The sequence below is a fragment of the Gymnoscopelus microlampas genome (assembly GCF_963454915.1).
Source record: "Gymnoscopelus microlampas genome assembly, chromosome: 22".
Taxonomy (NCBI): domain Eukaryota; kingdom Metazoa; phylum Chordata; class Actinopteri; order Myctophiformes; family Myctophidae; genus Gymnoscopelus; species Gymnoscopelus microlampas.
The window spans coordinates 6,776,374-6,920,552 of NC_139959.1; the positions used below are offsets into that span (position 1 = coordinate 6,776,374).

Sequence of the window (144,179 nt, forward strand, 5' to 3'; positions counted from 1 at the left end):
TCATTGCTTTTTTTTCTGGTCAGCTGACCTGTTGGACAACTGCAGATGTGTTGAGGTGTGTTCATTCACGTTCTCTTCATTGAGCGCAACCTGATTAGAACTACTGTATATATGAGGTAACCACTTACATGCACTGAAGATAGTCTCTGTGTGTACTAGATAGTCCATGTGTGGATTGAAACATTTGCCTCTGTCAGTACAGCCCTGGATCTCTCTAATGAAGTCTTATATTTGCAATCCAGACTCATAGACTCTTTTCATCTCTGTGTGTGAGTCCTTCCTTGCTCTCTTCTTACTTTGCTAATGCCATTCAGATCATGGTAAAGAAGAATATTTCAAAATAAGAAACTAGACAGTTACAGTTCCTGGAGGAACAGTGTTGGCTCTATCTATTGAGAATAACATAAATAGATGGAGCCTAATAATCATTGCCTCTGAAGCTACAAGAAAAATATCTTCCAGAAGTAATGGCAGGATTATCAGGGATGACAGAAAGCAAGGGAATCCCAACACTAACCAGTCACCAGTGACCTTTGACCTTGGTGCAAGGAGTAATTAGGGGAGAGTGACTTACGCAAAGGAATGATGCTCTGTCTGAATGCTGTTTGAATGTTGATGGTGGAGATAGATCTACTGCATCACTTCAGAACGTTGTGATAAGTGTGTCCTTACATGCAATCTGCCTGTTTGTTTGTGCAAACTCTCGCATACAAAGTTGACCTTCTGTCCTGAGGGTTGCGCTAGACTCAGAAGATCATCTGAGTCATGGCATTCCACCCATTTGCGATATCTTGGGTGCAAGTGGATATGTCTGCGGAGAGAGTGCACTTGTTCTCCTGATAATACCAGGGGTGAAAGTGGGCCACTAAAAGGTTAAAGGGGTATTTCACTTTAAAACACTTCTGGTGTCATTTTAACATCTACTCAAACTCTCTAGATTCATTGAAAACACAGGTGACAGCTGGCGATATTGTCCTTCTAATGAGGGATCTGCATATATATATGTAGTTTCTTTTTTAAACATGTCCTCCTCACACATTAGAAGGACAATACCAGACACTAAAACCAGGGATGTGTTTTCAATGAGTCTAACATGGTTAAGTCTTAACTCCATGTACTCAATAGTTATACACCAATAGATATTTGTTTTACAACAATAGATATTTGTTTTACACCAATAGATATTTGTATTTTTTTCTGTTATTTAAAGTGTCAACATATCATGTGGTGCGGCCGTCTGGTGATGACTGATGTTTTGAAAACAATTTACTCTGGAAATCATGCCAAAAGGGCAATACATTTGAATATATTCAAAGTATTTTGTAGTCCTGTACAAAACTGCAAAGCATTCATATTCATAGTCCCACCATAATATACAAACAAACTTTGTCCGATGATATGCTCTTTATGAAATATCTCGATTCGACCATCAAGACATTACCACTTTGGAACTTCTAATTTGAATGGCCCATCATATTCCAGTTTAGAAGACACTTACCAAGATATGCCATCCCACACCTCACCACTAGGTGGTGATTAAAGTACTCAACCCCAGACAGTAGCCTACTTGAGTCAAAGTATAGTATACTCCTGGTCAAATATCACAACATTTTTTAAACACCTCATCTGTTGTCATAATTTAGAAAATGCTTACTGTAGAACATCTCGTGGATACCCTCTTGTCAGAAACTGACCAGAGTTTGTGAGCTACTTTTTGGAAAATCAGCATCCCCGGTGCATTTTTGTCTATAGCTTTAAAGATCTGACTATAAGGCAGAGCTTTTTTTAAGTGAATAGAATGATAGCTTGAGTGGTGTAAAATACTGTTTATGTCTGTGGGTTTAATAAAGAGTGTGGTTTAGATATCATTCCCATTGTTAACCCATGTGTCTAGAAAGCTTACCTGGTGACTATCACATTCCATGTTGAACTCAGAGTCAATATAACTGATGAGATTTTTTTAGCCGCCAGCTGAAAGCGCGGCTCTGTATTCACTCTGACTCTGACCCGACAGATTTCCGACATGTATTCGACACTTTTTTTGCTATTGGCTGTCCTGGCTGTCCTTCACTACTTCACAGCCAATGGGGGGACACTACTTTAAAGCCAATGGACGGCCGTCCTAGCCAATGGACGGCCGTCGTTTGCAGCACCCGCCTCCCCTCGCAGCACCGCGGCGCAGGCACGCCGGGCAGTTGTCCTCCCACCCCCCCTTACCTCTGACTGCAAAGGTCTAATAGCGGCCAAACAACGGATGCACGCTTATACAGTACTTGAGTAAATGTACTTAGTTACTTAGAACATTTATTTTTCGACGACTTCACATCGCCCGTCCCCGCAGGGAAGGGGGTTCCCTGGCTCAAAACAGATGGGGGGGGGGGCTGTTGACAAATACATATTAATCTGGGGGTCCATGAACATGTTTGAGCACGCGAGTTTTCCTTTCGCCTCCGAGGCACCCAAACCAGTAGAGAGTAGAGACGCGAAAGGAGTTGGGGAAAGCCTGGCTGTGTTGTTGACTGACAACGGGTGCATTTCTCCTTTCCGACATGTCGCCTTTCCGACGTTGACTAACCCTATACCTAACCCTAACCCTAACCGCACGCGGAAGCCACTAGTCGGAGTGGTGAGATGTCGGAATGGAAGGAGCACCCCACTGGCAACAGATGCACGCTTTTATGCGAAACAACAACAATACAACCTGGCGCAACAGTTGCGTGCATTAGCGCAAGATGAGCACAAAGGAAACGTGTGTTTCAATCACCGTCTCACAGAGTACTCACACACGCGCATACTGTCTGAAATACTCTGAAAACAGCCGATCTACAAGCTCACAATCATTGTACTTTACTGGAGTAAATGTACTTAGTTACTTTACACCTCTTAACAGACGAACATACGTGTTGAGGCTACGAAAAACTCAACGAGCCACAACTCACTATCTCTCGCCCCTAAACACGGTCGCCCCTGATCGCAACGGTCTGGGGTGAGCGACCAGTGCCGTTCTGCCTCGCCCCTAAACACGGTCGCCCCGGATCGCAAAGAACGGTCTGGAGTCAGTGATCTGCTCTGCCCTTCAGTGCATATTTGCATGCACATAATGATATTGTTGTTGTGGTTAAGTTGAAATAAGTTGCACAAGTTGTAACAATAGTGCTGTATCCTTACTTTGTTGCAGTAATCAATTCATTACAATATACGTACAATGACTGACAGAATATATATATATATATATATATATATATATATATATATATATATATATATATATATATATATATATATATATATATATATATATATATATATATATATATACATATCTATACATATATATATATATATATATATATATATATATGTATATATATATATATATATATTCCAAATATTCTTTAACTTTTTCTTTTCAAGATCTTTTTGAAAATAGCCGATCTACAAGCTCAAAAAGCGTTGTGAATGCAACACTTTGCGCACATGTAGATATGCTATTTTCAAATAGCCAATGTACTAGTCTGTGCTACTGCTCATGTAGCCTAGTCGCTTCTTTTGGCTTTGTTTTCATAGAACTGACTGCTTATTTCACTCATGCAAGAGAGCCTAGTCAGCCTACGTGACACATAACATCACACTTTTGCGGATTCCCCTGTATTGCACGTTTAGATGGAGAAGCGAGGCTGCGCCATTTTCACCCTGAAAGGTGGTTTCACTTAGGATTAGGGTTGCACTTAACTTTCATAGCCTAAGCATAAGTAGGCTAGGCTAACTATTTTTGTTGCTGATACAAATTTAATTTACTTCTACTCAACTACATCTCAGAGGCAAATATTGTGCATTACATTATAAAACATACATTTAACACTTTAGCCCTATTTCACACCTACAAGTATAATACCTACTTGTAGATCTGCTATTTTCAAACATTTTAGTACTTTCACTTTTGGAACTTTACGTACATTTTGATACCAATACTATTGTACTTTCACACAAGTACATTGCGACACACACGCACACACACACACACACACACACACACACACACACACACACACACACACACACACACACACACACACACACACACACACACACACACACACATCCTTTATATTGGTAGCCAACCGATGAACCTCTCTGTTGAGTTATTTTGGTTGCATTGGAATGGCTGAGATTTCATTTTAAAGACCACTTTTACATTTTGTGCTGCAGATTGGGGCAAAAAAAGCCTGCCGCTGGCGGCTATATTATGACTTTAGTCATTTCTTGTTGTTTTTTTTAAAGCAAGGAGATCACATTGTGATAATGTCTTCAATACAGCTTTTCCAAACCAGCATAGATTGTGAAAATGGATCATTCTTGAGTAGGCCTACATACTGATGTTCAGACCAACCCATACAATGATTTGCATGGTCGATTTGTATAGTCGGGGCAAAGATTGGACCCCCCCCTTCCCCCCCTGATCAGTCCAGCAGCCCATCTCCTTATTTCTTCATATTGAGAGACAGATATTGTACACAGACAGAGACAGACAAACAGACAGACAGATAGAGATCCTGGAATTTCTAGATAGATATCCAGATGTTTCTTAACTACCTTTTAACCTGGTCTAGTTGGTCAGCTGCTCTTAAGACATTTTAACCTCCTTATCTTCTCTCCTGACCTCTGCATCGCCTAGGCCAAATTTTCACAGATGCACAGGCTTTGTAACCCTTCTGTCTGAGAAGCTCATACTGGCATTATTAGCGTAATTAATTAAAGTGGGTGAATGTGATATCTGAAAATACATTTTTAAAGACATTCTTTAGAGAGTGTCTTGGCCCTTTTTTTTTACTGATGTCAATATTGTCTGTTTCCATTCAGATCTGATGTAACCTTTTAATTTCAAATGTCTGACATGTGCAGATATATGGCATCTGTGGACATTTATAGTTTTACTGTTTGTTAAGCACCTTGAGTACAGAATGGTGTTTAATTAAAATTACATCGCTATTATGTAACATTTGATAACATGCTTATTTCTCTTCTTACATAAATATATATTTTATTATTCTGCACAGCCTTTTGGACACAAGTCTTCCCATTCCCAAGTTCCCAGGTCCAGCCCATTCTCCCATTGACTGAGGGCGGACCAAAAGCTTAGGCAAGGTTTGGGGGGGGTTTGACGGGGTGGTCTCTCCTCTTATAAATACGGAGGGAGAGATTCAGGTGTTACAGTCTCTCTCTGCTCCACAGGAGAGCTGCCACTACTGCTGCTACTGCTGCTGCTGCTGCTAATACTGCTGCTACTGCTGCACATCAATGAGCTGACTGGAGCTGACTTCTGTCCCTGGCATCAACTTCACCATTTTTATCTGCTCTCACGAAGTTGCCACATTCCCAAAGAATTTTGAACTGTAAGTCATTACAATCTCATATGCTTCTCTTACTCTACTTGCAAAATATGGTACATTTAAAACCAATATGGTAAATTGATTATCAAAACAGTGCATAATGCATTATACAATTATTATAATGTATTTCAACTATAATAATTATAATACAATATGATCCTGGGAGTGACCAGCGATAATGAATGATGATACTTGACCTTAAAGGTCATCATAAAATGCTTTAAACTGTGTTACGAATGACAGTTATAAACCATTAGGACTATTTATCAGTTCATATAACTATACTTATACAGTGTTATTAACAGATTATAACGCATTCCAAGTATGTTTATAAAATAACACCATTATAGACTTGGGCTTAACAAAAACTATTACCACAAAGACTATAGAATTATTTATATTTTAAAACTGTATTATCTATACCAATCAAGTATAGACAGGGAAAAAAATAAGGTGTTTTTGATTGATATTTGATTTTCTTGTCAACAGCCGGGACAATGGTGTCCCCCACCATGAAGCTGGTGCTGTTCCTCACAGCGCTGACCAGCATCAATGCCAAGCGTCCATGCCCAGGCAAGATAATAATGAATGATAACTAACAATAATATAATTTAATATAATATAATATAATATGTTTCTGGTTATTGCATGTTTCTTGTTGTAGCACCTGATAAGCAAATACATTGTCATTACTGGTGCTAAATGTTCATGATGTTTTGAGGAAGATATCAAACTACAGTACCAAAAAGGTATATGTATGTGCATTTTGCACAGTAAAATCAAGGTTAATTTAACTCTGTCTTAACAAATGGACCCAAATGGACCTGAACACTTTCAGAGTCAGATTAACACTGAGGATTTGATTGTGTATGTATAGTGTTATATTAAGTGTATGTGTATTGTGTGTATCTTCAATCAAATAAGGTGTAAATGTCCTAATGTATGCCTGTACAAAGTTGACTTTAGTATGTAACCATCCAACATGATTTACTGTGATATATATGATGCTACATGGATGAGACAAAGATAACGATAACCAGAGACAGTTTCTGGGGTTTGCATATCAGCCCAGACCAAAATCAAAAGACATTGACTAAAAAGCTCACCTTTGTCAATATTATTGATGATAAAATAATGTCTAACCGTGCTCTATGTGTGCACACAGAAAACAAGGCGTGTCACCTGGACCTCTCCTTCGTGTTGGACAGCTCTGAGTGTGTTCAGTTGGACAACTTTAACCTGGAGAAGAAGGTTTCTATGGGAGTGGTGGACAGTCTCCGTACACTCAAAGTTCACGGTCAGAGTTCAGACCTGAGTTGGAGGCTGGCTCTGCTGCAGTACAGCAGCCATGTGGAAACAAAGCTTACGTTCAGCAAGGCACTGGACAACTGGGAAGTCAAGAGGAGAATCCTGAATCTCAACTACATACGCTCAGGCACCCGAATCATCCCTGCCATCGACGCCATGACCGACATTTACAAGGAGGAGTCCTTCGATTGCGGCATTAAAGTAGCCTTGCTGTTTGTAGACGAAAAAGGCCTCAAAGAAGCTCAATTGAGCTCAGTTGTCACCGCAGCCAAGGAAAATCACAACATCAACATCATCACCGTGGGAATAAAAAAACAACGTGAATCAGAAAACAACGTGCCTTGCCAGCTTGCCAGAGATGCCAGCCCTAGCTGGCACTCCCGCTACTGTAATTTGCAGGATGAGAACCTTATTGAGACAATCCTCGATCAAATTGTAAGTAGCCTTCCATTTGCTTTTAAGAAAGAAAAAAAAAGACCCCCCCTTCCCCCCATTGCCTCATTTGATTTGCTGTCAATTATGCTCTTTAATATACCAGTGTATTTTGTTTACTTTCTGAATTCTTAACTCCCCCTGGCTCCCATCCCCATCTTCAAACATGTTTTTGTTTGTTATTCATCACTCCCCTCCCTCTCTCTCTCTCTTTTTAAATACAGGTGGAACTGGCTGAAAATGAGGTAGGTAGTATTATTTTGATTGTATTTTATTGTATCTTTAGCACTATGTTTGGAATTGCTCATGTGAATTGTGTTACGCATAAATGCACCCAGTGGTGGAAGAAGTTCTCTGATTTTGTACTTAAGTAAAAGTAGCAATATCATAACGTTAGAAATACTGTTACAAGTAAAAGGCCTGTATTTACTTACAGTATCAAAGAAAAGATACTCAAACACTTCCAAATTGATCAAACTTTTTTCAGCACTAGCTGATCTACAAGCTCACAACGCATCACAATGTGATACCTTGTGAGCTTGTGATCTGCTATTTCCGAATAGTCTAATTAGAAATTAGGCCACTTGGTTGATGTAATAACGTTGGTTGATGTGACGTTTAGTAATAATATCTACACTCATATCTACAAAGTAACTTGTAACTAAAGTTTTCAAATAATTGTAGTGCAGTAAAATGTACAATATTTTATGTAGGGGAGTAGAATTATAAAGTATTGACAAATGGACTATACTCAATTAAAGTAAAAGTACCTCCAAATTGTACTTAAGTACAGTTCTTGAGTAAATACTTACTTAGTTACTTTCCAGTGCTGCATGCATGCAGTCAACAAAAGATACATGACTAACTGTGTATAATTCCATCGCAACAATGACATAACATGTTATTCCTTTTTTAAGTGCCTAGCTGGGCCTGGACCACCAGTCGCAATTACGGACTGTAGTAAATGTACGAAAGGCGAGAAGGGAATGCTGGGACCAAAGGTTAGTACTTACAATAACCTCCCATTGAAAATGTTCATGAGAAAAATATCCATTTGACATGAGGATACAGATGTCAGCATTTGAAACGTTAGTTTTTGTAAAGATGGTTTACGAATTCTCTGCTTGCAGAACAATTGTCTTGTATCATTGGCCTATGAGAGAGAACACAGAAGAAAAAAACATTCCCAAATGTTTTCTTTTCTTTTCTACATAGAGAAATGGACACTGCTGAGACCCGAGATTGTGTGTTTAGTGCTGACATTTAATAATTTTGTATTCGCAACTGTATTTGTTTGTATGTTTTGGGACCACAGGAAGACTAGCTGGTTGCTATGGCACCAGCTAATGAGGATACTTAATAAAATGTAAATCGAGAGTGAAGACATTTCTTATTTTGTAGCTAATACGATGCTAGTCTTTTTCATTGGCAGATGTTCCATTGCATATAGGTCTAGTACTGCACAGTACAACAATAAGTGGCTGTAATGCTTGATCTATATTGTACTTCGTCCTACAATTAAGCTCACACAATGCCTTGCATGTGAGCTTGTACAGTAGGTCTGTTATTTTTGTGACACGTGACACCGCCGTTCAATGGAGCATAAATTAGGCATTACAAGTATCCATGTCCTGACAAACAGCTGTGTGAGCGCTAGCCAGGTGCCTTCTACCCATCGAGATTCTTGACATTTAAGTCAAGAATCCTTCTTCTGTCTTTTAAAATGAATTCCCCTGTTCTAAAGACAAGCGCCACCCTCTCGTTCTGTTTGCTTTGGTATCTCCCCATGCAGTGACATATGTTACAAACAGGAAGAGGAAATGAAATTAAATGAAATAAAGTGTCTACATAGTGAATCCCAACATGCTTTTTGTTTCTTTCCGAAGGGACTCCCTGGAGATGACGGAGATGACGGACGCCCTGGAACCCCCGGCTATGAGGTCTTTGTCTCTTTTATTCATTCAGATTTTCTTCTTAAAGAACGCAACTGTGTCATTTTCAGATTTCTTTGGCTTAAAAAAAAATACCAGATCTACAAGCTCATAGTGCGGCACTGAGTGCCGCGCTATGAGCTTGTAGATCTGCATTTTTTTTTTATTTGCACAAATGTTCACAATTTTTCTAAAATAGAATAGCCAAATAAATCTTAAAATAACGCAGATGCGTTCCCGGTCTTAAAGGGTTAAGCCTAATTAGAACTTCATACCCCAAAATAACGCACATTCACTCAACAATCTGTTATTCAGTATGCCAAAATGAAGCTGACATTTAAAAACAGCTCTTTCAATTTTACTGTTAGTGCACAGACCACTCAGATACTACAAATGAGTCAAACAACAACAAATGCATTTTATGAATGTACAAATATACATCTTTGTACACTCAGAGTTTAATTAACGCTCTTTTTACTGCGTATTTTCCTCTAACAGGGAGTACCAGGGGAAACCGGACCTCCTGGCCGAGATGGCCTTCCGGTAAATATTATCATTCATGAACAATGCAATAGCACGTGTTGTTACACCCCACATATATGTATTGATAGCTCAGTCACATTAAAGATCTAATCTGATTATATCCACTTGCAGGGGAAACCGGGTTCCAAAGGAGATACGGTATGTGGTTCAGTTTAATGACAGCATTTAATGGTGTTCAATGTAGTCGGAACAATCTTTAATGCTATTGTGTATTGCAGGGTGAAAGGGGCAAATGTGGCATTCAAGGCATCAAAGGAGAAAGGGTATAGAAAGACCATCTATATACATCTATGGTGTCATATTTTAAGTGTCATATTTTTCCACAAGTTGTGATATTTATTAATTGTTTTTTCCTGTGTGTTGTTGATCAGGGACCCCTAGGTCCAGATGGAGCAGACGGAATGAAAGGCCAGAAGGTCAGTGATGGTTAAACCCTTACATTATTGCTCTGAGCAGGTTGTATTATTAAACACAAGATACAAGGAGACCAGGAGAGCCAATGATCTGTGTCAGATACAAATGTACATTTTGGGGGGCACGGTGGCGCAGTCGTTAGCAGCGCAACGTCCAACCGGGGAAACTCCCCCCTGACAGGTGACAAGAAGGTCAGTTGGCTCTCATGCATTGAAGGAGGCATGAGCTCGGCCCTGGGCTCCCTAGGCTGGTGGGGGGAGTGTAGTGCCCAGGATCACTTACAAAATTGGCACCAGGTGAAAAAAAGGGTTACAAAATCGCGGGATAAAAAAAAAAAAGTACATTTTGAGGGTGGCCGGATGGTCCAGTGTTACGGTTCCTGCCCACCACCACGGAGAGCAGAGGTTTGAATCTTCTGACCGGGCGCTCCAGTTGCCTTGGCACGGGGGAAGCCAGGCGGAGAGGGTGATCTCTGTCGCTGCGCTAGCGTGGATCTGAGAGGAATAGCGTGTGCATCCGCACGCAATACGTTCCTCCTGGTGAAACGCCTCACTGTCAGGTGAAAAGAAGCGGACTGCCGGCATCACGTGTATCAGAGGACACACGTGCTTGCCCCCAATGAGCCAACCACTAGGGGTGAGCAGTAACAAGGGACTAAAGTATGAGGGGAATTAGGAAATTGCCATATCGAAATTGGGAGAGAGGGCAAAAAGACTGTTGCATCATGAAATAAGCAATACATGCAAATGAACACATGCAACACGCATTCCCAGAGCATTACCGTGCTATCCAGGTGTGTCCTACTGTAGAGCAGCTGCAGTACTACCCTATTAATACAGATGCTGTATGTTTGTTCTGGCCAGGGTGGACCAGGACCGCTGGGGGACAACGGACCAGAGGGCATGAAGGGGAAGCAGGTTGGTGCAAATTTCAACACCTTTTATTCAACCAAACGAAGGCAACAGCTGTTGCCTGATTTATACTTAGTTGCACACTGGCGTAGATCTGCTTTAACCCATTCAATCCGGGGACGCATTTGTGTCATTTTTTGATTTCTTTGGCTATTCAAAAATAGCAGATCTACAAGCTCATTGCGTGGCGTATATTATTTTTATATACGTATATTTTTTTAAAGCGAAGCAAAGATTTGAGTTAAAAATGTTTGCTTTAAAAATATATATATATTCAAAGATTTGCAAAAAGTTTCACGATTTTTCAAAAATACCAGCATGAGCTTGTAGATCTGCTATTTTTGAATAGCCAAAGAAATCTAAAATGACAGAGATGCGATCCCCAGATTGAATGGGTTAATTGGCACGCAATACCATCATATGAGTATAAATTAAGCATAATGTTTATTTATATTACTGAAACACTCGATTCACGTACTGTGATTTCCAGTGCTTCTTGTATGTAATCTGCATGTGTGCATATGTGTTTGTGATGGTAGGGTGAACAGGGCAACCCAGGCCCACGGGGACATAAAGGTGACACTGGACGCGGAGGAGTTGGACCAATGGTAAATACTCTTGTCAAAAATATTATTTACAGGCAATACGATGTGGATATTTAGCTGATTTCATGGTTTGTGTTCACAGTCAAATCCTCAGTGTTAATTTACCTACCATCATCTCGTTTTCGAGGGGGTCCTCATTCCTCAAGCACAACACACACCATAACAATAAATAGAACATGTTCAATCAACTTAACTATACATCAACAAGGACATACACATAGGGGCTCTCCCACCCGCTCAAACCATATTACATCTGTTACCCGTATCATCAAAAAAATAAGCTAAAAAAAACACTGTAAGAAAATAAACAAATAATAATAATAATACATTATATTAAAGCATTCAAGCAAACACTTCAATAAGAACAGCTTATTAAACACAATTAACACTCAGAAAAAAGATTTGGGGACCAATAAAATAAGGTTGTTGAGTATGTCTAAGTGATATCTTCCGTGAGCTCTTTGACTGAATCAGTATTCATGAATCTTGAATGTTGATTCTCTTCTGTGTTACCTCCAGGGTGAACCCGGACAGCCAGGTTTTCCAGGAGCTATGGGCCCACCAGGAGATGACAGAAAGGGGGACACGGTCAGTTTAATGTCTTCTCCAGACGTTTCCTTCTCATCCAATTCAAATGCACACATACAGTACCCATGCACAGCACTGGAGCCACCAGTGGTGTAAAGTAACTAAGTACATTTACTCAAGCACTGTAGGCTTCTTGAGTACAATTTTGAGGTATTTTTTACTTTACTGGAGTCAATACTTTTACTTCTACTCCATTACATCTCAGAGACAAATATTGTACTTTTACTCTGCTACAATTATTTGTAGATTTCGATTATTTTGACAAGACATTAACCACTTGAGCCCTATATACATTTGGGCCATTTGAAAATAGCTGATCTACAAGCTCACAATGCCTCGTGATGCAACGATTTGTGAGCTTGTAGATCTGCTATTTTCAAAAGATTTTTTATACATTTTATATATTGATTTACAAAACTTGAACTGGGACATTCTGCATAATGAGTACTTTCTACTTTTGCTACTTTAAGTACATTTTGATAGCAATACTTTTGTACTTTTACTTAAGTCAATTTTGATTACCGGACCTTTACTTGTAACAGAGTATTTCTATATTGCAGTATTGATACTTTTACTTAAGTCAAAAAATGTAGTACTTTTTCCACCAGTGGGAGCCATAATGATTGATTGACATTGATTATCATCTCACAGGGAAAGCAGGGGCCAGCGGGACCACCGGGCAACCCAGGACCCGAGGGGATAGGCGGACCTGGACCTAAGGTCTGTAAAACAAAACACCAAGTTAATGTGAAAAGCTAAAAGATTTAAAGAACAAAGTACCCAACATAAATAGCCTACCATCGCATGGTATTTATGTCGGATTTGCAACATCAGGTCATTGTGGTCAAGGTTGACGATGAAAAATGTATCTACTCTATACATTTTTATTTGTAAAAAGCAGATCCGGTAAAATTAACGCAGACTCATGTTGGCAGCCAAACATCTGTCAGACCTGCACTTCATTGGCTCTTGTGGGAATTATGATATTTGTCCATTTTTGGGAGGGAGATAGTAACCTGACGCTACCAGATCCAAACAGCTTGCTCCACACATTTTGTTTCACAGCTTGAGGAACCTGGTTACTCAATACCGCCACCTCTGGCAGGGTCAGGTTAGGGAGATAGAGTAGCTCTGTAGACCAGTGGTTCTCAAACTGTGGGTCCCCACGTGATTTTGGGGGCCACATGATTTTGGGGGGGGTCATCAGATGACAGTGAAGTGACAATCTAAGGACTTTTAAGACCTTTTTGTTACAAAAACAAGAAAGCAAAGAAAAGAAAAAAAAACATTGCAGGTCAAACATTGGCCAAATTGTCAAATTATATAAAAAAGGGACAAATATTGTGAAAATAGACGATCTACAAGCTCACAACTGGCGCTCTGAGCTTGTAGTTCGGCTATTTTCACAATATGTATGTGGAACCGAGTCAAACTAAATCTAATGCCTACAATTCCAAGTGCTTGTCAGGGTGGGGTCCCCTGGGTTCCCAGCCTGAAAAGGTTGAGAACCACTGCTGTAGAAGGGTATTTCTGCCTCAATCTCAATACAGTCCACAAGAAGTTTGGTCTGGCTCAGTACATGTGTTATTGTCCCATGAATTCACATACTGTGACTTTCACTGCTTCTTGTATGTAATATGCATGTATGTGTGTTTGTGATGGCAGGGTGACCAGGGCTACCATGGCCCACCTGGACTCAATGGTGAACCTGGACTGGGATTACCCGGACCAAAGGTGAATACTATTATCAACTATTATTCTATGTAGACATTTCTGTTGGAGGATAAGCCCCTTGAGATGAGTGTTTTCGAGGGGGTCCTCAAGCAGAACACAAACCATAACAATAAATATAATGTGTTGAATCATCAACAAGGACATACACATAGGGGACATACACATAGGGGCTCTCCCACCAACTCAAACCACATTACATCTGTTACAGTATCATCTAAACATCTAAAGAAAAAAAAATATATAATAATAATAATAATACAAATAATATTAAAGAATTAATGTATTAAAGCATTGAAGCAAACACTTCAATAAGAACAGCTTATAAAATACAATTAACACTCAGAAACAAGTACAGGTGGGTTTCAGGTCAGCACGCAAAGAAGTCTTGAAAATATTAATGAAGTGATTGATCTAAATGAAACAGGCAAGTTGTTCCAGTCTGACGCGCGAAAAGTCTGACAGCTGAAAAGCGCGTCTCCCAATTTCTTTTGAGAATTTGGGCTTCAATTGTTGAGTATGTCTAACTGATATCTTACAGTCAGTATTCATGAATTTGAATGTTGATTCTCTTCTGTGTTACCTCCAGGGTGAACCCGGACATCCAGGTTTCGCAGGAACTATGGGCCCGCCAGGAGATGACAAAATTGGGGACAAGGTCAGTTTAATGTCTCCTCTAGATATTTCCTTCCCATCAAATTCAAATGCACACATAAGTGAAAAAATGTAGTACTTTTTCCACCACTGGGAGCCACAATGATTGATTGACATTGATTGTTATCTCACAGGGAAAGCAGGGGCCAGCGGGACCACCGGGAAACCCAGGACCCAACGGGAAAGACGGACCTGGACCCAAGGTCTGTAAAACAAAAATTAATCAAGTTAATGTGAATATGATCAACACAAAAGGCTGCATGATGTTGGAGTAAAGAAAATGATGTTTCCTGTCTAAATATTGGCCAGCAATGATTAATACTGTACTGTCCATGATGTAGACGTTTTCTTTTTCTTCATCATTTTGATGCATCATCGGGTACTCTCTATTTCCAGGGACCCGACGGTTATCAAGGAGAACCAGGACCTAAAGGGGAGGACGGTGACCCTGGTGCACCTGGCCCGAAGGTACAGTAGGGCCGCTAACATAGCAATCCAATTATCACGGTCTACTCTATACAGTATGGGTCTTCAACAGGGGGTCCGGGACCCCTAGGGGGTCCTCAGAGTTACTACAGGGGGGTCGCCAAATCTTTGTGTGATATGATTTTCTTTTTTTACATTAACCACTTGAACCCTATCCCTTTTCTGAGGAGAACTTAAGCCAAAAATAGCAGATCTTCAAGCTCACAACACTCTTATGTATGTTGTACCTTGTCAGGGTGAGGCTGGGGCAGATGGTGTGGACGGTCACCCAGGCTACAAAGGAGAAGACGGGGCTCCGGGACCGAAGGTACAGTACAGGATGACACCCCATCTATTAGCTTAGAGTAGAGCGAAAGTCAAGCTACGGCTAGAGTTGTCGTGGACACAGTGGAAAGGGTTAAAGATGCTCCTCTTCCTTCCGCAGGGTAAGATTGGCCTGAAAGGCTCACCAGGTCCCGAGGGACAACCTGGCAATGGTACTCAAGGAGATAAGGTGTGTTTGACATTCACACACCCATCTTGTACACTGTCAGTGTGGAGATCACTTGCTAATATAAAAACAATATGTGCTCTAATCCCTGCCAGGGTGACCCGGGTCATATGGGCGGCCGTGGCTTACCTGGACCTCGCGGACCCAGCGGACCCAAGGGAGAAATGGTGAGGAGAGAAACCTGCATTTGGACCAAGGCTAGAATGTTTTCGACTTTGATGGGATTGACTTTGAAGTGTGCAAGTTGTTTAATACGATTGACTTTGAAGTGCAAGTCATCATAATACTCCTATAGTTGTTCACATGCTCCCGTCTTAGTTAATTAATTTTTTTGTACTGACCTCATTGATTCTACAGTAAAAGTATCATGCAAATTGCACGGTAGTGACGGTACATCAGATTAGTTAAAGATTGCAATATTTCCATTAGTATCTCTATATTGTACAATCCTGAGTGTTTGTTTAAAGAGTGTACAATTTGGCATGGCAGTGCATGATGAGTAGCAGAGACTGCCTAAAGGTCAGTCTAATATCTCCCTTGGCCAAGAGGGAAGATCTCCCCCCCCCCCCCCCTTGGATGAGCGGTAGATGGTTGGTTTAGATAAAAAATCTAAATTGATTCGGATAAAACTAATGTGTCTTACCAACTATTGTCTTCCAGGGAAAGCCTGGTACACAGGGCCGGACAGGCAAAACCGGGCCACGTGGACCAGCCACAATGGGATCCAAGGTAAAAAAAATAATTAAAAAATCAGTCATCACCGTCTGTCTACACAGGTCTTGTCAGGTGGACAACTATAGCCTACTGTCTGAAGTACTGTAAAGGGGAGTGTGATGCTATGCTTCATTGATGTGAATTCTTTATGATCTTCTTTCTTTATTTTAGGGTCCAGTAGGTCCTGCCGGTCCACCTGGGCCTCCTGGCCGTTCAGTCAAAGGGGAGCCTGGAGATAAGGTTAGCATTGCTATTTTGGAAAGACTGTGTTTTGGTTTGGTGTGTTTGTTTGTGAACATTTTGAAGTATATAAACTGGCACAGCTAAATCTTTGTTAATTTAACTTACATAGTGTAAAGATCTAACTCAATTAACACTCCAGATTTTACTGTTTGCTTAACAATGAATGCTGTTTTACCAGGGTGAGCGTGGTCATCCTGGCTCACCAGGTCCAATTGGTCCACCGGGTAGAGGCCAAACTGGCGATGTGGTTCGTATAAACAATTGTCAATAAATGACCTATTTGATCTCAAAGTAAAGTTGGGCAAATTAATGGTACTGTAGGTTGACTTTTCATGCACCTTTTTAGGGTGATGCTGGCTTGAAAGGCTCAAAAGGTGAACCGGGCCCTGAAGGCAAAGGATTCCTCGGCCCCAAGGTTAGTATGTATACATTATATTAGGAGTGCAACAGTTAATCGAACTAATCGATTTAATCAATTATACAAAAAAATATTGATTGTCGATAAGTTTATATAATAAGTGAAAAAAATCGTTGCTGTCCGGCAGAAACCAGCTAACTCCATTTTTCCGCTTTGGCATTTTCCATAAAATGGGTGCTATTAACAGGAAAAGAAATAGGAAAAAAAGTCATTTTGGGGGTGAACTATCGATTAAGTGCTTAATTGATTATTTGATTAATAAAAAAGTAATGGATAGAATAATCGAGAGTTGCAGCCCTACAGTATATACATGCATGATTGCATATTATGCAGTATGTATGCTTACAGTATATCTCTTCCAGGGAGACAGTGGCTACAGAGGATATCCAGGAGAAGTTGGCCCACCTGGGAGGGGGGAACAAGGACCACCAGTAAGAAAAACACATTACCATGTCACATGATCCGTGTTAAGTTTGCCAGCTTTACTGATATCATCCAATAGCAGCAATCTGATCACTATTCATGATTTGCTTTCAGGGCGAGGATGGACGCCAAGGTCCAGTCGGACCCCCAGGACCCCCAGGCGTGGGAATTGTGGGTCCAAATGTAAGTAAACTGGTGTACGTTTATTTCACATGTAGCCTACATACATAATATTGCAGTCATCTAAGCTGTCCACCAAGCTGTTTTTTCCTGACCACAGGAAAAAACTATCCTGGAACGCCAGCAGTATGACAAGGAGGCACTGAACGCCTAATCTGTGTTGCGCTTCACATATGGCGCTTTTATGTGGTTAAAATATTTTCCACTCTGGGCGTGTGGAAGTGTTTTTAGGAGAGAGCCTTGTGTAAAAAAAGAATTGTATGAGTGATACAATAAAAAGCATGTTGTGTTAATGATCTATACTGCCGGGTTCATAAAAAAACAACCCAACCTAAATTGTAATTTCAGGGTGAACCAGGGCATAAAGGTGTGACTGGACCCATGGGGCCCCCGGGACATCCAGGTATAGGTGATAAGGTAAGGGAGCTAAATATTATCTTTGGTCTAGTTTTTAACTGCCACCTTATGACCTTGACTGACTGTAGACTTCCCGCCCTCTCATTACAGGGCGTCCGTGGCTTACCAGGCGTGAAGGGCCCAAGGGGCGACGTGGGAGGCATTGGCTATGACGGACCACCTGGCGGACGCGTACGTAGATTAGACCTGCTCTTCATTTTATTAACAAGTCATTACTATGGTTGGGATCCTTTAGGATTTTAACGATTCCGGTTCTTTAACAATTCCCTCTTAACGGTCCGATTACAGAACGTTTCCCTTTCACGATTCCTATAGAGGGTTCCAAATGGACCCTTACAGATCTGATTGAGTTATGGTGGTCCTTGAAATGAATGTTTGAGAACCACTGGTATAGTAATTGTGTAGCAGACGTGAAGTCCACATACCAGCTCTGACAGTGTGATGGAACCAGTTCCGTAAACGGTTCCAACTGTGATGGAACCGATTCCGGTTCCTGAATGTCGGATCCGGTTTCTCCGGTTCTGGATCCCAACCCTAGTCATTACAGATTAGAAGTACATCATTTAACTCTTTTGTCAGCCGGGTTTACAGTAAACCTAGAACAAACTAGAACTACAACGAAGAGAGAGAGAGAATCCATTCTGAATAACAAAAAAACAGTGATCTGACTTCACTTCTTTCTCTTTTTCAATCCCAGGGCACACCAGGACAAAAAGGACCCCCGGGCCTCACAGTAAGTTCAAACTGACCTAATGTAGGACCTCACGCATTCTACTCTAGGCATGTATTGGTATTGATATAACCCACACTTTGCTCATGTTTCTAGAGAGAAATCGTCATCAAGACGATCAGAGAAATATGCGGTAAGATTTTATGAATGCTGCAAGGCATGGCAGAAAAATGAAGTCTGTGAAAGTTTGGTTCATGGTTAAAAGAAAAACTTGCTTGCTGTTTTCAGGATGTGGCATCACGTGCGAGGACAAGCCGATGGAGCTTGTGTTCATCGTTGACGGCTCATGTTCCATTGGCATGGGACACTTCGAGATGGTCCAGGAGTTTGTCAGAGATTTAGTGGACCGCTTCACGGTTGGACCCAGTAAAACCAGGATAGGACTGGTTCTCTACAGCCATAATGCCAACGTGGAATTCAACTTGGATCACTACATGACTAAAGAAAGGATCAAAAATCACGTCATGAATATGCCATATATTGCTGAGGGCACCCACACCGGCACAGCTATCCGTCTGGCCACTCGGGAAGTTTTCTCCAATGCTCGGAAAGGAGTCAGGAAAGTAGCCATCGTCATCACAGATGGACAGACGGATCCGAACGAGTCTGTTAGGCTTGAAGATGCTGTGCGGGAGGCTCATCATGACCACAACATTGACATGCATGCTGTGGGAATTCACCCACGTGACTCTATCATTGACAGGTTCCTGAACGAGCTCAATCTCATTGCCTCTCACCCAGACAAAGAGCATGTACACCATATTGAAGACTTCAATCTTTTATCAGGTGATTATGTTCTGTTAAGTTTAATGGGAAAACAATGCTGTTGCACAACAGTGGCTAAGTAAGATAAAATTACAACACGTCTTACATGAATTTAAATAATTGCCTGTAATATATATTTAAAAAATGTTTTATTGTTTTTTTCAGCACTGGAGTCCACTCTCCTCAGTCAAGTGTGCGTGGAGACCTCAACGTCATTTACCACTACTCACATTGAGAGTAGTGGTAAATTCCTTCCTGTGCCTTTAGGTGAGCAGCATCTTGATTCAAGTAATTAACCACTCTAAACCCTCTGATCTTAGGGAAACGGACCTGAGTTACAACTCTATTTGGACTGCTTTTTTCCATCTACAATCTCAACGAGCAGGCTGTAGGCTTGTAGATTGCTGGAGAGGCACTGTGAAGCCTTGAATTCATGAGATTGTTTTGTTTTTGTCACATTCCTAAGTCAATAATTTGATGTCCGGCGGGACTCCTGAGTCTCCTATTGACGCAGAGAGTCTCATGAAAATTATAATTATAAAGTAGGGCTTAAATGGTTAACACTTTGAAACCTTGAAGCAACATAAAATGGTAGCTAAAACCAATGAGAATCATAATAATATAAAGGTTGAATTCATGTTTCTTACATTATTTCTCCATCAGTGTCAACTCGTGCTCAAACTCCTGATCCCCGCTGTAACCTGCCTATGAAGACAGGTGGTTGTCATGTTTACAAGCTCTCCTGGTTCTATCACAATGAGTCCAAAACTTGTATGTACTTCTGGTATGGAGGCTGTGGCGGAAACGACAATCGCTTTGAGACGCAAGAGGAATGCAGAAATATATGTGTTCTATCCAAAACAGGTTGGTCTTTTCAACTTGGTGTCCCTTTGGCATTTTCTTTATTTTTTTCTTTCCCTCCCAAAAAAAATAGAAATAATTGAAAGTATAAAATAGGACTTACGTGGCTAAAGTATTTTTGTTTTTGATCCTCAGATTGGTAAACTAGAAGAAGTCATATGAAGAGGCCCCAGAAAGCAGCCCATATGGAATGGATTCTGTGAACCCCCTACTTCACTAGAGTAGCCTACTATCACTTTCACCTGTGTTTGTCAAACCACGACCTCTGCTGGTTTCATTATGCAAGTGAATATCGGTCCATTATAGTTACATTTGCACACGCTCAAATGGACAAAGTAAGGATGAGGATGATGATTTTACTGTGTAGCAGTGCTAATGGGGAACTGTCTGAATTCATAAGAAGCTGCTAGCATATCACTGTTTATTAGTAACTACTGCTAAGATAGTAGAATCACAAAGTCTAATAGGTATGTTACTTCACACATGTAAGGTGTAAATATTGTCTGTGAAACTTTTAGTCAAGGGTTTGGCTATATCCTCAAATTAAGTGTAATTCTCAGTAAAAAGCATTATCATTTCAGGTTCACATTATAGATTATTCTTATACCTCCCTCTGACCAATATGATTGTGATGTGTCTCTTAAGATCGTTTTCATATGATGAAATATTGCCTGAAAGTTGTAATAGCTTTTTTTGAAAATAAAATTCATTCCTGTGAGAGAAATGTATTACTTGTCTTATTTAATAAGGTCTTCGTGAATAAGGTCATCAAGCCACTCTTCTAAAAAAAAATCTACTAATAATAATCTACAGATTCTACACACATCACTAATTACAGGCCCTTATCTTATTCCCATTTCTAAGTCAGATTTTGACTACACCATAACATCCACTTAAACACAAACAGTGGCAGGTGCCAGGATTTCTTAGTAGCCTACTACTTGCCTCTATCGACCACAACTAGACCATCTGAAAATCCAGGAGTGTTGGTAGCCCTGCATTATAGTCGCTTCTTTTGAGCTGGTTTTCATAGACCTGATTGCTCATTTCTCTCGCAAATTCTGGCAACATTGTTCAGGTCAGGTGACGCAACATGGCAGCTGTGTTTATGTGTTCTGTGTTGTCATAAACGTTTCGGCATAAACGTCTCAAAAGTGAATATTTCCTCGTAACTTTGGCTTCATAGACGGGTCGTTTTGGACCAAACTGAAGAGTCCGTGATGGGGTCTCCTTCAGGGTGTGAAAATAAGAGGAAAGAAAAGCTCCATTCGGGGTGGCGTAGCCCTGGTCCAGAGCGTTAGTGAGTTATCTAACGCCCTGCTAGGAGGCGCTGCTATTCTCAATATAAATGACCATTGACCAGATCTATAGAGGGCGCAGTGGAGTAAATAAAATAATTTCCATCTGGCGGACATATTTTATTTTCTGCCCAAAAAGTGTATTATACAGAGAAGGTGTGGTCTTGAGAGGCTTCCCACCCTGGAGAATAGACTTTCATCAACACAAAACTGCCTTTGTTTCGGTGAGTAGTGAAATAGTGTTTGTTTAGTGTTTGTTTATTTTGACTAAAGACAGGAAGGTATGACGTGTTGTTTCAGTGGTTCTCAAACATTTTCATGTGAAGGAGGATATATATGTATTTGGCCAAGGACGCCCATCTGAAAGTTTGTGCCAGGGACCCCCATACAAGGGAAGGTAGAGCCCCTTTCTGAACCCTGTAGGCTGTACCTTTTTTGTATTTGGGATGACTGTATCCCAAATAAAAAAAAGGTATACAGGGTTCGGAAAGGGGCTATAGGGCTCATCAGGGCTATACCTTTACACATTTATGAATCAGGATCAATGTTATTATCACGTCACACTGGTTTACATGTGCAAAGAAGTGGCCAGGGAGAGAGACAGCAGGGAGGAAATAGAAATCTACCATTAAAAAGCATGTCAAAGAGAACATTAAACAAATCAAAATATCTACATATTATATAGGCCTTCACATAGCAACAAGACCAGAGCAGATACAGTGAGTACATGTAGTTAAGCATAAGGTGTGAAGGTGGTAACACATTGGTACTGTAGGTCCACATAGGTATGTGCATGATTAGACATAAGGAGCAACATTGGGTATAGCCTAGTACAGTAAATATTATGAAAATAGCAGATCTACAAGCTTTGCGAGGCATTGTGAGCTTGTAGATCACTTTAAACACAATATACATCAGCTCTTTGAAAATAGCCGATCTACAAGCTCACATGTTCACAACGCAAATCCTGTAGGCGGGGTCTGTGGGCAGATGCATATTCATTTGGAAGTCCTTGACATAAAAAAAAGAAAAACAAAGTGAGAACCAATGTGGTTCTTCTGTGTAAGGTTGCTGAATGATAACTCAAAGTGTGTTCTACAGGTGATTTCCACAGAGAGATGACCTCCAAAAGATATTCAACGTTGTAGGAGGAACAGCGAGACATGGAGCCTGATGCCATGTTGAAACCTGCCGTAAAGTTGTACAGGTTAGGTATGTACTGTTTCATACAGTGGTTCTCAAATATGTCAAATTGAAATGTATTTAAAGAGGAACAGAACAAGCTACTTCAAAGTCCAGAGAATGTAGAATGTAGACTAAATGTAGTGGGACAAACATTGTATTTGAGCAAGCTATCCCAAGACCCAAAATCATCAACACGAACTCCATCCATGAGGAGGCACACAAACATATGTAGTTGTCCATGTTGTAGCAAATACTTTGTGAATTGGGTAATCTTAAACAACATATAATGATTCATACAGCGAAAAAGCCCTTCAGTTGTACAGTTTGTAGCAAAGGTTTTAATCAAAATGAGCATCTGAAACAACACATGAGGATTCATACGGGGAAAAGGCCTTTTAGTTGTACAAGTTTAGTAAAATATTTCACCAGTATGAACATCTGAAGCAACACATGATGATTCATACAGGGGAAAAGCCCTTTAGTTGTACAGTATGTAGTAAAGGCTTCGGTCAATTGTGTCATCTGAATAGACACAAGAGGATTCACACTGGTGAAAAACCCTTTAGCGGTACAATGTGTGAAAAAAGCTTCAATCAAAATGTCAATCTGAAAAAACACATAAGGATTCATACTGGGGAATAAAATGACAGTGCAGACGAATGATCAAATAACTTCAGTAAAAGGCAGCAGAAAACAATGTTTTTTAGCTTTGATTTAGAATAACTAAGCAGTAAGCACACCTGCAGTTTCCTGGGAATCTAAATATGTTTGCAATACGTGGTGATTTAGAGGTGGAACCAGAGGGGTAACGAGCAGACGTCTTGACCTTAATTTAGTCAAAAAGAATGCACCCTGATCTGAACAAAACTAAGGTATTCTACTCTTATTTTTGTGTTGGTACGTCCTATTATTAAGGGTATTGTCATACGAGTTGTGCTTTTGTATATTTAAGAGGAGCTACGCGGTTGAAGAGTCCGGTGGCAATTGTGCAAATATCTCATCCTATGCAACAGCAGATCAATGCTAAGTGCTGGAGCCCATCAGTAAAGAACATGCATTGGAGAAAACTTTATGAGTGGCCGACGGATAGCTGTGCCGGTGTTAGTTCTCTCAGAAATATATCTCATATTCTTGACATGATTTTTGATCTTTTCTTTGGTCATGTAGCGATCCAATTTGAACTCCATGTTGTCCATGGTAACATCATGGCTGCAGGGCCGGTGGAGGGCTGATCGCCGCTCTAGGCGAGATTCATTTGATGCGGGGGATCCTCGCGCGCGCGAAATTTTTACGCGGTTATGGGCGGATTATAACACTTTTTTTTGTGTCTTTGGTTACTTTATTTCGGTTTTAGGGTTAGGGTTAGGGTTAGGTTAGTTTTTTCCCGAGTTTTTTTTGCCGCCTCTCCAACTGCCGCTCTAGGCGGCCGCCTAGGTCGCCTCTATGGGTGCGCCGGCCCTGCATGGCTGTAGAGAACCAGTCCTATCCTGGTTTTACTGGGTCCAATCGTGAAGCGTGAAATCTGTGACAAACTTGTGATGCCACATCCTGAAAACAGAGGAAAGCAAGTTTATTTGTTTTCTTTTATTTTTTATCATGAACCCAAATCTTCACATAATTATTTTTCATTGCCTTTTGTTCTAGCAGCACTCATGAAATCTTACCACATTCTGGGAGTGTTCAATATTTTGTACATGTTCTTTATCTGGGTGAGACGTGAGAGGCAATGAGATTGAGCTCGCCCATGGGCTGGGTATTGCCTACAACCTCCCGATCGATACGTATCACAATACAGAGGCCACGATACGCGTTGATTTTGAATAACGCCCGCGTGTCCTACTAAATTTACTTTAGCAGAGCCCTTGACCATCGATTGCTGATGTGTTGACCAATATATTGTCAGAAAATGTAAAGTTTCCAAATTAATTTGAAAAGCTTAAGTGGATAACATTTAAACAAAAAGCAAGAACATAAATACAAATAAAAATAAATAATGTTTTGATGGATAAATGCAAAAGAATCATGTATATCGTCACTGTCGGGCAGAAACTGATGCTGTTTTTTTGAAAGCCGCGTCACACACAGCATTTCCTAATTCCTGCCGTATCAATATGGTAGCCTGGCCTCTGTATTGATATGATTATCGGCATCATAGAGCACGTGGATGAATCCCCACGGCATGCATGTCAATGTTGTGGTCATGATAAGCCTCCCGCACACTCTCAGCGTCCTCAAGCTTATAGTCCGGCAGCCAAAGGGCCTTTTTTGTCTGAAGTGTGAAATGTGGTTTATAGTTGTTTTTATTGGTCCAAAATATTGTCTACATACATTCATGAAACCACCTGCTGACAGCATTGAACATTTTTCATACACTATATATAGGGGAGTATATGTGACCATACATCTCTATTACAAAAATAGACTTGGTCTCATTGAAATGTCATCTATAGGCTTAGTGTATGAAATTCAACTTTGTTGCTAAGAGTTGCAAATAGCATAATTAGCATTCCCAACTGCTGAACTTCTTTGTTGACCTTTGAATATTTTTCAGAATTAGGTAACTTTATTAGACTACATGGATTTGTGTACAAGCACAACTATCATTCCTATGCCCAAGTAGAATTATGTTATAATGACTTATAATGGCTTACAAAAGTGCATGTTCCGAACTTCTGAATATTTGCAACGAACATTATGTACTCAAGCAAAGTCAGTTACTCTCCAGATCAGGGGGTAGAAGTGATAAACAAATGAGCTCCCAGCTCAGGAACTGGTGCTGTGGGATTCTACACATGGGCATTGATCACAAAGGTGTCCCACATCAAGTAATGTGGACATTCTGATGAAGAATGCATGAGGAGAAAGTAGTGGTGAGCTAGCCAGATGCATGGAGAACCAAGATAACTGTAGGCACCACTGGAGGTTTCATCTGATGTCAACCCAATGAAATGGAATAGCCATACAGTATGACACCATCACATATTTTACTCTTATGGTATTATGGTATGGAATAAGCCTTGTTGCTTTGTTTTCTCATTGTTACACACAGATCTACCTTGATATTTGCAAAACATTGTGCAAGCCAGATTGGAGTTTCTGCAGCACAAGCACAATACACTAACGTCATCATGAAGTCTGGTGCAGGTTGTCTGGTCGATGGGATTGTGAATGGCTGGAGGGAAAATTAGTAATACTGTGTGTTAAATATAGCAAGTGCAGCCTTAGTTCGCTTGGTGATCGATCTAACAGCAGACGTAGAAACTGTTGTATCCCAAGCAACAGCATTAATGATGTCACCTCAATGACCAGCGCTAAGGTGAAAACATGGATGGCAAGGACAGGGAGAAAGACAGCATCTGAAATACCAAAGCTCTGCTTTTTGCCACCAGATGGTGCCTGCCACCTGCAGTCATCTTGGTTCTCCATATAACATCCATGTAGCATCTATCTAGGTCAGCACTACTTTTCTGCTCATGCATCCTCAGAATGTCCACATTATGTTGATGTGGGACACCTTTGGGATCAATGCCCATCTCACAGCACCAGTTCCTGAGTTGGGAGCTAATTTGGCACATCTTTATCCCTAATACCTCCTGAGTGCTGATAGATGATAATCTGCAGAGTAACTGACTTAACTTGAGTACACATTTCTGATATGCAAATGCAAATATGATGATGGCACGAAAATGGACCTCATCATCACCACCGCTACTGTGAGTCTCCATTACAAAAGAAACACTGTTGAAATTAGATCAGTGAGTGTGTATATGACACGTTGTTCCCTTTATGTGAAACTGTGAGAGTGTACAAACGGAACCATTTATTTGGTTCCATTTGTACACTCTTAGTAAGTGTAAGGGTGTGAAAATAGCCAATCTACATGGTCAAAGCGAGCCGCGATGCGACGCATTGTGAGCTTGCTATTTTCCAATATCCATGTAATAAAATAGGGTTAAAGTGTTAAACTGTTCCTCGTTTTGCTGGGGACCCCTAAAGCCCAGTCCGCACTTTGAGAACCACTGCTCTAAAGATGAGACTTTTACTTCTACTCCACTATATCTCAGAGGCAAATATTGTACTTTTTACTCCACTGCAATTATTTTACACCTTTAGTTACTAGTTACTGTGTAGATTTTGATTAATATTACAAAACATTCATTAACCACTTCAGCCCTATGCATAGTTAGGCTATTTGAAAATAGTCGATCTACAAGCTCACAAGCTTGTGAGCTTGTAGAGCTGCTATTTTCAAATTTCAAATTTGTGAAATGGGACATTCTGCTAAATGAGTTATTTTACTTTCAGTACTTAAGTATATTTTAATGTGAATACATTTGTACTTTTACTCAAGTAAACTTTTAATACCAGAATTTTATACCATACTTTTATTATTTGCAACAGAGTACAAAGTACAAAATGTAGTACACTGTACTAGTAAGCAGTACACTGCTTCTAATGTACTTCCGGTTCAAGTGAGGATAGACCCACTGGCTGTAATAACACAGATCCCACACACAGGGTCGCTACACCCTAACAAAAGTGTGGCTACTTACATAAGCCTACAACTCAATATTATTATTATTATTATGTTCCTTCTGTTTGAACAGAAACTAAGCCTATTAACTGCCTCTCTCAGAACCCATTAAAATAACTTCAAAGGAAAGCAGAAGACCTTAGCTGCGATCCATAATTTGTATGCCCTACATGTACGTGAGATTGAAACCCAAGTCTCCTGGAAGGCCAAACATCGACATGTATCTTGTCCAGGAGAGATGTAGGTGTGTATCTGTGTGCACATACATGTACTGTATATACCCGCGTGTGTGTGTGTGTGTGTGTGTGTGTGTGTGTGTGTGTGTGTGTGTGTGTGTGTGTGTGTGTGTGTGTGTGTGTGTGTGTGTGCGTGCGTGTGCGTGTGCGCGTGTGTGTGTGTGTGCGTGCGCGTGCGTCCATATACAGTACAGTATGCCTTTATTAACATTGTTTAGAGAGAGAGAGAGAGAGAGAGAGAGAGAGAGAGAGAGAGAGAGAGAGAGAGAGAGAGAGAGAGAGAGAGAGAGAGAGAGAGAGAGAGAGAGAGAGAGAGAGAGAGAGAGAGAGAGAGAGAGAGAGAGAGAGAGAGAGAGAGAGAGAGAGAGAGAGAGAGACAGACAGACAGACAGACAGACAGACAGACAGACAGACAGACAGACAGACAGACAGACAGACAGACAGACAGACAGACAGACAGACAGACAGACAGACAGACAGACAGACAGACAGACAGACAGACAGACAGACAGACAGACAGACAGACAGACAGACAGACAGACAGACAGACAGACAGACAGACAGACAGACAGACAGACAGACAGACAGACAGACAGACAGAGAGAGAGAGAGAGAGAGAGAGAGAGAGAGAGAGAGAGAGAGAGAGCGAGAGATCCTTGGAAGCGACTCAGGGATACTTAGGCCTCAGGCAAAGTGATAACACTGTCTTCAGCTTCACTAGCTTATCAGCATCTCTGTGCATGATCTGAAGGAGTGAGGTACTGTACAGTAGGTGTGCAGAGGAAGAGAGGAACAGGGGAACAGAGGGAGAGAATGTGAGGGAAGAAGGAAGGCCCACAGAGGAGAGAGAGAGAGAGAGAGAGAGAGAGACAGGGAGAGCGAGAGATCCTTGGAAGCGACTCAGGGATACTTAGGCCTCAGGCAAAGTGATAACACTGTCTTCAGCTTCACTAGCTTATCAGCATCTCTGTGCATGATCTGAAGGAGTGAGGTACTGTAGGTGTGCAGAGGAAGAGAGGAACAGGGGAACAGAGGGAGAGAATGTGAGGGAAGAAGGAAGGCCCACAGAGGAGAGAGAGAGAGAGAGAGAGAGAGAGAGAGAGAGAGAGAGAGAGAGAGAGAGAGAGAGAGAGAGAGAGAGAGAGAGAGAGAGAGAGAGAGAGAGAGAGAGAGAGAGAGAGAGAGAGAGAGAGAGAGAGAGAGAGAGAGAGAGAGAGAGAGAGAGAGAGAGAGAGAGAGAGAGAGAGAGACTGATTAGTGGTATCTCTGGTGTTTTCTGTGGACATGCCTCTGTTTGCTTTATTTGCCTTTGAAGGCTTCAGCCCTATAAATGTAGGTCAGGGCCTGCTGCTGCAGTCGCTCACTGCACTGCTGATAGGAGAGACTGAGGAAAACGTCTCTCCTCACTGGGGGGGAGGTATACAAGCTGCGAGCTTGTACATATGCTATTTTTGAACATTTTTGAAAAATCTTGAAAGTGTTTGAATAATGTTGAATAATTTTGCATTTTTTAACACAAAATCTTCTCTTCTGGGGGTCCCTGGCACAAAACATTTTCAGATGTGGGTCCGCTGCCAAGTATAATCAATTTGGGGGTCCTTGACATGAAAAGATTTGAGTGATTCTTTTTAGGCCCAGTTGTATAAATTTGATTGGGCCTTTAACACCATGTCTTTGTTTTTTGGCTTACAGCTTTGATTGATTGATTGATTGATGATTGATTGAAGTTCTTGAATACATCAGATTCTTCTGATGCACCTGAACACATCATCAGTGATGTTACCTGAGATCATCAGATGTTTCGGGTCTTTCAAACATCAGACATCCTACTCAGGCGACCCAGCCACGGCTGATCAGGCCGTGACTTGTGTTCAGGTGGCATTCACTTGTCCCCATGGTTCTCCTCTCCGAATCCAGAGCCATCTCGAGGCTTTCTCAGCTGCTTCGGTGATGTTCTTGATGGCTCTGCTCCTTGATGTTCCTGCGATGCCCAGGGCACTTAGGGCTTTGTGGAGAGAGTGCCCCACAAATCCTCTACTGCCAACTTCGATGGGCATACACCTTGCCTTCCAGCCTTGCGCACGACAGTCAATGACCAGATGTTCGTATTTGGTCCTCTTCCTTTCATGGGCCTCCCCCAAGCGGTCCTCCCATGGCACTGTCAGCTCCATAATTACGATGTTCTTTGTGCTCTCTGAGACCAGAACGATATCTGGCCTCAGGGTGGAGCGGACTATGTGCTGGGGGAACCGCAACTGCTTCTCCAGGTCTACAGAGAGCTGCCAGTCCTGGGCTGTTGCCAGGATCCCGGCTGATGGCTTTTTACGACCTGCCTTTGGCTGATCTCCTGCTTTGACAAAAGCGATTGCGCAGGTGTTATTGCGCACTCGGCCAGGGCCGCTGATCCTTTTGCTGATGGCTTCTGCAATCGGTTTCAGTACCTGGTTGTGACGCCAGGTGTAGCGGCCCTGGCCGAGCGCTTTTGGGCAGCAGCTCAAAATGTGTTCAAGAGTGCCTCTTCCTGAACACAGTTGGCAGTTCGGGGTCTCCACTTTCCCCCAGGTGAAGAGGTTCGCTGGGCTAGGTAGGACGTCATAAACTGCCCGGACCAGGAAGCTGATGCGGTGTGGTTCACTCTGCCAGAGGTCCGTCCAGGTGACTTTACGGTCCATGGCATGCTCCCATCTGGTCCAGGCCCCCTGCTGCCTCAGACCAGCCGCTCTGCTTGTCCTTCCTTCCTCCACGGCAGTCCTGACCTCCTCCTGTATCTGCCTGCGCTTCTCCTTCCCCTTACACTCCCTGTGACGAGGTGGTGTTGGGAACATCCCCAGGCCTGCTCTGCCATGGGCCACCACTCCCACCAGATCTTTGTGACGCAGTCGTGATTCTGCGTCCAGCACAGCTGCCTGGGCACTCCACTTCCTTCCGGTCTTCACCACCACCCCTGCCTGGGCCACCTTTGGGTCCCTTGAGTCTCTGTACATCAGCACCTCTTGTGTCCGTGTCACCTTGAACTCCTCTTCCAAAGACTTCAGGGGCAACCGGAGCTTTGTGGTGTTCCCATAGAGGGCGATGTTGCTGAGGCTTCTGGGCAACCCCAACCATCTCCTGAGACAGGTACTGACTTTCCTTTCCAGGGTCTCCACAGTGGAGATAGGGACCTCGTACACAAGTAGCGGCCAGAGTATCCTTGGCAATATACCATGCTGGTATATCCATGCTTTGAACTTGCCCGGGAGGCCAGATCTATCCACTGCTCGAAGCCAGCTGTCCAGTTCCTGGCAGGTTGCCTGAACAGAGGAGGAGTCTTTGAGGCTGCTGTCAAAGACTTTGCCCAGGCTCTTCACCGGCTTCTCTGAGACTGATGGTATCATTGACCCTTCGATGTTGAAACGGAACCTGTCCGTGACCTTGCCCTTCTTCACCACGAGAGATCTAGACTTTGCTGGTTTGAATCCCATCCGAGACCAGCGGATGAGTCTCTCCAGCCCTTGGAGGATCCACCTGCATCCTGGCACGGACTCTGTGGTGACTGTCAGGTCATCCATGAACGCCCTGATTGGGGGCTGGCGCGTCCCTGATTGGGTCCGTGGGCCCCGGCACTCTGGCTCCGCAGACTTCACAATCATGTTCATCGCCAGCGCGAACAAGGTCACAGAGATGGTACAGCCTGTGATTATCCCCACCTCCAACTTGTGCCACTCTGATGTTACTTCTCCCGCAGTGACCCTCATCCTGAACTGGTCATAATAATCCAGGATCAGGTCCACAACGTGGTGTGGCACATGGTGTTTGGTCATGGTGGTCTGGACCAACTTGTGTGGGATGGAGCCATATGCGTTGGCTAGGTCTAACCACAGCACAGTGAGGTCTCCCTTGTTCTCCCTGGCTTCCCGGATGAGCTGAGTCACCACTCCAGTGTGTTCTAGACACCCCGGTACTCCTGAGATCCCTCCCTTTTGCACCGACGTGTCTATGTAGTTGTTACTGGAGAGGAAGTCCGCCAGACGCCTTGCTACTACGCTGAAGAAGATCTTTCCTTCCACGCTCAGCAGTGAGATTATCCTGAACTGGTCGATCTTCTTGGAATCCTTTTCTTTGGGGATCCAGACACCTTCAGCAAATCTCCACTGCTGAGCCACCTTCCCTCTCCTCCATATGACCCTTAGCATCTTCCAGAGTCGCTTGAGTAGCAATGGACAGTTCTTGTAGACCTTATACGGGACACCACTTGGTCCGGGGGCTGAGCTAGCTCTGGCCTTCTTCACAACCTCCTGGACCTCTTTCAGAAGTGGCTCCTTGGTGTTGAAATCCTTGGTAGGAGGTGGTGGTTCTACAAGGATGTCGCACTGGCCCAGATCTTCCTGTCTGCAAGGATCACTGTAGGTGTTGTGGAGATGCAGGTCTATTTCCTCCTTAGAGCAGCCCAGGTTCCCATCCCGTTTCTGCCCCAGCAGCTGCTTTGTGAAGCCAAACGGGTTGGCTATGAATCCAGCACGCTTCCTGGATCTGTCTTTCCGACGCCTTCGGTGACACTCAGCTCTGCGCAGGGTCATCAGCCTTTTCCTCAAGATGGCCCGCAGCCCTGCCAAGGGAGGTCGCTGGTCCTCACTGGCTTCCTTGTGCTGCTTCTTGAGGGACTTCAGTTCCTGTCGGATTTTGTGGATCTCAGCAGCCCTTCGGTTCATGGCGTAGGGAGTCCGAGCTGGTCTCTTCTCCTCTGCACCGAACCTCTCCTGGGCCAGACTAATGATGATGGTCGTCATTGTCTGCAGCCTTCGATCCACATTTCCCTTTGCAGATGCTTCGAGCACTTTATCGACGTCCTCGTCAAACTGCTCCCAAACTGTCGTCTTACAGGCCGGTGGCCACTTGATTCGAACCTTCGCCAGGGGCAGAATTGGGGGAACAGGTGATGCCACATGGAGGCTCTGGGCTCTGTGGGGTGATTCCTGGCCCGGCTCCTCCTGCGTCTCATCAGATGTTGGGCTGCCGACCCTCCCCGCCCCGGTTGCTGTCTTTCCAGGCTGCCAACTGTCTCTCCAGTAGTCACCAGTCTTTTCCTAGTCGTCAGCCAGCCTCTTCCTGGTTGTCACTGGTTTCGCCAGAATAGTTAGTTCTTGAATACATCAGATTCTTCTGATGCACCTGAACACATCATCAGTGATGTTACCTGAGATCATCAGATGTTTCGGGTCTTTCAAACATCAGACATCCTACTCAGGCGACCCAGCCACGGCTGCCCTTCTTCACCACGAGAGATCTAGACTTTGCTGGTTTGAATCCCATCCGAGACCAGCGGATGAGTCTCTCCAGCCCTTGGAGGATCCACCTGCATCCTGGCACGGACTCTGTGGTGACTGTCAGGTCATCCATGAACGCCCTGATTGGGGGCTGGCGCGTCCCTGATTGGGTCCGTGGGCCCCGGCACTCTGGCTCCGCAGACTTCACAATCATGTTCATCGCCAGCGCGAACAAGGTCACAGAGATGGTACAGCCTGTGATTATCCCCACCTCCAACTTGTGCCACTCTGATGTTACTTCTCCCGCAGTGACCCTCATCCTGAACTGGTCATAATAATCCAGGATCAGGTCCACAACGTGGTGTGGCACATGGTGTTTGGTCATGGTGGTCTGGACCAACTTGTGTGGGATGGAGCCATATGCGTTGGCTAGGTCTAACCACAGCACAGTGAGGTCTCCCTTGTTCTCCCTGGCTTCCCGGATGAGCTGAGTCACCACTCCAGTGTGTTCTAGACACCCCGGTACTCCTGAGATCCCTCCCTTTTGCACCGACGTGTCTATGTAGTTGTTACTGGAGAGGAAGTCCGCCAGACGCCTTGCTACTACGCTGAAGAAGATCTTTCCTTCCACGCTCAGCAGTGAGATTATCCTGAACTGGTCGATCTTCTTGGAATCCTTTTCTTTGGGGATCCAGACACCTTCAGCAAATCTCCACTGCTGAGCCACCTTCCCTCTCCTCCATATGACCCTTAGCATCTTCCAGAGTCGCTTGAGTAGCAATGGACAGTTCTTGTAGACCTTATACGGGACACCACTTGGTCCGGGGGCTGAGCTAGCTCTGGCCTTCTTCACAACCTCCTGGACCTCTTTCAGAAGTGGCTCCTTGGTGTTGAAATCCTTGGTAGGAGGTGGTGGTTCTACAAGGATGTCGCACTGGCCCAGATCTTCCTGTCTGCAAGGATCACTGTAGGTGTTGTGGAGATGCAGGTCTATTTCCTCCTTAGAGCAGCCCAGGTTCCCATCCCGTTTCTGCCCCAGCAGCTGCTTTGTGAAGCCAAACGGGTTGGCTATGAATCCAGCACGCTTCCTGGATCTGTCTTTCCGACGCCTTCGGTGACACTCAGCTCTGCGCAGGGTCATCAGCCTTTTCCTCAAGATGAATACTTTATTAAATAACTGTACTTGCTTTTAAAAAAAATACTTTTTATTTTCTATATCAATGCATTTCTGTATTAAAATATTGGTACATTTTGGTAGATTTTCCATGCAGAAATGTTCAAAAACTATCAGTGATAGAAAATATCAGATCTACAAGCTCACAATGCATCACATCGCGGATCGCGCCGCATTTGTAGGTCTGCTATTTTCACTATATTTAGAATAGAGCTTAAGTGGTTCATTCATGCTCTTTTTTCCCCCCTTCCTAGAAATGTAGTGAAGTCAAAAGTACAATATTTGTCTTTGGAATGTAGTGGAGTGTATCCAAAAATATGAATACTCAAGTAAAGAACAGATATTTTTTTTGTTTTATTTAAGTACATTACTCAAGTAAATGTACTTTGCACTGTCCGCCACTTTTAGAAAAATCTTGAAAGGGTCCGCTCTTGAAAGGGTCAGATCTCCAGAATAATAGGAATGTTACATTCCTATTATTCTGGAGATCATATTGATATATATTTGGCTGCGGACCCTTTCAAGATTTTTCTAAAATGTTCAAAAATAGCAGATTTTGGAATAGCCAATGTATAAAATATGGATAAAGGGGTCAAAATGTATTAGCCCTGTAACCCCCTCAAGGACCCCTGGGGGTCCCCGGACCCCACTTTGAGAACCAATGATCTAGTAGTCCGATGATGAGCGCGTGACACTTTGCAGTGTTAGTCAGGAGCAAATTGAGCCGTGACATTTTGTGGCTGACAGTGAGGATTGAGGGTGCCGTGAAGGGAAATGTTCCCCCGTTATGAAACGCTTCCCATTGCAATAGATCACTCTGAGTGTCTGTCTGACCATTTGACCATTTAATACAACTGGAAGGTCAGGGCAGCATTTAGTCACCACCGCAATGCACAACTGGAACATTTAGACCGGTGGTCTGGGGACCCCCAGGGGTCCTTGAGGGGGTTCCAGGGGGTCCCCAGACAAATTTTTGATAGTCGGGAACCATTGATGGAAAAAGTGGGCTACTCACATTTTTTACTTAACTAAAAGAACCCGCTATACCCGATAACAGGCTCGACAAGCCCAAAGCTTACCCGGGTCTCGATAAATTCAGAACCGGGTTGGACCCGGACCCGGTTTTCGAGCTCCATCCCTAATCTGAACCAGAGTGTAGAAGAGAGAGTAACGTTGCGCTTTGATCTCGCCGCAAAGCGGACTGCTATGGGCAATAGTTCCAAACATTGGAACTATCTCATTGAGATAGACAGAGCACTTCCGCATTCCATTCTTAGAATGGGAGTCAACGCTACGTGTCATAACTCTCCTAACGGCTCTGAACTGAACACACTCACTTTGAACAATTTTTCAACATATTTTTGAAGCACTTACGTGCTTGAGTGGTGCAGAGATGGAAAGAAATGGAGCGTGCGCCTCATTTAGCATGCTGTGCCACCGAAAATATGTGATCTACAAGCTCAAAATGCATCGCTACGCAAGGAGCCAATTCAGACAGCACTTCATCTCAGGCTGGCAGAAATCTGATGTTGTACCACTGCTACAAAGGATTTTTTGAAAGCACTTTAGGAAACTAGTGGTTTATAATAATATTTTTCCTATAGTAGCCTATATTACAATGGAGGAAATTCCCTGAAGAAGAACAGTAGGGTGGAGTGCGATGCACCTTTAAATAATTTGTCAACCTCTTTGCTATTTCTTATGAGATAGCTTTAGCATACAGAATGTCTAGTTATTGAATTATGGATTATAACCATTTGAATAATTCACTAGGATACTCAATTGAAATGAAGATTTTCTGTTCCATATATCAAATATGCATTTTCTGTAAGGGAGTGATTCAACCGGAATGTTGATACTTACAGTGACACAATCATGAGTCCAATGGTGACATCACCAACCAGTACATTCAGCTGCGCCAAGGCCAAAAATGGATGGGATGGGACAATGTGAAGATGTCACTATTATTGCGGCCAAAATAATTGGGATTAACAGTATTATCGCGATAATCAAAATATGCTTAACCCATTAAGACCTGAGGCCGATTAAAACATTTTTTTTCCTAAATCCTAACGCTTAAAAAAATATATGTATTCAAAGATTTGCTCACATTTTCAATTAAAAAAAAATAGCAGATCTATAAGCTCATAGCGCGGCACTCGGCATCCATATTCTGGGGATTCATGAAGATATTGTAAGCTGCCACCAAAATAAGTGTCAAAATACTCAAATCAAATGGTATTGATAACATAACATTAATATGGAAAAAATGAATGTAAAAAAATGGTCATTGTATTTTTTCTTTAAAACCTTGAAATATTAGTTTTCATTGCAATACCGATAAATAGGAGCTTGAAGTATACTTTGTTAGTTCTGTTACTTGTAGATCTGCTATAAAAAATATATAGGCCTATAGGCCTACTAACAACACAAATCTTGTATGGGGCGAGGGGCAGGCACAAATGATTTTCAGACTGGGGTCCATGGCAAAATACCAATAATATGAATTACATTAATTTGAGAGTCCTTGCCATGAAAACATTGCACTACCTTTAGCACTGCTAGTGCTAAAGGTACAGTATCTGGCTATCACAGTACAGTGCTAAGGTTTCAGCGCAACCCAACACCCCCATGGATACTGTTTCCACTCACTGCACATGAGCTGAGTGTGGTGATGATGACATAAGGACAACAAATAGGATGCCTACATAGTCATTGTTGTCGGATGGAAACCTTGTATGTCCAAAACCATAACTTTTCAGAAAGAAAAATACAAAAAAAACCTGTGTTCCCATTGTGATTATTGTTTAGTGACAAGCTCTTGTTAATACTTTATATTGGTTAAATATTTATAAAACCCACAGACAGACTTTATTTTCAACCGCATGAACCCTAGCAGTACTAGTAGGCCAACAAAAAATAGGTCAACATTTGGCGAAAACCCCCTGAGGTCGGTGCCCAGTGCTGCAGCACCTAAAGTCCTTGCATTTAATCCACTACTGCTTACAGGTTCTTCCGGGCCCAATTTGCTCTCTCTTTCCTGCTCATTTCTCCAACAAGATAGAAAAACCTTCGCTCTTTCATTTAGGCCAATTCAATGACCTAGTTCCAACCCCAGTGATGATAATTACACATGGCAAGGCGAACGAGTGCCGTTACACATACAGTAGATGAAGGAGAGAGAGAGAGACGGAGGGAGAGCGTGGTGGAAGAAGTACTCCAATTTATTTTGCTTGAGTAAAAGTAGCAATAGCACTTTTTCAGAAAAATTGCTGATCTATAAGCTCACAACGTGTACTTAATTACAATACATGAGTAAATAGACTTTGTTACTTTCCAACACTGAGGGAGAGAGAAGGGACGAGAGGGAGAAAGAGGAAGAAGCCAAGATTAGAGATTATTTTTTTCCTTTATTAAATGACTCTGAAATGAATGTTGCATTATTGAGCCCTCATCTATACAGACACATCTGGGCCAGAACACAAGCAGACAGCCGTATGCCCAGTGGTGGAAAATGTACTCAAAATTGTAAAGTAAAAATTCCTCAACATTGTACTTAAGTACAGTACTTGAGTACATGTAGCCTACTTAGTTACTGTCCACCACTGCGTATGCCTACAGCGGCAGACCTATGTTAGCTCACTGGTTTCCGGTTTCCAGGGACCACCAGTGGTCCAAATGGACACTTAATGGTTATGTAACTGCTTGGTTCCATTTGTACGCTCTCAGAGTTAAAGGTGATAAGTGATATTATTTGGTTAAAACAAAAACGTTTTTTGTTACAAGGTTAAAGCACTATATTCTGATAGTAATCTTTGCTACAGAGTGCTTGTTCAGTCACAGGGGTCTCCCTGTGTCCCCAGCTCTTTAATAAACAGAACATACACTTTCAGGTACTGTACAGTAGGTGTCAATGTGTCAGCCAATCAGGAGAGAGTACCCATTTATCAGTCTCATTTTCATAGCGTTCCGGTTACAATTGTGTCTGCTCATTAGGTTGTGTCATCACTTTAAATTTTCTCTATCGGGACTGGATAAACTTGGTATCCTGACCTGAAAATGCATTTTCTGTTTAATAAAGAGCTGGCAAGACATGGAGACTCCTGTTACTGAACAAACACTCTATACAGAATATAGAGCTATTTCTAAGCAGAAATGAAAATAGATTTTAAAGATATTTGAAAATGTGACATTGATGACAGCTTCCTTTCTCAGCTTTCGGAAAGGTGTAGTCCCAGGCTCTATAGCATTAGGAGATTATGGAATAGGCCTAGTAGTCTAACATGTGAAAAAGTATGACATGGTATGTATTTCTTTAAACCCTTGAAAAATGGGTTTTCATTGTGATACCGATAAATAGGAACAAGGAATAAGTATACTATGTTAGTTCCAGCTCGGAACACAATCGATTCATAAATTATTAAAATAAACATGTTCTGAAAATGTATGTGCCCCACCCTTCTGACCACTTAACACGGCAGCCATTCGCCGCTGCCGTGTTAAGTGGTCAGATGGGTGGGCCCTCATTATGTGTTCCCAGTTCAAATATGCTGATCCAATCAAAGTAAGCTAAACTGAACCGTGACAGAAATTGCACATAATGCAGGAGGCAGCATGGACGTTGCGTTACTGAAAACGAGAGCTTCCAAACTCCAACACTTAGAAAAATAATCACCTGCACAGAATTCATTGACAGAAAGTAGCTCATAACATGTCTATGGTGGATTTTTATGAGACAAAAACTTTGCAGATAGAAAGAGGATAATTCAAGGTTTCCCTACAGCTGCAATGTTGGTGAGTTTAACGTCATTTAATACAATTAGATAGAACTTTTCCGTTTGGATGTATGGGCTGTGAAGGCCAGAGAGACGTTTTTTTGCCACTCAGTAGGCGTTCCCGCATAACTTCAGACGTCGCACGCATAGACTCTATACAGTCCGGGTGCTGCTGAAAACGTTTGTATCATCAGCGAGGTGATGATACATTGGCTGTAGGGATATATACACTGATGTATTTGTGCTGTACCCTTCTTTCTCTTCTGTTGTTCAACAGCTGATGGTGTGGTGGTGGTGGTGGGGTGGGAGAGGGTGAGCAAACTATCTGTGTATGAATGTGTCTGTGTACTTGTGTTGTATGTATCCATGTCTGTTGTTCATGTTCATGGGACCCCCCTCGAAAATGAGATGCTGCATCTCAAGGGGCTTTCCCTTCAATAACAATCTGAGCTGTGCTGCCAACACATTGCCGACATAGCGCTATTTTGGCAGCCCCCGAACAGTATTTCGCCGCCGCTGCCGCCGGGTCTGCCTGTATGTAGGCTAAACCATCTGAGCTGACAAGATAAAAATGTGGAAAGACCATTCTTTGGTTTAATAACAAATATTTATTCCAATCATTTTTAGACAATGCACAGTTTTTCATCTACCCTGATCGGCGTGCTCTGACTGAATGGTCTGTCTGATAGCTAGATTTAGATGGAAGTGTGTGTTATATATATATATATATATATATATATATATATATATATATATATATATATATATATATATATATATATATATATATATATATATGTATATGTGCATGTGTGCATAGAATTCAGACAGCTGGTCATGTATTCACAGTATCATAAAAACAGCTTTATTAATTCGGGGACATCACAAAGAGGCTACACATGCAGATAGCATCTGTTCACAGATCTACCCGTTTGATCTATGTTTTCAATGTTATGGTATACTCTTCAATTTCACACACCTTTAGGGACAGACTTATAGATGCGTCACGACTCACAAGCCATTTGAAACCATGTCATACTCAGTGGTGGACAAAGCATAATTATACTCAAGTAAATACTCAAGTATTCAAAGGTACAAATTTACGAAGCACGTTTTCTTTTCAATGTCAATTACAAAGGATTAAGAACTTTTTTAACCCCCCCCCCCACCCTCCCCCAACAATAAAAACGAAAAGAAAATCGTATCAGTTACTGTCCACCACTGGTAGCCTAATACTGTATAAATATTCATGTCTAATTATGTTCCCTTATCTCAGATCAACAGCATATTGACAATACTGTGTGTTATCTATTTGGGGATTTTTCTGTAATCCGTTGTATTCCTAAAAGGATTATGCTTACTCTGTCACAGTTTTGGGACACAGTAATTAACTGTGTTCAGGGGTCTTTTGGCAGCATTAAAGGTATAGGTCAGTGGTCCCATCTTTTTTTTTAAATAGCTACTGTAAGCTCACAACGCATCACAGCATTGACCGGCTACTTTCACTACATTTGAAATAGGGCATACAGTAAGTGGTTATGCTATTTGCTATTTTGTTCTGTGGAAAGGTTGGTTGCTTAAATGTTTAGCCCATTGCCAATGACTCACAGTATACTTGATTAGCGTCGACCATTTCCCAAAGCAAACTGTGGTTTGTGTGATTTTTAAGGAAGACACTGGAAACCATTCATTTCAGTATCCGTATGAAAATCAACTTGCAAAGACTTGAAACTTAATGGTGATACAGTAGGTCTTCCAACACACTAAATGCCAGTGCAAAGTTATGTTATTGTTGTATTTTAATGCATTGTAAAATATGGATTGATTTGAAAAGTCCAGCCAAAGGTGGTCCCTAGAGACTGATTAATAAACTAATTAAAACGTGCATGACTTATTAACCATACAATAACGTTTGGCCACCATTGAATTGAAGTATTCAAGTAAGTTCATTATTGTTTGAGTGACTTTGGAGAAAATGTAAACAAAGGCAAAATATAATACAAAATAAAGCCATTAAAATAGTCTATATTTACGGTCGATATATATGGCTGAATCTGTGAATGGTCATTTACAGTGTATGTACAGTATTGATGCTGGTATTCAGTTAGTTGAATTAAAATAGGGTGGATTTAAGATGAACAAAATCAGTTTTAGTTTTTTGTTTAATAGAACTTGGATCATGATGACACCTGAAAGGGGTAACAGTACTTAGATAAAAGGATTGTCAATTAAATTGATTAATATGGAACATATAAAAAAAAAACATTTAACACTCATGTACTGTAAGTGCCATAGAGGCAGGTTTTACCATATAAATCTGTGACATTCACTAGACAATGTGTCCATGCAAAACGTTACAGGGGCATAGAATAAAGCCTGTGTTATACTTGGTGGCACAATCGTGTCTCACATGAAAAAAAATAGCTGATCTACAAGCTCAAAACGCTGCATTGCGAGTAGGGTTGGGATCCGGAACTGGAGAAACCGGTGGAAAGTAACTAAGTAAATTTACTTAAGTACTGTACTTAAGTACAATTTTGAGATATTTGTACTTTACTGGAGTATTTCCAATTTCCAATACTTTTACTTTATCTACTCTCGACTACATCTCGGATCCAAATATTGTACCTTTACTCCACTACATTTATTTGAACACTTTAGTTACTAGTTACTTTGTAGATTTTGATTATTACTACTAAACTAAAATTATTACTAAACATACATCAACCACTTCAGCCCTATATACATTTCGGTCATTTGTAAATAGCCGATCTACAATCTCACAATGCAATGCATTGTGAGCTTGTAGATCTGATATTTTCAAATATTTAACTTTTGGCACTTTAAGCACATTTTAATTCCAATACTTTTGTACTTTTACTCAAGTAGTTGTTTTATTCTGGACTTGTACTTGTAACAGAGTATTTTTTACATTGCAGTATTGATACTTTTACTTAAGTAAAAAATGTGAGTACTTTTTCCACCACTGCCGGTGGAACATTGAGGAACTGGAATATCACATTTGGAACTGTTTCTGGAACCGGTTTACTGCATCACACTGTCAGAGCTGGTATTTGGACTGGTGGTTCTAAAAAAAATATATTTCAAGGTCCACCATAACTTTGAGAGTGTACTGTGTGTGTATCAGACCGTTAAGAGGGAATCGCTGAGGAACTGGAATCGTTAAAACCCAACCCAACCCTACTTGTGAGCTTGTAGATCACCTATTTTTGGTGTGAGACACCGGTCCGGCACTCAACAAAGTATAACTCAGATCTAAATCATGTACAATAGAATGCAGGCTTACTATTATTACTAGTAATGAAAATTACTTGAATTACCATTCCTGTTTTTCTACGAGAAATCCTAGCTTTGGCAAATATTTTGTGTAGTTCTCACTTTGTCTTAAAATACATTTCTATTTTGTGCTGATATTTGGATGTTGCTTTTATAATTATCTTGCATCCAGTGCATGTTAATTTCAAGAAAATTAAAGTATTTGTGATATGTCTCATTATCATATTGTACACATAAAACATAATTATCCTCTATCAGAGTTCCATATCGTTGCTGTCGGGCAGAAACCTCATACAGTATCTCCATACTTTTTGTATGTTAATTCGCAAATGAATGCCCTATTTCATCATACAAGAGTGTCCCACAAAAGTAGTGAAAATAGCAGTCGCATAGCGACACATTGTGAGCTTGTGGATCCACTATCTTAAATGTTGTTTTAAAATAATAATCATAAGCAATGGTTTTGGACATACAGTACAAGGTTTCCAACCAACAGCAATGATACGATCTCTGAGTTGTTACTCCAAAAAAACGCCAGTTCTGAAGTGAATATAGTGATGTAACTACTACATACAGTAGCTTAAGTTACTGCTTGCTGTGTCCCTTAATAAGGATTTTCACAATGCTAGCTTTGTTTTCTTTTTTAAACAAGATATAAAATATATATATTTTTCATGACAAAAATAAGAACTCAAATAAAGGTTCTACTTTTAAAGCTACAATCCAGAACATATTTGTAATTAAAACAATGCTAATTTATCCAATTTGTATGGTAGACTATGTTATTACAATATAACTCATACCCATCGAGACGTTTACGCCCCGGTGTCGATAAGGACACCGGGAGTGGCTGACAATGTCAGCGCACCAGATTTGTCACTGGAATGCGGCGCCATATTTATTTTGTAGTAATTATACTCTCTGTCGGGAGAGTTAGACAACAGCAATAACATTTATAGATTGTAGCTTTATGCTGTAACTGAGTACTTTGTTGTTGTTATCAAACCATTGTTAACAACGTGTACTACTTGAAAGTTACAGCATATATATGAATGCATGCATGCATGCATGTACGCACATACATATGTACAGTACTTACATACGTACGTACATACCTGCGTACATGTGGGTGTATGTATGTATGTATGCATGTACATACATACATACATACATACATACAATCATACATACATAAATACATACTGTACTGTATGTAGTGTGTGTGTGTGTGTGTGTGTGTGTGTGTGTGTGTGTGTGTGTGTGTGTGTGTGTGTGTGTGTGTGTGTGTGTGTGTGTGTGTGTGTGTGTGTGTGTGTGTGTGTCGTGTGTGTGTGGGGGAGGGGGGTGCGTGGGTGCGTGCATGAGCATATACAGTATGCATGCATGCATGTATACATGTATGTATGTATGTACGTATGTACGTATGTACGTATTCGTAAATTAGCAGAGAATATTGGCTCTTTGCTACCATGCAACTCCTGCTACATTACAAGCATGGCGTTTTACATGACCTTTGAAATCATAATTCGAAATGCCTCAAACACGTGTAAAATTTCTTATCAGTTTGTCACCACAAATGTAGTTGTTGATTATGGGTTCTTTCAAATGTAGGCACATTTTTACCCGATGGCATAGAAAATAAAACATTATCACAATATTGTGGGTTTTGTGCCATAAATATAGGAAAGGGACTTGATTGGGGGACCATGGAAAACCTGGTTCAATAAGGTACAGTAAAGTTTACAATTTACAAGGTACAGTAAACACATGTTCCAGTGCAAGTCACAGCATATTTGACTTCATTGCTACAGAAGGGATGCTATAAGCACACTTATGGTTAAAAACAGTATTTTTTGTTGAGTTGTGTGGACTCTGTACATAGGGGACAATATACAAAACATATCTCTGTCACTAAAATCAATGTTTATATTTCATCTATTCAAATGATACAGTATATATTATATTAAATGGTCTTTTACTGGTGTAGCACCCATTACACAGTATTTACAGTAGAGGGAAAGTAAACATTGGTTTCACAGCTATGGTACAATAACTTTGCAATAGTTTTGCTACAGCTTTCAGTGCTCTGCGTTTTACATGTTGTTTTTATTCTATTTTGTTTCTTCTTTTTTTTGTGGTGAAATGTATCCAAAATCCTACGCTAACTGTCTAAAAAACATTATCGCTGTCCCCAAACAGTTGGCACGGCATCGAGCGCTACAATAGGTTATCTTTTAAGAATGATCGCAAAAAAGTACACAGTGATTATTTCTACAACACTTAAAAGGTTGTGCTTTAAGTTTCAACATGTACCAAAAAAACTCATGCTGGATAAACCTTTCTCTTTTGTGTCTATAACAATATATACAGTGACAGTGGTAATACTGGCTCGTATCACAGATATACTGTAGTATAGCCAAATAAAGTTATCTGAATATCCAATTAATTTGTCATGTCTCTCAAAAATCGTTTTTATTTATATTTTCCCACATTATTCCTTGAAAGTGTGAGTCATGGACGTTCCCTTGTAGAAAATATTCCGGGTGTTATCTGGACTGTCAGATCTCTCCGGTATCAGGATGATATTATTGGCCTTCCTCCGTAGCGTTGATTCCCGGCTGGAGGCTGACGACGGCACCTCTGAGCCGCCCTCCGCGGTGGGCCCAGACACGCCTCCGCCATCCCCCGGGGTCACGCGGATGGTGGAGAGGCCCTGGGGGGGCGGCCTCAGCTCCCCGTGATGGCCTGTGTTCTGGGTGTGAACCGTGACGGTCGGTGGCGCCGCGGCGCCGCCGGACGTGGCGCTGACGACGTGATTGGCACGCTTCCTGTCGACGGAGCCGTCGCGCGTCGAATCCGAGCTCTCCGAGTCTCTGTTGAGATCGTTGAGCTCAAACGACTGCTTTACACCTCCTCCTCCTCCACCGCCCCCACCGCCACCACCCGGGCCGTGATCCAGCGACCGCCACCTCCACGACCCGCCGTCCTGGGACGGGGGCTGGATCACGGGCCGGTTGCTCTCGGGGTGGGCCTCCACCCGGACGATGGCTCCGGTGCTCCCCGAGATGCTGTCCGCCGTGCTCCCCAGGGAGCTGGGCCCCGTGGTGCCGCAGGGGTCCTGGTCCGTCAGGCCCCGGTAGCGAGGCGCCGCCCCGCAGGTTCCGCCGCCGCAGCCCATGCTGCCCTCGTCCAGGCTCTTGGAGTGGGTCTGCAGGAGGCCCTGCTGCTTGGACATGGCGATGACCTGCATGATCCGCGGCTGGCCGCCCTCATTAGTCCTGTTGTAGGCCGCGGTCACCTCCGCCGCCCTCTGCCAGTTGGCCTGCGCCGCCGCCGCCGCGGCGCTGTTAGCCGCCATCATCCCCTCTCCTCCTCCTCCTCCCATTGTCCTCGGAGACAACGCGCGGTGGTTGAAGTTCTCGTGGGCTTCCTCTGGGATGTGGACGAGCTGCGAGGAGCCCGGCCGCGACTGCATGGCCATCCGGGCCCCTCCGGCGAGGCCGCTGCAGTTGCTGGGCAGCGTGGTGCTGGCGCCCGTGGCCAGCTTGGCCATGTAGGACTGACCGCCGGCGTCGTAGCCTCCATTCAGGCCCACCGCAGAGGGCTCGGCGCCGGAGCGCAGCTCCATGCTGCCGTGGTGATGAGCGTGCTGAGAGGACTGGCCCGACGACGAGTCCACCGACGAGGAGAAGGAGTCGGGGACCTGCTGGCAGTGGTGGAAAAAAGTGCTCAAATTATTTACTGACGTTTAGAAAATGTACTTGAGTGAAAGGGTTAGTATAGTAAGTATTGGTATCAAAATGTACTTAAAGTACCAAAAGTAGAAAGTACTCATTATGCTGAATGTCCCATTTCACAATTTTTCAAATGTATAAAAATCTTTTGAAAATAGCAGATCTACAAGCTCACAATGCGTCGCATCGTGACGCATTGTGAGCTTGTAGATCGGCTATTTTCAAATGGCCGAAAGGTGCATACATAGGGCTATACACAAACAGCACCGAGTGCCGTGCTACGAGCTTGTGGATTTGCTATTCTTTTTGAAAAATCTTAGCTATTTTTTTACTCAAATCTTCTGGGGATTCTTTTTTTTCTTTTTTACTTATGTTGCTATAATATCAGTGGTTCTCAAACTTTTTTCATGTCAAGGAACCCCCAAAATGATATGTATTTGTCCGCTGAAGACTTGAGTTAAAAATGTATATATATATATATATATATATATATATATATATATATATATATATATATATATATATATATACATACAGTATATACACAGATTTGCACACATTGTCACAATTCTTTTTTTCAAAAACATCAGATCTTGTAGATCTGCTATTTTTGAATAGGAAAAAATAGAAATGGCAAAAATAGCCCAAAGACATCTAAAATGACACAGATGCGTTCCCGGTCTTAATGGGGTTAGCATAGTATACTCTCCATCACGCTGACCTGCAGGGAACACTTGCGGCCGTCCTGGCTGCTGTTCTTGCTCTTCCACTGGGACAGCAGCTGCTTGGAGCGGCTGGAGTCCATGGAGCCGTGGTGCAGCGTGGCGGCGTGCCGCCTGGCCGCCTCCTCGTACGCCGCCATGGCCTGGGGCGTGTGGACCCGCGGCAGGGTGTGGCTGAAGGTTACCATGGGGTCCTTACCTGTTTGGTGGACGTGGCCAGATAAGATAAAGACGTTTATTGTCACTGTATGGAACAATTACGTTTTGTTTGCACTGCACTTAAAACCATACAGCAGCATCAACAAAGAAATACAGACACAGCATTATTATTAGCCTCGCGTAGCCAGACTATATCACTGAGTGGATATGAGTCTGGTGCTTCTATGAGGACGTTTTTTTTTCCAAGGGGGCGGGATCAAAACAATGGCTCTCGACGCAATTGGTTAGACCTACAGCCAACTACCAATTACAGTGTCCCATATTTTAATACTGAGCCCTGTTTGGTCACCCCAGACTTCGGGAGCAGGAAATGGATTCACAACGGAGCGGTGCCAGACCTTTTTGCACTGGCAGATTTGTCTGGTCCCAGGTTACATCGTTAGGCCATAAACTGTTAGGTCCGTCACAATCTGGGAACCCATCGCCAAATAAAAAGGAAAAACAGCATCCTCTGCTGTTTTTTACTCTTTCACTTGGCTCTGGGGGGGGCTATACGGTGGACCCGTGCGCAAGGAAACCGGGGTTTTTGGTCTGCCTTCAGCGCTCCACTTCCGGTGGTGCGACTATGTTTTCATTCCCACTAACAATATTTCTCCACGGAACACTAACACCAATTCACCCAAAGAACATTGTTTTGGTTATAAGCCCACTTGTTTCTATGATGAAAGAGCAATTTAAAATGTTACTAACTTTCCGTGGTCTTGTCGGCTTCGAGGACGCTATTGTTAAATGAGTTTCGGCTTGTTTCTAGTGGGGAAGGAACGGCACACACGTAAATCCCGCCCACTACATTTGATTGGGTAAAGCGCGGTCTGCTTCCTGATCTGATAGCATGCCCACTTGAACCAATGCGCACGGGTTGTCAACGCGGCTACCGACGCAGAGCAGAATCTGTTCTTGAGAGATTAGGTCCGTCATACAGTAGTTAACACATTCACTGCCATTGATGTAGTAAAAAAAAACTCCCTTGACTGCAAGAGAAGGAATGTACGGATGCGACATCATCCCAAAAAGATTCACTTCCGTCCACTCCGATGTTAGCAGGGCGGAATTTTGCCGTTTTCAATACACGATAGTGCACTTGGTGATACAAGCGTGAAATTTGGCACAGATGTCCTTCATATGACTCTAATTGATAATCAACCTCTGGCCACGCAAAAATCCTAAGATTTCAAGATGGCCACCACCAGTTTTCAAAATGGCTGCAACTGGGCCAACATTTTGGACTATATCACTTTGCTGGGGCTGTAAATCTTTGATTTCCCTCTTATTTTAATATAGGAGAATATGTTCTGAAGGTATTTCTACCAAGTAAGATAAAAAAATAATATTAGGTTCCAATATGGCGGCATATTTTCCAATATGGCTGCCGATAAATTGCATAAATATACATTCACATGAGCTTGAAGCACATGTATTTGTATTAATTACCATACACAGAATCGATTTATAGCACATTTTAAAGTGATTTGGTAGCTTTTTAACGACCTAGGGCAACTAAATACAAAAACCTAGATATATATAGGGATATTTTCTCAAACAGGTGCTGGCCTTTTTCTCTTTCCGTGGAAGGACAAAACTGTATGGCATCTGCTGAACGCATGAAAGAAGCAAAGACCTGATGACTTTGATCCAATAGCTGATGCATTTTCATGAAGGGGGATCCATCTGAGGTCCTTCGACAGCTTTTTCAAGCCAAGTCTTTGTGTCTGGGTTGCTCAGTCGGCAGAGCTTTCACCTTCGGATCACATGGTCATGGGTTCGATCAGGATCAGTGTATGAGTAGGTACGGTGAGTGTGGCGCTCCACCTCAGCAATACCAGGGGGTCTATAAGACCCCTGAGTTCTCAGCTGATACTGACAATAAGTCTCAGACTTATTTAATTTGAACAAGTGCAACTGCTATGACAACAACGTCAGTATCTGAGCTGCGAATCATGATGTGTCAGATGCTATCCTCTGCAGCTCTGCCTCAGATACTGACATTGTTGACATAACAGTTTCACTTGTTCAAAGACTTGGCTTGAATTAGCTGTGGATTGCCTTTGGAAGGAGGGAAGGATCTCAGATGGATCCCGTTCATGAAATTGCATCAGCTATTGAATCAAAGTCATCAGGTCTTTGCTTCTTTCATGCATTCAGGGGATGCCACACAGTTTCGTCCTTCCATGGAAAGGGAAAAAGGTCAGCATGGCAGACAACTTCTCCAAATTAGGTTCAACACCTGTTGCAATAAATGATAAACATATGCAAGTCATTGAGGAGTTCATAGTACTCATGTACGATAGAACTTCATAGAAGTAGTTCCTACAAGGAAGTGAATGCAAGTGAAGTGCATTCCAAGCAGGACATATATGGGGCCAGTGACTCTTGTGCAGTCCTGTTTGCCAAATTATGCCAGAAGCTGACACGATGTGGATGTAAAATAGCATGTTCTGGACACTGCAAATGCTTTAAGTTTGGACTTATCTGCACACCCCTCTGTGGTTGCAGTTGCTAGTACACTGGCCTGTCACTTGCCCAGCCACCATTGTAAATGAAAATGTGTTTATAATGACTTGATAACAAAACAAAAAGTAAGCACTAAGCTTTACCAAGCTAATAAATCACTTTCAAATGTTCCATAAATGGATTCTGTGTATGGTAATTAATACAAATACATGTACAACAAGCTCATGTGGATAAACCATAAGCAGGTGCACATTTCTGCAATTTATCGGCAGCCATATTGGAATACATGCCGCCATATTGGAACCTAATGTTATTTTTTATCTTACTTGGTAGGAATACCTCCAGAACATATTCTCTTATCGCTTTGCCCCAGCAATATAGCGATATAGTCCAACACATTGGACCAGTTGCAGACATTTTGAAAACTGGTGGTGGCCATCTTGAAATCTTAGGAATTCTGCGTGGCCAGAGGTTGATTATCAATTAGGGTCATATGAAGGTCATCTGTGCCAAATTTCGCGCTTGTATCACCAAGTGCACTATGGTATCAAAATTCCGCCCTGCTATGTTATGAGAGTAGAAAAACACATCTAGCTCATATTTCTTTATTTTTTTATGAAAACGAGCCTTATTCAACTGCCGATAACAACAGAACGGACGATCCCGGTAAAAATGTTTTTATAGAGGAGACCCTCCCCCTCCCCCCAGACAGCCTTTGATTACATCCGTGTCCACATCAGGGCGTCCGTCGCTCTCAGTGGATCGTCAAAATAAGGTAAAAAATGCTGGCAGTGGCGGAAGAATTAATTAATACCTGACAGTGAGTGTGTTAACATAGTCATCACAGTCTGTTCCAAAATACATAATGAATAATGAATCTTAAAATTAGTCAAATTAGCTGGTATCCTCACCCAGCGGGCTGCGGGGGGACATCACGTCCACGTCGGCGCTGGATCGCTTCAAGGTGTCACCGGACCCCTGCTGCTGCTGCTGCTGCTGGAGAGCCCGGTGGAGGAGGCCATCGGAGTAGGAGGCGGGGAGGCCCTGGTGGTGATGGTTCCCGGCCATGGCCTTCATCTGCAGGTGGTGCAGGACAGCCTCCTGGCTGATGTGGGGGAGGGAGCAGGGGGGGCAGTGGACCACCCGGGGAGGAGGAGGACCACCGCTGCTGCCGGTCCCCTCCTCGCTGGGCTGGAAGTTCCCCACAGCGTACAGGCCCTGGACAGGATGGATGGGAGCAGAAGGAGAGAAGGAGACACTTTGTGGGGTGACGTCAAACTGCGGTGCCGACATTGATTCTATACCTCATGGCACTTCTCCACTGCAAATGCGCCATCTTTCTATATCCGGTTGATAACCGGTCCGAAATGCAAACGGAAATTAATGCTATTGGCAGCGAGGGCGAGTCTTCACTCGGTAGAACCAGTAGAAACCCTAGAAACATACCCTGCTTTATCATTCATTTAAAAATAAATGGGACCATAATTTACCAAGACGCATATCATGGTGATTAAAAGAAGACTTTAAACTAGCGACTGGAAGCATATAGTATTTATGACAATGTTAAGTGTAAAGTTCGGCCAAAAACCCATCCGCTTGAATAGAGCCTAATTGCTTCTGCAACCAGCAGGGATGAAACAGCAGTGAAACAGCGAGACTACAGGCCATTCATATGAACTGTCACACTTCCTATATAGCCTAAATTTACAAGCGGGATGTTAGCCCCTTGGTGGCACCACGCATGCACACACACGCACACACGCACACCCCGTTGTGACGCTTTGCTTGTAGTTCGGCTATTTTCTAAGAATGTTTGCCTCCACATCAGGGACGTGGTTAAAATGGGACCTACAGAACATGTTATATACAGTAGGGCTGGGCTATTAAACGCAAATGTATTGAAACTAAAATGTTCTAATAATTGTAGTGGAGTAAAAGTACAACATTTGACTCTGATATGTAGTGGAGTAGAAGTAAAAGTATTGACAGTACAGTACAAGTACTTCAAACTTTTACTTACAGTAAGTACAGTACTTAAGTAAATGTACTTAGTTACTTTACACCACTGCCTAGTCGGTTTACCAGGTAGATGGCGATGGCTCCTCCCAGGATGAAGCCCAGGTAGACGTCCATGGCGTGGTTCTTGTACTGGATGATGCGGGTCAGGCCGCAGATGATGGCACAGATGACGAAGGAGAACACCAGCAGGGGCTTCAGCAGCTTGGACGAGTCCGTCAGGGTGCTGTTGAAGTACATCTGGAAGACGGAGACGGGAAACATTAAGACCCATTAAGACCTGAGGCCGATTCTACACAAATGCCTTCTAAATCAGTAGTTCTCAAACATTTTCTTTTTGTAGTAAAAAATTATTCAAAACACTTTCAAGATTTTTTCAAAAACGTAAAAAAATAGCAGATGTACAAGCTCGCAGCGCGGCACAAAGTGACACGCTGTGAGCCAACGCTCAAATCTAAAACGATTCTTTCCCGGTTTTAATGGGTTAAACTTTAACCAAACATTTTAATGAAAAAATATCACTTACCCTACCTTTAACCGTTAAAGGTAGGGTAAGTGATACTTTTTCATTACAATGTTTATGGGTCACACGAGTACATTTTTCCTTTTTTATATTTCCTACATTTAAAAAAAGAATTCAAAACATAAAAAAAAGGAAATAATAATTACAGGTAAAAACAATCCATACATTTAAATACCTTTTAAAACATAGTGAAAATAGCAGATCTACAAGCTTGTGGGTCTCTATTTTCACTAATAAATAGGGCTTTTTTTTTGGGGGGGGGGGTCCCGGGAAGACCACCAAATTAATATTTTGGGTCTTGAGCTAAAAGGTTTGGGAACAACTACTATAGAGTGTTTGTTCGGTAAACAAAATGCATTTTCAGATCAGGATACCAATTTGATCCAATCAGCAGAGAGAACTCACACAGGATACCGGATAAACAGGTGAAATTGGAAGTAATGCCACAAAGAAATGAGCAGACACAAAATTCAATCTGGAAGATGATAAACTGGTACTCTCTGATTGGCTGAAATTAGCAACCCACCTGAAAATGTATTTTCTGTTTATTAAAGAGCTGGAGAGACGGGGAGACCCCTATTACTGAACAACACAAAGCAACGATTACCATCAGAATAATAGAGCTTTAACCTTTTAACAAAAAATCACTTATACCTTACCATTAAAGTCTGATTCATACTTATTGAAGTGTCACCAGTGTCGTGCACCGGAAAATAATGCAAGCTCACAAGCTTGTAGATCTGCTATTGCCACCCCACAACACCATCGTACAACAAAGTATAAAATAGGGCTTAAACAACTTGCTCATGACAACATTCAACGCTCAGCCACTAGATGTCACACTACGGCACACTACGGCACACACACACACACACACACACACACACACACACACACACACACACACACACACACACACACACACACACACACACACACACACCCCTTTGTGGCATAAGGTTCTTTATTTCCCTGAGTCACGTCTACATATTCTTAAACCTGTTATTCTAAAACCTCTGTTGCTATTGTCATTTTACAACCCGTGTTGCTACATCAAAACCTGTGTTGCTGCTGACAGTGGTTGTTTGTTTAGCCTAGAAGTTATGTTATATTTGTTTTGTTTTATGTTTCCTTTTGTACCGATCAGGAGTAGCGCTCCTAATTTCGCTACAATGACGACAAAGACTTAAATGACTCTCTAAGCTTTCTATTAGTATACTTAGGCTGACAGTCAGAGAGAGAGAGAGAGAGAGAGGGGGAGGGAGAAAGAGAGAGAGAGGGGGCGAGAGAGATACAGAGAAAGTAATGTACTCTCTCTCTCTCCATTGGTCGTGCTCCAGACATCGTGAGTCAGCAGTATTTTATTAGCATGGAGTGATATGATGCCAGCCTGTGCCCGCTGTGTGCCCAGCAGCACTGCTGCTCTCCTCAGTGGTGTGGGCACTGCACTCTGTGCCAGTCACTCAACAGGCAACTGAGGTTCCTTCCTTCCTTCCTCCATTCTCAGTCAGCACTTTGTTGCCTGTGTCTGGCAGACGTTCTGTTGTTCTAAACTGGCAGCTATTATACGAATAGGCTGACATTATCATCAATCCAACCTGGACTGTTATTAAGGCCCGGGATTCTACGAATTCCCTCTAACTCAGTCGCTCTCACACTTTCAAGATTTTTCAATCTAAAGTGACACAGATGCTTTCCCCCGGAGTTTTTGTACAGTCTCATATCTTCTGGTCACGTTATGGGTCCAATAGGCTCTATGCACAGCAGCCATTTTGGAAAGAAATTGGGCCTCTTCCTTACTTCCTTCACAGCTTTTACCAATGATGCTTTGTTCCATTTCGTGCAGCACAGTGGTTCTCAAGCCTTTTAATTTCAAGGACCCCCATAGCTCCGAGAGTGTACAAATGGCCCCTTACGGGTCCATTTGGTTTCTCTCAGAGTTGCACACCTTTTTAAGGGGGCATTTGGAACCCCCTCAAGGAACCATGAGGGTCCCTGGGCCACACTTTGAGACCCACTGGTACAGAGTGTTTCCAGTGAGCCAAAACGCACAATATCAGCATCCTGACTCTGTGAAGGAAGTAAGAGGAGGTAAGAGGAGGCTGTGCTGTGCATAGAGCCTATACTGTATATATTCTCTATGTGTGTAATACACTTCAGAACATGCAGTGTAATACGGCCTGGTGTAAGTAAGTAAGTAAGTAAATTTTATTTATAAAGCACCTTTCGAAACAAAGTTACAAAGTGCTATACAGTGGCAAGTAATAAAGCAATCAAGTAGAACAAGTTACAACAATGTACAGGAGAGCAATAGCAACATAACAAGAAGTCAAAAAACAAAAAGAAAACATTGACCTACACAGGTGGGGCAGGTAAGAATTTACCTGACAAAATGCTTCCGATACAAATGTGTTTTTAACAAGTTCTTAAAACCGTCAACTGACTCAGCATTTTTTATCACTAAAGGCAGAGCGTTCCACAATGTGGGAGCAACCACTGCAAAGGCCCGGTCACCCTTAGTTTTAAGTTAGGACGCTGGTATCTCCAGCAGGCCTTTGTCCGAAGACCTGAGAGATCTCACATTAGGCTTTGAGTGTAGTAAGTCTGTGATACAAATAGGGGCCAGGCCATGTAGTGCTTTGTAGGTTATTAAAAGGATTTTAAAATCAATTCTAGCCTTAATGGGCAGCCAGTGAAGTGCAGCCAATACTGGTGTTATATGTGCTCTACGGTTGGTGTTGGTGAGAATTCTGGCAGCGGTATTTTGTACTAGTTGTAGTCGATGAATAGAGGAACGGCTAAGGGAAGTATAGAGTCCATTACAATAGTCAAGACGGGAAGAGACAAAGGCGTGTATGATTTTTTCCAGGTCCTGAGAAGTAAGGATTGGTTTGATTTTTGAGATATTGCGTAAGTGATAGAAACAGGACTGGGTAACCTTCTTTACATGGAACTCAAAGTTCATGTGGTTGTCAAAAAAGACACCTAGGTTCTTTGCATTATGTGACACGTTGGATGCCAGAGAACCGAGGGACAGCTGTATTGCATTGGAAGCACTTTCCGGGCCTATAATGAGGATTTCTGTTTTGTCTGCGTTGAGCTGTAGGAAGTTTTGTGCCATCCAGTTTTTGATTGCTGTTGGACAGTCATGCATGATTGTGATTTTGCTGAGGTCATTTTGCTTAAAAGACAGATACAACTGTGTATCATCGGCATAGCAATGATAAGAAATGCCTTCAAAACTGTTTATGAGAGCACCAAGGGGTAACATGTAGAGGGAGAACAATACTGGACCAAGGATGGAACCCTGGGGGACCCCACAGGTCAGGGGAACTGAGGAGGAGACAAAGTTGTCGATAGCGACAGCCACACTTCTACCTGACAGATAAGAGGAAAACCAGTCCAACGCCAAACCAGATAAGCCCACCCACTGTTGGAGCCTGTTGAGGAGGATGGAGTGGTCTATGGTGTCGAATGCTGCGCTTAAGTCCAGCAGCATCAGCACCGAGCACTCTCCAACATCGGCCCTCATGATGATGTCACTGGAAACTCTAAGTAGTAGTTTCAGTACTGTGTTTTTGACGGAAGCCAGACTGGAATTTGTCAAATATATTATTGTTATTGAGGAATGTTAAGAGTTGGTTACATACCACTTTTTCTAATACTTTTGAAATGGACGGGAGTTTAGAGATTGGTCTGTAGTTGCTGTGGATTAGTGGATCAAGGCTTGTTTTTTTCAGGAGCGGTTGGATGATTGCATGTTTGAAATGTTCGGGCACACAGCCAGAAGATATAGAACTGTTTATGATAGACAAGATGTAAGGGCTTAGGTTATTAAATACAGATTTTAAGAGTGAGGTTGGAATAGTGTCAACAGGACTAGAGGAGGGATTCATATGGGAGACAATTGGTGTAAGATCATCCAAGGAGATTGTGTTAAAATGGCACAGTGAGGAAACTGGAGGAGGATGGTCAGCTGTGTGTGTACTAGGCGGAGTTATCTTGGACCTTATATTGTTAATCTTGTCTATAAAAAATGATACAAATTGTTCACAATCATCATCAGAGAAATGATGTCATCTTGTTCTCCGTGCACGCGGCTCAACTGTAACATCACTCACCAGCCTTAGTTAGAATGAGACTCTTAAAGGACCACATCACACCAAAATCACAACAATTATTAATTAATAATGTAACTATACAACAAGTAGCTATATACAAAACGTTATGAATTATCTTAAAATGTACTATGTCAGTACTTTGTGTGCACCATTTTCCAATACAGAGGCAAAATCTATAGCCTTAAAAAGGAGAGCACATTGTAATTTAGCAAAACTACCAAAAGACGGATTCAACCTCCCACACGTGTTCATTTTATTTTTGCACGGAGGCCAGTGTGTTTTTGTTTTTGTTTGGGTGCAAACTGTTACTCACCGAGACATAGACGGCTGCGAAGGATGCTAGTGTGGCATGTTGAGATGGGAAAGATTTTCTGGAAGAGAGGGAGAGAGAGAGAGAGAGATTTAAAGTTTCAAGATTTTGATTTCTTAAATCCCATATAGGTATATGAGAGTACAATTATTTGGTTTTGGTTCCTATATATTGCAGAAACAAACAAAAACAGCAAAGAGAGAGATATATATACAGTAGAGACAGACAGACAGAGGCATAACCAGATCCATAACGAGGTGTCTCTCATATGCAGCCTCTTGCATACAGTACAGGAAAACATGCACACATGGTTGTTCTTTTAGCGAGTGGAACAAATTGGGCCTACATTCGCAAGTGCTTCAAAGTGCACGTGATGCTGCTGCGCATACAGTGCACCCGACAAACCTCCAAAGCTTAATTTTACTGTGGTGTGCGCGCGTGCGTGTGTGCGTGTCTAATAAGTAACTAGTAACTAAAGTAAAAGTACAACATTTTCCTCAGAGATGTAGTGGAGTAGAAGTTAAAGTATTGAAAATTGGAAATACTCAACTTAAGTAAAAATACCTCGAAATTGTACTTAAGGTACTACACTGTGGAAAGTAGTATTTAATTAACAAATTTAATTGCAATACCTATATCGAACGTGCATTGAATCATGGATAGCGAACAATGCGGTCCAGCGATAATCCCAGTACCGTTGCATCAATATTGTGTGCAAGAAAACCTGAGACATACAGTACACTATCCCTAATGACAATATTTCACTACGAGAATACTGTACTAGAAAGTATATGGCCAGGGATTCAAACCTTAATGTTTAAACACGCTCTAATATGACTGCTGAGTTCAGCGGTAATTACATTTTACATTCATTCTGTAAATGAACCCGTACCCGTTTATTCACACAGCTCCATCCCTGTGACCTACTTTGTGTGTGTGTGTGTGTGTGTGTGTGTGTGTGTGTGTGTGTGTGTGTGTGTGTGTGTGTGTGTGTGTGTGTGTGTGTGTGTGTGTGTGTGTGTGTGTGTGTGTGTGTGTGTGTGTGTGTGTGTGTGCGCGCAGATAATCCTATCTGTTCTTGGACAAGTCCAGGTGTGTCTTGCGATTTTGGGAAAGAGAGAAAACCACTGATGCAATGTGGTGGTTCTCAAAGTCATGGGGGGGGTGCATACATGCCTCTGCTTTTGATATCCCTCCTCTTGTCATTCATTTTTATGGCCGGTGTGGGGATATGTTGTCTGATATGTTTGATTTGATTGATGTCTGATTTATGTTCGATAATATCGCTATTAACACATTCAGTGCCAAAAACGTAAAATTACGTTTTTGCAAATACACCCCCCCTCCACAAGAGGGCGCAACTTAATGTGCCTTAATGTGCCTTTAAAAGGGACGGATGTGACGCTATCCCAAAAAAACGGACGTGCATCCGCCCTAATGATGGGATCTTGAGTAAAAGGTCCATATCTCCATATCTTTTTACAGTGGTCAAAACAAGCCATTTTCGACGGGCAATCTCTCTGCAATGGCGGATCATGGTAGAAATGTTATTGTCCCAGTCGTTAGACGGGACCCTTGGCCATCGCCCAGACACTCGTGTCCTCGTTGTGGCTTCTACAGCTCTAAAAAGATTGCCAATAAACGGTAAAAAACGCTGGCACAAATGATCTCAACAAAGACAAAGTGAGTCTATTCCTACAGTACTCAGACTAGTTGTTTTGTTTTTTCAAATTGGACCTGCAGTAAGAGGATATGCTGTTCCTTGTGCTGTTTAGATGTATATTAATTACCCTTGGTCCACTGCCATTTATGTAAATAATAATAATAAAATATAATACAAATATTAATAAATAATACAATAATACAAATAAAATGTGCTGTTGTAAAAATAAGAACACAGACAAAGCTGCAATGGGAAAGCATGGGTCTGTTTATGCCAAGAGGGCTTTGGTTATAATTAGTTACCCTAGTCTGTAGCTATCCTAGCCAACCACCCTGTGTCCCTGCTTTCACACAGGCAGACACACACACACACACACGTGACATGCAGCCAACACACAGCAGAATAAGCCAAGGATCTCATATTGCGGCTCCTCTTGGGTTTAATGCAAATACACTGTAGCAAACTGCACAGAACGGACACACACACACGCGGACACGCACGCACGCACAGCGAGACATTGTTGATGCCTGAAGATACATGCAAAGTGTGGTCAACTGACCGTATGGCATTTTGTGGGACATCACATTACATCTGTGCTATGAAATCCTGAGTGCTAATTTAACTCTGTGCAGAATGTACACACTGTAGCAGGCAGTGATGGCGGACAAAGCACTCAACCCCCAGTACTTGGAGTCAAAGTATAAATAGTATACGATACTCCTGATCAAATATTATTCAACTAGTACAAGTGAAAGTTGCTCAGTCAAAATTTCCAGGGAGTCCCCAGTTAATTGATTGATAGTTAGGGACCAAATGGACCCTTACGGGTTTATTTCCATCTGTACATTCTCAGAGCTACCTGAACAAGGAGGGGTTTTCAGTGTAGGTTGGGGTCCCAGGATTAAAAACATAATAACGAAGGTTACGTATGTAACCATTGTTGATGATGATCATGATGTCCTCTGCCGCACAGCGTTTTAGGAGGGGGCCAGCCGCTCTGGGTGCACGTACGTCGGTTAGAAAACTGCTGACGGCCCACCGTACCCGAAGGGGGAAGACCGCCATCCCGAGTTCTCTGTGAGACCAAGGCCTGCAGGTTTCTGTACCGAGCCAAGCGCATACGGTCCCCTAGTATGACACAATGCACGCAGCCCGGAGGGTCCTCATATGCCAAGCGTGTGCGGACATGCGAACATCGCAAGTCAGGCAGACAAAAACCATCGTGATACAAAACACACAAAGTGAATTATCAACGTCTAAGCCTTAAGGCTTGCAAAGGAAAACAACAGCGTAAAATCCCTTTTCTCTCTGTATATATTTACCAAAGAACACACCCACCGTATATACCGCCGAGCGTATATGGGGGTTCAAACACTGTAACCCAACATGCACAGCCGTTTAACAGCTCCTACCCGTAAACGGGGTGTACAGAACGAAGGTTACGTATGCAACCATGGCTAAACACTGCAAATCAACACGTGCGCCCGATTATGAGCTCTTAGCTGCATACGGGGCAAAGACAGAACCGTGTGTAGGTTACCTACACACCTGCTGTTTTAATAATCAAGAAAAGACCCACTATATATAGCCGAGCCAATATGGGGGTCTAACCACTGTGACTCAACCACACACACCCGTTCATACGCTCTCAGCTGTATTCAGGGCAAAGACAGAACCATGTGTAGCCTGTGGCCTCATACAGGGAGGATAAAACGGTGTCTTCTACCAAGCCCCCCCTATATAGCTTCGCTTATCTGGGGGCAAAACACTAAAATGCAAAACTCACGCTTGTTTATTATCTCTCAGCCTTATACGAGGTGAAGACAGAACTATGTGCGTATATACAGCATAGGCTCCCACTGCACTGTTTATTAGCCCATGGCTTTATACAGGGGGGATTTGTAAAACAGGACTGTATAGTGTGTGACTTGAATGTGTGCACCCGCTCACTAGGTCGAGAAGCTCAGACCCGAGGGAAACAAAAAAAAGCACGCCTGTGTGGTCAGTTTCACTCGCTGGGGTTAGAGGAATCTCATAACCCGCTCACCCTGGAGCACACAAGCCTGTGATTACTAGACGGCACAGCCGTGTGAGGAGAAAGCACGCAAAGAAGTTGCGTGTGTGCTTTCAACTTTGGGAAAAAACTGCAAAGTAGCACAAGCCAACACATATACTGTACACAGCTTCCCGCAATCTTGTTACAGGGTAGACACAGTCCCCAAATCCGAGACAACCGGGAGGGTTTCAGCAAAAAGGACGAATAGGACAAGAAACCCTCCGTGCCACAATACAGGCTGACCAGACCGTGTTCGTACACGTGTCGAAAATCGTCAAAACAAACGACAAACTCCTGAACGAGATGGCACAAGCCAAACCGAGCGGAGCGAAGCAGAAGCACTCAAAGGAAGCTACAAGTAGCTTCGCCAAGCTATTGAATAGCTGCGAGTTTACTTTCTGCAAACAGAGCTTACCTATGTGGAGCTCTAAATGTCCACCTCTTCGATGCCATGCAGAGAGAAGGAAAGAGGTGGAAGGAGGTGCCACGTGGGAATTTGGGCAATTGCAGAGGGCAACGCCCCAAGCCACAGCAAACCCCCCCGTACACAGATTCATCTGGTAAGTCTACATCGGTGCGGATATATCACGGAGGGATATATCATATTGGAATGATCCATAACCTAATGCAGTAGTTCTCAACCTGTGGGCCCACTGGTGGGGCCGTGAGGATAATACATGTGGGCCCCCAAAAAATAAGTAACATTATTAAAAAATGTCATGTTATTTTTTTCTTCAAAACCTTGTGTAACGAAGAGGTCCTCCGTTAATTATATTATATTTATATTATATTATATTATATATATATACATATATTTGCACACAACGTATTGTGCAAAATGTTCAGTGCAATATAATATTTGGCAATATATATGTGATGTTGGATTGTCATTTTAATACGGCTTATGTCTGTCTGTTCCAGGGTGTTCGGGCAAAAGAGTCCCCAGGGTGCCCGAGCACCATATATGGGTTTGGACTGGACCACAGTAGAAGAAAGAGGGAGGTTTTGTGGTGTGTAAAGCTGCTAATAATGTGATATGGTTTGTTTTGCAATAGGGTGCATAACTTATATGTATTTACCAGGGGTACTGATTCAGATGTTTAATGGAATGTGTGGTTTAGATTTGTTGCATGTTTGAGGTAACCTGCAACATGGTAGAACCCACACTTGATTGGCTCAGCTGAGTATAAAAGGCTGCCAGAAACAAACACACTCAGTTTTAGTCAAGTATTAGGACATGGTGGAGCTGCCAACCACGGGGTAATGTCTGCATTCCGACATCTCACTACTCCGACTAGTGGCTTCCGCGTGCGGTTAGGGTTAGGTATAGGGTTAGTTAACGTCGGAAAGGCGACATGTAACCGCCGACCACCATGCCACAGTTTGCTGCTGATGCCTTTATCCTGTCTGTGAACTTTGGATGAATAAAAGCACCATTGGTTGCACTCTACCTCCTGACTCTGTGCTGTTTCCAGCCGCTCATTGGGCCAGTCCATTACACCATGAAAAATTGGTTTTCATTGTTATACCGATAAGTAGGAACTTATATGTTAGTTCCATTGATGCAAGCTGGAACACAATCAATTGATTTATCATTAACCCATTAAGACCTGGAACTGTGTAATTTTTAGATTTGAGCTAAAAAGCATTATGTTACACTTTGGGCTATTCAAAAATAGCAGATATACAAGCTCATAGCGCGGCACCGAGTGCCGCGCTACGAGCTTGTAGATCTGCTCTTTTTGAAAAATCGTGAAAATGTGTGCAAATCTTTGAATATATATATATTTAAAGCAAACATTTTTAACTCAAATCTTTGCTTCTAGGGGTCCCTGCAACAACATATTTTGATGGGGGTCCGCGGCCAAATACATATAATTTTCGGGGTTATTGGAATGAAAAAGATTGAGCACCACTGATATAGAAACATACGTTTTTCAGAAAACTGAGATTTAGGAGACATGTAGAATCGGATTCAGGTCTCAATGGGTTCACATAAACATGCTCTGAAAATGCACGCGGCCCACCCATCTGACCACTTAACACGGCTGACAAAATAGGTTGAGGATCACTGCTTTAGCCCTGTGATGTGTATGTACAGTACTGTCAGCATAAGGTCATTGAGTACAGTTACATATCGGGCATGAGAAGATGCTCTCAGTTCTTTCTCCAGAAGAATGCTCACCATTTGTGGGTTTTCTGTCCAAGAGCCTGTGCGCCTTATGAAGCTGTTTGCCAATGTTTAAAGCCCTCCGCACCACGCGTGACCTCATTAACAACAACATCAAAACACTATATCCATTTCTCTTTTTCTCCCTCGCAATCTGGCTCTGTTCTCTTGCTCTCTCTCTCTCTCTCTCTCTCTCTCTCTCTCTCTCTCTCTCTCTCTCTCTCTCTCTCTCTCTCTCTCTCTCTCTCTCTCTCTCTGTGTCTCTCTCTCTCTCTCCCACACTCACTCTCTTCTATCTCTTTCATTGTGACCGAAATAGATATGTCTTGGCTCCTATGCTCGGGTGTGAAAATAGATACAAGCGTGCACACGCACACACACACACACACACACACACACACACACACACACACACACACACACACACACACACACACACACACACACACACACATACACATACACATACACATACGCGCACACACACACACACACGCGCAGACATACACGGCAATCAGCGAAATCCTCCCACGGCCATGCTGAGAAACTCTTAATTGCAACAAGACTTGAATCCTTGGAACCATTTTTTTTTACCTCCTTTCTTTTTTCTTTTACCATCGCTCTAGTTCTGCTAGACATGAACAAACCTTGCTACTGTTACTGCGTTTAAATTCCACACACTCTACACTATGTTTATATTCAGAATAAGAGCAGTAAGCGTGTGAAGCTCAACCAACATTTCGGGGTCATACCAATTGCAATAACTTCCTACATTTAAAGGGGAATTAAACCCAATTTGTGAGTTTGCTGCCATCCAAAGGTTAAAACCCTCCCCTGGAGCCCCTCAAGGACCCCTGGGGACCCCCTGGCCACACTTTGAGAACCGCTGTTGTAAGCAACAAGGTGGCCTACAAGGCATTCAAGGGCATGGCACCCCTGTGACTTCAGGACATGATGACCCAACCCTACAGCCCCTCCCCACTCACTTAGATCAGCTAACACAGCAAGTCTGAACCTTGGCCAATACCCCACATGTCCTAGATGCGTTGTGAGTTAATTTTCACAATTTTTTACTTTAGTTTTTAGTTTTTGAAAAAGTAAAAAAATGATTAAGCACATAATTATTAACACTTAATAATTTGCACTGCCTGTTTTGGCCAAATATTTTTCATTTAGATTATTGCTACCAATTTGGTCATTGTCATTTTTTTGTACATCTAAGTTATTTGTCATATCTGCCCTGTGCAATTGTTGTAACGCCTAAAAAGGCAAACAGAATTGAAATTTCTACTTGTGTGTGTTTCCAACGTTCAATGCCAAAACCACAAAGAAATCAATAAAATCACAATTATTTGTGAGACAATTACCCGTCAACAACAGACTTTTTTCTGTTCTGGCCCCACAGTGGTGGAATGAACTTCCCACTGATGTCAGGACAGCAGAGTCACTGCCCATCTTTCGCCGCAGGCTGAAAACCCACCTCTTCAGGAAACACTACCCTTCCTCTTTGCCTGGCCTACTTAAGCAATATTACACGAGAGGGTGTGCTTTACCGTCATTATTGGCACGCCAGTGATGCGGTCAGGAACGAGGCGAAGCCGAGTTCCGCCAGCATCACTGAAGTGCCAATAATGTAAGGTAAAGCACACCCTCGAGTGTAATATTGCGATTATACAACAGTTACCAACAAAACACATCCAAATGTATTCATATTGTGGGGCAATTAATAATAAAAATGTTTCGCTATTGTCCGTTTCCCTGTAAAGAGAAGAGTTTTTGACTGAGAGACATTAAATAGTCCCTGTAGCAGTGCTTTGAGTTTGAGGCACCGTCTCATCAACACAGCTGAGCTATCAATGCTTGCGCAGTGGAATGAATTCCAGTAGGCTATATGCTCCGTCGTACGACCGTGTCACGCGGCCAAAATAACTGATCTACAAGCTGACAACGCGTCGCGATGGCGACGCGTTGTGAACTTGTAGATCGGCTATTTTGGCCGCGTGACACGGTCGTACGACGGAGCATATAGCCTACTGGACTGTTAACGAAATGGGAGTCATTTTACTTTACACAGGAGGATATTTATAACCTTCTAACCATTGATCAACCGTAAATCCACCAAATTAACAACATAGTCCATTTTGCAAAGCTGTTTGTTCTCCGGTGGCGGCGGTGGGTCAGGCTACTGTCTGTTTGTTTTCCTACCGTGGGACAGAGTGACTTCACAGCACAGCTGTGCGATATAATGGTCTAATCAGGTGCGGACTGGACTGCACTGCGGAGTGATTTATTAATGTGATTAGGCCCGTGCTATGATGCTGGTTTGAAGCACGGCTAGAAAGCTATTTCAACCAATCAGATTGCTTTGTCGGAACTACCTGTTGTATAATTGTTGTTAACTAGTTGTAGGAACTATTGTTGTATTGTTGTATTGGATGATTTGGATCTATTAGCTCGTGCTCATTTGATTTGGCTATTTTATCTCATGTGTTTATGAAAGTAGATAGCTGATATATTGCACTTTTACCTTAGCGCTAGGTATACTCTTGGTTGCTTGTTTTTTCAGGAAATGCACTTAAGACCTCTGGTGATTAGTAGTTTCGTTCCCAACCTATGTTGAATGCACTTATTGTAAGTCGCTTTGGATAAAAGCGTCTGCTAAATGACTGTAATGTAATGTAATGTAATGTAATGTTTTCTCACCTGCCCTGGTTGATGGCCGCGGGGTCGGAACCCGCGCAGATGTCGTCCATGACGTAGGGGTTCTGCTCGCAGGTGACATTGAGCGTGGTGTAGTTGGGCTTGCAGACGGTGAGGAAGTACGGGGCGGGATAGCCCGTCATCAGCTGCAGGATGTCGGTGATGAGAGCCGTGGCGCACAAGCCGAACGCGTGGACCCCTGGGGGGAGATGCCGAGACCACCGTGAAACCAAAGTGAGGGAACACGGGCGAGATAGAGCAGTGGTTCTCAAACTTTTTTATTATTTTATTTCAAGGACCCCTAAACCACTTTCAACCTGTATTTTTGGCGTTTTTCGAAAAACGACTTTTGCATAATGCTTTCATAAGACAGTATAAAATAGGGTTTTAATTTCTGAAAAAATAAATAAATAATACATTTAAAAAAATGAAATATGTTGGAGATACAAGGTTGCTGCCTGACAGTGACGATATGAATAATATATGAAGTGCACGCACACAAACAGACACACATGCATGCACACACAACTCTATGCTAAACCAAACACTTAGCAAATATAATGCGAGTACACACACACACACACACACACACACACACACACACACACACACACACACACACACACACACACACACAAACACGGCCTGTTTTCAATTCAAGGTCTTATGAAGGGAAATGGGACATCAAGTTCAGTTTAAATAATTCATTAGGACAGTGGTTCTCAAAGTAAGGTCCAGGGACCCTCAGGGCAAAATTTGATAATAAAGCGTCACAATCATTTAAACCCCTTTATGCATATTTTATACTTTGGCTATTTTTGAAAAATATGTGTGCAAATCATTACATCTTTTTTTTTTTTTTTATCAAACATTTTTAACACAAATCTTTGCTTCTGGGGGTCCCTGCTTGGCACAACACATTTTCAGGTGGGTGTCCGCGGCCGACACATACATCAATTTGGTTCTCAAAAAAAGTTTGAGAACCACTGCATTAGTGGATATGTGACCATTATTATTAGAAGGAAGAACCAGTCTATTGGCTATCACTCAGTAGACACTATACAACCACATGAACATCCAAGAATAAACAGTGGAATGCCATCATGTCTCTATCAGAACACCCCAGAACCCCAGAACACACCCAGATATACTGTACAAGCTCATAGCGTGCCGCACTATGAGCTTGTACATCTGCCATTATTTCAAAAATCCCTGGTCCGCAGTCAAATACATATCATTTTGGGGGTCCTTGACCCCTCAAAAGTTTGAGAACCACTGCACAACAGTATCACAGTGTGCTGAATATGATTAGAAAGGTATAAAAGCAGCCCAGTTTACCAACAAAGCGGACCGCTCTGCGTATAAAGGAGTTGAAGTTGCAGCCGGCGGCGTTGATGTTGGCCTCGGCTCCCGGTCCCGTCTTCCTCCGTGACAGACAGCAGAACAAGACGGCCTCTCCTATCATTATCTGGATGATAACACAAACATCAATAATATTCATATATATGCCTCATTTGGGTTATTTGCACATTATGTGAAATTCAGTCTCTGCATTTCAAGTATATATTTTTTTTATCTGTGACTATAACTTATCATCTCTGTCGGGTGGAAACCTCATTATGTTCCAAAACTTTTCAGGATTACAATTCTAAAATAGCAAAAGTAGCAGATCTACAAGCGTGTTGTGAGCTTGCCAAAATATATGTATAGGGCTGAAGTGGTTTTCTAATAATAATCTAAATCTACAAAGTAACTTGTAACTACAGTTTTCACATAATTATAGTGGAGTACAATAATTGCCTTTGAGATGTAGTGGAGTAGAAGTGAAATTATTGAAAATTGGGTACTCCAGTAAAATATTTTAGTATTTAGCTGTAGTTACTGTTTGGTTAAGTGCTCCTTTATGCCTTATTGATGTCTGCTGCCGTTGTATTGTTATGGAAAAAACATACTGTCCATGAGAGGGTGGATGCAAATATATGTTTATTAAAGATCAGGCATCTGAGCAAACCGACAGCATCTTCGCCAAGGCAAGGCCTCAGCCTTGCTTGTCTCTCCCATGTCCTCTCAAGGCCCGTTCAAAGTCCCTAGATGGGTCTGAAACGTGCGTCAGGGGGTGAGGGATTCCGTCCGTTCTTTACGGACACATGCATGGTCGCTCACGTTATTTAGGAGAGAGAGATTGCACCGTACCCAATGTTGCCATGTCTGCTTATTATAAGCGACTTTGGGCTTATTCTTCTGTATAGTTGCTTGTAAACAAACAAGCAATTTTTTATTGGTGGTTGCGGTTTTATTTGGGCTTGTTTCTAAAGTGTAGTTGCTTATTTGGGCCAATTATTATTCAAACCAGTGATTCTCAAATATATATTGTAGATCTGCTATTTTCATATGTGGCCTAGTCGATTATTTTGGGCTTGTTTTCATAGACCTGGTTACTTCTCTCAAAACTCTCACAAAACCTGGCAACAGGTTTTGTGATGCTACAATGCTATGAAACTAGCATTGTAGCCCAGTGGTACTACAGGCAAAACGTAGTGAACGTACGTCGGCCTGACGGTGAATGTCGACTGAACGGAAGGAAAAACTGGAGCCGCAGTTGACGGAGGGGGAGACAAAAACGACAACGTAAGGAGCGCCAGCGCTCGTTACGTATCCTTACGTCCGACTATGAATGATACTTCACTCAGCCCATCCTTCCAACAACAACAAAAAATCCTTCCTTCCTGTCTTTCACAGCCTTTGTATACATTTAATTTTAATACAAGCAGCAACGGGACTTGGGCTTGGAGCGGACCCCAATCTCATGCATGACAAAGAAGACAATAGAAGTGCTGTTACAGTCAGACCCCCTGCCTAGGGCAGCCCAAATCCATTGATATCCCTTAACAAAAGAATGCCCACCTTGCTCTGAGGCTTACACAAGCAGTGTTAACAGTTTATAGCATAACACTTGAAACAGTTGCGCACAAACCTCTACAGACAATAAAGCAGTGGGTTCTCAGCGTAACAAACAGTATGCTGTCAATTAAATATTAAAAAATATTAACAAATCTTAGTAATTTCATATTTCCCATAGTAGTTTGTGTATTGTTCTCTTGTCGTCGTTGTAAAGGAGGGTAACCTCAGTGCCTCTCCAGCATAAATAAAGGTGTACAAATAACTAAATAGAGAACAATGACATTAAACGGTAAACAGCAAGAAACCCTTTTGGATTGAAACTCTTTTCACGCTTAGTGAAATGTATGAATGAATGAATGAATTGGTGACGCCATGTTGAAATCTGGAAATATCTAGGATTTGTACGTCACGATCTTGGAGAGGAATCCAAACGGGAGGCATGCGTTAATCCGACAGACCTTTTCTCCGACTATGTGGCATCCGCGTGCGGTTAGGGTTAGGGTGCGGGTTTGGTTCGGGTTTAGTATTGGAAACGTCGGAGCGCTGCGCTGTCGGAGGAATGCGCTGTCGGACTAACGTACTGCACCCAATCCAAACACTGACTGAATCATTCTTCTCTTATTGCATCACTGGAGAGAATGTAAATGTCTCAAATCAAATCCAATTATTCCCATAGCCTGATTGTTCCCACTTATCAGATTACATGCAAACGTGTAGTATGCACGCACACTCGCACAAACACGCACGCACACGCACACATGCACACACACACATGGACCGTCACAAACACATCTTCACATCTAATCCTCTACATAGACAGGGATAGACAGACAGACAGACAGACAGACAGACAGATGGAGGAGGGAGAGAGTTGTGGAGATCGACAAGGACAAAGGAGGATGGATGGATGGAGCTGGAGAAAAAAGGAATAATGGAGAGAGAGAGAGAGAAAAAGAGAGAGAGAGAGAGAGAGAGAAAAAGAGAGAGAGAGAGAGAGAGAGAGAGAGAGAGAGAGAGAGAGAGAGAGAGAGAGAGAGAGAGAGAGAGAGAGAGAGAGAGAGAGAGAGAGAGAGGAGATTAAAGAGTTCTTAGAGGCATGCTTCAAGGGATCTCCATAATGGCATTACTGACATGCTGTGGTTCTGATTCCTCTCGCTGCAATGGGACTCAGTGGGAAATGAATGCAGCAGCTAACCCCTCTGAAGGGAAAAGAGACATCACTCAGTTCTCCCTCAATTGGATTAAATTCAAATTAGAACTCTGTTATTCCTATCTATTCCTCTTCCGCTCGGCTCTTTTGAGATCAAACTTCAAATTCACGTTTTCTTGAAAACTAAACACTTGAGTTGTGGAATTAACCACATGAACCCTAGAATTCCCTATTCCGGGCGCGGATATTTGGGAAAAAAAATACAAAAAAATGGTTTGTAAAACCTGCTATTTTCAATGAAGCGATTGTTTGGGGGAAAAAGAGGGGCCCCAATATAGACCAGGTCAATGAATTACATAGCGTTCAAGTGGTTAAAGTTTTAATGGCCGAAATGTATGTACAGTATATAGGGCCTATGTATATAGGTGGGTAATGTATGTTTTGTAATAATAATCAAAATCTACAAAGTAAAAAGTAGCCTAACTCAAGTTTTCAAATAATTGTGTGGAGTGGAGTAATATTTGCCTCTGAGATGTAGTGGAGTAGAGTTAAAATGAAAATACTCCAGTAAAGTAAAAATACCTCAAAATTGTACTTAAGTAGGCCTACTGTAAGGCCTACTTGAGTACATGTACACGTTACTTTCCAACACCGACTATATTAGGAAAACACGTGATATTGGTGATCGGCTGAATGTTTTTATATGCAGAGTGTGAATACATGATGGCACGTAAATACACCATTTATTGCAGTTCAAGCTGTCGATGAATGGTGATGATTTCTATTTCTATATACTATATTCTATATTTCTATATATTATGCAGCCTTCCGCGGTAAAGATTAGGCGGGGGGGAAACATCTCCGATTGCGTGAGTGGAGCGACTGTGCACGGCCAGTGAGAACGCATTAAGACCTGAGGCCGATTCTACAAATTCCTTCTAAATCAGTATTTTTCAAACTTTTTCGTGCCAAGGACCACCAACATGATATATATTTGGCCATGGAGACCCCCATCTGAAAATGTTTTGTTGTACAAGCTCGCAGCACGGCACGAAGTGACGCGCTGTGAGCTTGCAGATCTACTATTTTTCAGAATACTGTTCTAAACCACTGTTCTAAATCCTAAGAGTTTCCAGAAAAAACGTATGTTGCTATGTATACAGCTAAAATCTAAAATGACACAAATGCTTTCCCGGTTTTAATGGGTTAACGTGGAGCGGAAGAAAATCGGCATCTGTGCGCTTATACTTGCACGCCTGGTGGATTTCAGGCCTAAGTGGTTCCCAAACGGTGTGCCAAGGCACACTGCTGAATGCCTGTTTGTGGACTAACAGAGCTCAGTGTACAACTCAATAGTTCCTGCCAACTCAAAGTTCAGAGACCTATCAGACCCCCTGACCAGTGTTGCCGTGTCGCCGTGTTGTTTTTCTGAAAAGTTGCTTGTTAACATTGGTGGTTACGGGTTGGCTCCATATAGGCTTGCTTCCTAAACGTTGTTTAAACCAGTGGTTCTCAAACATTTTCATGTCAAGGATCCCCAAATGTATTTGTATTTATCCGCGGACCCCATCTGAAAAATATCCATCCATTTTTCACATTCAACAAAACAAAAAAGGTCTTGAAAATAGCAGATTTACAAGCTCACAATGCGTCGCATCACGACACATTGTGAGCTTGTAGATCGGCTATTTTCATATAGGATATGTTTAAAGTGCTCATGTGGCCTAGTCACTTCTTCTTTTGGGCCACTGGGACACTGCCCCTGACCCAGAACACGGAAGCCCCTCAGGGCTGCGTGCTGAGTGCTCTCCTCTACTCCCTGTACACACACACACACACACACACACACACACACACACACACACACACACACACACACACACACAACGGTGTGCATGCACAGTTCTAACGTGGTCATCATCAAGCATGCAGACTGATGTACAGTATGCCTCTAGTCTCCCGAGCCAGACTGTTGCCTCCCACAATTTTCAAATGCTTCCGTCATACAGTCTGGAGCAACGGAAGCTCTGAAAATGATGAAGCGATAAAGGCAGATGTGACGCCTCCTCCCCGCTTCTGTTTCGTCTTTACAGTCGCGCATTATCACAATTTATCCTAAACATAAATCAAAATCATCTAAGCATATACATATAGCTTGCTGTTTAGCAGAAATGGAAATTAAAAATATTATTAGATATTTTAAGATATATTTTCATGAACAGAAATGACGAACAGATGATATCTTCCTGTCTCGGATGTCGGTGTAGTTCCAGACTCTTTTAGCATTTGGAGATTGTGGAATAGTTGCCTGGCTTTGCGGGACTAGTATGTCTCTATCTTATCTAAGAATGGAAGACACATATTGGCCTATACATATTTTCAAGGGCTGTGTCCGACAGAAAGCATTTTATGACCAGGGGAGCACTTTGCATATCATACAGAGTGCACAACTTTTCATTCCCAAAAGTTGTGCCAAGATTCACTGGTTTGCTGTGAGACTGTCATGGTCTCTAGTCTCCCTCTTGTTGTGCTGTGTTCTTCTGTATTTTCAGAATTTATTCGGTGTGTGCGTATGTGTGCGCACATGTGTGCGTGCGCGCGCGTGTGTTTATTGTCTGGTGTGAGTTGCATATCGTCGCTGTCGGGCAAAAATACCTCGTATCTTCACAATTCATCATTTTATTTTGCGCCGCGTTTCGAGCTTGTGGATCTGCTACTTCTGATGCTTTTGTGTGACGCTGTAGTATGAATCAAGTAGGGCATTCATTTACAGGAAAAAATGCATGCATGTGTGTGTATATGAAGGTTATAATAGTTTTATTTTGGTTTAGTTTAGTTCATTTTGATATATTTTTTTCTAATTCAGTTAGAAAAAAAACGAATTCAGTTCGTTTTTAGAGCGGACTTGCTATTTTTAATTAGTTTTTATTTTTGAAAATGCTGATGGTTTTAGTTCATTTTTATTAGATTTAGTTTTTTTAATACTTTGGGTTATTTGTCAGGTGCAGGATTGAAAAGGTAAGTATTGTGTAATAAAAACGTAACAAAAGATTTAAAAAATGTATCTATATATACAATTTGAATCCTGCGCCATGTCGGTTGTCAGTATGTATGTATGTAGCCAGTGTGACGTCATATGACATCACGGTCGTGACATCACGATGAGACACGCCAGTGTGACGTAATCTCACGACAGCATGACATCACATCCTACCTATAAATAGGTAGGATGCACCAGTTCGACGGCTTCCATCCTCAACACAACCCACGCCGACGACCCTTTACACAAATAAACTGCTAACTTCATCTCCTGCGATTTCAACTATCTTTTCACATTGTACACCACTGCACACTCCCCACAGGTCTGCCATACCAGGTCTGAGTAATCACAAAGTGGGTTTTGGTCATTGGAGAGGTGATGCACGTCACCTCTTTCTGAAGTGGGTACTTTCAAAGCCTGCCGTGGATTTAGGAGAGCACAAAACTCTCTCTCACACTGTGAGGTGCCTGTAAGGTGGCACTGCAAAGTGAACGACGCGTCGAATATATATACAATTTGAATCCTGCGCCATGTCGGTTGTCCGTATGCGACGCCAGTGTGACGGTGTGACGTAATCTGACATCACGATGACAACGCCAGTGTGACGTAATCTCACGACAGCATGACATCACATGACATCACATCCTACCTATAAATTCTAGGATGCCGTCAGATCGCACCAGTTCGACGGCTTCCATAGTGGGTTTTGGTCATTGGAGAGGTGATGCACGTCACCTCTTTCTGAAGTGGGTACTTTCAAAGCCTGCCGTGGATTTAGGAGAGCACAAAACTCTCTCTCACACTGTGAGGTGCCTGTAAGGTGGCACTGCAAAGTGAACGACGCGTCACGCTAGACGTTCGGGCCGCGTAGCGGCCCGAACTTCTAGTTCAGTTACAGATGAACCACCAACCATCCACAAACGAAAACTAAGGGCATTTATTTTGTCTATAATTTCTTTGTTTTAGTTAGTTTTGTAAACACACATTACAGTTTCAGTTACTGTAGTTATCGTTAATTTTTTCAATTGTAGTTTTTATTTGCAGTTAACGAAAATGTTTTTTTTCAATTTTAGTTTTCGTTATTTTGTTAGTTTTCGTTAACTATAATAACCTTGGTGTGTATGCGATTCCAAAGGGCCTCAGAGGGTGTGTGTACGGATATACATGGTTAACTACATTAACCTGTATAAACCCCTCCGCACAGGGTACTGTTTACTCCGGATTGTCAGTGAAAACCACTCAACCAAACTACAAATAAACCCAATAAATAACAACCTTGTCTTTTTCTCATTCATTTGCTAAACACACTCATACAAATACAAACACACTTCTACCTTAACTGTGTACAGTATTCTATGACCAGCCCGTGTACTCCACACACGAGGCTTTAGCATATAGCCTGGGTTAGCCAGCAAGCTAGCAGCAAGCAATGGCGATGTAATAATTGCAGTAGTATTGGCAGGTTATTTTACTGTAAGCACAGAAACACACACAAACACAATCATCAATAACAGAAAACGTTACAGACTGTATAACACACAAATGAACATAATAAAAGTACTCTACATCACAATTATACACTTTTATATACACTAGCGTCTCTGCTCACCAATGGATCGTTCCGGCTTCTTAAACAGCAACAAACGCACTGAGGAACGGAAAGACGCGCCTGCGCATAAAGGACTGTTGACGTACTTCCAGAGTCCATTAAAATATGCCCTCCCAAAGGCGGCTTTAGATTGTTCTACGTCTAAAACCCAGCCGAAACATGCACACATTATTAAACAACAAATCACCTCTAAATCTCTTTATAATAACAAAAATATTCTCCCGTCCCATAACCGCAAGAAAAGATTGTAAGCTTATAAAATAGATAAATAATAACGTAAAAGATGTAATAACCTCGACCAACCACTAGGGAGATCCATCCACTTACAAATAAACTATAAATCACCCCGACCTGTAAACAGGTGAAATATAATTCCAAAACTATATAAAAATAGCATAAAAATAGCATAAAACCTAACACCTCCCACTTGGGCTATAGGTTTACTAAACCGAAGAGGCCACACATAACTACGTAGTATTCAAACAATAAACACACACATAAATAAACATGCTCTTAAGCTGCACCACAAAACTTAAAGCCAACTGTAGTAAGGCACTCAAATAGAATAAACAGAAAAGAGATAGTTACTACACTTACAGGAGATCGGCACTACCGCCTTGCCCCTCACTGCACTGAGTGCTGGTTTACCCTCTAAATCACTCAGCCGCCTCACGGAATACCCACTAAGTCAAATGAAAACCAAATCCACACACAATTATCAAGTTCTTTTGGGTATTCTCATTGAGGACTTCCCAACCTATTGTTGGTCGTCAATCGGGATGAGAACCACTAGCCTCCGCATGTCTCTGTGAAGGAAGGTGGATGGCCACGACACCCCATCTTTTTTCCATCTGGGACCAGCTGATGGGCAGATTCAGACGAGTCTGCACTTTCACGTCGCGGATGACTCCCTGGCCATCGAAGATGGACTGCCCGAAGTCGACAGAAAGGGTAGGTGGAAATCAAAGCCCTGGGTACCTCCCATGGGTCCCACCCGCCCCAACAGCAACGAGTTGGGTGTAATAATGTCCACTGAGTCTTCCAGGACCTGAGTTCTGGCTCCGATCGGCCTCTCATTTGAGAGATTTGTAGGACCGCCGCCTCACGCTCCTTGACTGAGAGCACAGCCTCCCACTGCGCCTGAGAGCTGGTCCTGCCATGCTTCCAGACGTGCAGTATTCTGCGGACATAGCCCACGGCCCCACAGAGCACCGATAAGGTGCAGCTCCTCGTCAGGTCCATCTGGCTCACGAGAACCGCTCCTCCCAACCTCTTCGTTCCATCGCCAGACGCCGCCTCTGGCCTCCCACCGTGACTAGACAGGGCCCTGGGCAGCTTGAGGCAGAGGTCACCTCTCTTCGGTACGGCCTCGACTCTCACGACCGCCTCCAGTCCGGGTGGGCATCCGAGGACGGGGCCCAGCACATCTGGACCCCCGAGCAGGACGCTGTTTGGGCTCACCTCCCTGCACTCCTGGCTGCTATTCACGACGTTCCACGCCGGCATGGTGACAGAGTGTGGGCTGGCATAGGTCTCCTCCCCGGTAGCCACCCTGACCGTCTCCTCTGCAGCCTCCGTCGCGCCCTCCAACGGCACTTTCCCCGCAGCCTCGTCTGCAGGATCAGCTATGCCCTCTGACACGACCTCCGCGTTGCAGGCAGCTGTAGTCGTAACCCTCACACTGCCTTGCTCTGGATAGTCCTGGGGAATCTTGACTCTTACGGTCTCCGATCTCATGGACCAGGCAAAATGAGTGTGCGCTGCTCTTTCCACATCCTCGCACAGATCAGGATGCGCCCCACTGACGGTCTTCCCCAGTGGGCCGTCCCATAGCACCAGATCGCCACACCTCCCCATCCATTTAGGGGCGAGACGACCCTCTCGGGCACTAATGAGCATCTCCACTTTGTGTGGACGCCTCAGATCCCCCGGCTGGACTTCATCTGGAAAGAACCCCTCCAAACGCTCAGAGTCCACTATATAGTTCACCTTGGCAATCTCGTCAAGTCCATAACATATCATGTCGTAACTGTGCAAAGTGCCTTTCTCCATTTCCACCTTGAGGCCCACAGAGTACCTCTTTGTTTTGACCTTGGTCTCCATCCCACCCACACCATGCACGACCAGCGTGACAGGCTCACCATCCAGCCCCAGTCTTTCTGCCGCCTGGTGGGTAACATAATTTGTGTCAGACGCAAGGTCAATCAAAGTACCCACCCAATCCCCCCGTTTAGTTGTGACATCAAGTAACATCAGGAGAACTGGGCCATCTTCTGGCCTCCCACTGTCCGCACACACCGTTGAGGACGCTTTGTTCGTTATGGCTTTGCGAACTACAGCCAACTGCTCTGGTGACAGGTTTGCCTTAGCAAACATGGCCTCTTGTTCCACCGTTGGGCCCCGGGAGTTCCTCTTACTCTCCCCGTTAGCACCCCCACTAGCAACACTCCCCTTTGCATTGTCCGTGGGCACAGTGTCACTAGAGGGTTGCGTTTTGAAGCACAGCATGTAGTGATGATCCGGTGGAGACTCGCCCCTTTTGCACTCCTCCTTTCTGCACAAAAAGTTTCTTATGCAAGACCCCTCATGTGGATCCAGGCACTTAAAGCACACTCTGGCTTCCTTTGCTTGCGCCCTCTTCTCAGTCACACTGCCCTTCCTAAAGGTCCTGCACCGATACAACTGCCCAGTATGACCGTTTTCTCCGCAAGCCACACAAGGGCCCTGCGATGAGCTGCCCTCTTCCCCGCTCACTGTTGCCCTGGTAACCGCACGCCGCTCCTGCGGTTTGTCTCCCGGCTTGCTGTGAGGCTTCGGCTCACCTGCCCTGGCATTGTCCGGTCGCCCAGCCTGCAACTGCTCCTGCCGCGTCAGGACCATCTTCTGGCCACGAAGAAAATATAAAAGGCCACTAAAGCGGTTCAATGCAGTGACCCTGTTCATCGGGTCGCATTGGAATACAAGCCACCGTGTTTGCAACTCGTGCGGTAACTTGCTTTCCAGCGCACGGACCACCAATGGACTGTTAATAGCCCCTGCACACTGCAAGTCAGTCAGGTCATCCAAAGCCCGTTCCACTTTTTGGATTAACTGTAATGTCTCTCTTGGCTGATTTCCCCGCACCACCGACATTTCCTGCAACTCCATGACGATGTCATCAGCGATGAGCGACACGTCCCCGTATCGATCATCCAAACTACGGAAAACGTCATTCGCATCACGGCAATAATCCAGCCCCAGTTCGTCTTTCACCGCTTTATCAAGACTGTCCAGCAAGTGAAATAACAGTAGTTCTGGTAAGCCCGATGGCTCCGCCAAGTTCTGCAGTTTAATCCAGTTGTCCCTCCAGCGGAAATAGTTCCTCCTTTCTCCATGGAACTTGGGTAGGCTAAGAGGAACCAGCTTCAACTTTGGCGCCGCCGCCCTCATCGTGGGGCCCTGTGGGCCTGGCATGGCACCGGGCACAGCGCTCGCCTGCCCCACTCCGCCGCTGCTCAACAAACCTCGCACCCGGGCAGCCTGCATCATGTTCGCGTCCCGCAGCGATGGCATTGGTGGCAGGCCTGGGGGATGAAACAGCGATGCACCACCACCTAGCACATCGCCAGACTGCTGGTCCTGCCCCCCTGATGCCACACCAGTGACTGGTGGCAAGCTTGGGTTGGTCTTCTCTCCTTTAGCTTTCATGCCATCAACAAGAGAAAACGCAGTGAGGTCAAGGACCCCAGACTCAGGGTGTATCCCGGAAGCGTCCCCATGCGGTGTGTTACTTCCTCCACTAAACCCACGCACTTGCCGTTTTAATGTCTTAACGGCCTCCTTTAATTCACGGTCATTGTCCTTGAAGCTCTCTCGCAATACACCCCCCTCATCCTTGGGGACAAAGGGGGCCCACTTGTCCGTTAGCTCCTCAAGTTCTGTGACAGCGGTCTCCAAACGCCTACACACGTCCTCGTATTGTTCTGGAGTTATCTCACTCTGTTCCAGACTTTTGGCTTTGTCTAACTCACTATTTAGCCGGGTTTTTAATTTATTAAACTGGTCTGTCACAGTGTCTCTCCATAATGTGGTTTTGAGTTGTTCCATTGTCTCTCTGAACCGTGTGCGATATTTCTCTCCTTTCTCCTTCACTTCGGCTACCTCCTTGCTGTAGTCAGTGTCTACATCCTCCTCCAAGGCGCCCAGGTAGTCATCTGTACTTCCCCACAATACATCATAACATGCCTTGAGCCCCCTCTGCTCGCTTTTTAGCTCATCCGCACTAAACGTGTCCAGAGAATCACCAATCTTATTGACTCTCTTAGTAAAGTCTCTCTGTGCTGTAGCTCGCCTCTTTCTTAGGTCATCAAGTGTCGCCATTGTGACGCTCAGTGGACGAAATAGTCAGTGCAAACAACCTACACTACTTTTTTTCTGTGCTCACCTTGAGAAGAGACCCCCAGATCCAAATGGTCCGTCTGCCTCAAAATGGCGTCTTGCAGTGCACACTCAAGGTATTTAGCTTTTAGCAAGTAGCAGCACGTTAGCTTAGCACAATAGTTGCAGTCTAGGGGGATTAGCGTTAGCTTAGCACGTTAGCTCTCCAACAAGCAACAGAGTCAATGGGGATTAGCGTTAGCTTAGCACGTTAGCACTCGTCGTCCCAGTTAGCTTAGCATCATAGTCAATGTAAACAAGCTAGCATGGATGCATTCTTTCTTCCGGTTTCATGCACATTGTTCTTCAGACAGACACAGTTCAATACTGGAGAACGGCTCTTTTAAGACCGTCTCCAGCTTATTGTTACATGCGACGTTAAGGTCACAAGCAACGTTATCACACAATGCACAGGACGTTGATAAACACGCCGTCGTTCTCGCGCGCGCGTCCTCCACTCGTCTCCTGCCGTCTGCAGCGGTGCTGTGATGTCGGCGACGTGTAGGTGCTGAGACGGATGGGCCTGTGCTTGCTTCTCCATGCGATGCAGGGACGGGCGTCCTTCCTCGACCCAGTCAAACCACCGACTAACACGGGGATGGCGGGATGTCGATCGTGGCGAAGCTCGTACCCTCCTCTTCCTCACATGGCCAGCGCCATCTTTTTGGCGATAACAACGGACGTTGCCGTGCGTACCTCGCTGCACGGGCTGGTCAATTGCTAAACTTTGGCTTACACCGGGCCACTATGTAAAATAACTGTACGGATATACATGGTTAACTACATTAACCTGTATAAACCCCTCCGCACAGGGTACTGTTTACTCCGGATTGTCAGTGAAAACCACTCAACCAAACTACAAATAAACCCAATAAATAACAACCTTGTCTTTTTCTCATTCATTTGCTAAACACACTCATACAAATACAAACACACTTCTACCTTAACTGTGTACAGTATTCTATGACCAGCCCGTGTACTCCACACACGAGGCTTTAGCATATAGCCTGGGTTAGCCAGCAAGCTAGCAGCAAGCAATGGCGATGTAATAATTGCAGTAGTATTGGCAGGTTATTTTACTGTAAGCACAGAAACACACACAAACACAATCATCAATAACAGAAAACGTTACAGACTGTATAACACACAAATGAACATAATAAAAGTACTCTACATCACAATTATACACTTTTATATACACTAGCGTCTCTGCTCACCAATGGATCGTCCGGCTTCTTAAACAGCAACAAACGCACTGAGGAACGGAAAGACGCGCCTGCGCATAAAGGACTGTTGACGTACTTCCAGAGTCCATTAAAATATGCCCTCCCAAAGGCGGCTTTAGATTGTTCTACGTCTAAAACCCAGCCGAAACATGCACACATTATTAAACAACAAATCACCTCTAAATCTCTTTATAATAACAAAAATATTCTCCCGTCCCATAACCGCAAGAAAAGATTGTAAGCTTATAAAATAGATAAATAATAACGTAAAAGATGTAATAACCTCGACCAACCACTAGGGAGATCCATCCACTTACAAATAAACTATAAATCACCCCGACCTGTAAACAGGTGAAATATAATTCCAAAACTATATAAAAATAGCATAAAAATAGCATAAAACCTAACAGTGTGCGTGACCCACCAGGATAGCTAAAGTAAATCCACACGGACAGGCCAGCCCGTCCAGCCCCAGGGTCGTCTGGACTGATACTCATGCTCATATACTCCACAGCAGGGGGTCTTTTTCGGGCCAAGGACCCCTTAGCTCAGTAGCTCTCAACCTTTTCAGGCCGTGACCCCCAAAAATAATCATATTTGAACTGGGGACCCCCCCACCCTGACAAGCACTTGGAATATACTGCATATAGGAGTTGAGTAGGCATTTTGACTCGGCTCCACAGATAAATATTGTGAAAATAGCCGATCTACAAGCTTGCGAGGAGTTGAGAGCTTGTAGATCAGCTTTTTTCACAATTCTTGCCTAACATTTTGGGCACATTTTTGGCTAAAGTTCTCTTCAGAATAGGGATGCTAGGGTTCAAGTGTTAATGTAAAAAGATAACTCTGTTGTAACTCTGAGGACCCCCTAGGGATCCCGGACAACCTGTTGAAGACCATGCTCCACGGCAACAGTCAGCATTCTGAGCAGGATAGGGTCAGCCCTGTATATTCCCAAGCCATGTCCTCAGGTTGAAAGTCATTAAAAATCGATACAAACCGACTGCTGAACTGACCAAAGTCAAATAATGCCAGATACTGTATATATGCCAAAATGCGAGTAGTTTGGACGAAGATTTGCTGTCGAACCTTTTCATGTCAAGGACCCCCCAAAATGCTATGTATTTGGCTGCGGACCCCCATCTCAAAAATATCTTGTGCCAGGGACCTCCAGAAGCAAAGATTTAAGAAAAAAATATTTGCTTTAAAACATATATATAAAAAGAATGTGCACACATTTTCATGCTATATTTTGCTATACAAACTAATTTTGTAGGGACCCTCAAGGACCCCTGGGGGTCCCCGGACCCAACTTTGAGAACCAATGCTGTAGAGCGGGGGGAAAAAGAGGCCACCAAGCATAGCAAGTATAGACCCCTGGGGGACCCCCCCCCCCCCGGTCAGCGAAGTATATTGTTTAAATAGTTCAAAGCATATAAGAGCATCAAAGTTGATGTGACAGCAAAAACATAAAGGAACTGTACAGTGCATCATGTATTCTAGTGGTGTAAAAAGTGCCAGTGCTGTGATCAAAGTTTCCTGAGCAGCTGAATGGTGCGTGGGATGCATGAGGTATTAAGGACTCTTTGATGTTGTGACAAAATAGCGAAGCGGATACAGAATTACAGTATCTATAAACCACTTGAACCCCACAGCATCCATTCCGGGAGAACAATCGCCAGAAATAGCACATGCTATACCAGTGGTGGAAAGTAGCTGAGTACATTTACTCAAGTACTGTACTGTGATTTTTTTACTTTACTGGAGTATTTCAAATGTTCAATACTTGAACTACAAAAAGTATTGAACACCCTATACTTTTACTTAAAGGCATTGTAGGGAACATTAAGCCTAAATTTAAAAAATATTTATATATATTTTTTTTGCATTTTTTCCCCTCTATCAGCCACTATATAATGATGCTGGGGTGTTTTCTTGCATTGAAACACAGTACTCTTTCTGAAAACCGTATTTTCCCTGCATTGTTTATGTTTGTGCAGTTCGTTAGACATAGACTTCCATAGACTTCCTTACGTCCCGGACAAACATAACAACAACAACAACAATAGGGAAACTAGGGTTTTCAGAAAGAGGCCTGTGTTTCAATGCAGGAAAACACCCCAGCATCATTATATAGTGGCTGATAGAGGGGAAAAAATGCAAAAAAAATATATATAAATATTTTTTAAATTTAGGCTTAATGTTCCCTACAATGCCTTTAAAAAGTATTGAACACCCTACACTTCGTGCCGCGCTATGAGCTTGTAGATCTGCTATTTTAGAGAAATCTTGAAATGTGTGCAAATCTTTGAAGATATACAGTATATCATTTTAAAGCGAACATTTTTTACTCAAATATTTGCTTCTGGGGGTCCCTGGAACAAAATATTTTGAGACGGGGGTCGGCGGCCAAATACATATCATTTTGGGGGTCCTTGACATGAAAAAGTTTGAGCACCACTGATTGCGAACGCGGAAGCCTCCGCCCAAGTGGAGCATACTATGTAACTCGGCTCGGCTTGTGACTCTGTCTGTGTGTGTGCAGTATGTGTGCAGCCGCGCCCCCATGTGACTCACGCTCTCATTGGCTCGCGCCCCCATGTGACTCGAAACTCCGTGACTGAAATATAGCAGCTGCACTACCTGTGTGCAGCCGCCAGAGTGCGCCAGAGTGCACTACTACAGTGTGGCTGAAATATAGCAGCTTACAGTCAAGCTGCGTTCGCTTCCAGCGTTCGCGCGTCTTACTTGTATAGTAACATCCTTTTTTCAGAAAACTATTAAGATTTAGACATTTGTAGAATCGGCCTCAAGTCTTAATGGGTTTAATTGCCTGCATTGATTGGGCTATAATAATACAAATATGACTTGACTTGACTCACCGTGATGGCGGGCCCGGCAAACGCCAGGCTGAGCAGCATCAGCAGGGGGATGACCTCGTGGTTGGGGTCCACGTACGGCAGGCTGAGGCTGCGGTCATGGCAGGTGAAGCCCGACTTGACCGGCTTGAACACGTCCGTCCACTCCAGGAAGTACAGGCTGACCACGGACGACACCAGGATGGGGAGCTGTTCCATGGCGAGACCACGACAACATGAGACACAACACAAGAGAAACTTTAGAGTCAAAAATCAACCACATTGAACCCTTAGCGCAGTGGTTTTCAAAGTGTGGGCCGCCGCAGTTATTATGGATTCCACCAACGTTATAAGATAGACCCCGCCTTACCTGTGTCTGATTGGCTTCCTGGCAGGCATAGTTTTACTGAGGTTAGGGTTAGGGTTAAGATTAGGATTAGGCATAGTTTTACTGAGGTTAGGGTTAAGATTAGGTTTAGGCAGGGACGTGCACAGATAGACTCTAGGTGCTGCTAGAGCACCTGCCCTTTGCCCTCTTGACCAGAAGTGCCCTTTTGAAAAAAAGAAAGTTTACAGCAGGGGTCTTCAACAGTGGGTCCGGGACCCCTAGGGGGTCCTCAGAGTTACTACAGGGGGTCCGCCAATTCTTTATGTGATATGATTTTTCTTTTTAGCATAACCACTCGAAACCTAGCATCCCTTTTCTGAGGAGAACTTTAGCCAAAAATAGCGTTGTGGGCTTGTAGATCGGCTATTTTTGGCAAAGAGGTATAGGTGTAGAGGGAAAAAAGAGCAGACCAACAAACAAAAAAAAAAGAAGAGTCAACAAAAAAAAGTATAATTTACTTGAGCACCTGCCCCTCAAAATGTATGTGCACGCCACTGGGTTTAGGCATAGTTTTACTGAGGTTAGGGTTAAGGATAGGTTTAGGCATAGTTTTACTGAGGTTAGGGTTAAGGATAGGTTTAGGCATATTTGCAAAAACGCTAGGAAGGAAGAACTGTCAATCACTGCGACTGCTGGCCAATCACAGCGGGTCTCCCTAGAAAAGCGGTGGTATCATAAGCATGTGCCGGCCAAGTAGCGCCAGGTGGGGACAATTGGAAAGGAGATGTCTTTTTATACAAATAAATGAATAAATATGTATACACATTTTATTTCAATGGAAACATTTGAGCATGTCAATATTTGAAAATATAAAATGACAAGAATTGACGATCTACAACCTCACAACATGTTGCAATATAACAGATTATGAGCTTGAAGATTGGCTATTTTCATTTGATTTATTGTTTAAGCCATTTCACCATAGGGTGGCCACAACCACAGGCCATATGGCTGTTTGGGGATCCTCGGCATGGAAAGTTAGGGGTTTATATACTTGTGAGCGTTGTGAGCTTGTAGATCGGATATTTTTTGCCACGTTTGTGTGACACATGTAGAATGACGAAGTAGGGCACTACTTACGAAAAACAAACATAAAAAGAAATAGAAATATGGAGATTACAAGGCTTCTGCCCGACAGCAATGATTAGTCCTACAAGAGGATGTGGTACTAGGTTCCCTGTGTCTCAGTCCACTAGCACTGCGACAAACAGAATGTGAATGAATTAAGAAATAGATAGATAAACAGGCAGGCGATGCGGCACAAATGTCACCCATAAAGACACGGTTCAACGACCGTGCTAATTTGATTTGATAAAGGCACAGGGAAATATTTTTTGTGACCTGAGGAGCAGGGGATGGTGGGGGCAGGACAGATGACACTCAAGACATTTGATCGCACTTAGGGACGTTCGCATGCAATCGCGGATTAAAGTTCAAATCTATAAAATAGTATGAGAGATCAGTTAACGAATGTGGTACTGTAGTATGTTCCATCTAAGCCACAGACAGACGTTTACCACCGCACAAGGACTTTCCCATATGGGCACAAAAGGGACACAGACAGACAGACGGTTATAACGGGTACTGTGACAACGGCCATTGCATAACAGGGTGGGGCATGCATTCCCTATTGGCATCGTTCCCGAGTAGGCCGGTACCCAAACGGGCACAGGTCTAGTTCCTTGAAAAGTAACAGTATTGGACATGCAAGGTTTCTGCCCGACAGCAACGAAATGAACCGTGTAAATCAATGCCACAGGGCGGCGTAAATAGACAACAATAACTGGGCTTTGGGTTGAAATGTGAGCACCTATCAAAACGGCTTAGGATGCTTAATGCAATAACAAAGCAATAAGAAAACCACATATTGACTTGAGTTGGAGAGCTGCTGTACTTTTACAGTACACACATAAACCCAGTGCGTCAATGAGATATCATACAAACCGAAAGTGGGAGAAAACCAGAAGAGTTTCACAGTGTGCTCAGTGTAGAGATGCAACAGTTAATCTATGTAATCAATTATAACAAATTATCGCAATAATTGATCCCTATTTTGGGCATGTCATTCATTTTCTAAATAGTGAAAAAGAAAGAAAAAAAGAAATGCCTTCATCCCTGCATCTTCAACAAAGTCTACATTACAGGCAGAGTATGTCCAACTAGGTACATTGCGGTCATTACAGGTACATTGCAGCGGGTACTGTAACTGTAGTGTAAGTCAACATGAAGCTCTACAGCGCCGACCACTAAGCCTTCACACCAGCAGTTTTCCTCGCCCGGCCGTCTTCAAATATTCATACGAGGCAAATCGCTGAGCTGGTTCCAGCGTTATTATGAGATATACAGAGGAAAATGTACACTTTCAACGTGGAGCAAAATGCTTCATAACAGAATGTTTGCAGTCAAAGGAGATGGAGGGACGGATGGAGCAGCAAGTGACAAGAGGCCATGATGTTCTCTCTCTCTCTCTCTCTCTCTCTCTCTCTCTCTCTTTTTTTCTCTCTCTCTCTCTCTCTCTCTTAATTCTCACCCCTTCCCACAAACCTTCTCTCTTTTTCTGACCCATGTCTCCCTTCACCTCTCCCTCTCTCTTTCTCTTCCAGCTAGTCTCGCTCGCTCTCCTCTTTCCATCTACTATTTCTCTCTCTCTCTCTCTCTCTCTCTCTCTCTCTCTCTCTCTTCTCCTCTGTTCCTCTAGGTGTGCACCAGAGCGTAGGCAGTAAAATGCCCCTGTCCCTGTACGGGTCCAATATGTTACTCCTCCAGAGTTAAATGAACACGCTCGGTTTTCCTGTGTGTGTGTGTGTGTGTGTGTGTGTGTGTGTGTGTGTGTGTGTGTGTGTGTGTGTGTGTGTGTGTGTGTGTGTGTGTGTGTGTGTGTGTGTGTGTGTGTGTGTGTGCGTGTGCGCGTGTGCGCGTGTGTAGGCTCTCGGCTGTCTCTGCTCCCTCGCAGCATCATCCAGCCATGTGGAAATATAGGTCAGTGGTGTCACTGCTTATAATGCTGCACCACAACGGTATGTAAACACTCACACACTGACAGCCTACATAGAGCCGCGACCAATATAGAGCACCGAAGTCTGACGTAATTTATGCATCCTACCTGGGTCACTGAACGTGTTTAATATCGCGTCATATAAGAACTGTGTTCCAAAAATAAACAAATGAGCCGAGCGGTTTGACTCATATGGATATGAAGCATAAACTGACGGCAAGGAAAACAGACTGTATCAAATATGAGTGACTGACTATCGTAATACAGAGCCACCTCCCTGACAATATCGCAGGGGTAATTTGTTTATTTTTGTTATTTTCCATAGAGAAAAACCAGGGGATGAGCGAGCGACGCCAGGACTTCTGTACTCTATACTGGTTTGGTCGATACATCGACATCGGTTTTGGCAATTTTGTAGCCGATGTGTCCTGACTTTCATCCTGGTCTCCCTGTTTTCAGAATCAAGATTTTTCACTCACTCACACAGGTGCAAGCAGCGAAATGTTGGTGTACTGTAGTATATTTGCAAGACCTACTCTGACAATGCTTAATTTGATTCAGCAGCGTCTGTGTAGGACTGGGAAGTATAGATATTATATCGATATCACGATGAGATTAGATATCGCTGGGATTTTGGATATCATAATATTGTGACATGGCACAACTGTGGTCTTTTGCTGGTTGTAATCACGTTATGCTTTCAAAAACTGAAAAAAAAGAAGTAGATATTATTGTCACAAGATAATGTGACAATTTTGATATCAGGGTATTTGGTCCAAAGAAATGTTTCATATGTTCCATATCACTCAGTCATATTTGAACTCTATAGCACTGATATCACATAATGTTACACCAGGCCCAAAATTAACTTCATCATATTAAATAACTGACTAGGCTAGCTTTCTTAGCAGCTTCTGCAATGACGTATTGGTGTATAATGCATAAACAATTAGGATGTACAGTTCTGAGAGGCACAGAATTGCTGCATGGGCATTTTAGACAGCTGCAAGATCACCCTCCTCTGCTAGTGGACCACCAGCCTTCTGGGATTACCAGCATGAGAGAGTGATCTTTGAATAATGGATGCATGAAGCCTGCGGGGTAAGTCAAACTGAGTTGGACTTTTTTTTATCGGTTTCGGCAGATCACTGAGAACAAAATGACCTCATTGGAGAAAGTGAGCAAGTGCAATGGGACTTTCGATTTAATAATACATTTTTATTACGGTGCCAAATCACAACAAGTTGTCTCAAGACACTTTACATAATAGAGCAGAGACCCGACATTGTCCCACCCTGAGCAAGCAATTTTTGCGACAGCTACGAAAAACACTCCTTAACTGGAAGAAACGTCCGAAAGGCTGCCCTTAACGGTCGGATGGGTGGGCTGCGACTGCTTTCAATAATTTAATCCAGAAAAGGTTGAGAACCACTGATTTATATTGTTTTTCTGCCTACTACGTACCATGGACAGTTTTGATGAAAGGTTAGGAGGCACAGACCTCTTTAATCCCTCTCTGGGCGACTACACAAACACAACCAGAAGGCAATTCATGGAGAAAGACAGATAGCACTCACTTTGAAAACTGTTCCTGTCACCAGAAATGGCAAAATCTCCAAGAAAAATCATCTCAAAGCACATCAAAGGTTGATGTAAGGTGTATCAGCGAGTATAAAACATTACTAGAGTACATCCCATCACGATTACCACCTCGACTTTGCAGATGACATCGCCCTAGTCTCGGACACAGCAAAGAAAGGAAGAAAACTACTACTGGCAGTAGAAACGGAGTGCAGGAGGATCGGCCTCAAGCTCAATGCCAAGAACACAAACGCAATGACATTTAACACAGAGGAAAAAAACATTGCCACAGCCAACAGAACAGTGCTCAAGGTAGCCGAGGACTGCAAATATATTGGTGCCTTGACTGCATCAACAGAATATAATCTGAAGGTCCGGAGGGCACATGCCTGGAATGCCTTGCAGGGGATGAGGAGAGTGTGGAAATCTGACATGGGAGATGACTTCAAGAGGTGGCTGTTCGTGCATGGCTACAGTGGAGTCAGTGCTGCTGTACGGGGCTGAGACATGGATGCTCACAGCACAGCAGGAAAAGACCCTGGATGGCGCATGGGCAGACCACATCAGAAAATGTGGACCTCTACAGAGGCCTCCTGCAGGTCATGGACAAGGTCAGAGAGAGAATGATGATGCTGGCAGTGCACTGCGTCAGGCACCTGGAACTGGGGAAGAAGTGCACCACCTACATAGACACAATGGCCCCGATTCATAACGAGGGTCGTAAATATGGTGTAAATGAAGTTCGTAAAGGAGGTCGTATTTCTGGTACTCACTAACGGACGTGCGATTCAAAAGGGGTGTCGTATATGACAGAGACGTGCGTATGACCAGTTCTATATTATAATGACAGCCAGCTGGGCGTGATGATCCCGAGAGGTTCATTTACATTGTTCCACGCCCCATTTTGCACCATAAAAGGCGTGAACCGTGACTCAGCAGTTTCGCTCTGAGCAAATCTGTCACTTTACTGAACAGTGTTGCCATGTCCGCTTATTATAAGCGAATCTGAGCTTATTTTTCTGTAAAGTTGCTTGTAAATATTGGTAGCTGTGGGGTGCGTTTTTTTGGGCTTGTTTCTAAAGTGTAGTTCATTATTTGGGCTTGCTTAACAATTGTTCAATTATTTTAACCGGTGGTTGTCAAATATTTTTATGTCATGGACCCCCAAGTTAATATGTAGGCTAATTTATCCCTATAAGCCCCATCTGAACATGTTTTGTGCCCGCTGGAGGCAGATTTGTGTTGTTAAAATGTTTTAAAAATCTTCCAAATATTCCACATTTTATTACAAGATTTAAAAATATATATATAGCAGATCTACAAGCTCACTACGGTTTAATTAAAGTGCTTATAATGGGCTGTCAGTTGCTTCTTTTGGGCTTATTTACATAGACCTGGTTGCTTATTTCTCTCACAACATCTGGCAACGCTGATGCAAGTTCAACTCCGCCGTCTAAATAATAAAGATAACAGATGCGGTGTCGCATCGCCTTGACAACTTACTGTTCTGTCTGGAAGCGGATCACGTAATAAATGCTCTCATGTGTAATGAGAATAAAGAAGTTTACAAGGTTTAACCCCATTACCAAATAAAAGGCTAATAAAACGTGGATATTATATAAGCCTTTTCTAATGAACATTGCGCACCTTTACCAAGGTAAAAAGATTATGAAATCCAGCATCCAAGTGGAACGCTGCTATCCGATTATGGACCAGAGCTTATTGATTACTTACTGATTAAATTAGTTATTTTTTGATTAATATATCACTGTCCTACGTCGGAATGGGGAATAGATCTTCTGGACACAGCTTTCATCCACTATTAGTTTCCTCATCAGATGGTAATATTTATTAGGCTGTTGTGTGTGGCGTTCATGTGATCAATATACAGTAGAGTAGCCTACAGTAGACTATTAGCCTACAAATTAGTACCGCGGCACGGACACTGAGGTGCGTCAGTCCCTCCGCAGTCTCATTAAGGCATGATAGCCTATTTTCATTATTACGTGACACTTTGGCTGAGATGGCCCGCGCTGGCAAACACACTGAGGGACCTTTTCAGCTCTAAATGCGACTCATAGCCTAGAAAATAAATAAAAAGCGGTGGAATCTACATCATGTCTAAGCAATACATCGTTTGACATTTATTTTTATGTGTTGACAAATGTTGGGCACATACATATTTTATTTGAGGTTTGCCACTGTTGTAAATGATTTTGACATGAAGAATAAAGCATTCTAAAGACATACGCACATTTCAGCCCTGGTATGCCAGCCTCGGGACTGACCTGAGAACGTGCGCACCTGACGCACAAAACACAGACCAAAAAATCTTTATGCATCAGGTGGATATGTACGACTTGTCCTAAATGCCGGTACGTACAAAATATGGTCGTAAATCCCTTTATGAATCAGGGCCAATGGCCCTCATTTATCAACGCAGCGTATAAACCGGCGTATATTTTTCCATATATTCGGCCGTACACCAACGTCGAAGTCACATTTATCAACACATCCTACACAGCTGATCCGAGCGTACACTTGGTCCCAGCGTTGATAAATGTCACGGCTGAAACGAGCGTCATTTAAATAACACGCCCTTAAAATATTCTCAAAACGCCCCGATTTTACGACATGAAGACGAACCAGAATACGACCAAAGACATGAAAAGCCAATAAGAAATAGTTTCGCCTCGCCACACACGCACACGCACACGCCCCCCCCCCCTCTCTCTCTTTCTCTCTCTCTCTCTCTCTCTCTCTCTCTCTCTCTCTCACACACACACACACACACACACACGTCGGGTTTATATCCTTAACCCAGCCAGGTTGTGTAGCCTACATAACTCTCTATGACATAACTCCATAACATAGGACAAGCTACTGTAAGTTTGTAGACCTCACTGTCCATGAAAAGGTGCCGTCCCGACCGCGGGACTCCCGGCGCAAAAGCGCTCGTATATTTTTGAAAATAGCAGATCTACAAGCTCACAACGCGGCTTGTGAGCTTGTAGATCTGCTATTTTCAATACAGACAGACTACAATCTTATCTGAATGACTGTTATAGCAGTTTGTTTAAATTACTTTATAAAATGATATATTTTCACAGCGATTATTTATTAGTGTAGATATACACATTTAGGAGTGGATTATGTGTCTAGATGCCTGTCAGACAGTCAGACAATGGTGCTCCACAGGTCTAGAATGGAATAAACGGGTGCAGCCAACGTCAACAACTGGTCTCGACCAGACGTGAGATCTCAGCGTACCGTAGGATAAAGCCCACGTCAGGATATATTGATAAATGCCGAAAAGTGCGGTGATTACGCCGTACGCTCATTATTCGGGCTGCACCGCGTTGATAAATGAGGGCCAATGCGTTGCGACTGCTGAGCTAACAACACTGCAGAGCTCAAGACCTTGATGCTAGAGGGTGCGGAAGGCGGGGGTCTTCAACGTTTTTCGGGCCAAGGACCCCTTAGCTGAGAGAGACCCCCACTACATATTGTATACAATGTGGTTGTGTTGCAGATTCAACTTTTTCATAGATTTCAAGGATAGCTTCATAGACGTGTTTGACAGCAACTATCATTGTACACTTAAACCCGGCCTCAATACTTGTACTTAGTCTGCTTTTTTCCCCCTACACCAAACCTCTTTGCCAAAACTAGCCCATCTTACGTGAGCTTGTACAGTAGATCGGCTATTTTTGCCTAATGTTCCCTTCAGAATAGGGATGCTGGGGATGCTAGGGATCTACAAGCTCACGTGAGCTTGTAGATCAGCTATTTTCGGCTAATGTTCCCCACAGAATAGGGATGCTGGGATTCAAGTGGTTAATGCAAATACAGAAAGGATAATTACACAATTACAATGACCAACTACACAAAGATTTGACGGCCCCCCTGTAGTAACTCTGAGGAGGGGTTCTCACCTCTCAGACCCCTACCCTAGTGTCGAGAAGTATAATTTGTGGGAGAAAGAAAATGAGAAAAAACTAGAGAAAGTGGCACAGGTCTCCGCCAGGTCAGGTACGTTATTGTGGCCTCCTGGTGGCACTATAATAGGCCAATGTGAAAAGGGTGCCATTTATTCTTAGGCCTTTGACGGCAATCGAACACTGCATTCATGATTTGATGCATTTTGTTCCAAAAATGTGTTTTGCTAAATTAGACCTGCTGGTGGCGCTATAACAGGCAATGTGAAAAGGGTGGCATTTCTTCCTTGGCGTAGTGGGAATGTGCGTGTGAAATTTCACGGAAATCGCAAGCTGCGTGCATAGTTTGAGGCATTTTGTTCAAAACAAACCAATCCTGCAAACTTTGGAAGCCAACCTTACCCAATCAGGATGGAATATGGGAAATCTGATCAGATCCGTGTTGATCACATGACTATAGAGATACTGTGTACCGATTTGCATGACGTTTGGATAAAATCTGTAGGAGTAATATCAAAAAATGGGTTTCGCACAAATCGGCCTCCTGGTGTCGCTATAACAGGCCCATGTGAAAAATTTGGGGCAGAGGTTCTGAATTGTCATCCAGGGAGTGTGTGTGCACAGTTTCGCAGCGACCGGGCCGACGGTGCCTGAGATTAGCTGGTAACACAGACAGGACGCAGACGGACACACGGACGGACGGACGGACAGGGGGTAAAACATACTCTCTCGCCATGCCTTTTGGCCTGGCGGAGACAATAATATATCATTATTTTTGTGTGTGTTCAGGCGGGGTAGCAGAGATATACAGAAAAATGTAATCAATAGTAAACGCATTCATTCAATTTCGGTATTATAGACCAGGGGTTCTCTAACCCTTTAACTTGAGTCCCAAAAAGAAATGTGATGTCTCCCCAGGACCCAAACTAGTTAAAATATTAGATCTAGCTATTTTAATTAGTGTGGTTGCCCAACAGGGCAACCAGACTATAGTACTCTATACACTTTATTAGTGTGGTTGCCCTAACAGGGCAACCAGACTATAGTACTCTATACACTTTCTTCCACTTCAAGATAAACAATATTTCGAACCGCATCTCCTCCCACAGTTTTTATCCCCTAATGTTGTGCCATATATCAAAATGACCATCTAAATCGGGAATCGTGCGCTTGTATTTTGCTAAGAGATTGGTTAAATAGTTTAATTGATATTGATTTATTAGTGCATTAAATTCACCCATCCACTTTAATGGAAAAGTGAAAAAACTCAAATTCAAGTATTTTTTTCTCAGAAACCGTAAGAGCTAGAGTTACCAGATTTGGAGGGAAAATTCATAATATTGTCCGAAATTAATGAAAAAAATATCACACCATTCGGCCTCATGGTGGCGCTATAACAGCCCCCTTTACGTTTTGGCCTGTAACTCTTGAACCGTAGGTCCGAAAATCAAAATTTCTTTTCACCTGGATTCCTTGGGTCACTACGCATCTCCCCATATAGGCCACGCCCATTTGCGTCAGGATAAATTTTTTGATATTGATTTATTTGTGCATTAAATTTCCCCATCCACTTTAATGGGAATTGCAAAAACTCCCATTCAAGTATTTTTTTCTCGGAAACCGTAAGGGCTACAGTTACAAGACTTGGAGGGGAGGTTAATAGTTTTTTGCAAAATTATTAAAAAAAGAATCACACCAGTCGGCCACATGGTGGCGCTATAACAGCCCCCTTCACCTTTTGGCCTATAACTCTTGAACCGTAGGTCGTAAAATCAAAATTTCTTTTTCCCTGGATTCCTTGGGTCACGACGCATCTTCCCATATAGGCCACGCCCATTTGCGTCTGGATAGATTTTCCGCCATTTTGAATTTTCTAAAAAACACACTTTTAGCTTCTCCTCCCTCATATTTTCTCCAAATTTCACAAAAATATGGTACACATGATCTCTGGACCCATGCGATAAACATATCCAAACGGCATTGTAATAGTCCTTACCGTTCGTCCGTAATTGGCTTCCAAATTTAGTGGGAGGGGCCTGTTTTACAAAAAATGCCAAAATTCACGAACGAAAGGTCCAGTCAAACCCAAATTTGAATCACATGTCGAGGGTGGTTTACTCAACAAATTCCCAAAAGCATTTCCACTTTGACCCATAGGGGGCGCCACAAATGCGCAAAATGTAACCGTTTGATGCAAAAACATTATTTCGGGGTGGATCGATCCTTTCAAAATGAAACGCAAGCGATCTCATGAGAGACGTGACAATGTAATTGGCGCAGCCTCCGACGTTATTCCTCCCGGCCTATTCCTCGAGTCCCGGCGGCCGCGACCCGCGACCGGCGTCGGCGCAACCACACTCTGCAATTTCCCCGGAATTGCGACGCGTCTAGTTAGTGTGGTTGCCCTAACAGGGCAACCAGACTATAGTACTCTATACACTTTATTCCACTTCAAGATAAACTTTATTTCAAACCGCATCTCCTCCCACAGTTTTTATCCCCTAATGTTGTGCCATATATCAAAATGACCGTCTAAATCGGGAATCGTGCGCTTGTATTTTGCTAAGAGATTGGTTAAATAGTTTAATTGATATTGATTTATTAGTGCATTAAATGTCCCCATCCACTTTAATGGAAAAGTGAAAAAACTCAAATTCAAGTATTTTTTTCTCAGAAACCGTAAGAGCTAGAGTTATCGGATTTGGAGGGATAATTCATAATATTGTCCGAAATTATTGAAAAAAATATCACACCATTCGGCCTCATGGTGGCGCTATAACAGCCCCCTTTACGTTTTGGCCTGTAACTCTTGAACCGTAGGTCCGAAAATCAAAATTTCTTTTCACCTGGATTCCTTGGGTCACTACGCATCTCCCCATATAGGCCACGCCCATTTGCGTCAGGATAGATTTTTTGATATTGATTTATTTCTGCATTAAATTTCCCCATCCACTTTAATGGGAATTGCAAAAACTCCCATTCAAGTATTTTTTTCTTGGAAACCGTAAGGGCTACAGTTACAAGATTTGGAGGGGAGGTTAATAGTTTTTTGCGAAATTATTATGAAAATAATCACACCAGTCGGCCACATGGTGGCGCTATAACAGCCCACTTTACCTTTTGGCCTATAACTCTTGAACCGTAGGTCGTAAAATCAAATTTTCTTTTTCCCTGGATTCCTTGGGTCATTACGCATCTCCCCATATAGGCCACGCCCATTTGCGTCAGGATAGATTTTCCGCCATTTTGAATTTTCTTCAAAACACACTTTTTGCTCCTTTTCCTACAATTTTTTTCCAAATCTCACACAAATCGGTACACATGATCTCTGAGCCCATGCGGTAAACATATCCAAACGGCATTTTCATAGACCTTACCGTTCGTCCGTAAATGGCTTCCAAAGTTAGCGGGAGGGGCCCGTTTTACCAAAAATGCCAGAAATCACGAACGAAACGTCCGGTCAATCCCAAATTCAAATCACATGTCGAGGGTGGTTTACTCAACAAATTCCCAAAAGCATTTCCACTTTGACCCATAGGGGGCGCCACAAATGCGCAAAATGTAACCGTTTGATGCAAAAACATTATTTCGGGGTGGATCGATCCTTTCAAAATGAAACCCAAGCGATCTCATGAGAGACGTGACAATGTAATTGGCGCAGCCTCCGACGTTATTCCTCCCGGCCTATTCCTCGAGTCCCGGCGGCCGCGACCCGCGACCGGCGTCGGCGCAACCACACTCTGCAATTTCCCCGGAATTGCGACGCGTCTAGTTAGTGTGGTTGCCCAACAGGGCAACCAGACTATAGTACTCTATACTCTTTATTCTTTCTTTATAGATAAACTTTTTTCAAACCGCATCTCCTCCCACAGTTTTTATCCCCCAATGTTGTGCCATATGTCAAAATGACCGTCTAAATCGGGAATCGTGCGCGTGTATAGGGCTAAGAGATTGGTTGAATAGTTTAATTGATATTAATTTATTAGTGCCATTAAATGTCCCCATCCGCTTTAATGGAAAAGTGAAAAAACTCAAATTCAAGTATTTTTTTCTCAAAAAACGTAAGAGCTAGAGTTATCAGATTTGGAGGGATAATTCATAATATTGTCCGAAATTATTGAAAAAAATATCACACCATTCGGCCTGATGGTGGCGCTATAACAGCCCCCTTTACGTTTTGGCCCGTAACTCTTGAACCGTAGGTCCGAAAATCAAAATTTCTTTTCACCTGGATTCCTTGGGTCACTACGCATCTCCCCATATAGGCCATTTGCGTCAGGATAGATTTTTTGATATTGATTTATTTGTGCATTAAATTTCCCCATCCACTTTAATGGTAATTGCAAAAACTCCCATTCAAGTATTTTTTTCTCGGAAACCGTACGGGCTACAGTTACAAGATTTGGAGGGGAGGTTAATAGTTTTTTGCGAAATTATTATGAAAATAATCACACCAGTCGGCCACATGGTGGCGCTATAACAGCCCACTTTACCTTTTGGCCTATAACTCTTGAACCGTAGGTCGTAAAATCAAAATTTCTTTTTCCCTGGATTCCTTGGGTCACGACGCATCTTCCCATATAGGCCACGCCCATTTGCGTCAGGATAGATTTTCCGCCATTTTGAATTTTCTTCAAAACACACTTTTTGCTCCTTTTCCTTCAATTTTTTTCCAAATCTCACACAAATCGGTACACGTGATCTATGGACCCATGCGATAAACCTATCCAAGCGGAATTTTGATAGTCCGTACCGTCCGTCCGTAAATGGCTTCCAAAGTTAGCGGGAGGGGCCCGTTTGACCAAAAATGCCATAAATCACGAACAAAACGTCCGGTCAATCCCAAATTTGAATCACATGTCGAGGGTGGTATACTAAACCAATCCCCAAAAGCATTTCTACTTTGATCCATAGGGGGCGCCACGAATGCTCGAAACGTAACCGTTTGATGCAAAAACATGATTTTTGGGGGATCAATCCTCTCAAAATGAAACGCAGGCGATCTCAGGAGTGACGTGACGATGTAATTGGCGCAGTCTCCGACGGTATTCCTCCCGGCGTATTACTGGAGTCCCGACCGCGTCGGCGCAACCACACTCTGCAATTTCCCCGGAATTGCGACGCGTCTAGTTAGTGTGGTTGCCCAACAGGGCAACCAGACTATAGTACTCTATACACTTTATTAGTGTGGTTGCCCAACAGGGCAACCAGACTATAGTACTCTACACACTTTATTAGTGTGGTTGCCCAACAGGGCAACCAGACTATTGTTATTGATAAACTTAGATAAGCAATACTTTCAGACGCATCTCCTCCCACAGTTTTTATCCCCTAATGTTGTGCCATATATCAAAATGACCGTCTAAATCGGGAATCGTGCGCTTGTATTTTGTTAAGAGATTGGTTAAATAGTTTAATTGATATTGATTTATTAGTGCATTAAATTCCCCCCTTCCACTTTAATGTAAAAGTGAAAAAACTCAAATTCAAGTATTTTTTTCTCAGAAACCGTAAGAGCTAGAGTTATCAGATTTGGAGGGATAATTCATAATATTGTCCGAAATTATTGAAAAAGATATCACACCATTCGGCCTCATGGTGGCGCTATAACAGCCCCCTTTACGTTTTGGCCTGTAACTCTTGAACCGTAGGTCCGAAAATCAAAATTTCTTTTCACCTGGATTCCTTGGGTCACTACGCATCTCCCCATATAGGCCACGCCCATTTGCGTCAGGATAGATTTTTTGATATTGATTTATTTGTGCATTAAATTTCCCCATCCACTTTAATGGGAATTGCAAAAACTCCCATTCAAGTATTTTTTTCTCGGAAACCGTAAGGGCTACAGTTACAAGATTTGGAGGGGAGGTTAATAGTTTTTTGCGAAATTATTATGAAAAGAATCACACCAATCGGCCACATGGTGGCGCTATACCAGCCCACTTTACCTTTTGGCCTTTAACTCTTGAACCGTAGGTCGTAAAATCAAAATGTCTTTTTCCCTGGATTCCTTGGGTCATTACGCATCTCCCCATATAGGCCACGCCCATTTGCGTCAGGATAGATTTTCCGCCATTTTGAATTTTCTTCAAAACACACTTTTTGCTCCTTTTCCTTCAATTTTTTTCCAAATCTCACACAAATCGGTACACGTGATCTATGGACCCATGCGATAAACCTATCCAAGCGGAATTTTGATAGTCCGTACCGTCCGTCCGTAAATGGCTTCCAAAGTTAGCGGGAGGGGCCCGTTTGACCAAAAATGCCATAAATCACGAACGAAACGTCCGGTCAATCCCAAATTTGAATCACATGTCGAGGGTGGTATACTAAACCAATCCCAAAAGCATTTCTACTTTGATCCATAGGGGGCGCCACGAATGCTCAAAATGTAACCGTTTGATGCAAAAACCTTATTTTGGGGGGATCGATCCTCTCAAAATGAAACGCAAGCGATCTCAGGAGTGACTACACAATGTAATTGGCGCAGCCTCCGACGTTATTCCTCCCGGCGTATTCCTCGAGTCCCGGCGGCCGCGACCCGCGACCGGCGTCGGCGCAACCACACTCTGCAATTTCCCCGGAATTGCGACGCGTCTAGTTTCTTTATTTATAGATAAACAATACTTTAGAGCGCATCTCCTCCCACAGTTTTTATTCCCCAATGTCGTGCCATATATCAAAATGACCGTCTTGAACGGGAATCGTGCGCGTGTATAGGGCTAAGAGATTGGTTGAATAGTTTAATTGATATTAATTTATTAGTGCATTAAATTTCCCCATCCACTTTAATGTAAAAGTCAAAAAACTCAAATTCAAGTATTTTTTTCTCAGAAACCGTAAGAGCTAGAGTTATCAGATTTGGAGGGATAATTCATAATATTGTCCGAAATTATTGAAAAAAATATCACACCATTCGGCCTGATGGTGGCGCTATAACAGCCCCCTTTACGTTTTGGCCCGTAACTCTTGAACCGTAGGTCCGAAAATCAAAATTTCTTTTCACCTGGATTCCTTGGGTCACTACGCATCTCCCCATATAGGCCACGCCCATTTGCGTCAGGATAGATTTTTTGATATTGATTTATTTGTGCATTAAATTTCCCCATCCACTTTAATGGGAATTGCAAAAACTCCCATTCAAGTATTTTTTCCTCGGAAACCGTAAAGGCTACAGTTACAAAACTTGGAGGGGAGGTTAATAGTTTTTTGAAAAATTATTAAGAAAATAATCACACCAGTCGGCCACATGGTGGCGCTATAACAGCCGCCTTTACATTTTGGCCTATAACTCTTGAACCGTAGGTCGTAAAATCAAAATTTCTTTTTCCCTGCATTCCTTGGGTCACGACGCATCTCCCCATATAGGCCACGCCCATTTGCGTCAGGATAGATTTTCCGCCATTTTGCATTTTCTTCAAAACACACTTTTTGCTCCTTTTCCTCAACTTTTTTTCCAAATCTCACAAAAATCGGTACACGTGATCTATGGACCCATACGATAAACCTGTCCAAGCGGCATTTTCATAGTCCTTACCGTTCGTCCGTAAATGGCTTCCAAAGTTAGCGGGAGGGGCCCGTTTTACCAAAAATGCCAGAAATCACGAACGAAACGTCCGGTCAATCCCAAATTCAAATCACATGTCGAGGGTGGTTTACTCAACAAATTCCAAAAGCATTTCCACTTTGACCCATAGGGGGCGCCACAAATGCGCAAAATGTAACCGTTTGATGCAAAAACATTATTTCGGGGTGGATCGATCCTTTCAAAATGAAACGCAAGCGATCTCATGAGAGACGTGACAATGTAATTGGCGCAGCCTCCAACGTTATTCCTCCCGGCCTATTCCTCGAGTCCCGGCGGCCGCGACCCGCGACCGGCGTCGGCGCAACCACACTCTGCAATTTCCCCGGAATTGCGACGCGTCTAGTTTCTTTATTTATAGATAAACAATACTTTAGAGCGTATCTCCTCCCACAGTTTTTATCCCCTAATGTTGTGCCATATATCAAAATGACCGTCTAAATCGGGAATCGTGCGCGTGTATAGGGCTAAGAGATTGGTTAAATAGTTTAATTGATATTGATTTATTAGTGCATTAAATTTCCCCATCCACTTTAATGTAAAAGTGAAAAAATTCACATTCAAGTATTTTTTTCTCAGAAACCGTAAGAGCTAGAGCTACCAAATTCGGAGGGAAGGTTCATAATATTATCCGAAATTATTGAAAAAATAATTAAACCATTCGGCCTCATGGTGGCGCTACAACAGCCCACTTTACCTTTTGGCCTATAACTCTTGAACCGTAGGTCCTAAAATCAAAATTTCTTTTCACCTGGATTCCTTGGGTCACGACGCATCTCCCCATATAGGTCACGTCCATTTGCGTCAGGATAGATTTTTTGATATTGATTTATTAGTGCATTAAATTTCCCCATCCACTTTAATGGGAATTGCAAAAACTCCCATTCAAGTATTGTTTTCTCAGAAACCGTAAGAGCTACAGTTACCACATTTGGAAGGGAGGTTCATAATTTAGTCCAAAATTATTAGAAAAATAATTACACCAATCGGCCACATGGTGGCGCTATAACAGCCCACTATACCTTTTGGCCTATAACTCTTGAACCGTAGCTCGTAAAATCAAAATTTGAACATTACAATCGGTGTGTGAATGTGTGTGTGTGAATGGGTGAATGTAATGTACAATCTATGTAAAGCGCTTTGGATAAAAACGCTATATAAATGCACCATTTAGCATTTACTACCAGCCTGTCAGCCTCAGCACCAATGGCTGTCCTGGAACTTATGGCCTACAAGTGTGTACGGACCTGCAAGCTTCCAGACTGTTCCTGCCTTGCCAACAAATTAAAGTGCACAGAAATGTGCAAGCTACAAACCTGCAGCAATCAGAAGGAAGAGGAGGAAGATGAAGTGGAACTGATTGATTATGATGATGATAATGATGACGATGACGAATACTGAAGAATTGATATTGGTATGACAATTATGATGATGATGATGATGATGATCATTGATTAAAGTACCTCTCAAGCCTACTCCATAAACCGACTCTGTCACGGACCCTGTGGTCCACAGACTTGGACCTCCTCTCTGTCCCCAAGGCAAACAAGCAAACCTTGTTCTGAACCATGTTCTGAACCTTGTTCTGAAGGCTCTGTCGGGGACAGAGCCTTCAGTGTGGCAGCCCCCACCCTGTGGAACTCTCTCCCAATAGGGATTGGTCAAGCTCCTGCTCCATGCTCATGCAACACTGGACTCCTAAGGCTGTGTGTCTTGAAAAGACACCTATTCTCTCAGGCTTATGGCATATAGTTGTTTGTTGTTTTGTTTGTTAGTTTGTCTGTTGGTTCATTGTTTTTGAAAGGCGTTCATTGTTCATTGTTCATTGTTTTTGAAAGGCGCTATATAAATTCAAGCTACTATTATTATTATTTTTTGTATTATTATTAAAGTGAATGAAAGAGAGAAATGTATTTTTTCCCCCCTCTGTATCACGTGTTCTGTTCAAAAAAAGTGGCACGCTTTCTTCATTATTTGAATATATGGTTGGTGTCTTTGAAGACTGATAACTGTGACTAAGCTACCACTTGGGAAAGGCTATCATGATCAAATATCATCTAGGGATATAGACCTATTCAAAATACAAAACTATAATTTGCAAATGTTGCACTTGAGTGACCCCGATTAGTGAAAATGCTGTTCACATCGTATCACAACGTGAAGTGTTGTGAGCTTGTAGACATGCCATTTGCTGAATGTTTGCCCCAGAATAGGCATGCTAGGGTTCATGTGGTTAAATAAGTGAATGAAAGAGATTGAATAATGTTTTTTTCCCTCTGTATGACATGTTCTATTCAAAAAAGGTTAGGCGATTTTTTCATTCTTTGGATCTATGGTTGGTGTCTTTGAAGGCTGATAACTAGGACTAAGCTACTACTTAGGAAGGGTTATCATGTTGAAATATTATCTAGGGATATAGACCTTTTCAAAATACCAAACTAGAATTTGCCACCTTGAGTGTCCCTGATTAGTGAAAATTCTGACCTGGGCCCATGGACTACATGCCTGAGCACATTGTTCTCAGGCAGAAACCTTATCTCCATATTCTAACTTTGTGTGTTTTTTTCGTAAATGAATGCCCTAGTTGATACTTGTATATGAAAATCATTTGTATAAGTCAGAACACATTGAGGCAACATAAGACCATTTGCTTGATGAATAAATCAGTATAATCAACATACAGTAAACCAACTAGATGGTACAGTAAATCCCTATAGAATTGAACCGTGGATCTATTCAATAAAATACACCTCTAACTCCTGGTGGTCAGACCAGGGTATTATTATTATTATGATTATATTTATAATGGTTATTATAATAACAATTATTATTATATTAATTATTAGTGTGGTTGCCCAACAGGGCAACCAGACTATAGTACTCTATACACTTTATTTCTTTATTTATAGATAAACAATACTTTAGAGCGTATCTCCTCCCACAGTTTTTATCCCCTAATGTTGTGCCATATATCAAAATGACCGTCTAAATCGGGAATCGTGCGCGTGTATAGGGCTAAGAGATTGGTTAAATAGTTTAATTAGTGTGGTTGCCCAACAGGGCAACCACACTATAGTACTCTATACACTTTATTAGTGTGGTTGCCCAACAGGGCAACCAGACTATAGTACTCTATACACTTTATTTCTTTATTTCTTTATTTCTTTATTTCTTTATAGATAAACAATACTTTAGAGCGCATCTCCTCCCACAGTTTTGATCCCCTAATGTTGTGCCATATATCAAAATGACCGTCTAAATCGGGAATCGTGCGCGTGTATAGGGCTAAGAGATTGGTTAAATAGTTTAATTGATATTGATTTATTAGTGCATTAAATTTCCCCATCCACTTTAATGTAAAAGTGAAAAAATTCACATTCAAGTATTTTTTTCTCAGAAACCGTAAGAGCTAGAGCTACCAAATTCGGAGGGAAGGTTCATAATATTATCCGAAATTATTGAAAAAATAATTAAACCATTCGGCCTCATGGTGGCGCTACAACAGCCCACTTTACCTTTTGGCCTATAACTCTTGAACCGTAGGTCCTAAAATCAAAATTTCTTTTCACCTGGATTCCTTGGGTCACGACGCATCTCCCCATATAGGTCACGTCCATTTGCGTCAGGATAGATTTTTTGATATTGATTTATTAGTGCATTAAATTTCCCCATCCACTTTAATGGGAATTGCAAAAACTCCCATTCAAGTATTGTTTTCTCAGAAACCGTAAGAGCTAGAGTTACCACATTTGGAAGGGAGGTTCATAATTTAGTCCAAAATTATTAGAAAAATAATTACACCAATCGGCCACATGGTGGCGCTATAACAGCCCACTATACCTTTTGGCCTATAACTCTTGAACCGTAGCTCGTAAAATCAAAATTTCTTTTCACCTGGATTCCTTGGGTCCCGACGCATCTCCCCATATAGGCCACGCCCATTTGCGTCAGGATAGATTTTCCGCCATTTTGAATTTCCTTCAAAACACACTTTTTGCTCCTTTTCCTTCAAATTTTGTCCTAATCTCACACAAATCGGTACACATGATCTATGGACCCATGCGGTAAAGATATCCAAACGGCATTTTGATTGTCCTTACCGTTCGTCCATAATTGGCTTCCAAAATTAGTGGGAGGGGCCCGTTTCACCAAAAATGCCAGAAATCACGAACGAAACGTCCGGTCAATCCCAAATTTGAATCACATGTCGAGGGTGCTTTACTCAACAAATTCCCAAAAGCATTTCCACTTTGACCCATAGGGGGACCGGCGTCGGCGCAACCACACTTTGCAATTTCCCCGGAATTGCGACGCGTCTAGTTAGTGTGGTTGCCCAACAGGGCAACCAGACTATAGTACTCTACACACTTTATTTCTTTATTTATAGATAAACAATACTTTAGAGCGCATCTCCTCCCACAGTTTTTATTCCCCAATGTCGTGCCATATATCAAAATGACCGTCTTGAACGGGAATCGTGCGCGTGTATAGGGCTAAGAGATTGGTTGAATAGTTTAATTGATATTAATTTATTAGTGCATTAAATTTTCCCATCCACTTTAATGTAAAAGTCAAAAAACTCAAATTCAAGTATTTTTTTCTCAGAAACCTTAACAGCTAGAGTTATCAGATTTGGAGGGATAATTTATAATTAAGTCCCAAATTATTTAACAAAATATCACACCATTCGGCCTCATGGTGGCGCTATAACAGCCCCCTTTACGTTTTGGCTCGTAACTCTTGAACCGTAGGTCCTAAAATCAAAATTTCTTTTCACCTGGATTCCTTGGGTCACGACGCATCTCCCCATATAGGCCACGCCCATTTGCGTCAGGATAGATTTTTTGATATTGATTTATTAGTGCATTAAATTTCCCCATCCACTTTAATGGGAATTGCAAAAACTCCCATTCAAGTATTTTTTTCTCGGAAACCGTAAAGGCTACAGTTACAAAACTTGGAGGGGAGGTTAATAGTTTTTTGAAAAATTATTAACAAAATAATCACACCAGTCGGCCACATGGTGGCGCTATAACAGCCCCCTTTACCTTTTGGCCTATAACTCTTGAACCGTAGGTCGTAAAATCAAAATTTCTTTTCACCTGGATTCCTTGGGTCACGACGCATCTTCCCATATAGGCCACGCCCATTTGCGTCAGGATAGATTTTCCGCCATTTTGAATTTTCTTCAAAACACACTTTTTGCTCCTTTTCCTTCAATTTTTTTCCAAATCTCACACAAATCGGTACACGTGATCTATGGACCCATGCGATAAACCTATCCAAGCGGAATTTTGATAGTCCGTACCGTCCGTCCGTAAATGGCTTCCAAAGTTAGCGGGAGGGGCCCGTTTGACCAAAAATGCCATAAATCACGAACGAAACGTCCGCTCAATCCCAAATTTGAATCACATGTCGAGGGTGGTATACTAAACCAATCCCCAAAAGCATTTCTGCTTTGATCCATAGGGGGCGCCACGAATGCTCAAAATGTAACCGTTTGATGCAAAAACCTTATTTTGGGGGGATCGATCCTCTCAAAATGAAACGCAAGCGATCTCAGGAGTGACGACACAATGTAATTGGCGCAGCCCCCGACGTTATTCCTCCCGGCGTATTCCTCGAGTCCCGGCGGCCGCGACCCGCGACCGGCGTCGGCGCAACCACACTCTGCAATTTCCCCGGAATTGCGACGCGTCTAGTTAGTGTGGTTGCCCAACAGGGCAACCAGACTATAGTACTCTACACACTTTATTTCTTTATTTATAGATAAACAATACTTTAGAGCGCATCTCCTCCCACAGTTTTTATTCCCCAATGTCGTGCCATATATCAAAATGACCGTCTTGAACGGGAATCGTGCGCGTGTATAGGGCTAAGAGATTGGTTGAATAGTTTAATTGATATTAATTTATTAGTGCATTAAATTTCCCCATCCACTTTAATGTAAAAGTCAAAAAACTCAAATTCAAGTATTTTTTTCTCAGAAACCTTAACAGCTAGAGTTATCAGATTTGGAGGGATAATTTATAATTAAGTCCCAAATTATTTAACAAAATATCACACCATTCGGCCTCATGGTGGCGCTATAACAGCCCCCTTTACGTTTTGGCCTGTAACTCTTGAACCGTAGGTCCGAAAATCAAAATTTCTTTTCACCTGGATTCCTTGGGTCACTACGCATCTCCCCATATAGGCCACGCCCATTTGCGTCAGGATAGATTTTTTGATATTGATTTATTTCTGCATTAAATTTCCCCATCCACTTTAATGGGAATTGCAAAAACTCCCATTCAAGTATTTTTTTCTCGGAAACCGTAAGGGCTACAGTTACAAGATTTGGAGGGGAGGTTAATAGTTTTTTGCGAAATTATTATGAAAAGAATCACACCAGTCAGCCACATGGTGGCGCTATAACAGCCCCCTTTACCTTTTGGCCTATAACTCTTGAACCGTAGGTCGTAAAATCAAAATTTCTTTTTCCCTGGATTCCTTGGGTCACGACGCATCTTCCCATATAGGCCACGCCCATTTGCGTCAGGATAGATTTTCCGCCATTTTGAATTTTCTTCAAAACACACTTTTTGCTCCTTTTCCTTCAATTTTTTTCCAAATCTCACACAAATCGGTACACGTGATCTATGGACCCATGCGATAAACTTATCCAAGCGGAATTTTGATAGTCCGTACCGTCCGTCCGTAAATGGCTTCCAAAGTTAGCGGGAGGGGCCCGTTTGACCAAAAATGCCATAAATCACGAACGAAACGTCCGGTCAATCCCAAATTCGAATCACATGTCGAGGGTGGTATACTAAACCAATCCCCAAAAGCATTTCTACTTTGATCCATAGGGGGCGCCACGAATGCTCGAAATGTAACCGTTTGATGCAAAAACCTTATTTTGGGGGGATCAATCCTCTCAAAATGAAACGCAAGCCATCTCAGGAGTGACGACACGATGTAATTGGCGCAGCCTCCGACGTTATTCCTCCCGGCGTATTCCTCGAGTCCCGGCGGCCGCGACCCGCGACCGGCGTCGGCGCAACCACACTCTGCAATTTCCCCGGAATTGCGACGCGTCTAGTTTCTTTATTTATAGATAAACAATACTTTAGAGCGCATCTCCTCCCACAGTTTTTATTCCCCAATGTCGTGCCATATATCAAAATGACCGTCTTGAACGGGAATCGTGCGCGTGTATAGGGCTAAGAGATTGGTTGAATAGTTTAATTGATATTAATTTATTAGTGCATTAAATTTCCCCATCCACTTTAATGTAAAAGTCAAAAAACTCAAATTCAAATATTTTTTTCTCAGAAACCGTAAGAGCTAGAGTTATCAGATTTGGAGGGATAATTCATAATTAAGTCCCAAATTATTGAAAAAAATATCACACCATTCGGCCTCATGGTGGCGCTATAACAGCCCCCTTTACGTTTTGGCCTGTAACTCTTGAACCGTAGGTCCGAAAATCAAAATTTCTTTTCACCTGGATTCCTTGGGTCACTACGCATCTCCCCATATAGGCCACGCCCATTTGCGTCAGGATAGATTTTTTGATATTGATTTATTTCTGCATTAAATTTCCCCATCCACTTTAATGGGAATTGCAAAAACTCCCATTCAAGTATTTTTTTCTCGGAAACCGTAAGGGCTACAGTTACAAGATTTGGAGGGGAGGTTAATAGTTTTTTGCGAAATTATTATGAAAAGAATCACACCAGTCGGCCACATGGTGGCGCTATAACAGCCCCCTTTACCTTTTGGCCTATAACTCTTGAACCGTAGGTCGTAAAATCAAAATTTCTTTTTCCCTGGATTCCTTGGGTCACGACACATCTTCCCATATAGGCCGCGCCCATTTGCGTCAGGATAGATTTTCCGCCATTTTGAATTTTCTTCAAAACACACTTTTTGCTCCTTTTCCTTCAATTTTTTTCCAAATCTCACACAAATCGGTACACGTGATCTATGGACCCATGCGATAAACCGTTCCAAGCGGAATTTCAAAAGCATTTCTACTTTGATCCATAGGGGGCGCCACGAATGCTCGAAATGTAACCGTTTGATGCAAAAACCTTATTTTTGGGGGATCAATCCTCTCAAAATGAAACGCAGGCGATCTCAGGAGTGACGTGACGATGTAATTGGCGCAGTCTCCGACGGTATTCCTCCCGGCGTATTACTGGAGTCCCGACCGCGTCGGCGCAACCACACTCTGCAATTTCCCCGGAATTGCGACGCGTCTAGTTTCTTTATTTATTTATAGATAAACTTTTTTTCAAACCGGATCTCCTCCCACAGTTTTTATCCCCTAATGTTGTGCCATATATCAAAATGACCGTCTAAATCGGGAATCGTGCGCGTGTATAGGGCTAAGAGATTAGTTAAATAGTTTAATTGATATTGATTTATTAGTGCATTAAATTTCCCCATCCACTTTAATGTAAAAGTGAAAAAAATCACATTCAAGTATTTTTTTCTCAGAAACCGTAAGAGCTAGAGCTACCAAATTCGGAGGGAAGGTTCATAATATTGTCCGAAATTATTGAAAAAATAATTAAACCATTCGGCCTCATGGTGGCGCTATAACAGCCCCCTTTACGTTTTGGCCTATAACTCTTGAACCGTAGGTCCTAAAATCAAAATTTCTTTTCACCTGGATTCCTTGGGTCACTACGCATCTCCCCATATAGGCCACGCCCATTTGCGTCAGGATAGATTTTTTGATATTGATTTATTTCTGCATTAAATTTCCCCATCCACTTTAATGGGAATTGCAAAAACTCCCATTCAAGTATTTTTTTCTCGGAAACCGTAAGGGCTACAGTTACAAAACTTGGAGGGGAGGTTAATAGTTTTTTGAAAAATTATTAAGAAAATAATCACACCAGTCGGCCACATGGTGGCGCTATAACAGCCCACTTTACCTTTTGGCCTATAACTCTTGAACCGTAGGTCGTAAAATCAAAATTTCTTTTTCCCTGGATTCCTTGGGTCATTACGCATCTCCCCATATAGGCCAAGCCCATTTGCGTCAGGATAGATTTTCCGCCATTTTGCATTTTCTTCAAAACACACTTTTTGCTCCTTTTCCTTCAAATTGGGTCCAAATCTCACACAAATCGGTACACATGATCTATGGACCCATGCGATGAATATATCCAAACGGCATATTGATAGTCCTTACCGTTCGTCCGTAATTGGCTTCCAAAGTTAGCGGGAGGGGCCCGTTTTACAAAGAATGCCAAAAAACACGAACGAAACGTCCAATCGATCCCAGATTTGAATCACTTGTCGAGGGTGGTTTACTCAACAAATCCCCAAAAGCATTTCCACTTTCACCCATAGGGGGCGCCACAAATGCGCAAAATGTAACCGTTCGATGCAAAAACATGATTTTTGGGGGGATCAATCCTCTCAAAATGAAACGCAAGCGATCTCAGGAGTGACGACACAATGTAATTGGCGCAGCCTCCGACGTTATTCCTCCCGGCGTATTCCTCGAGTCCCGGCGGCCGCGACCCGCGACCGGCGTCGGCGCAACCACACTCTGCAATTTCCCCGGAATTGCGACGCGTCTAGTTTCTTCTTATTTTATATTGTCTTATACATTTTTTTGACATTTTTGTGAAGTTCTTTTGAAAAATATTTTTTGTATTTCTGAAAATGTTTTATTTTTTATTTGTTTAATATTAACACATTTAGGAAACTGAAAGAAGCGACCCATAAAAATGTGTCTGCAACCCACAGATGGGTGCCGATCCAGGGAAACACTGTACTAGACAAGTAAAATAGCAAAAAACAACATGGGTACAGTGAATAGAACCTGTTCCAACTCAACTCATCTGATGGTTAGGTCCATAGGATCTGATCTGATCCTATAGTCTGGATGGACGAGGTAACATTCTGAGTTCATAATTCACAAAAGACAATTGCAATATTTACTCTGTTGCTGTCATGGCTGCCAGTTCCCATCTGATGTCGTATGGGAGTTCTGACTGCTCCAGACCATACTGAATAACTGCTAGCTTACATAACATCTTCAAACCCGGATTCAAGTCTAGCACAGGACACTGGGTATGTCTCTGTATCCTCTAAAGAGGATGATACGATCTCCCACCATGCAACAGGACATACAAACCATCTGAAATGGGCGTTTCCCCTTGGGCTCAACCTTCTTCCAGGAGAAGGTCTCTGGATTATATTTCCACATATCATTTAATATCTGCTTCAAATGACTGTTGTATCCACCAAATATGTACAGCTCTCCATTGTAGGTAAAGGCTGAATGAAAACTACGTCCTTCTGAAAGAAGCTGTGCAGAAGGCGTGTTCAGCCAGCAGTTGGTCTCTGTGTCAAACACTCTGATGTTGTTGTCGTAGTCCGGATAGCCCCCAAATACAAACATCTTTGTCCCAATGATGGTGGCAGAGTGACGTAATGAAACAGGTGGTGGAGTGCCTGTGGTGTTAATTAAAGACCAGACCATTGTGGTGGTGTCCAACTTGTACATGTCATTAGTTTGTCCAGTCAGCTGGTTGTACCCTCCGTAGATATACATGACCTTCCTCATGACGCAGGCTGAGTGGGCCCTCCTCTCCTCTGGAACTGTCCCAGAAACACTGGGCTTTAACCATCTGTGTTTGTCGACATCAAATGCATAAAGCATGTTGGAGTCGTCCCCCTGGACATGTATCAAGTTGGCACGCTCCTCTATCTGAAAATTCACTAAACCCCCCCAGATGTAGACGATATCTTCTATGAGCACAGCTGTGTGTTGCACACAGTTGGAGGGAACCTCAGGTGGATGTTCAGTTGTCACAGGAGGCAACTGAATCCATCTCAAAGACACTGTATTGAAGACATTCATTCAAGTTACAGTACCCTCCAAAGGAGTACAGATTGTGTTCCACTGCTACAGCAGCATCGTAGGATCTCTTTGTTCCTCTGTTCAGATCCAAGGTCCAGTGCCACATTTTGGACAACAACAACAAAATGGATGAAAATGAAGTCTTCAAGTCTATGTAAAACAATGCAGTGATGTTCCACACGCTAACACTTATATTGGTACAGCCACAGAAACACAACTCCTTATTTGGGCAAAAGTATAAGCATAATTAATGACATCAGTGTGGAACTAGAAAATGTGCTCCTCGGAGCACAGGTCTCCGCCAGTACTGTTCCTGATTAATCCTGTCTTAAGTGTTACTTGATTAATCCTGTCTTAAGTGTTACTCCGCCATTTCTCAGCCATTTCGTGATTACTCCTGTCTTACCTCACTTTGAAAGAGGCTATGACTCTTTCAAAGTGACACATCTATTTATAGGCCGCTGATACGTCATGCGTCTCACTAGCCAATCAGAGCACACTCTTTCAACGTATTGTCACGTGTCACGTGAGGCTTAGACTGAGAGAACGAGCCCCATCCATGGTCTCGAAGGGCGGATCCAAACCGCCCGGAGCAGTGCGGCGCCTCCTATTGCTTCACCAATCTATGTCCCCGCCTCCCCTATCCCCCCAACCCAGTGTTCCACTGCTACAGCAGCCCCCCCCCCCCCCCCGGGCTGGGCGCGGAGCACGCTGACGTCACCAAATATAGAGCGACGCCCCTCTGCACTCTGGTTGGTTAGGAGTTAACAAGGTCCTAAGACCATCGTTCCTGCACCGTTCGCCCAGACCTTTTTTCTTTTGAAACAAAAAAAAAGGCTGGGTTTCCGAGGCTACGTGAGGCTTGACCAATGTTAGCTTGGCCGAGGGGGGGGGGGGGGGGGGGGAAGTGAAAACATAGTCTCCTGGCGGAGACAACTACATATTTGGGCAAATTCATCATAATTAATGACATGCATGAATTAATTAATGAAATCTTTATTTTGAACACAATTAGGCAACAAAGTAAAACAAAAACAAAAAGAAAATGTGGTCCTGGAGCACAGGTCTCCTCCGCCAGGTCAGGAAGTTGAGTAGTACTGATCCTAATTCTGTCTTACCTATTTATGTTACATATTGTGATGTCACGTGAAGCTTGACCAATCCAAGGTGTTCACAGACGGACGGACACACACACGGACGGACAAAGTGAAAACATACTCTTCGGCCTGGCGGAGACAAAATGAAAATGTGCTCCTCGGAGCACAGGTCTCCGCCAGGCGAGGTGGTAAAACTGTTCCTGATTAATTCTGTCTTACCTATTTATATTACATATTGTGATGTCACGTGAAGCTTGACCAATGTTAGGTGTTCACAGACGGACACACACACACACACACGGACGGACGGACAAAGTGAAAACATACTCTCCACCATGCCTTCGGCCTGGCGGAGACAAAAACAGCCAGGGAATGGGAATGGTGACGTCACTCTGGTCTGGCGTTCTATATATAGGGATGACAGACAGGACGGAACAGACCATGGAGGAGACTCTAGCACGGTTGAAGTTGGGCATACGGGCCCTGCAGGAGAGGCTGGTACAGGTACAGGAAGGGCTCGTACAGGGGAGGCTGGTACAGGAACAAGGGAGGCTGGCACCACAGGCCATCGAGGAGAGGCTGGAGAGGCTGGCACACGAGCATGAGAGGCTGGTGCAGGAGTATGAGAGACTAGCACAGGAGTATGAGAGGCTAAAGCGAGAAGAGGAGAGACTGGTTCAGGAACAGGAGAGACTGGAACAGGAGAGACTGGCACAGGAGAGACTGGCACAGGAGCTGCGGATAGCGGACGATGCGGGGCTGGCACAGGGCTTTGCCGCCATTGAGGCCATCGAGGCCATCGAGGTCATGGAGCTCATCGAGGCCATCGAGGCCATCGAAGCCGCAGAGGCACACGCCAACCTGGATTTTGACCCGGTTGTGGAGTTTCCACCAGCCAATCTAATAGACTGTCTGCCACACACTACCATCCATGACACCGTGGAGGACTCCTGTCCAATCTGCTGCGGTGAATACATTCGAGGGGACGTGTGCACTCATATGCCCTGTAACCACGGGTTCCACAGGCTGTGCATCGAACTGTGGCTGCAGAGGTCTGGCACATGCCCGGTGTGCCGCCAGGTCTTGACTCCCCCCAGCCCCATGCCATAGACGCCCCATCTTGTGTAGAGTCCACGCCCCTCTTAGCAGAGTCCCAGAACCAGAAAGGTTTTTATCACGTTTATTATTAAGACTTCAAGACAAATTGTTGAGCGATCGACTTAACCACTTAACCCCGGTTGAACGGAGTCCCTCGGGGGTCTATACTAGTGTCTTTTCTGTTTTCTGTTATTGTGGGGAAAGCTTCGACAAGCGTTGCGAGGCCTTGTGAGCTTGTCAATCTGCTATTTTCTGTGAAAGTTTCCCCCACAATACGGATGCTGGGGTTTAAGTGGTTAGACCTGGCAAGAGTATCGCCAAAGACCCAAGAGAGTGATGTGCTGCAGGCTCAGCGATTTAGAAAAGGTAACTGAAACTCGTTAAAGGTTAATTAAACATGAACCAATAAGATTAAATGTTCTTTATTTTTCCCTATGTTTACTTTTATAAGGCAGCACCATGGGCAGCAATTATAAAGAGGTTTTAGCTTTGTAACTTGGCGGCTGCTCCAGGCATCACTTTAGGGATAATAATAATAATAATAATAATAATAATAATAATAATAATAATAATATAATAATAATAATAATAATAATAATAATAATAACAATAACAATAATTGTTTAACTGTTAGTATTAACCGGTTACTGGTTAAACGGTTAACCATTTTCAACCTATCTATCTTCATATAATTGGTCCTCACTAATGCTCATTAGAATATGGTACCATTTTTTTCTACTCTGTCTCAGAGGAGGGCTGCCAGTGACATCATTACTGGGGAATCCAAGCTAATAGGAACTACAGGCTATCTATTCCTAGATAGTTAGCATGCTATAATGTTCTTGCGTTAATAGAAATGTTAAAGCCCTATGTCTAATGATGGTAGGCGGATTTCTGTGTCCACAGCCCGGCCTCCCATGAGACACAGACCGAGTAGGAAATAAATTGTACCATTTTACAATGAGCATTAGTGAGGACTAATTATATGAAGATAGGCTGAAAATGGGTGATGTCGTCCTTTAGCATCCTGTAGCTGAGTGGGGAGTTGGTTGGAACCGTCCAATCGATCGACTTCAAACATGGTGTGTGTATCGCTGAGGACCCGCGGGAGTCATGTGCCGAGTGGGAATTAGTTTCTCCAATACATATCCATAAATCCCTTAATCCCCTTATATGGAGATCCCAAGCCCCCAGAGCCGCGGTAGAACATTGAAGCTGCCGCTCCTGGTGGTCAAATCTGAGAATGCACTACTTCCGCATTTAAAATGCTACGCCTGCTCCCGACCCAATATTGGTACTTCGGGCAGACTCATAAGCATAGACCCAATGGACGCAATTTTATAATACCGCCAGACTTTCGGGTGCTTCAAAACGCCACTGAGCAACTTTCATTGAAATTAATAGCTGGGGGCTACAAAGATGGGCAGTCCCCATCTTTGTAGCCTACTTATTTCAAAAGAATGAATAAAATAAATAAAATTCACACCCTGTGTGAAGGTAGCGGCGCCTTTGATACATTATGTCATCGATATGTGTTTATAATGTGTTTATAGCCATGTGTCACGTGAAGCTTGACCAATCACTTTGTTGACGGGTCTGACCAATCAGAACGTTGACGGGTCTGACCAATCAGAACGTTGACGGGTCTGACCAATCAGAACGTTGACGGTGAACACGGACAAAGTCAGGTATAGCGCCGCTAAAAACATAAAAGATAAAATGTCCTTCAATTAAAAAGGAAACAATAATTGTAGTGAAAATAGCAGATCTACAAGCTCACAAGGTCGGCTATTTTGTAGATCGGCTATATTTTCACTATTTTGGGTCCCGGAGAGACATCACATTTCTCTTTTGGGTCTCTCGAGCTTAAAAGTTTTAGGACCCACTGGCCTAAAAGCATATGAGAGGAGGAGGTCGGAGCAGAGTGAAGGGACAGGGTGTGGTGTGGTGTACAGCAGCACACAGTGATGCTTTAAAAGCCTCTGGTCTCCTGGGACAACATGCACAACAACTGGCACTGGCACAGAGATGTTCCATTGACCTACATTATACACCCAACTGCTCTGCCCAGACTCTGGCTCTCTCTCTCTCTCTTACACTTCTCCCCAGCGGTGGAATAAGTCCTCAGATTCTTTTTACTTAAAGACATATTGTGTAACTACTGTATTGCAATTACACTTTTCAATATAATCTTTCACAGTTATTTCACAATAAGCCTTCCACATTAAAAAAAAAAGAAAAATTTGGCACTCACTGCAAAATGACATATAGGCAAGCACCGGAAATATACTGGAAATGTATTTATTTGTGTATACCCTCTCTAAGGGAATGTGCCATGAATATTCTGCAAACTAAGAACACAATGATGCATGCGGTGGAACAAGAACTTTTCCAATGCCTTCGAGGCCAATGATTCTCAAATAGCTTCACACTGGGACTGAACCTTTGCATTGCCCATAAACTGTGGCAAAATAAGCCCATAGTATATGGGTAGTTTTGTTGCAGTTGGGCAGAAAACTTGTATCTCCATATTTCCACTGTTTATGCTTTTACGTAAATTAATGGCCAACTTCATCATCATCATCAAGAGTGTCGCACAAAAGTAGCAAAATAGCCGATCTACAATCTCACAACGTGTCACATTGCGACGCGTTATGAACTTGTAGATCAGCTATTTTCACTATTTTAAATCGTTTTTTAAAATGATAATTAAAAAGAAATAGTTTTGGCCATACAAGGTTTCCACCCGACAAAAAATGTTTCATCCGTGACCCTGTCAGAACATCTGGTGATCCAGGTGTGCGATCCGCTGGCTGACAAACACTGGCATAAAGCAACTAAAAAGATGACAGAAGTAGAGCCGTAGGCACCAATATTTCCACTTCAATACTCATAGCCTCGCAGTCTAAGCAAAATATGTTTCCCAACAGACAAACAACAATAACAGCACATGGTTTAGTGAACTCGTTTTTAAAAGTTGTGAGTCTCATATTCTGCTCCAGGGTTCCATTTGTAAGAACAAAAAAGAGGGGACATTTTCTAAACCACTTAAACCCTATATAGATACTTTGCCGCAAATACAGACTTTCACTTGTAACAGAGTATTTCTACATTGCAGTATTGACAGTTTAATGTGAGTACTTTTTCCACCGCACTGACTTCTACTACAGTACAAGAAAGAAATCACTTACAGATGAAAACATTAGTGGAAGAGGACATGAATCACTATGTCTACAGCTACCATTCTACTGTCACAGGTCTCAGCTCCACACATTGAGCTGTAGCAGGGCCTGGCTGCCGCTGGGAGACACACATTAATGTGAGATAAAGCCAGACTTGCCAGATCTCGCAAGAGAAACGCGGTCAGGTCTATGAAAACCAGCCACGCGCACACACGCACGCGCACGCACGCACACAGCTCTTTGAAAATAGTTGATCAACAAGCTTGTAGATTTTCTATAAAAAACAAATGAGAAAAATGTGGATTTCTTTTTTGGGGGGGGGGTCCTTGACGTATAAGTTTGAGAACCACTGGTTTAAACATTATGAAGCAAGCCCAGATAAGCAACTACACCCCAAAAAAAATGCAAACCCCAAAATTGCTTATAATGAGCAGACTTGGCAACACGGCACATGGTATGTGAGATAAAGTGCTGATCAGGGGAAGCTGTGATTGACATGCTCTGATCTCCTCCCCAAATCTAAACGTGGGACTGTTTGTCACCCTAGGCGTGATCTTGCATAGGGTACCCGGGATGGCCAGGAACGCCACTGTGTGTAAGTGGTATAAAGTAACTAAGTACGTGTGTATGTACTCAAGTACTGTACTTAAAGATGGAGTGCCATGATATTTTTCAACCCTAAAACCTGATCATAAGGTATTATTATTAAGTAAGTAAGTATTAAGTAAGGATTTTTTTCCAAAAAAAAAAGTGTACAGTAAGTGTTAAAATGTTGTTTTTATGTAGACATGCCTCCAGTTCATTAAGTATGCCTGGTTCTCACTTTAGCACCTCCTCCACCACCTTAGCACCACCCACCTGTCCTAGTCCCTCCTCCTCCTCATGCCCACACCTGTTGTGTTATGATAATGAGGGGGAGGGTATGTTTTTTGGGGGCTCTGTGATGTCACTAAAGGGCTGTTTCTCTATTGGCACGTTTGACCCTCAAGATTTCAGCCTCCAGGAAGAAACTCCAAATAATCAGAGAAGACATAAAACAACATAAAACCACCACCGGGGGGGCTTAATGAAGTTCTATCAACCTCATAGACACATGAAAAACAGAAAAAGTGCAAAAACATGGCACCAGCTCTTTAAGTAACATTTTTAGGTATTTTTTTTTTTACAATTTTTGATACTTTTACTTCTACTCCACTACATCTCAGAGGAAAATATTGTACTTTTACTCCACTACAATTATTTGAAAACTTGTTCAACACTATCTAATTGTTATTAGAAAACGTACATTAACCACTTCAGCCCTATTTAAACTTGGCTATTTTCAAAAGATTTTAATACATTTTATACATAGGATACCTTGTGAAACTTTTGGTACTTTTAAGTATATTTTGATGTCATTCCTTTCCTTTTGTACTTTTAGTCAAGTACATTTGGATTACCAGACTTTCACTTACATACAGAGTATTTCCACATTGCAATAAGTACTTTTTCCACCACAGAACGCCACTGCGTGTGTGTGTGTGTGTGTGTGTGTGTCTGTGTGTGTGTGTGTGTGTGTGTGTGTGTGTGTGTGTGTGTGTGTGTGTGTGTGCGTGTATGTGTCAGTCAGTGGAGTGGAGGATTGAGTCAAGCAACTCCGCTCAGCCTCATCCCATCCCACTGTGCTAAAGAACCACTTAACAGGGGCTTGACACGCTCTTGGTATGACAGCCGTCATACCAAGAGGGTCCTTGAGGGGGTTCCAGGGGGTTCCCAGGTAAATGATTAATAGTTAGAAGTCAAATGGACCCTAATGGGTTTGTAACTCAGAGAGTGTACACATGGAACCAAATGGACCCTTAAAGCCAATTTATGCTTTGCGTGACACATCGCAGGGGAAAATAATTGTCACGGAGGACCTTCGCACCATGGACAGTGTCGCACACCTCTGGAAATATTTACGGTCGCAGGCGATTCATAAAATGTTGCGCACTCTGATTGGTTGGGATGACAAAGTAAGCTCAGTTTCCACAGAGATGCGCGAGACCACGTTCACTACCGTGTTCACATTTTGCACACTATGTCGGCCAGTCGCAGACAGTATGAACACTCAAACATTGTGAGACATCGGGAAGGTTCACGGTTCGATCCTCGCCTCCACCTTTGTTACTGTCGACATGTCCTTGAGCAAGACACTGAACCCCTAGCTGCTCCCGATGAGCAGGTTGGTGTCCTCTGCCGTCGGTGCGTGAATGTAATGCACATTGTAAGGCGCTTTGGATAAAGGCGCTATATAAATGCACCATTTACCAAATTAACACTGACAATTGTACAGTGTAGATTAGGATCCCAGAAACAAAATAATAAATTCAATATTCAAAAGGTTGAGAATCAACCTACTGTGCTACTGTATAGTGTATAGCACCTCAATCATGCAAGACACACACACACGCACGCACGCACGCACGCACGCGCGCGCGCGTGTGTGTGTGTGTGCGTGTGTGTGTGTGTACTACTGTAATAATCCAGCATTGAATTGAATCATCGTTCGGCACTGACCTAGTTTACCAGCCCCCTACAGTTGCTAGAAATGCACTGAGAGAGAGAACACACATTCTTCCAGCATGGCCATAACGTCTGATCTGGAATCTGACTGACTGATACACTGTGATACACACACACTTATAAGCTGTATTATTCATCATTGGCTTTACAGCAGCGGTTCTCAAAGTGGGGTCCGGGGGAACCCCAGGGGTCCTTGAGGTTTGCTCTATGGGGGCCTCAGCAAAATGTGTTCACATGGCATAAAATGTGTTAAACATGAATTATATACAGTACACTAGTCCATACCCGGGGATGTGCGCACTCAAAGTATTTGCAGACTTTGGGTTATGCGCTGTCTACACAGTATATTCTTTTTTGAGGCAGGTTGCTGCGGACCCCCAGTGAATGCTTGGTGGACCCCTTGGGCTGCGGACGGGGTTCACTGAGCTACTGTATGCTATTTGTGCTAATAAGACGACGGACAGATCTATTCTGCATAGCTCAGTTATACACGCACGCACGCACGCACGCACGCACGCACACACACACACACACACACACACACACACACACACACACACACACACACACACACACACACACACACACAGCTGAGCTCCACGTTGGTTCTCATTCACAGAGAGAAGTTTTTGTCTGCGGCCTTGTTTCTCAACGTGAACATACTGTACAATGTACTTTCTGACACACGCCGACACTCTGCACCGTATCATTGGGTAAACAACACGTTATAGCTGTTAGCCCCAATAGCTGACAGCATGTAACAGCTAACACATTCTGCCTCGACCCCATGTCCGTGCATTGCCATGCATGCGCACGTACGCGGCCGCGTGCGCATGCATGCACACGCGGCCATGCGTGCGCGGTAACGGCAAAAACTCCAGCAGTAGAGTTAAACTGTGTTTCGAAAAAACGCTAATAAACAGCTTGCATTTAGGAAAAGTGAAAAAAGTCGTTCCTGAGTGTCTGCACATGGTAATGATCATTGGCCGTGTGCAACTTCAGATCAATTGCTCAATGCACTGAGGAGAAAAACGTTGTCAGACAGAAGGACAGAGGTTTGTAGAATTATAGGAGGATTGGCTGATTGATGTGACACGCTGTGATGAGCTTGTAGATCTGCAATTAATAAAACATATAAATAAATTGGGCCCACTGCCAAATACATGTGAATTGGGGGGTCCTTGACATGAACAAGTTTGAGTCAACCTGTGGGCCAGGGTCCACTGGTATTGCAAGTGGGCCCCCAAATAATCAGCAAAACACTAACACATAACATTAATGTTAAAACCTAATAATGAATTGTCAAGATATTTTTTCTTTAAAAAAAATTGTTTTATTTGTGATACCGATAGGAACGTAACTTCTTAAACCCTCTATAAGCTACTTGGTGAAACAGACCTGAGTTGCAACTATACTTGGTCAGCTCTTGTTTCCTTTTACAGCAAATGTCTTCGTCAGAAATAGCAGATCTACAAGCTCACAGCGCATTGTGGTGCATTGTGAGCTTGTAGGTCTGTTATTTCTGGCGAGTGTTCCCCCACAGAATGGGTGGAATCGCCTTGGGGTTAAAGTGGTTAAAGTATACTATGTTAGTTCCATTGATCCAAGCCAGAACACAATCGATATATCATTCAAATAAACTTGCTCTGAAAATGCACCACTTAAAGCTATCAGAGTTGTCAGATGGGTGGGCCGCGGACACTTTCAAGATCCTAACGTGGGCCCTGAACCAGAAAAGGTTGGGAACTGCTTCTCGACAGATGACGTACTCATGTGAGCGCAATAAATGAAATCAGGGAATCGCCCCAAGGCCTGTCAGGTTCTCTGGGAGAGAGGAACTGCTTGGATTCTAACGGCAGTGATTCTCAAACGTTTTTCTTCCATGGACTCCCAGTTTGATATACATTACGTAGGATACACATAGAATACACATAGATACATAGCGTACATAGGACCACAATGGAAACAAGTCCCCAGGACTTTTTTTGCCTTATCCTTTTAGCCTTAATGTCTTACTGTACCACGTGCTGTTTACATTTCTAATAAAGTATTGAATCAATCAATCAAGCCCAAGGGACTCCCATTTCACACATGCTTCTTTTTTTTGTTATCCCTAGGACCACAACCTACACCTACAACGTAAAATCCTCTGAGAGTGTAGGAATGGAACCAAATGGACCCTTACATGTCCATGTGGCTCCATTTGTACACTCTCAGAGTTACAGAACTGTAAAGAGTAATTGACGGGCCTAGCTATTCATTTTCAATGAGAGACGAGCGACTATTTAGGAGCGGAGCGGTTGTCTGTCTGCGGTCACCAGGTATTCCCGCTGATCCAAGTGAGAACGCAGGCGTTGTGTCGCTCCCCATCTGAAAGGCCCTTAAGGGTTCATTTGGTTCCTAACTATAAATCATTTAGCTGGGGACCACCTGGAAGCCCCTCAAGGACCCCTGGGGGGTCGGGGGTCCCCTGGGCTCCACATTAAGAACCAATGCTAATAGGAATAGAAATCCTTCATTTCCAATGCAAACCTATGATGCATGATGACAATTTGATTCCGTTCCCCACAGGCTGGAGGAGTGAACTGGAGCGTGGATAACCCGCCTGGCAGTGCAATGTGCAACAGTCTCAAGGCCCGTTTATACTTCGTTCTACGGCGGCGTCGCACGCTCAAAATAGCCGATCCACAAGCTCACGACGGGGATGCGATGCCTTAATCTTAAAGCTAAGATGAATCTCCTTACCCCTATCTGTATCTGTCCTGTGTTTCATACTGCAGCGCTGCTATGACACCTGCATGTCCCTTGCAGTATCAAAAAAGATCGATTGATCTGTCTGTCTGTCTGTCTGTCTGTCTGTCTGTCTGTCTGTCTGTCTGTCTGTCTGTCTGTCTGTCTGTCTGTCTGTCTGTCTACTGTATCCATCTATTAATTGAGCATTCGTAGCAGCGCACAATAAGGGGTTTATACCTGAAGCCGTAATTACCTGTCTCCAACATGTCACCACTGTCTCATCATGTCACCACTGTCTCCATCACCACTGTCTCCAACATGTCACCACTGCCTCATCATGTCACCACTATCTCCATCATGTCACCACTGTCTCCATCATGTCACCACTGTCTCCATCATGTCACAACTATCTCCATCATCTCACCACTGTCTCATCATGTCACCACTGTCTCCATCACCACTGTCTCCAACATGTCACCACTGCCTCATCATGTCACCACTATCTCCATCATGTCACCACTGTCTCCATCATCTCACCACTGTCTCCATCATGTCACCACTGTCTCCATCATGTCACCACTGTCTCCATTATGTCACCACTGTCTCCATCATGTCACCTCTGTCACCAACAAGCCACTACTAGGGCTGTATCTATTGACTTTTACATTAACCGGATAATTCATGTTACACATGTTTTAATTATCAACACATTGATTAACCACTTACGCCGTGTTTTATACTTTGTCACACAATGGGGTAGTACCAAATAAGTGAAAATATCAGATGTGTATGAGCTCACAACGGGTCACGATGCAACCCAGGATCATAGATGTGATATTTTCACTATTTTCTTAAGTTTTTCGCCTGTAATGACATGCCCACAATAGGGATTGATTATTAATCAATTACTTTATTAACGTATCGATTATAGGCTTTTTTATCATCAATTAAATTGATTACTTTGACTCACTGTTGCACCCATAGCCACAACTGTCCCCACAACACCACCACCACATCATGCCATGGCCTGACATCCATTGAGCCTGACGTCCCTATACAGACAGCCTAAAAACTATCAATCATGTTTCCACAATGTATATCTATATTATTTGATATTCATTTGTACTAAGCTCCTTTATGTTTAAATGTATTATTGTTAACATTATTATTATCATAGTCTACTACACTGAGCTCAGAATTGAACGGTTCTGATTCACCATATAGAGATCCATTGTCAACTGTAGCTGTTTGTGATACTGTGATCGTGTCAGAAATCTCGTCTCGTCTCCTCCGTGTGTGTGTGTGTGTGTGTGTGACCAATTTCTGTCATGTGCACCATCAATTCAGTTGTCTTGCAATGACAATGTAGGTTAAACCTGACAATGAATGACATGCTGTGATTGGTTTGTAATAATAACCTGTTAAATATGTGACCATGCAAACGGATGAGGGGAGATCCGTGTGTGAGAGAGAGAGAGAGAGAGAGAGAGAGAGAGAGAGAGAGAGAGAGAGAGAGAGAGAGAGAGAGAGAGAGAGAGAGTCATCATCATCATCCTCATCATCATCAACGCACCTCAACAAAATAGAAGCAGGGCAGGAGGCTCACGCTGTCTTTGGTCAACACCGCCTTGTCTCTGGAGGCCATGGTCGGTTGGATCAGAACGATCCTCCTCTGTGAGAAGAAGCCCTGCTCTGTGTTGATGGATGCAGATGGACGCTCTCCTCCTGTCGTGCCGAGATCATAAGCGCACGGATCCTCCTGCCGCTCCTTCTCGCTCCATGTGGATACGAAATCAAGTGTGTGTGTGGGTTTATTATCGGAGACGACACGCACGGCACAAGGCGATATATTCGACGTGACACTCCCGATAATCCCGGCGCCAGTGGGTTTTAGTGCGTGTTGTTGGACCGGAGGCTGGAGGAGCGCACACACACACGCACACAGACAGATAGATGGAGGCAGGCAGCACCGGCCGGGGAGCGTAGTACACTGGAGCTAGATGATGGAGCGCTTCTGTTTTTTCAATGCCACGGAGCGCCTGACGTGCGCAAGCGCACTGTGCAGAAGGATCATAATGGGTTCAAAGACTATGAGGTTTTCTATGTATCATCAAAACATTTGAACAGCAATGACAATCCCCCAAAATAGTTTTTAATGTTCATTAGTGTCACCTATATTCCCTAATATTGTATTTATATTCATGAATAAAGCCAGTAATTATATTATATTTTATTGTCATTCATATAAAATGTCATTCAGTGTAACGCTAAGGCTAAGCATTTAAATTAAATCAAATAAAATGATGTGCTTTTTTCACAATCACAAGGTTGTATATCAATGCTTAGACTGTCAGAAATTGTATTACTTAGGGAAAAAATACCTATTTTATTTTGAATATCACATTGATGTGTCACTGGTACAACGCACAAGTTGTTTAAGGTTTTTCACAAAAACGTCCTCCCTTACACTGAAAGAAAAAAGGACAAAGCTATGAACATATTTTTTACCTCATTCTTTGACAATTGTTTTGTCCATCTTAGTCAACAAAACAAAGTTATTGTATTTTTATGTATTATTATTACTAGAAGTTCGGGCCGCTGCGCGGCCCTCACATCTAGCGTCCGCGCGACGTCGCACTGTGTAGGTGTGTACATGTAGTGTGCAAGGAAGTAGTAGTGTTGAGTAATGTGATTGAGGCAAGAGAAGTATTGGGTATGAATGTAGGCGGGTTGTTGTTGATTGAAATGAGATTGCATTGTTTGTTAGATAGCATGGTTTATTGGCATGGTGTGATGTCGGACAGTGTTGGTGGCAACATGTAAATGTGAGAAAGGCAAAATAGCAGTGAAATGAAATGACATCCAGAATAACATTAACAGTGAAGCATTAATCAGGAGCAGGTGTACAGTATGTTGCATTGGGGGGAGAATACAAACAAAGGCAATGGCAATTATGTTGAAGAATGAAGGTCATTTGTCACTATGCAATCAGGGAGTAGCAGCACATGCAAAGTGTTTGAATGAGCATGTTTGGATTAATAAAAGAGTTCGGGATAAACAACGTTGTCAGTAATTCCCTCATCATTGTTCACAATGAAAACTTTGACGGCGCTGGCTCTCTTTCCCCTGGAGAAGGCTGTGTAGAGTTGGCCATGAGCGAACACAGGTTGAGGCAAGTAGATGCCAACTCGTTCGTTCTCTTGCCCCTGCCCCTTATTGATGGTAACAGAGAAAGCTAAGCGGATAGGGAACTGTCATCTGATGAAGGTGAAGGGAAGCTCCTCATCTCTGTCATAGTGAGGTATCCTTGGGAGGAAGATTTTTTCACCCCTGTTTGTGCCAGCTGCAATCTCACACTCAATGATTTTGTCCATCATCTGCAGTACCACCATTCTGGTGCCATTCTTGAGAGTGCGGTCGGGACCTGCTTGCAGGTTTCTCAGCAGCATGACTGGGGCTCCTACTTTCAACTTGAGGTTATGATCAGGCATTCCAGAGGGTGTCAGTGAATTGAGGAATTCCACAGGCATGGAGTCCTTGTGGTCGTCCTCCAGAATTGTGTCGGCTGAAAAGTAGACTCTCTGTTCTGTAGGGAAGTCTGCCAGGCATATGTTGTTGATTTCTCTAATGTCATTATTCAGAGGAGTGTATACAGTGCCATTGAGAAGGTTGTCTTTGTTGACACATCCAGTTTGCAAGTCAGGAAAGGTGAATGAAATGAGAGTTTGGAGATCGTGAACCAAGTGGTGGGGTTGAATGCGGACCTGCCATTCTGTGTCCTCCTCGTGTGGGAGTGTTCCTTCCCCTAATGCAAGGAGATAGTGGGAGAAGTCCTTCTCTGCTGCGTGTGTTCTCATGTTGAGGTTTAGCTTGTGGTGTTTCATGTGAGGATAGAGTGTTGACATCTGGATGCATGCTGAAACTATCTGGGGCCTGCCTGCTCTTTTGATAACGGGGAGGGTTTGCCTTGGGTCTCCACCCAGGAGGACAGTTTTGCCACCCCAAGGCTGCTGTGAGTGCATGAGATCCCTCAGTGTTCTTTCCACACACTCGACGTTAAAGCGGTCAACACTGAAAATCTCGTCCCAGATGATTAAGTTGCTGTCTTTAATGAGCTTGGCCAGATTGGACTCTGCGTTGATGGCACAGACAGAGTCTTGGAAAATGGGGATTGGGATCTTAAATCGTGAATGAGCGGTCCTACCACCCTCCAGGTTCTGTGCTGCCAAGCCTGTGCTGCCCACACACAGCACAATGCCATGCTCTGCGCGTATCGTAGCAGCAATGACCTTAAAGGTAAAGGTTTTGCCATATCCTGCAGGGGAGTTGAGAATGAACTGGCGTGTGATGGTTTCTTCTTGTGGGGCATGCACTGCCTGATAGACGGATTCGCAGAGTGCCATTTGTTCCGCAGTGAGCTTAGGAGCAAGCGACTGTACAATTTGTTGTTGCTGTGTTATGTTGAATTTTTCAGATCTGAAGATTTGTGTCAGCCTTTCCTGCGCAGTTAGTGGTCTTGGCTGTGGCATGTCATTGTAGTTGGATAGACCGCTGCCCATTTGTGAGAGTTCATCATCAATTGCAAGCAGTAGCTGATTTTGTATGAATGTTGTGTCTACTGCGTCTGTGGGGCACCTTTGTGCAGTGGCCTCCGCATGGAGAAAGTCTTCACTGAGCTCTGCAAAGAATCTGTCATACAGATGTTTGGGCTCTGATGGGTGACAGTAGTGGAGGATGATGGCAAAGGTTTCGCGGACTTTCCTTGGAGATGCGTAGCGTGACACCTCATGCATGGCGGTAATCCATTCTAGATCGTCCTGAAGCAAGCCCATGGCTAGAGCTGTGTCTTTGAAAGTGTCATAGTGGTTGCCATCATGTACCTTAAGGTCCTCATAGGTCTGTGGTCCTCTGATATGTGCTAGGAGCAGTTTCAAGTAGAATCTTTCTCCTTGGAGCACGGATACATTGGACATTCTTCCTATTGTACGTGGAATTTCCCTGTCCTTGGGTGCGTGGACTCTTTTATTCCACATGTGGGCCTTCCATGTGTAGTGTTCGGGAATCTGCATGTATAGATATTGCCTTGCTTCAGGGTCCTGGCTGTTTAGTTCGAAGAAGGCAAGCAATGTAGTGGGTTTGGCTGCTGCTATGGCCTCCTGTGCATGGCCTTCTCTGAAGACTATGCTCTGCTGGCCGTCTGTGTGGATGGCGAGATTGGTGACAGCAGGGAGTCTGTCCTGGATCTTGTACTCCATAGTCCTCCAGTGTGCATCATGAGCATCAATGGTTCTGGCATTGATGAATTTGGAGATCTCATCCCTGTCTTCAATGTCGAGGGTGCCAACATCAGCTCCCTTATGTACGTATTTGTACAGGTACTTGATGGTCTGGAAGGAGCCTACAAATTCAACGTTGATGTGGCATTTGTATTTGAGAAGGACCCAGGGGTTGTAAGGAACGACCCACCTGCTGTCAAACAGAAAGCCTTTCTTGTTGAAGGTGTGGCCGTCAATGGGCCGCCTGTACTCCGGGTAGCCATGACCATGATGAGGCAGTCGAGTGGTGGCACAGAAGTTTTTGGGGAATTTCTTAGAACAGAGGCCATTGACCATGCAGGGGCTGTTGGGGTAGCCTGGACCACAGGGTCCATGGAGCATGGATTGACACACCAGCTGATGCAACTCTGGCTCCTTGTCCAGGTCAGGTATGTCTGCTCTAATGATGTGATCAATGTCATCTACAGTCAAAATCTTGTGTAGGAGTAGCAGTATGTGGGCATGTTTCAGTCCTCTCATCTGTCCCTCAACAGTGTGTATTCTAGCCTTCATTTTGCCAAAAACTCCCAGCTTCATGTCGCGGAGGAGCTCATCCAGACTCCGTTTGAAGACTTTATTGACAATGTCTGGTCTGTCAGTGGGCTGCTGGTGTTCAAAAATGTTATTGAGGACACCTTCACTCCGTGAGTTTGCCGTAATGGTAATGAAGAGGTCAAACTTTTTGTATCTGGCTGCTATGGCAAGGGCATCTAGATAGTGCTTGTAGAGGTATCTGGGGCTACCAGTGTGTGAGCCTGGAAGAATTATCTGTTGACCAATGTTGGTGGCCTCAGTCTGTCCTGGCTGTGTTTGCTGAGTAGCCAGGGAATCAATCAGACCAGAATACTGGTGGGCCCTGTACTTGTCCTGTAGTTCCCTACTCCTGTAGTAGTTCATCCGGCAATTTTCTATTTTGGAGTATTGATCACAGAAGTATTCTTGAGCAAGTCGGGCCGACTTCAGAAGGGTGTTGAAGGAGTGGGTTCTCTGTTGTAGATGGAATCTGAAGAACTCCTGAAGAGTGACTTTGGCTGTGGGTGACTGTGCATGAACCTTTGTGATGGGGTTGTCGATGCTGAAGCCAGCATCCCCATGTGGCAAGATCAAGGGATAAGCGGCTGGGTCATACATAGGGTGTAGTGAATTGATGTGTGTAGTCTGGCTGTGATTAGGTACATCAACTGGAGTTCTGTACAGAACAATGTCTCTGGGCTCTGTCTGGCATCCTGGTGCAAAAACAACAACGTCAGGGACAGCAGGGTTGAGGTGACTTTTGTTTGCCCCCTGTGAGCTTTTTGACTTGAACACCATTTTCAGTGCCTGAGTTGGGTTGGCATTGAGTAATTCTGCGCCGGTTTTAAAGATTTTTACTAAAGGGTTAACTGTCTTTAACTCATTTTGAATGAGGGTTAAAGTGGGCTCCTTAATAAGGTCCTCTCCCTTAGCCTGATGAAGGCGGTTCTTAATTTCATTGTCCTGATCAAATACAAAGATTTGTGAGAATTTGGGTCGGTTATTGGTGTCAGGAAAGAATGCAGAGGGAGTGAGGTGGTACATTTGGCCACTCATCTTGAACGGTCGTGGCCCTAGTCCTTTGAATGCAATGATTTTACCGGTGACATTCTTAGAAGCCATAGACACTAAGCCATTGTACTGTCGGATGTTGGCCATGAATTGTTGGGATTCTGGAGAGGTCCTGTCAAACAGAGCTTGAAGTGCAGGAGGGGGGTCCTTGAATGGCTGTAGTTGGATTGTTCCGTAATGGCAACAGGCACTGAAGGTTTTGAGTGGGACAGGATCTTTTGAAAGTTTTGATGTTTCCCAGGGGAACATGACGGCCTTGCATGAAGTGCAGATACAATCCATTGCAGGTGTGGGAAAGGCAACTATTTCTGTGAGTTGTTGTGGCTGTGTCCACGCTCTTCTGAAGTGTTTATCCTTTGGTTTTGTCCTTTGTGATGGATGAGAGCGTGTTGTGTATTGATGGTCCTCATAGCGGCGTTCTGCGAAGAGAGAGATGGACAGCATGCATGATTAGGCAGTTGTGAAATGTGTGCGTAACATAGTAATTGTAATATTCTGTGTAGATGTAAGGAAAAGGAATGTGAGAGATTGGGTGATAGAATGCATTGGAGGGATTATGGGGTAAATCAAAGCACTTACTTTTGGCGGGGGGCGTCTGTAAGGAGCGAGTTGTCCTTCTGCTGGCGCGGTTGCTGTCACTGCGGTTAGCTGAGAAGTGGAGACAGTTGTGTGTGGGCAAAAAGGAATTAGCCGGGATGTTGTGGTATGCAGTTTGTGGTTGAGAGTATTTGTGACATTGAAGAGCGTTTGCGGCTGCATTTGCGCGAGCCACACGCTGGCGAGTGGCATTGCGTGTGCGTTTGCCCAGCATAGCTTTTTTGCGTGGTCCCATGGCTGCGTGCGAAGTTGTGGGTACTGTGTAGTAAAGTTTCCTGTTGTCTCTGTGTCGTTCTGTGTACTGCGTAGTAAAGTTTCCTGTTGTCTCTGTGTCGTTCTGTGTGCTCTGCGGGGGTAGGGGCTACGTGCAGTAGAGGGGGTAGGGGCTACGTGCAGTAGAGTTGCAAGGCAACAACACGTGGACGTGTGTGGCATTGGTAGCGTCGCTGAGGACACTGGCATTGGCCAGGGCATCCAGGTCCTTTATAGTGATGGCTGTGCCCCTGTCATTATGGTGATGTCAGATAGTGTCAGACATCTCCATATATGGAGCTGCCTATATCAGTTATGCCCAAATATGGGACCGTGATGGCTGTGCCCCTGTCATTATGGTGATGTCAGATAGTGTCAGACATCTCCATATATGGAGCTGCCTATATCAGTTATGCCCAAATATGTGGGTTCTCTGATGTCAGACCAAAATAAGCACCCGGAAGTGAATTTCGCGCTGGGGAAGAGATTTGCATAGTATTGGGGCATAATGCGTTTCATATTTATTGTACATCATGGAAGTAGAGTAACGGTATGGGAAGCAGCCGGTTCAGAGGCAGAATATTGAGGAATTTTGGGGTAAAATGTGGAGTTAGTTGGGCCATGTGTGTGCGTGGAGAGAGGTATCTGGGGCTACCAGTGTGTGAGCCTGGAAGAATTATCTGTTGACCAATGTTGGTGGCCTCAGTCTGTCCTGGCTGTGTTTGCTGAGTAGCCAGGGAATCAATCAGACCAGAATACTGGTGGGCCCTGTACTTGTCCTGTAGTTCCCTACTCCTGTAGTAGTTCATCCGGCAATTTTCTATTTTGGAGTATTGATCACAGAAGTATTCTTGAGCAAGTCGGGCCGACTTCAGAAGGGTGTTGAAGGAGTGGGTTCTCTGTTGTAGATGGAATCTGAAGAACTCCTGAAGAGTGACTTTGGCTGTGGGTGACTGTGCATGAACCTTTGTGATGGGGTTGTCGATGCTGAAGCCAGCATCCCCATGTGGCAAGATCAAGGGATAAGCGGCTGGGTCATACATAGGGTGTAGTGAATTGATGTGTGTAGTCTGGCTGTGATTAGGTACATCAACTGGAGTTCTGTACAGAACAATGTCTCTGGGCTCTGTCTGGCATCCTGGTGCAAAAACAACAACGTCAGGGACAGCAGGGTTGAGGTGACTTTTGTTTGCCCCCTGTGAGCTTTTTGACTTGAACACCATTTTCAGTGCCTGAGTTGGGTTGGCATTGAGTAATTCTGCGCCGGTTTTAAAGATTTTTACTAAAGGGTTAACTGTCTTTAACTCATTTTGAATGAGGGTTAAAGTGGGCTCCTTAATAAGGTCCTCTCCCTTAGCCTGATGAAGGCGGTTCTTAATTTCATTGTCCTGATCAAATACAAAGATTTGTGAGAATTTGGGTCGGTTATTGGTGTCAGGAAAGAATGCAGAGGGAGTGAGGTGGTACATTTGGCCACTCATCTTGAACGGTCGTGGCCCTAGTCCTTTGAATGCAATGATTTTACCGGTGACATTCTTAGAAGCCATAGACACTAAGCCATTGTACTGTCGGATGTTGGCCATGAATTGTTGGGATTCTGGAGAGGTCCTGTCAAACAGAGCTTGAAGTGCAGGAGGGGGGTCCTTGAATGGCTGTAGTTGGATTGTTCCGTAATGGCAACAGGCACTGAAGGTTTTGAGTGGGACAGGATCTTTTGAAAGTTTTGATGTTTCCCAGGGGAACATGACGGCCTTGCATGAAGTGCAGATACAATCCATTGCAGGTGTGGGAAAGGCAACTATTTCTGTGAGTTGTTGTGGCTGTGTCCACGCTCTTCTGAAGTGTTTATCCTTTGGTTTTGTCCTTTGTGATGGATGAGAGCGTGTTGTGTATTGATGGTCCTCATAGCGGCGTTCTGCGAAGAGAGAGATGGACAGCATGCATGATTAGGCAGTTGTGAAATGTGTGCGTAACATAGTAATTGTAATATTCTGTGTAGATGTAAGGAAAAGGAATGTGAGAGATTGGGTGATAGAATGCATTGGAGGGATTATGGGGTAAATCAAAGCACTTACTTTTGGCGGGGGGCGTCTGTAAGGAGCGAGTTGTCCTTCTGCTGGCGCGGTTGCTGTCACTGCGGTTAGCTGAGAAGTGGAGACAGTTGTGTGTGGGCAAAAAGGAATTAGCCGGGATGTTGTGGTATGCAGTTTGTGGTTGAGAGTATTTGTGACATTGAAGAGCGTTTGCGGCTGCATTTGCGCGAGCCACACGCTGGCGAGTGGCATTGCGTGTGCGTTTGCCCAGCATAGCTTTTTTGCGTGGTCCCATGGCTGCGTGCGAAGTTGTGGGTACTGTGTAGTAAAGTTTCCTGTTGTCTCTGTGTCGTTCTGTGTACTGCGTAGTAAAGTTTCCTGTTGTCTCTGTGTCGTTCTGTGTGCTCTGCGGGGGTAGGGGCTACGTGCAGTAGAGGGGGTAGGGGCTACGTGCAGTAGAGTTGCAAGGCAACAACACGTGGACGTGTGTGGCATTGGTAGCGTCGCTGAGGACACTGGCATTGGCCAGGGCATCCAGGTCCTTTATAGTGATGGCTGTGCCCCTGTCATTATGGTGATGTCAGATAGTGTCAGACATCTCCATATATGGAGCTGCCTATATCAGTTATGCCCAAATATGGGACCGTGATGGCTGTGCCCCTGTCATTATGGTGATGTCAGATAGTGTCAGACATCTCCATATATGGAGCTGCCTATATCAGTTATGCCCAAATATGTGGGTTCTCTGATGTCAGACCAAAATAAGCACCCGGAAGTGAATTTCGCGCTGGGGAAGAGATTTGCATAGTATTGGGGCATAATGCGTTTCATATTTATTGTACATCATGGAAGTAGAGTAACGGTATGGGAAGCAGCCGGTTCAGAGGCAGAATATTGAGGAATTTTGGGGTAAAATGTGGAGTTAGTTGGGCCATGTGTGTGCGTGGAGACCGCGCACACACACATGTGTAGCCCCATGAGTTTGGCCGTCAATTATATGTGCAAGACAAAATGTGCATGCTTAATTTACACAGACGTATCACTTAAAAATATCCAAAAAGAAATATTATTGCTGCTAGTAATAGTTCATGGAATCATTGTTCTTGCTGAATAAATCACATTTAATCAATATTTGTGGGCTTAGTGATACGTCATTCAGAGTAACACATTTGTATTCATTGTAACACCATGAAAGCACCAGTATTTTATATTAAAATGCAATAACTTTGTTTGTATTTTTACTAAGAGAGACAAAAACAAATATCAAAGGATGAAGTTAAAGATAGTTTCATAGATTTTTGCATTTTATTCAGTGTAGGCATCTATATTGTAAAGATAATGTGTTTTATAATACCTTAAAATGCCATAAATAGTTTAAAAATTATAGTCTTACCGTTATCATAGTGTTCATACAACAATTAAATATATTTTCTTGCACTGAATGACATGGATGAAGCACAAAATCCGGACAAAAGTGATTTATTATTTTAATATTTTCTGGGTACAATATTTTGCCAAAGTATTTATATGTTGCAAATACGAATGACATGTGGTTTCCTCAGTGCCTGATATACCTGTAGCTGACATAAGTTCAGATCATCCATGCACAGTCCAAATGGATCAATCTTTCAAATGGATTCCATTATTTTTCTTGACACACAAACATCACATAAAAATCGTGTGTGTGTGTGTGTGTGTGTGTGTGTGTGTGTGTGTGTGTGTGTGTGTGTGTGTGTGTGTGTGTGTGTGTGTGTGTGTGTGTGTGTGTGTGTGTGTGTGTGTGTGTGTGTGTGCGTGTGTGCGTGTGTGTGTATTTATGAAAAGTGTTCATATCCATTGTACTTTGCTATTGCTGTTACTTATCCCCATTTCGCCGGCTGGCGCATAGGGCAGCAACAAAGTTTTTCCACTTCCATCTGTCTTTGGCCATCTTCTCTATGGTTCCCCAGCTCTGGTGTTGCTGGAGCTCCTTCAGCTATTGCTGTAATGCTACCAAAGCAGTTGACTCATGATGAGTCAACAGCAGATGGAGTGACTCTAGGTCTTGTGGTGATAGTAAGAGGAACAGAATGGAATGGTTGGTTTGCATAAGGCTTAGAGGACCCCAATTTACAGTGTACATTGGGGTCCCAAAGGTTGTACCCTCTCAGAATGACAGACCCTTAAGGGTCCAATTGGTCCCCTCGTGGGCCCGGACCAGACATTGAGAAACAATGGCTTACATTTTAAGCCATTGTCCATATATAGGCATATATGGACATCTGGCCCCCCGCCAACACTAAGTTTACACCCCTGTCTGTCCGTCCGTCTGTCCGTCCGTCCGTCCGGGTCCGGGTCGGGTCCATTTGGTTCCATTTGTGCACTCTTATGGGGGTCCTTGAAAATAAAAAAGTTAGAGAACCACTGTCCTTGTGGACTCCTAATGTGCCAAAGTGTCATAATCAGTGTCATACTATAGGCTACATATTCTGAGGAAACCTGGAGACATTCAGTAATTGGGCTACGAAGACATTGATGGTCCCTGGTCAGTGGTGTAAAGTAACTAAGTAGTTTTAATTGAGGTATTTTTTACTTTACTGGAGTATTTACATTTTCTGTACTTTTACTTCTACTCCACTACATCTCAGAGGCAAATATTATACTTTTACTCCACTACATTATTTGAAAATTCTACTTTTACTCAAGTAACACAGTCATGTATATGGGTCAGTAGGCTTCCAGCACCGGGTCCAGTGAGTTAGGCTGGTAAAGAGACACCATATACTCTGCATACTAAGTGATGACTGTGAATAAGACACCTGTTACTAGGAGCACTGAGGATGGAATGAGAGTGCATGGGGGGATGGTACATCTGCATCCCATTGCCCGGAGGACATTTGAGGAGAAACCATTGTCCACATTTTAAATCATTAAATTACAGAGCAACTAGATTATTAATATTATATTATTGATTATTGAATAGACTGCAAGACTTTATGCTTCTTCTAATAAATATATTTATTCATTGCTAATTTGCCTATCTAAAGCTGTCAAATAAATGTAGTGGAGTAAAAGTACAATATTTGTAATAAATTTACTTAGTTAGCCTACTTAGTTACTAACTTACTTTACACCACTGTGTAAGTAGGCCTATTTTGATGCCAATACTTTTGTACTACTCAAGTAAAATGTTGCAGGACCTTTCCTATAGTCTGTAACAGAGTATAATATTGTGGTATTGCAAATTTTATTGAAGTAAACAATTGGAGTACAGCTACTTCTTCCACCACCACTGTTTAATTCAAGCAGTTATTATCTCGTATTGTAATAATAAACAATGCAGCTTCAGCACATAAACAAGTAACGGGTTGTCTGTGACAAACCAAACAGCCAATCACAGCTCGGGCCGTCCATCCTGGGCTATGGGACGCTGCTGACAGCGGAGCCGGACTCTCTCTTTCCCAGTTGTTTTGCTCAGGTGGGCGTGGTTTTGAGTGGTTCCCTAACAGTGGGGTCGAGAGTTAAAGATAAGGGTCGAGTGAGACCCATTTGTGGTTGCGACTCGCAAGTATCCCTTTTTTACTTCTCCTCATTTAAAAAAAAGAATATATTTCTAAAGATTTTCAATTCATTTGTTCAAGTTTTTCCCCTATTTATTCATAAAAATAAATCTAAATTCCATGAAAAATACATTAAAAAAAACTTTAGAAGTAGTGAAAATAGCACATCTACAAGCTCGATGCGACCCTTGTGAGCTTGTAGATTGTCTATTTTCACTAGTTTGGACAATCAAATTTCTCTTTTGGGTCGAAACCAAAAAAAGTTTGGGAACCACTGGGTTAATGAAGGCATGTTTTCTGTGAGGTTAGGGTTATAGGTTTAGGCATATAACCACGCCTACCTGGGCGAAACACCAAAAAGGAAGGAGTCCCCCGGCAGCTGAGAGGAGGCTTGACGCGTGACTCGTGTCGCGCATGCGCCGCCGTGGAAGCTCCCATGCAGAGGTAGACACTAGTATATATCTGATATATATCTGATAATAGAGCTATAGACCCCCCCCCCCTCTCTCATCCATCCATTGTACCTGGAGCGGCTCAGCGCGGTCCAGCCTGCATAGAGGAGTGCATGGTCCCATAGCCTAGAATCTGATGTGGGACACTGGCTGGCTGCACAGGTGCATGAGAGCTGCATGTTCCACAAGGTAGGATCTGTCCTGTGACTGTCTAGTTAGGCTACAGTGGTGTAAAGTAACTAAGTAGTACATGTACTCAAGTACCGTACTTAAGTACACATTTTGTATTTTATTCTTTACAATTGTGTCTGTTTATTAGGCTACAGTGTGTTTAACAGCAATGCACCACCACAGCCCAGCACTGGTGTACTGCAGTGATATGGTCAATAACACACCAGTGGTAGAAAAAGTACTTTTTTTTGTACTTAAGTAAAGGTATCAATACTGCAATGTAGAAATACTCTGTTACAAGTAAAAGTCTGGAATTAAAAATTTACTTGAGTAAAAGTACAAAAGTATGGGCATTAAAATGTACTTAAAGTACCAAATGTAAAATTACTCATTGTGCAGAATGTCCCAATTCACAAGTTCAAAATGTATAACAAATATTTTGAAAATAGCCGATCTACAAGCTCACAATGCGTCACATTAAGACGCATTGTGAACTTGTAGATCTGCTATTTTCAAATGGCCGAAATATATATATGGCTGAAGTGATTAGTGTGTTTTGTAATAATAATCAAAATCAACAAAGTAACTAAAGTGTTCAAATAATTGTAGTGGAGTAAAAGTACAATATTTGCCTCTGAGGTGTAGTGGAGTAGAAGTTAAAGTATCGAAAATTGGAAATACTCCATGAAAGTAAAAGTATCTCAACATCTTTAGTAAACAGAAAATGCATTTTCAGGTGGGATACCAATTGTATCCAATAAGTCCAATTATAAGTGGATTTGGAAGTGATGGCACAAAGAAGTGAGCAGACAAAATTTAATCTGGAACACTATACAATTTAATCTGATGATACTCTCTCTCCTGATTGGCTTAAATTGGCAACCCACCTGAAAATGTATTTTCTGTTTATTAAAGAGCTGCCACGGGGAGACCTCTGTTACTGAAAAAAGATTCAATAGCAATGATTACATTCAAAATATAGTGCTTTAACTTTTTAACAAACAGACTCCAAACAAGCAAACAAACAAACAAACAAACATGTTGGCAAGCTAAATAGAGAGAGAACAATCATCAAGGACATGAATTAGGCTGCACCAAATTAGGTCACAATGCTCAAATATCACAGTGGAGTTAGCCTGACACTCAGCCTGAATTTTCATTTAGTTTCACTCCATTATTCAGTCTGAATGCTCTCTCAGTGCAGTTGTTTCCTGAAATGGGGGCGTGGCCAAAGTGGGACTCTGGATCATCCCTATCCCCATTGGGCTGGTTAGAGTTTCAACCGTGAAAGCCCCACCTTCGACAGCGTCACTAGACCCTGAATCGCTCCGCAGATATATTTTTTTAATGGCCGTGGCTAGCGATTCAGGGGCTGAAGCCAGGCTAGAGTAGAGTGGTACTGGATGGGAATGTGTGAGAGAGAAGAGCCCAGGTCATTAAGCAGAAAACGCCATAGAGTTGCGATGGAATGCCGAGGGATGGTGGGTTTTGTAGTTTAGACTCATGTTGTTCATGTTGGTGGTGGAGATTGTAGTTTGTTTCAGGCGTTATGTTGCCATGCATGCACTGTGACTGCTGTAGGTCAAGTGTCAAACATAATAGTAAAGAAGAGTCTGTATTTACCTGTGTTATCTTTCTCCACCAGGCTGGAAAGCTGGGGGGTGGAGTGTGAGTGTGTGTGTGTGTGTGTGTGTGTGTGTGTGTGTGTGTGTGTGTGTGTGTGTGTGTGTGTGTGTGTGTGTGTGTGTGTGTGTGTGTGTGTGTGTGTGTGTGTGTGTGTGTGTGTGTGTGTGAGATAATTAATGCAATTTATTGAGAACTAGAGTCTCGGGGGGCTACGCCCCCCTCGACCCCAGCCGCTGCGCGGGGCTCTAGGGCTGAATGTCATGAATCCAAAGCCTCCTGGCTTTCTTTATCTGTCTCTGCTCAGTGCAGTAACAGGTCACCACCATATTGGGGGCCCGCCAACACACATAAGTGGTTTATGAGGAGACATTAGGCTACAGGAGGAAGACTTTATACCAGCAGCATGGCCACCTGGTCCACCTGTTTCCCTTCACTTTGTGAGGCACACTTTGTGAGGCACACTTTGTGAGGCACACTTTGTGAGGCGCACGGCGTGAGGCTCACAAAGTGCCTGTGTGTTGCGACACACTGTACTGCACTGTTTAACAACTCCCATAACTACCATAATTGAAGAGGGACAGCCCCCCCGACAGCATTGCGCACTGCGTCCTGGGAGCTGCCCATTAGTCTGACGTCCCAATAGTCAAACAAATGTTAGGTTACTAGTGTGAGGTTAGGTTTAGGGTTAGTTCTTCGGAACAGTGGGTTGTTGGACTAATGGTATGGCACAGCATCCAGAGTCCTGAGTCCAGTCTAAAAATGACCCTCTTTGCTCCATTTCATTTGAGATAAACTGTAAATGAGCCTCTTGGTAATAACTGTGGCAAAACACGATTCATTACATGGAAAATGTACTTAACAAATGTTATGGCAAATGTTATTATCTTCAACTTCAAGGTCAGAATATAACCTAAACAAAAGTAACTAATAGGTCTAATAGAATAGAATTTCTGAATGATGAGGCGAGTTATTTTATATAGCGCATTGCAACTGCAAGACATTTCAAGCATTATTAAGTGCAAAAGAATGATTATGCAAGGACATTTGTATACAATTAAAAATAGTTACCAAAGAGTTAAAAGAATAGACCATAAGAGTAAGCTAAAATGAAAGTTCTACAATAAAGTTACAGTGCAGGCCAAGAAATGAACCAAAAGCCCCAATACAAGGCAGTGGCAAACAGAAAGGTATTCAGCAGAGAGTTGGTGCACACCTGCAGACCTGTTTTCTGCGACTTTGTTCCAGATATAGGTGCATGAAAAAAACTGAATGCTGATTCTCCACGTTCAGGTTTGACTCTGGGGACGGAGAGTAGACGTGTCCCAGACGACCTAATTAGTAAACAGGCCAGACTAGGCCAGACAGGGTAGTTTATAACACGCACGCCACACACACACACACACACACACACACACACACACACACACACACACACACACACACACACACACACACACACACACACACCCCAGTGTAAAATGCGATCAACCTACCGTATACAACAGCGAAACAACTTTCTATTCTCTTCCTGCCTATGCTAATGCATAGTGATGCAATCTGTGCTGACTGCGCACACATAACCTCTCCTCATATGACCTTAGCTGCTGCATCTTAAAAAGCCTGCGTGAGCGCTAAAGAGTTGAGATGATGTTTACACACTTCAGGCGTTCAGCTCATCCAGTTATCCAGAGGAACAGAATCACGCCAGCAACAGGCAGCTTTATCAAGGTTCAAGGTGTTTTTATGCCATGTCCGCTTATTATAAGCGACTTTGGGCTGTTTATGTAAAGTCGCTTGTAAAGATTGGTAGTTGCGGGTTGCGTTTTTTTGGGCTTGTTTCTAAAGTGTAGTTGCTAATTTGGGCTTTCTTCCTGATGTTGTTTAAAACAGTGGTTCTCAAACATTTTAATGTCAAGGACCCCCAAATTAATAAAGAAAATAAGCCACAAGAGGTCTCAGTTTACCTTGTATTTTACAAGAGAGGCTGAGAGGCTTAGTGAGGCATGACGTGTCAGACGAAACCAGTGTTACAAGACGTAACACTGGTTTCGTCTGTGCACAGGTAGGCCTACACAAGAACAACGTGTACAGTGTTTTGAGCTGTATAGATTGACTATTTTCAGTTAGTGTTTTAAACACACAATGCAGTTTCAGTTTAGTTTTTTTGCAAAGCTCTGTTCTTAATTTGTAATTTTAGTTAACTACAATGTTTTTGTCAATTCTAGTTTTCATTATTTTGTTAGTTTTACTTTCTATTACTGTCAATTTGGCCAATGTTTGACAATTTTTTATAGTATTGTTTGTTGATTACTTGTGACGCAGTGGCCTTTTTTCCCTTTTTTAAAAAGGTATCCTTAAATTGTCACTTCACTCACTGTCACCTGGGCACCCCCCCCCCCCCAAAAAAAAGAAAGAAAAGTGAAGTAGGGACCCCCGTGGGGGTCCCTACTCCCTAGGTTGGGAACCACTGCCATAGAGAATGCAGCAAAGCAAAATTTTAAATAGTACTAGTGAGATATTGTCGTCATACACAGGTAATCCAAGGTAACTAGTATTATGTAAGTAGGTAGGGCTTTGAAATGCAAGTGCAAATTTATCTCCCCAAGACACTGTCCCAAAGTTGGGGATTGTGGCTCCTCAGAGCCTTGCAGAAGTCAGCCTGGCTGCCGGTGAGGACCCAGAGGAGAGAGCGCTGGATGTTTAAAACATGAGGCGCTGTTTGACAACAATAGCAGAAATCCTGCATCTCCATACTTTATTTATCTATTTGTTTATTTAGACGGGACACCGCATATTAATGAGCAATGCATATCAATGTAATGCAAATACACCGGATTTAGTAAAGATGTTAATTGACATCGGCAGTCCCCACAAATGAACGTAAAAACAAGCAGACAATAGAGTACATTAGATTAGCCTACATTACACAGGGAAAACAAAGCATAATACATAAATACAAAAACAGGTTTGTACGAAACAGGTATAAAAGGTGCAAAGTACATCTACTGCACATATTTTGTCCAGATTTTGTTCAGATGTATTGCTTCGTTGTCACATCACAGGTTTACAGGTGTAAAAAAAAAAGTGGGTGAAATGTATCTTTGTTCGGGCTCCATCGTCTTTGTTATTTCCCAAAAGGAGACAGAGAAGAAGAGGGGGGCGAGGGGGAAAGACAAAACAACAAAAAATATCATACTGTACACATAACATATCATCTCTGTGGGGTGGAAATAAAACCTCAATTGTCCAAAACTGTTACTTTTCAGGATTCAAATTCAAAAATGGCAAAAATAGCAGATCGACACGCTCAAAACGCGTTGCTTCGCGTCGCATTTCGAGCTTGTAGATCTGCAACTTGTGTGTGACGCTGTAGTATGATCAAGTAGGGCGTTAGTTTACAGAAAAAAACACCAAAAGTTAAAATATGGAGATGAGAGGCCCGACAGCAACGATATCCATCTGGTACAGTACGTATACATGAGGTTAGACATGAGGTGCATCAACATAGCAGCAGGTGTATACTATATGGTATTAGACATTAAGGTACAAAAAGAATATGAAAGAGAATATCTGCGCGTTGTACATGAGATTTAGGTGCAAAGTAAAGAGTTTGTGTCAGCGCAGTGTCAGGTTCAACCAAGTCCACAAAGAGGAAACTTGTACAATCCACATGTAAAAGATTTGTTGAAGGCTGGTTGATGCTGTATATCAGCCTCATATCTACTGTTGAGTGTTGATATTATTAGGTTTCGAGAGCCTATCAGGCTTCGAACCCTATTACATCTGTAAGAGTTCATTATTCTTCCGCCGGTTTTGCCAGTTCTGGCCTAACCGCGTGGTCACTTTTTATGAAATTCGGCAATATGGTAGAGGGCTATGCCAAACGGCGAAAACCCGAAACTCACAAACATTGGCCAAAGGGTGGCGCTGTAGCACTCAATTGAAATATGCCAACTTTGAACAGGTACAACTCATGCCCTGTTTGACCCACAGCCATGAAACTTCGATGCACACATGCGTCTCCTCATGCCTAACAACTTTCACACTCTGACTTTTGACCTCTGACCTTTAGATCTCCCACCATTTCGAATTCTATGAAAAGCAGTAAAAAAGACTCTTCCTTCGTACAGATTGAGCAATCTGTACGAAACTGTATACACATGAACTTTGGACCAATGCCGACAGACGTGAGCAAGCAGATTTTCCAATAATTGAAAACGTTAAGCTTTTATAAGCCAATGAAAATTGCAGTTTTATGACAATTATTCATCTGCCCCTAAAACATACATGCAGACTCGCATTTGTTTGACACTTTGCAATATTGTAGAAGGTCATTCCAAGTATCACTGAAACCAATCTTACTCCAATTGGTCAAAGGGGGGCGCTATAGCAATTTTTTGAAAATGCAAACTTTAAACAGGCAAAAGTCATGCCTCGTTTGGCCGACAGCCGTTAAACCTGCTTACACATGTGCCTTGACTCATGAGGAACACATGTATCACTTTGACCAGTAAGCTCTGCCCTTAGATTGTCTGCAATTTTGAGCAGTTTGAAAAACATTTAAATCCAGGATTTCTGAGCAATTTGCGTGAAAGTGTGTCATGTGTTTGAACTCCCTTTTCACTAGTTCAGGTGTGTAGGTTCAATAGCTTGATAGCTTAATCATCTGCCTTGAAACCACAGGGTTGCTGGTTCGAATCCCACCTCAGGTAGACTTCATTATAATTGCATTGCACACAACATGACTGTATCAATGAGGAACATATCTATCACTTTGACCAGTAAGCTCCGCCCTTAGATTGTCTGCAATTTTGAGCAGTTTGAAAAACATTTAAATCCAGCATTTCTGAGCAATTTGCGTGAAAGTGTGTCATGTGTGTGAACTCCTTTTTCATCAGTTCGGGTCTGTTGGCCCAATGGTTTAATCATCTGCCTTGATACCACAGGGTCGCTGGTTCAAATCTCACCTCATGCAGACCTCAACTCAATTGCATTGCACACAACATGACTGTATCAATGCATGTGCAATTGTTAAAGATAACGAGAAATGCATACTTGAAAGTAGTTATTTTCAATGTATGACGTAATTCATTTGCCCTTTTGTTTTGTGTTGTTGGATTCTCCTTTCTCACTATCTGATGCTGTCGATTCAATAGCTCCACCAGTAGAGTGTGAGCCTCATGTGCCGAAGGTCCCTGGTTCAAATCCCACTGATTACAGTTTACATTTATATTGCATTATACAAAACATGACCCTGTTAATTCAGACATGTGCAATTTTTAAACAATAACATGAAATGCTTTTTTGAGAGTAGTTGTTTTTTATGTATGACATACTTTCTTGTGAAAATAGCCGATCTACAATCTCACAACTTTTCAGATAGCAACGCGTTGTGAGCTTGTAGGTCGACTATTTTCACTAGTTTCCAGTCCGAGGAGACAAAAAAAAAAACTTTATTGGTAAATGTTTTGTGAACCAGTGATCTACAGTAGTTAGCGAAATAGAGGCTTGGTTCATAATGGACGGAAAAACCTATAGATATCAACAGACACCATCAGGGAGGCCATATCTCTAGCTCAATGAGAAGAGAGGCAGCCTGTGAATCCATAGGTCGCTGGCTCGATCCCTGTCCCCAACAATGCGTTGAGGTGATCATCATTTGGAATTCCCCCTATTCCCATGGATTGGATCCACCCCTCTCACTCATCACCAATCACACCTGCCACATGCACAGTACAATTTTTAGGTACTTTTACTTTACTACTCTACTCTACTACAATTACAGCAGATGACAGCTTTAGTTACTTGTTACTTTGCAGATGTAATTATTAATACAACACCTACAGTAACCACATACAGCCGATCTACAATGTGACGCGTTATGAGCTTGTATGTATATAATAAGCAACCCATGCTGTATGATAACTTACCACATATGAAATCCAATTCTGTCTATCCAATGGCTCAGTCTGTACTGTGGCCATAGCTGAGTGGTTAGTGAGCCCACCTAGGGAGCCAGAGGCCCTGGTTGCCCCAGGTACTATTCCAGGCCAGGCCAGCAAATGTGTCGATGAAATGAAATTTGTCCCTGAGCAAGACTCTTAACCCCTAATTGCTCACAGGCCCTCATTGGAAACAAGACCGCAAGGACTTTCATGAACGGACCTGGAATTATCCTTATCCTTTACACTGTCTACCCACAAGTCTATAGGTCCCTGGTTCAAACCTCAATTTAACCGGTCCAAATATAATTTACTGAACAAAAATCATGACTTTGTTAATTAATGCATGTTCACTTCTTCTCTCTCGCTCTCTCTCTTACTGCCTCTCTTTCTCACTGCCTCTCTCTCTCTCTCCCTCTCTCTCTCTCTCTCTCTCTCTTTCTTTTCTCTCTCTCTCTCTCTCTCTCTCTCTCTCTCTCTCTCTCTCTCTCTCTCTCTCTCTCCCCTTCTCTCTCTCTCTCCCTCTCCCTCTCCCTCTCCCTCTCCCTCTCTCTCTCTCTCTCTGTCACTGTCTGTCTGTCTGCCAGTCTGCCACTCTGTCACTGTCTGTCTGTCTGCCAGTCTGCCACTCTGTCACTGTCTGTCTGTCTGTCTGCCAGTCTGCCAGTCTGCCACTCTGTCACTCTGTCACAGTCTGTCTGTCTGCCAGTCTGCCACTCTGTCACTGTCTGTCTGTCTGCCAGTCTGCCACTCTGTCACTGTCTGTCTGTCTGCCAGTCTGCCACTCTGTCACTGTCTGTCTGTCTGCCAGTCTGCCAGTCTGCCACAGTCTGTCTGTCTGCCAGTCTGCCACTCTGTCACTGTCTGTCTGTCTGCCAGTCTGCCACTCTGCCACTCTGTCACAGTCTGTCTGTTTGTCTGTCTGCCACTCTGTCACAGTCTGCCAGTCTGCCAGTCTGTCACAGTCTGCCAGTCTGCCACTCTGTCACTGTCTGTCTGTCTGCCAGTCTGCCAGTCTGCCACAGTCTGTCTGTCTGCCAGTCTGCCAGTCTGCCACAGTCTGTCACAGTCTGCCAGTCTGCCACTCTGTCACAGTCTGCCAGTCTGCCACTCTGTCAAAGTCTGCCAGTCTGCCAGTCTGCCACTCTGTCACAGTCTGCCAGTCTGCCATTATTCTCGAAACCGCTCATTGCTGCTTGCAGCTATATTTATTATTGTTATTAGTCCATAAATATATATGACATGAGATATATAGAGTTATGCTGGGATCACACATTTTTTAAATCTTATTGTATGAGAAGTAAGAACATAAACTGTGACTTTTGGGGGTGAGACAGTGTTGGAATCGCTAGCCTCACATTCAGGGTCTGGTGACGCTGTCGAAGTCGGGGTTTTCTCGGTGGAAAATCGAACCGGCCCGATCGGGATAATGCAGTATAAACCAATCGCCAAAGAGTCCCACTTTGGCCACGCCCCCATCTCCCAGAAAACGGCTGCACTGAGAGAGGGCTTTCAGACTGAATAATGTAGTGAAACCAAATGAAAATTTGTGCCAGGCTATCAGCTTGCTGATGCCAGCACACCCCTGACTACTGAGCTCCATAAGGACAACCCAGGTCATGCTGAGGATACATGCTGTGTGTGTGTGTGTGTGTGTGTGTGTGTGTGTGTGTGTGTGTGTGTGTGTGTGTGTGTGTGTGTGTGTGTGTGTGTGTGTGTGTGTGTGTGTGTGTGTGTGTGTGTGTGTGTGTGTGTGTGTGTGTGCGTGCAGACTGTGCACGCAATTCATATTTGCTCAGCATGGAAGTAATGAACTTTAAAAGTCAAATGTTGTTTCACCAAGATAATTGGTTCTAGGTGCTATCTCTCTACCTCGTCCGTCTCACTCGCCCTCCTCCCCCAGTCACTCGCAGTTTTTCCCCTCTCCATCCCACTCTCTCCACAACTCTCCCTACCACCCTCCCTCCACCCCATCTCCCTCCTTCCCTCCCTCCCTCTCTCTTTCCCTCCTTCCACCCCTCTCCCTCTTTCCCTCCTTCCACCCCTCTCCCTCTTTCCCTCCCTACCTCCCACTTTCCCTCCTTCCACCCCCTCTTATTTTATTGTATTCATTTATTTGTAAGGGACCCAGCAAAAACATTGACAGTTGCAGAAGCAATATGGACTGCACACATGGGACCCTTACAGTACATTTGTACACTCTCAGAGTTATGGGGGACCTTGAAATTAAACAGTTTGAGAACCACTATAGGCTTCAGTAATGCAGATATGGTTAACTTCTCCATGGTAGTAAACCAGACCTGCTTATTGCGGTCTCTCAGCGACACCCAGTGGTGGCTAAAGGAGATTACAGTCCATTGCCAAGATTTTGCGATGGCCAGGTTGCAATTAGCCTTTAATCTGTAAAATGGTGGTCAGTGGTGTTGGAGCTAAAGGGCAATGACACATACAAACTATATCTTACAATTTACTATTCACTAATTAGGCATTTAGCAGACGCTCTTAATCCAGAGCGATTTACAGCAAGCAAGGTAAACACGAGGTAATATATCAAATTCATAGAAATAGTGATCTAGGATCATAGGTAAACCAAGACCCTATCATCAATCTAAACAATATACTTTTATTTAAACAAATATTTAAAAAAATAGGTAATCTGTACATGAAACTATACACACTATAGGATGCCAGGTCTACAAATTAACTTGGCTCGTCTACATATAACATGCTATCTAAATTACATTTTAGCCATTGCATAAGTATGCAAGGTTGTCGAGGCTAGGTCAAGTGCTA

At 43.1% G+C, this 144,179-nt stretch overlaps 2 protein-coding genes and 1 long non-coding RNA gene across 3 annotated transcripts; 2 read left to right on the forward strand and 1 right to left on the reverse strand.

Moving 5' to 3' along the window:
- The first annotated feature begins 14,647 nt into the window (after positions 1–14,647).
- Positions 14,648–15,292, forward strand: LOC311038848. The gene is made up of 3 exons (XR_014600094.1): positions 14,648–14,710; positions 14,904–14,975; positions 15,229–15,292. It is a non-coding gene; the product is annotated as an uncharacterized lncRNA (long non-coding RNA).
- Positions 15,293–17,402: 2,110 nt separating this feature from the next.
- LOC311039099 (collagen alpha-1(XXVIII) chain-like) lies at positions 17,403–23,949 on the forward strand (the record flags this gene model as incomplete). The annotated part of the gene is made up of 8 exons (XM_084048740.1): positions 17,403–17,414; positions 17,810–17,878; positions 17,969–18,049; positions 18,576–18,611; positions 18,705–18,741; positions 18,837–19,394; positions 19,539–19,640; positions 23,885–23,949. The coding sequence occupies 8 exons, from the start codon at positions 17,403–17,405 to the stop codon at positions 23,947–23,949; spliced, it is 960 nt and encodes a 319-aa protein (XP_083904866.1).
- Positions 23,950–44,467: 20,518 nt separating this feature from the next.
- On the reverse strand, positions 44,468–121,520 carry LOC311038806 (phospholipid phosphatase-related protein type 4-like; the record flags this gene model as incomplete). Its single annotated transcript, XM_084048409.1, has 9 exons — positions 44,468–45,679; positions 46,432–46,631; positions 50,014–50,320; positions 51,185–51,358; positions 56,076–56,133; positions 64,665–64,860; positions 66,000–66,129; positions 81,886–82,071; positions 121,449–121,520. The coding sequence occupies 9 exons, from the start codon at positions 121,518–121,520 to the stop codon at positions 44,468–44,470; spliced, it is 2,535 nt and encodes an 844-aa protein (XP_083904535.1).
- Positions 121,521–144,179: the final 22,659 nt, after the last annotated feature.